The following is a 105,436-nucleotide window of genomic DNA, read 5'->3' as shown; positions in this document are numbered from 1 at the left end:
GTCTTGGCCTCTTGCTAGCTGTCAGTGCAGAAGGGTGACTCTGTGAGTTAGTGAAACTAGTATCTAGCCATGTCCAAGGGAAACGGGCAGGGTTTCACCTCCTTCCTGTCCCACTGATGGGCAGTCTAGGGGTCCCCTGTAGAATGGTACCTCTGGAATATTGAGAGGATGGTATCCCACTGAAAATCATCTGGAGCTTGATGGCCTGAAGGTGAAAGGAGAGACAAATTGGGTTGTTAGAATTAGAAGAATATTAAATCAAGATAAGGGGGTGAGGACAACTTCAAAAATTCTGAAGCTGCTGACATGCCCAGGTAACTGGTGGCTATAGTCATGCTTGCTAAGATTTGGGTGCATGGGGCTGAGGCATCTAAATCTTAAAGGATGAAGTATGTTCCGGTGCAGACTTTAATATACTATGCCTGGAAAATAAATTTAGTATGAAAATGCTTTAATATCACTTCTTGGCCTTTTGGCTCAGATCAAATGCAAAATGCTTGAATAGCTTGTAAACTCAACTAATGGAGAGCCTGAGGCTGGAGAATTGCTTGAGGCCAGGAATTCAAGACCAGCCTGGGCAACAAAGGGAGCCCCTGTCCTAGCTACTCAGGAGGCTGAGGTGGGAGGATCACTTGAGCACAGGATTTGAAGGCTGTAGTGAGCTATGAGTGGCACAGCCTGGGTAACAGTGAGATCTTGTCTCTAAAAATAAATAAATAAATGAAAATTGAAATATGTTTTAACATAAAATTATTAACATTTTCACACATGATTCAGTAGTTTGAATTACTGTCTTAAGCGAAAAAAAAATCTCATTTCTAATGTTTCCAGGTAAGTGCAGAGTTTTTTTTTTTGTTTTGTTTTTGTTTTTAATGGAGTCTTGCTCTGTCGCCCAGGCTGGAGTGCCGTAGTGCAATCTTGGCTCACTGTGAGCTCTGCCTCCCGGGTTCACGCCATTCTCCTGCCTCAACCTCCCGAGTAGCTGGGACTACAGGCACCCGCCACCATGCCCGGCTAATTTTTTGTATTTTTAGCAGAGACAGTGTTTCACTGTGTTAGCCAGGATGGTCTCAATTTCCTGACCTCGTGATTTGCCCGCCTCGGCCTCCCAAAGTGCTGGGATTACAGGCGTGAGCCAGTGCAGAGATTTTTTTAAGTGACCATGTTGTTCATTTCGTTTTACTTACGCAGTCTGAATTTTAGCCAAAACTACATTAGTAGAAAATGTTGTTATCGAACCAAACTGGAGTCTGCTTGCTTGACATAGTAAGGCCAAAACATCCACACTGAGGTTTGCAATGGGAGAAAAGGAGTTTATTTGCAGGGCATCAGGCGAGGAGAAGTGAGTAGCTCGTGCTCCAGACCCAACCCCCCAGATGGCTTATAGGTAAAGGTTAAAGGCAGGGAGGCAGAGGCCACAGGCACATTTGTAAATCAATACATGGAAGCTATACATTGGCTAGGCCTGAAAGAGAAGGATATCTTGAAGCCCGGGCTTACAGGTCACAGGTCGATTCAAAGATTTCCTGATTTGTGATTGGTTAATGTAATAGTCTGTTCTTGCACTGCTATAAAGAAATACCTGATACTGGGTAATTTATAAGAAAAGAGGTTTCACTGGCTCATGGTTCCATGGGCTGTACAGGAGTCATGGTTAGGAAGGCCTCAGGAAACTTACAATCATGGTGGAAGGTGAAAGGGAAACAGGTATGTCTTTTTTTTTTTTTTTTGAGATGGAGTTTCACTCTTGTCGCCCAGGCTGTAGTGCAATGGTGTGATCTCAGGTCACCACAACCTCCGCCTCCTGGGTTCAAGTGATTCTCCTGCCTCAGCCTCCCAAGTAGCTGGGATTACAGGCATACGCCACCATGCCCGGCTAATTTTTGTATTTTCAGTAGAAATGGGGTTTCTCCATGTTGGTCAGGCTAGCCTCGAACTCCCGACCTCAGGTGATCCGACCGCCTCAGCCTCTCAAAGTGCTGGGATTACAAGCATGAGCCACCACACCCAGCCTCAAACGGGCACATCTTACATGGCCGGAGCAGGAGCCAGAGAGGGGGCGGGGAGGAGCTACACACTTCTAAATGAGATCTCATGATAACCCACTCACTATCGCAAGACCAGCACCAAGGGGGTGGTGCTAACCCATTCACGAGAACTCCACCCCCATGATCTAATCATCTCCTACCAGGCCCCACCTCCAACACCAGGGGTTACAATTCCACATGAGATTTGGTGGAGATGCAGATCCAAACCATATACATTAAGGAGGTGCTAAAAATTTGGCATCAGCAGAAAAGACCATTAGCACTGGCTTGTGGGTGTGACCTCTGCCAGGACCCTGAGGAAGAAATTTAGAACAAAGAAGGGGTGTTGGAGTTTAGTCCTCGTTTCCCCCTTGTCTGAGGTTCACATGCCAGTGGATCCCTTTGGTAGGGGTCCAGGTTTCTGAAAAAAACTCAGGGACATATGTTAAGATGTTTCTGTCGGAAGCCAAACATTCTCGCGACTCTAACTTCCTTGGTTACTGTTTTAAGCTACCATTAACTTCTTGCTTATCAATTTGCTCATTTACTTTTCAGGGTTAGCTAGGTGCCTGGAATTTCTGTTGAAGAAACTCAAGATTTTTCTTCCTCTCCATGCTTGAGGGGCCCACAGTCCCCTACGAGGGGCCCTGCTCCATTTCAATGTCATAAAACAAGACTTGGTACATCCATTTGAATTTAACCAACAGGGGGAGCCAGTTTTAGATGTTTAAAATATTTTGGTCAATGTAATGTTTTAGTTAGCGAATTGTTGAAATTTTGTAAGGAAATGAAACTCAGTTGACTGGCTTTTACCAGGTGTTTCTATTTGAGTGTAGATAATTGTACCTCATGGCATGGGTGCTAAACATCTTAGGTTAAGTATCTTCTTGTACTGGTAAATGAGGAGGGGAAGTGAAATATGGAACAAATCGTTACTCTGGACAGGAAGCAATAGAAAGGCAAATCAACGTTGTTCTCGATTTGGTCCTTTGCATTGTTGTCATATTTCTACTGGAAATGCTTCACAGCAATGCCCTTTTAGATCATTATTTAGATGTTCAGTAAATATGTGGCCTGATATAGCTCATGTACCAGCTGAGACTGAATGCTTCTGTTCCCCTGGGGAGAGACCTTGTACCTTGAGTTAATTTGCATATGAATTCAAGTGACTAGGAAAGTAAGAGAGCAGCTGACTGGGAAGCCAAGTTCCCCGCCTTTGGGGGAGAGGGGTTAATACTCCAACAGGCATAGGTGTATATATTTTTTTGTGCAATTATAATTGGGAAGTCGAATGTTAAGGGGAGAGTTAAGTAACAACAAACTTCATTAGGTTGAGCTGGTCTACACCCCCTGACGAAGTGGGGCTTAGGGGTAGGTCCAGCTTGGAAGACAAACCAAGTAACTGCAAGCTAGATTCTTGGATAATCTGTATTTCTTTGTGAGGGGAAGTAACAATTTATAAGACTGGGCTTTTCTTGGGAAGAACCTCAAGAGAATAAAAAGCTGGGCTCCCGTCAGCCCCTCTGGAGCAGAGGTTATCCTGGAGATGTAGATCAGCCCTGCAGGGATCAGCCTCTTCTCCAGACAAAGAAAGAGCTCAAAGATGGCTGGAGGGATTCCATCAACAGGTCACTGGGGAGGGAGCGTGCAAACAGTTATAGTCATAATAGTGTGAAAACTGGCAGCTCTTCCATGTAGGGGCATCAGCAAGATCAGTGCAGAACAGAAAGGATGGCCGGGGCGTGGTGGCTCATGCCTATAATCCCAGCACTTTGAGAGGCTGAGGTGGGCAGATCACTTGAGGTCAGGAGTTCAACTGGCCAACATCGTGAAACCCTGTCTCTGCTAAAAATACAAAAATTAGGTATGCTGGTGGGTCCCTGTAATCCCAGCTACTCGGGAGGCTGAGGCAGAATTGCTTGAACCTGGAAGGCGGAGGTTGTAGTAAGCCAAGATCTTGCTATTGCACTCCAGCCTGGGTGATGAGTGAGACTCCGTCTCAAACAAACAAACAAAACCACACAAAAACAAAAATAAAAAAAACACAAAAAAGAAGACTCCAGGAAAGGCTTTGCACTTTCAGTGAGTGGCAAGAGGATGCTTGTTCCTGTGGCTGTGCCATCTCCCATTTCTATGGAATCCTTCCCACCTCCTTAAAAACTGGCTACTATATCTCTCATCTTTAGAAAAGCCTTCACTAGATCCCTCGTATCCCTCCAGCTGACAGACCATGTCTCTGTCCCTCTTTCCAGAAAACCAACTCAGAAGAGTTACTCTGCCTGCAATTCTTTACCTCCCTTCGGCCTGCTCTTTTTCTGTGGGATGCTTTTGGTATTAAATAATAGAGAACTCTAAATCAACTGTGTAGAGTAAGATATGGAATTCATTGGCTCAAGTGACAAGAACTCCACAGGTGGAGCAGGCTCCAGACAGCGGCTCTGGCAATTCCCTTGACTTCGCCCTCCTCTAGGGGGTTGGCTTTATCCTCAGGCTTGTGCCAAGGTGGTTTCCACAGAACTAGGGGTCACAGGCAGAAATGACAATAGCTAATGGAAGAAGGGCAGAGATCTTCTTGTGTCTCTTTTTAAGATAAAAAGATACCTCCGGCCGGGCACGGTGGCTCACTGCTGTAATAGCAACGCTTTGGGAGGCCGAGATGGGTGGATCACCTGAGGTCAGGAGTTCAAGACCAGCCTGGCCAACACGGAGAAACTCAGTCTCTACTAAAAATACAAAAATTAGCCGGACATCGTGGTGCATGCCTCTAATCCCAGCTACTCGGGAGGCTGAGGCAGGAGAATCGCTTGAACCCAGGAGGCGGAGGTTGTGGTAAGCCAAGATCGCGCCATTGCACTTTAGCCTGGGCAACAGAGCGAGACTGTCTCAAAAAAAAAAGAGACCTCCACAGAAATCCTTCAATAGACATCCCCTCACATCTTGTTGGCCAGAATAATGGTATCACATAGCCATTGGCAAAGAAAAGTGGATCATGGTGTTTTGGTTTAAACCAGTCAGGATTTACACTGGAGCTGGCAGTAGGGGTTCTTTTTGCAAGGAAAAAGGGGTGAATAGAGTCTGGGAAGTATCTAACATTTACATCTACGTTTTGTTCCCAACACTACATTGAAATGGAATTGCACAAAGCTTCAAATCCAGTGAGCATTTCTTTGTCTTCAATGTGTTCCTCCTTTTAGAAACGTCTGACATAATTGAGCACCCATTAGCTTCTACTACATCTCCTGGCTTGACTTTCTCCTCTGCTTGTTAGTCAGTTTTCTGCGTTGGGTACACAGGATGTTAAAACATCCCATTTTGTCCTAAATTTTTGTCTTCCCAATGCAATTAGAGCAAATGATTCTCACCAAGTGAGGAGTGAGACAATTGGCCAGGACTTACAGTGTGGCCAAGAATGAATTTTATGTCCCTTGGTTGATTAAACACCTCCAGCTTATAAAAGAGATTAATGAGACCAAGGTGCATAAGAAATTGGAGAGAAAATTTGTTTAGAGAGATGTGCCCTATGAGTTTTTCCCCATCGTACAGAAGCAGTGGGGGATGCTTGCCCCTCCTGACCAGTGTAGGGAAAGGGGCTTTACTGGGGAGCACTTACAGGGTGGAGCACAGTGGAGTAGAGTCTGCCCTTGGCTGGCTAGCTGTTCTAATAGCAGGGAAAAGAGACGGTGCTATGTTTGGGCAAATGATACTTATGAGTGCTTCCCATGGGCCTGAGGTAGCACACACAGAGAAAGCAAGCAAGCTTGAGGTTTTCTTAGATCCTGCCCAGGAGGGTTGCTTGGAGGAAAAAACCCAACCACAAGCAAGTGTTGGAGATATACTATTAGATTCCAAGGCAGTGAAGGAGGAATTATAAGTGACCAGCCCTAGGAGATGCATTTACTCACAGCATGGGAACTGCCATTGTAAGATTTCCTAAGATGAGTCTGAAGAAACCATAATATTGTCCCAAAAGAGAAAGAATAAGCTCTAGATGCCTGGAAAGCCCAGGTAGCTCTTATTAGTTTATGACAAGACTAGCCAAGTAGTATGTTTCCTGCCCTGTCCCTTTCTACCTCCCCACTCTGCTTCAATTCTAGAGGAACCAGAGGCAGCCAAATGAGCTGGGAAAGAGGACTTCACATTTCAGGTGAAACAGAGGACAGCTGACTCCCACTGGAGACAGCCAGGCTGGAGCGGAGAGCCTCAACTCTTCATGAATTTGGAATACTTTCTTATTACCATGGACCATTCATACCACTTACTGAAATATGACTCTCTCTTTCTCTCTCTATGTGTGTGTGACCAGCAGTGACCAGATGGCTTTATATTATTTAAGAATGTCCACAAAAGTCACACAGTCCCCTTCAGTGTTGTTCAAGGGAGTAGGGAACAACTAGTTCCATGGAGGGGATGGCTTGAACAGGTAGTGGAGGAAAAGAATAAAGTGGTTTTCTGATTACACTGCGTGCTTCCCTCTTGCTCAATGTACCATTAAAACTGGCTATTTCTTCTTCTATCCAACCTTTAAATGAACTTATGCCCAAAGTCCTGTCCTGGGTCTTCTCTCTTTTTCCATTTCATGGCTTTAACTTCTCCTTATGGGGGTGACTTCCAAATGTGTACCTTTAGCCCAAATATTTCATCTGGGCCGCAGAATCATGAATCCAATCGCCACCAGCAACTTTACATGGATATCTAATAGGCATCTTAATATGCCCAAATTTCCCTGCCCCATCTTCACCATCTGTTTTTTTTTTTTCCAAATTTTCCCTATAATTTGTTAAATTATATAATAAAGAGCATAATCTTCCAAACAGTTGCTTAAACCCCAACTTGAGGAATTGTTTTAGATTTCTCTCTTGTCCTCCCCACCTGCACTCAGCTCATGACCAAATCTTGCCAATTCTACCTGAAGAATATATCCCAAATGCGTCCTCTTCCTGACACCTCTGCTGTCACCCCCCAGTCCAAGGCACCATAATCTTATGCCTGGACTACAGTCAAACCCTCCTATCTGGCCTCCCTTCTTCCACTTCCCTGTTTAGTCTGTTTTCTACATCACAAGAGTGGATTTCTTTTTTTTTTTTTTTTTTTTTTTGAGATGGAGTCTCCCTCTGTCGCCCAGGCTAGAGTGCAGTGGCACTATCTTGACTCACTGTAACCTCCGCCTCCTGGGTTCAAGTGATTCTCCTGCCTCAGCCTCCCTGAGTAGCTGGGACTATAGGTGCGTGCCACCATGCCCAGCTAAGTTTTTTTGTATTTTTAGTAGAGACGAGGTTTCACCATGTTGGCCAGGCTGGTCTCAAACTCTGGACCTTAGGTGGCCTGCCTTGGCCTCCCAAAGTGCTGGGATTACAGGCATGAGCCACCGTGCCTGGCCACAAGAGTGGATTTTTAAACATTTAAATCTAATCATGCATGTCACTGCCCTACTTAAATCTTCTATTATTTTCCTTCTTCATGTAGAATAAAATTCAGACTACTAACCATGGCCTCCAAAAGCCTCCATGACCTAGTCCCTGCCTTCCTCTTTTGTTACAACTGACCACTCTCTCTTGCTCACTAAGCTGCAGCTGCTTTTGCTGGACTGTCCCAGTTTCTTGCCTACTTCCTGTTCACCCTGCCTAGAATGTTCTTCTACTGACTCTTGTAAGACTGGGTCTTTCTCAACCTTCAGATCTCTGCTCAAATATCACCTTCTTGGGGAGCCTTTTTCTGAGCAGGCTTTCTTTCTTTTTCTTTTCTTTCTTAGAGACAGGGCCCCGCTCTGTCACCCAGGCTGGAGTTTAGTAGCATGATCATACCTCATTGCATCCTTGAAGTCCCGGGTTCAAGCGATCCTTCTACCTCAGCCTCCCAAGTAGCTGGGGCCACAGGGGTACACCACCAGGCCTGGCTAATTTTTCTTATATTTTTGTAGAGATGGGGCCTTGTTATGGTGTCCAAGCTGGTATTGAGCTCCTGGCCTCAAGTGATCCCCCTGTCTCGGCTTCCCAAAATGCTGAGATTACAGGCATGAGCCGCCTTGCCTGGCTCTGAGCACTCTTTCTAAAGCAGGTTCTCCTGCACCCTCTGTTACTCTCTATCTAATCACTATATTTCTTTTGTCCATAGCACTAGTCAAACATTTAAATTATCTTACTACTTGTTTAATTATTGTCTATCTCTTTTATCAAAATATAAATTTCATTGAGATAGAGACCTTTCTGTCTTATTCACACAAGTATTCTTGGCACCTAGAATAGTATCTGGCAGATAGTAGGTGCTCAATAAATACTCAATGAATAAATGAATGAAAGGGGCAACATTCACCCATGTGTAAGTGTCCTCTGGAGGAACTACGTAGACTGAGTTAGATGAGCCCAGAGTGAAACCCTAAGACCCTTAAAGCTTGTTCAGAGGACAGGATGTTGCTTCAAGGTGTGGTTTCCTCCAACTGAGTGAGCCACCGCCCTACACCACTGTGTTACCTGGGAAGAGAAGAATAGGAGAATGTTCAGGGTTAGGAGAAGCTAGATGTTAACAGAAATTCATTTTGTTTTCTTTTGAGTTAGAAGATGAAAGATAAGAAAACTTCTCAAGGCTTGGGCAGCCCCTCTCCAAGAAAATCCTTCTAGAATGGCAAGAAGGGCAATACTTTAAGCATTCCACCCTTTGATGGCCATACAGAGTGACAATCCTTTCCATGCAGAGGGCGCAGGTGGACACCTCCCTCCTTGAGATCAGAGCATGTACCTACACTGGAGCCCTCAAGACCTCCTAAGGCTGAAAAATGTCTAGTGTACACCCAACTAATAGAAGATCCAAGGTGTCTTGGATGAGGTGCTGTGAGTCATAGAAACAATGAGAAATTTGGGGAATCCCATTGTGTGTTTATTTATTAATTTTTTGTTTCTATTTATTTATTTGAGACAGAGTCTCGCTCTGTTGCCCAGGCTGGAGTGCAGTGGTGTGATCTTGGCTCACTGCAAGCTCCACCCCCCCGGGTTCACACCATTCTCCTGCCTCAGCCTCCCGAGTAGCTGGGACTACAGGCACCCGCCACCACGCCCAGCTAATTTTTTTGAATTTTTAGTAGAGACGGGGTTTCACCATGTTAGCCAGGATGGTCTCGATCTCCCGACCTCATGATCTGCCTGCCTCAGCCTCCCAAAATGCTGGGATTACAGGCGTGAGCCACCGCACCTGGCCCCATTGTGTGTTTATAACCCCCATTCCCTCCTTCACAACCAAATTCAAATTGTAAATAGCAATAGATGCCAATGACTATTTGACCAACATGCTATGGAGGAAAACACATGGGCTTTGGGGGTCAGAGACACCTGGGCTCAAATTCCATCTCTGTCACGTATGGCTTAATGATCTTGGGAAATTTGCTTAACCTCTCTGAACCATAATCTTCATCCATGACAAAATTACCATTTGCAAAGTTGTTTGGGTTCAGTGGTTTGATACATGGAAAGGACCCAACAAATAGTGGTATGATCATTATGGTGGTAGATTTTTGGCTTACAACTCAGCATGCTAAAACACTTTATAGGCATAATAAAATGCAAAGTCCGTCTTACCTTTCTCCTCCCATCTCTATAAACCTTAGAGGATTTGAGCCTTGTAGAGAAACCAAATATTTTAAAACAAAAAGTTTATTTTCAAATGAATTTTGGTAAAGGTTGATATCCAATGTGTCCATTTGAGTTGGGTTTTGTTACTCAGCAGCAAGAATCCTAATACAGCATATAACACAATGCTTGACCATAGCAGCAACTCTCTAACAAACGATTGCTGTTATTATGACTGTTGCCCTTGGTCCATGAAGTCCATGAGGATTGTACCCCTAGCTTCATTGGGGCATTCCTGAAACTCACTGTCATTATGGTTCTAGAGACAGTTTGATAAGTCCAACTGTCCTTAAACAAAAATCTTTGCTATTGGTTCTATCCATAGAGTACACCTGTTCCTATTTCCCTCTCTTATTCATGAAGTCACCCATTGATCCATTCATCATGTCACAAGCTAGGAAAAAGAGCTTCCTGTTAGTTAAATTATCTGATAACAAGAGACACAGGGATTCCTCAGTATCCCAAAAGAGACTCCAGTCGAAGCCAATTGGGAGTGAGAGAGAGGATCTGGTGCTGGTGCTCTATGAAGGAAGACTCATTATGTCCCTACAGTTAAGAGTTTTCTTACCTTTGGACAGTGCTTAGATAAGCTGTTCCTGTCCTTTGTCGACAGCTAACGGTTTTTTACAGGCCTGAGCTGATTCATGTCCTGCCTGACCCTGACTGATTCTCACTTCAGCCTCCTGAACTCATCTGTACTTAGCCTAACTTTAATTATCTGGTAACAGCTGCTGCCTCCTTCTCTGGTGCAGCCCCAATCTGGGCCTGGCTTCCAGCTGGCTTCCTGAGAGCAGGCCTCCAAGGGGCTGGAAGATAGATTCTGCATGTCTTTGCAGAGGGCTATTTTCCCGATAGCATATCCCCTTGGAGTGGCAGAGAGTTACTTTTCAGCAATCCTTGCCATTCACAGAAGAGTTTTCTGCTATCTGAGTTCACTATTGCCAGAGATGGCTGGAGGAGCAGTATTTATCACATAAGGAATGTGTCCTTGGATGCCGATCACCCTCATCCGGCAGCAAACCAACAACACCACTCATTCTGCCTCTTCTCAGAACCACAGCTGTGAAATTACAAACTGCATTAATATGCCAGAAAAATACCCCAGCAAAGGCTTCAGGGCAGGGAGCGACTGGGGTCAGCCCCATGGCATCAGTCAGCTCTCGGTCTCCAAGGCTGAGGCCTCTTCTTTCAGCAGCCTTATGGGTACAGTAACGCTGGGAAGGTACTTCCATGGTGTTAAGAAGGTGGGACAAGGGACTCAGGGAGGAGTGAGTGCCCCGGGCCTGGGACTGATGGTTCCAGATGGCCTGATGCCACTCTCAGGACTGGAGATAGTTCTACTTACAGGAGTGGAGCCAGGGTACAAGGATCACAGTCAGGTCAGATGGGGGAGGGCTGTTTGCTTGAAGCAGCCTGAGGCCATGTGGCCAGGGTGGAGAGCCAAAATCATCCCCCAAACAAGCAGCGTAAGCAGAATGGAAGAAAGTGTGAGGAATGGCCAAAGAGGCTGTTTCAACATGAAGGCTGTGGATAGCAAATCTGTGAGGGGGTTTCCTTCCCTGTGGGGCTGGTGTGACTCTGGAGGTGGGTGTGAGGGCTTAAAGTAGCTGCACAGGGTGCGCAGCTGGAAGGCTGAGCCTGGAACCTGGTGGGAGGGGCTTCCCTCAGTTTCCTAGGGTTGTGGAAGTGTAGGATTGATCGAATTCCTGACAGAGTCTGCAGCCCTGACTACAAAGCTTTGTCTTCTATGGATCTGTAGATTTTTTTTCTTTTTTTTCTTTTTTTTTTGAGACGGAGTCTCGCTCTGTCGCCCAGGCTGGGGTGCAGTGGCACCATCTCGGCTCACTGCAAGCTCCGCCTCCCGGGTTCACGCCATTCTCCTGCCTCAGCCTCTCCGAGTAGCTGGGACTACAGGCGCCCCCCACCACGGCCGGCTAATTTTTTGTATTTTTAGTAGAGACGGGGTTTCACCGTGGTCTCGATCTCCTGACCTCGTGATCCGCCCGCCTCGGCCTCCCAAAGTGCTGCGATTACAAGCATGAGCCACCGCGCCCGGCTAGATTTTTTTTTTTCATTTCCATGATGTGTGATAATGAAATGTGGACTATTCTCACACCAAACGTACCTATGAAATTTGCAAGCCTATAAATAACCTGCCCCACTTTTTAGATCTCCTCAGGTCCAAGATGAAGACTTTGGTGTCTCACCCATGCTGAGTTCTGGGCTGTCACAAGACGCACACTTGCTAGATTGTAGGCAGTCTTTGTCCTCTTTATCAAGATCAGCTATGGCCCTGCAGTCCCCTGATCCACAAATTAGGTGGCAATCGTTTTGCTAAATGTCTTCCATCTTTTCTTTATATCTATCCGTGATGCCTTTCTCAATTTTTTTAGTCATGCCATCTAATCATTTTGTCCTCCACCAGCAGAAAATAAAACCTTAAATGTTTTTTAAATGTGATTTTTTTGTGTGTGAACAGAGGAAATCATAGAGAGCTGTGATAAACTTGAGAAAGATGACAAACTTTTTTTTTTTTTTTTTTTTTTGAGACGGAGTCTCGCTCTGTCACCCAGGTTGGAGTGCAGTGGCGCGATCTCGGCTCACTGCAAGCTCCGCCTCCCGGGTTCACGCCATTCTCCTGCCTCAGCCTCTTCGAGTAGCTGGGACTACAGGCGCCCGCCACCACGCCCGGCTAATTTTTTGTATTTTTAGTAGAGACGGGGTTTCACCGTGGTCTCGATCTCCTGACCTCGTGATCCGTCCGCCTCGGCCTCCCAAAGTGCTGGGATTACAAGCGTGAGCCACCGCGCCCAGCCAGATGACAAACTTTTGAGGATTATCTAACCATTGGCTAAATCTGAACAATGATAATGTGATGGAAATAGCAGTAAAGATATCTGGGCTCTAGTCCTATTTGAGTCTCCAGTTAATAGCATGACCCCTGAAATCACTCAGCCTTTCTGGGCCTCATCTGCCAAATGAAAGAGTGACTAGATCGGGGCTTCTCAAGTTGTAACATGCACACGAATTACTGGGCTCTGTTAAAATGCAGATTCTGATTCAGTAGGTCTGGGATGTGGCCTGAGACTCTGCATCCCAGATGATGCTGTTATGTTGCTGCTGGTCAGACTTGACTAGCAAGGACTTACAGAAACTCCAAGTAGTTCTCAATCCTAGATATACATCTTTGGGAGTTTTAAAACTATCAAGACAAAATACACTTCCCTAGGCCCTACTTCCAGATGGAAGGATATAATTGGTTTGAGATGGGGTCCAGGCATCACTCTCTTTAAGAAAGTTCTGGCCAGGCACAGTGGCTCATGCCTGTAATCCCAGCACTTTGGGAGGCCAAGGCAGGTGGATCATCTGAGGTCAGGCATTCGAGACCAGCCTGGCCAACATGGTAACCCCCCCACCCCAGCCATCTCTACTAAAAATACAAAAATTTGCTGGGCGTGGTGGTGCATGCCTGTAATCCCAACTACTCAGGGGGCTGAGGCAGGAGAATCACTTGAACCTGGGAGGCAGAGCTTGCAGTGGGCTGAGATTGCACCATTGCACTCCAGCCTGGGTGACAAGAGGGAGACTCCATCTCAAAAAAAAAAAAAACAAAAACAAACAAACAAACCGTTCTGCAGGTGATTTTGACATGCTGTCCAAGGTTGAATATTACTATGAGGAACTCTAGGAGTCTATGAACACATCTATATGCACAAACATACATATGTATGCATACATATACATATGTGCACATATGTGTATGAATGTGTATGTATACATACACACATGGAAAGTGAGTGTTTGATTTTTTTTCAGAGAATGTAGAAAATTAGAATCTGCTCCCTTTTGACTTTTGATGTGTGGGGAGGGAGGGCGGAGAAGGATCAGAGGAAAGAGCAAAATGACTGTCCAGCCAAAAATGACATGAGGGTAAACAAAGCCAGCCACTTGCCCTGTTTGTAAGCTGCCCAATGTCCAGGCGGCAGCACTCCTGGGACAGGCTGATACAGAGCTTGTCAACCAAATGGGGTCTGCCAGACCTTGGGCTGTGACCTGGTCTGACCAGGATTTTAAGCTAAAACCCTTTCTGTTTTTATTTATATATATATATAAATCAAGCACAATGACTTTCTTCATCATCTTCTATAAACATATATATTTCAAATAAATATATATTTTTGAGATGGAGTCTCACTCTATTGCCCAGGCTGGAGTGAATGCAGTGGCTCAGTCTCAGCTCACTGCAACCCACCTTGGCCTCCCAAAGTGTTGGGATTACAGGCAGGAGCCACCACTCCTGGCCCCCTTTCCATTTTTAAACCTAAGTAGCTAGCACTATAAACCAGTAGGGCCAAACCACCTGCCAATTTGTAATTTCAGCAGTTTATTCTAAGCTCGGAAAAGCTGAGTGCACTTACCATAGGCCAGGCACCTGCAATAGAAAGGTTGGGTGGGGGGAAGGTTTCCACTGTTTATGGAAGATGACGAAGAAAGTCATTGTGCTTGATTTTCATTGTATCATCATCAGAAAAGCAAAAGCAAATAGTCAATGGCTCTTTGAAATGGCAGCTGTCTTTCAGGAGGATGAACGTTAGAGAAAAACAGCTATGAAGTCAAGGCCTCTGCTCAATGAATAAATAGCCCATTTGTTCCTTGAAGGGTTTGCTTGAAGGCCAGCCTGGGTGACTTGGGAAGGAGGAGCTGAATGGCTCATCTGAAATCCTAAGGCAAATTTGCACTTAGGGGTTGGTGGTGACTGAAAAGATGGGAGAGGAGAAGGAGGGAGAGACACAAGTAGGGCCAGGGGGGTCCTGGGTCAGGTGTGGGTAGTGAGATATGTCCAGTTCTGGATGTTTTTGCACAGGGACTTTTTTTTTTTTTTTGAGACGGAGTCTTGCTCTGTTTCCTAGGCTGGAGTGCAGTGGCATAATCTCAGATCACTGCAACCTCCACCTCCCTGGTTCAAGCAATTCTCCTGTCTCAGCCTCCTGAGTAGCTGGGATTGCAGGCACACGCCACTACGCCCAGCTAATTTTTGTATTTTTAGTAGAGACGGGGTTTCACTATGTTGGTCAGGCTAGTCTCGAACTCCTGACTTCGTGATCTGTCTGCCACAGAAGTGCTGGGATTACAGGTGTGAGCCACCACGCCTGGCTGCAAAGGGACTTTTAAGGTACTTTTGGGAAGGAGTTGTCTCGGGAGTGTCTGAGCTGGTGTGCGGCAGCTCCCTCTTTCTCCTCATAGCAGCAACCTGCAAGTGAAAGGGCTGGTCCTGCTGAAATAACACCAGCACCTAGATAAAAGAACAACCGTGGGGGCAGAATGGAGACCCTCAATGCAGAGGAGGCTGGGACTGAGAGCTGCAGGAGCTGTGTGCACAGTCCTCCCTGCCCTGCCCCATTTGCAGAAGTCTCAGGGAGAGTCCTGGACTTTCCACAGGACACAGGATTGGGTTTGCAACCTGTCTTATCTAGACCCTAAAGGAGCAGGGCTCCTCCAGCTGACACCGGGCCACATTTCAAGTCAGGTTTATTGAATGATGTGATGGAGGAAATGCTTAAGATTCTGCATTTTCCTTATGCCTGAACTCTGAACCATTACCAGTTTATGGACATATAGAGGTAGTTGAAGTCAAAGGATATAGAGAGTAGCTTATTTTAAGATAGTGAGTGACTAGGATGAGGGGATTTGTTGACCTGCTTCTTGAGAAAATCGACTTATTGGGAACTTAAGCTCTGAGGCACTCAAAGGCCAGTAGACTGCACTTCCTGAGTGATAGAACTTTGGCAAGTTGTCGGAACACTGACCTTGATACTTATCCAGGGAGGCGCAGGGCCTTAGTTTCAAACCGCACGACTGGAGACTGTGCTCATTTTCCATTTCTGTACTGCCGAGAGCTTGGTGAAGTCACAGGTTTTGAAGAGTTACAGAGTTATTTGGAGGAAATAAGTTGCAATCTTGGAAGAGGTTTGAGGAGTTTGAATCATGCTTAAGTTTCTGTGGCTGCTGCCGGAATCTTAGGAAATGGTTTCCATACAGCTTAATAATTTCCCAGAAAACTGGTTTCCCTAGCGATGAGTGTTAATTTACAAGACCTGTAATGTAACTGCATGGATGGATTTTGCACCCAATGAGTGGGCCATGGAGTGGGCGGCAGGGCCTCCCTGTGGGACTATGCTGAGGGGGCGGACTGGAATTAAAATCTCCCCACTGAACTGTGTACCCTTGAGGGAGGCTGCATCTGTGGGGGAGGAAGAGTTGCCATTTTCTTTTTCTTTCTTTTTTTTTTTTCTGAGATGGAGTCTCGCTCTGTTGCCCAGGCTGGAGTGCAATGGTGTGATCTCAGCTCACTGCAACCTCCACCTCCTGGGTTCAAGCAATTCTCCTGCCTCAGCTTCCTGAGTAGCTGGGATTACAGGCATGAGCTATCATACCGGGCTAATTTTTGTATTTTTAGTAGAGACGGGGTTTCACCATGTTGGTCAGTCTGGTCTTGAGCTCCTGACCTCGTGATCTGCCCACCTTGGCCTCCCAAAGTGCTGGGATTACAGGCATGAGCCACCACGCCTGGCCAGGGGTGCCTTTTTCTAACACACCCACCAGAGGTACCTTCCCCAAATTTGCCCAAGGGTGGCATCTAAGCAGGCAATTGAAGGACCTTAATAAATGATGCCACATGAGGGTAGGCATCATTGTCCTCCTTTGGCCATCCTGACATGGTAATGGGGGTGGGAAGCCCCTAAGCAGGTACCCACATAGAGGGAGGCCAAGGAAAACTTGGATGTACCTTCATATGGATCCCTTGAGATTGATCAGTTCTCAGTGGCTCTGAGAAAACTGAAATACTTTAGCAGATGTTATTTAACTTTGGAGAGCAAATTTCCGTATGTTTCTGAATTAACATGGGTTTACCTTATCAATGTATTGCATTTTCAAAGATAAAAATATGTTATGCCTTTGGGAGGCTGAAGTGGGCGGATGACCTGGGTTCAGCAGTCCAAGACCAGTCCGGCGAACATGGTGACACTCTGCCTCTACTAAAAATACAAAAATTGGCTGGGTGTGGTGGTGGATCACGAGGTCAAGAGTTTGAGACCATCCTGGCCAACATGGTGAAACCTCCTCTCTACTAAAAACACAAAAATTTGCTGGGCATGGTGGCGGGCACCTGTAGTCCTAACTACTTGAGAGGCTGAGGCAGGACAATCGTTTGAACCCGGGAGACGGAGGTTGCAGTGAGCGGAGATCGCGCCACTGCACTCCAGCTTGGCGACAGAGCAAGACTCCATCTCAAAAAAGAAACAAACAGACAAAAAAACAAAAACCTAATTGAATTAGAAAAGCCCCAATCGTTTCACTTTAAATCGAGTGAGAGTACATACATAATTATCTGTTGGGTGTACCCACATCCTGTTCTCACTTAGGATGAATTTTGGAGAAGAGCAAATTTAAATTTATTGGTTATTAAAATGAGAGGCTAATAATATCTAGACAACAGGTGGTACTCAAAGCACTTCTTGGTTGGTTTATGGAGAGCTCTGCGGCTTAGAGAGGAGGACCGCGGTCACCAGTTGAAGTGGGATACTGAGGCATGTGATGGCTTAGAGAGAATCCAATTACCTACAGTTCTTCCTCATCGAGATGACCCTTGTATACTTCAGACTCAACTTGTCTAAATGTAAACCCATCATCTTCTTCCTCAAACTTGCTCTGCCTCCTGCACCTTCAGTAAAGGATATCACCATCTGTCCAATGCCCAAAGTAGAAACTTGGATGTTTTCCTTGATTTCTCTGTTTTTCCTAACTTGTCCCTTGCTCCCCAGGTGGCATCATTTACCGAATCCCATCAGCTCTACCTTTTAAATATTTCTTGAATCCGTTCACTTTCCTCCATCCCCTCAGCCCCTTCCCTATTTCAGACCTCTGTCTTCTCTCATCTGTGGGCAGCAGGAAGCAGCTTTCTGATTTCCTCACTTCTTGTCTTACCTCCCTTCAAGCCATCCTCCACACCATAGCCAGGGTAGATCTTAAGTGTCCATCTGATTGTCACTGGCTTTCTTTTTCTTTATTATTATACTTTAAGTTCTAGGGTACATGAGCACAACGTGCAGGTTTGTTAAATATGTATACATGTGCCATGTTGGTGTGCTGCACCCATTAACTCGTCATTTACATTGGGTATATCTGTCACTGGCTTTCTCAAAGACCAGTGTCCTACACTGCCCTCCAGTTCATGCGCAGGGTCCTGTGGCTCACGTATTCCTTCAGGAACAGGCTTTGAGGACCTCTCCAGTTTCACCCGTTGGCCTCCCCAAGCTCCATGCCACAGTCAGCTTCCTTTAGTTCTCCGAATGCCTCTTGCTCCCTCTTCTCTCTGAGCATTTTTTTTTTTCAGTTGGTCCCTTTGTTTAGAATGCTTGACAATCTCCTATGTGTCTTTCAGCTTTCAACTTAGATATAACTTCCTCCATGAAAGCTTTCTCTGGCTTCCTCGAGTCTAGGTCAGGTTCCCCTGTTACAGGCTCCCGGAGCATCCAGTATGCCCTCCATCACAGCCCTCACTCTGCATCATCTCTGCCGCCTAAGTCCCCAAAGAGATGATGAGACACTTGAAGGTGGGGCTGTGACCATCTCAGTGTTATGTCTCCAGCAATTATCGTATATATGGCTGGTACTCAATAAGTATTTGTCTATAATTGAGAGTCCATAATGAATGATTGCCCTCAGAAAGATTTGGTAGCAAATAGATTACGATTAAAATAATTTTTTTTTTTTGTATTTTTAGTAGAGACAAGGTTTCACCGCATTAGCCAGGATGGTCTCGATCTCCTGACCTCGTGATCCGCCCGCCTTAGCCTCCCAAAGTGCTGGGATTACAGGGGTAAGCCACTGCGCCTGGCCGATTAAAATAATTTTTAAAGGCATTTTTTTCCAACTTCATCTCTCTTCTTCTTTGCGATTCCATCCTGCAAATGCTGTGAAGTTTTGACAATGAGTGCATATATGGGATAGCTTGGTATGATAGAAACAGCTCCAGACTTGGAATTCTGACAATGGCCAACATTTGTTGAACTCTCTCTATAATATGCCAGGCTATGTCCCAAACTCATTACATACATTAACTCCTTTAGTCCTCCTAATAGCTCTGTGGGATAGCTACTCATCTTCATTCAGCAGAGAGGAAATAGAGAGAGGCACAGTGAATCAGACCTCAACTCAAATCCCTGCTCTGCCACTTACTGGCTGCATGACTTGGGCAAACAATCTCTCCCTCATTTCCTGAGCTATAAAATAGAGGTACTACTCGCTGATTCCTTGATTTGCAAATTTTAAGTTTTCTTATACCCCGTACATATCACACATGCATATTACATGGTGGCTTTTCATAAGTCAATTTTGAAGGCCACCGATACATTGCTGTATATCAGTGGACAAATGACCTGCCACATGGTGCTGTTCCAGCCTGCCAGCCATTAGTTCAGCTTTAGCAGTGATCCAGTATGTGTGTTCAATTATTTAAATAATTGACTGTACCTTGCCCTCATTATATTATAAAAATGTGTGTAATGGAAATAAAATTCTGATACTAGTGATTGATTAGAATAACTAACAATTATTGAGCACCACGTCAGCGATGAAACTCTTGCCTCTCAGCTTCAAACTTGTCTCCCACTCTTCTATATTTGGCTGTGTGATGCAGGGCCTGGGACTCTACAAACTACATTTTTCCTTTGTCCCCTTCTTCCTGTTAGGCTCTATTAATAAAAGACAATTAGAGGGAGATTGCAGGACTGGATGAGAAAGAAGGGACGTTTTCCCATTGGCTTTCCATTTATTTCTGGTTGACTTCCTGTGCCTGTCACCATCATCCAGCAATGCTGCTTCTTCAGTCTAGCAGAAGCAGTTTAATCCAGCTTGCAGTTTTTCCAATTGGCAAAGCCAGCCTCATTGCATCTCTGAAGAGATGGCTGAGAGCCAGCCGGTACCTCATCCTCAGAAGTCTGTGTCTCAGTCCCATGGGACTCCCCTCTGAGCTTCTAAGTCTTAATAACGGCAACCTCTTCCCTTTGTTCCCTCAGCCCTACAAGCTGCTTCCTGCAGTTTTTACCTCTGTGATAGCTTATTGTTCTCTTTTTGCCTTTTCAGTTACATCGTTCATTCTTTATTACCTAGTTAAGCATTCCCTGTGTTAAATTCTCACTGTTAAAACAACTGTCTGTTTTCCATCTCCTAATTGGACCCTGACATAAGCATTTATCCAATTCACTTCATTCTAAGAATAATCCTAAGAATCTAACAATAATCCTAAGAAGTTGCTTATATCTATTTATCTATTGTAATTAAAAAATTAAGTCAACGTTATTATTACTATTTTACAGATAGGAAACTAAAGGATACAGTGGTTAGGCAACTTGCTCAAGTTTACACAGCGAGAAAGTGGCAGAGCTTGGCTTTAAATCCATGCAGGCTAGTTCCAGAGCCCTTCATCTTAAACGTTAAGCCAGTGGTTCTCAAACTTTAGTGAGCATTAGAATCACCTGGATGGTTTCTTTCTTTTCTTTCTTTCTTTCTTTTTATTTATTTATTTTTTTGAGATGGAGTTTCCATCTGTTGCCCAGGCTGGAGCGCAGTGGCATGATCTCGGCTCACTCCAACCTCCGCCTCCCAGGTTCAAGCAATTCTCCTGCTTCAGCCTCCCTAGTAGCTGGGATTACAGGCGCATGCCACCATGCCCGGCTAATTTTTGTATTTTTAGTAGAGATGGGGTTTCACCATGTTGGCCAGGCTGGTCTCGAACTCCCGACCTCAGGTGATCTGCTCGCCTTGGCTTCCCAAAGTGCTGGGATTACAGGCATGAGCACTGCGCCTGGCCTGGATGGTTTCTTAAAACCTGAGTTTCTGGGTTTCATCCCCAGAGTTTCTGATTCAGTGGGGCTGGAGTAGGTCCTGCCCGAGAATTTGCATTTTTAACAAGATGCACCTCTCAGGATCCAATTTGAGGACTGTCGCACTGGGCTATAGATGTCAGGTTTCATGTAAGTAAGACAAAGATGGAAACAATTAAGCAGGCTTGACGTTGTGACTATCCTATCCTCAATTTAAGCCCATTGGACTTAAATCTGCCAAGTGTATATTATAAAGGAAAAAAAGCAAATGTTTAATTGAAGAGTTTGTCAGCCCTATGAGCTAGGTACTATTACCATAAATCTTATCTTACAAATGAGAAAACTGAGACGCATAAAGTTTAATAACTTGTCCAAGATCACACAACTAGTAAATGATAAAGATGAGATTCAAACTCAGGCAGGCAGTCTGACTCCAAGTACCTTCTCTTAGCCATTGCACTATACTAATTCTCATAGGAGTGATAAATAGCAATGTGTCTCTGGGGGAAAAGAACACAAGTTTTTTTTTATTTTTAGAGATGGGTCTCATTTTGACACCCAGGATGGCACACAGTGGCATGATCATAGCTCACTGCTACCTCAAACTCCTGCGCTCAAGGGATGCTCTCAGCCTCCTGAGTAGCTAGGACTACAGGTGCCTGCCACTGGGCCTGACTAATATTTTTATTTTTTGTAGAAATGGAGTCTTGCTTTGTTGCTCAGACTGGTCTCCAACTCCTGGGCTCAAGTGATCCTCCTGCCTTGGCCTCCCAAAGTGCTGGGATTACAGGTGTGAGCCACCACACCCAGCAGGACACAATTTATAATACTAGGATTGTCCTGGGAAAGGTTGCTGGTTCCCTGTGTGGACCAGCTTCACCAGGAGAGGGTCAATCAATGCATCCTCCACTGGAGACCTTCCAGGCAGCCCAATTCAATAGCACTCTGCAAATTGTGTCTGCAGTTGTGAGTGCAATCCTGCCCTTCAACAGGCACAGTGGACCGCTGGAGTGTTACAGAGAGATCCTTCTCTAGACAGAATTAGGTAGCTCTCCTTTGATACTAGTAGCACTCATAAATTTAACACAATTGAGACAAAATCGGTCAGTTTTAAGCAAACTAAGAGTGGTGGGTTTTGTTTTCTCATTTGAATGTACATTAGATATAAGCCCATTTGCTGAACGTTTTATTATTTATTTATTTTTTTTATTTTTTGAGATAGAGTTTTGCTCTTGTCACCCAGGCTGGAGTGCAATGGCGCGATCGCAGCTCACCGAAACCTCTGCCTTTCGGGTTCAAGCGATTCTCCTGCCTTAGCCTCCTGAGTAGCTGGGATTACAGGCATGCACCACCACACCCGGCTTTTTTATTTTTGAGACTTAGTCTTGCTCTGTCACCAGGCTGGAGTGCCATGGTATGATCTCAGCTCACTGCAATCTCCACCTTCTGGGTTCAAGCGATTCTCCTGCCTCAGCCTCCCAAGTAGCTGGGATCACAGGCATGTGCCACCACACCCAGCTAATTTTTGTATTTTTAGCAGAGACAGGGTTTCACCGTGTTGGCCAGGCTGGTCTTGATCTCCTGACCTCGTGATCCACCTCCCTTGGCCTCCCAAAGTGCTGGGATTACGGGCATGAGTCACCATGCCCGGCCTGAGTGTTTGATTTTTGAGAAAAAGAACTAAGTTGAAGACTAGTATAAAATGCTGAAAACATATGATTAAAGATTGGGTTGAGGCCGGGTGCGGTGGCCCCTGCCTGTAATCCCAGCACTTCGGGAGGCTGAGGCGGGCGGATCAGTTGAGGTCAAGAGTTTGAGACCAGCCTGGCCAACATAGTCAAACTCCGTCTCTACTAAAAATACAAAAATTAGCTGGGCATGGTGGCAGATGCCTGTAATCCCAGCTACTCAGGAGGCTGAAGCAGGAGAATTGCTTGAGCCTGGGAGGTGGAGGTTGCAGTGAGCCAAGACTACACCATTGCACTCCAGCCTGACAAGAGCAAAACTCCATCTAAAAAAAAAAAAAAAAAAAAATGATTGGGTCTAAAAGGATCCATACAATTTAGGACTTTTTATTTTCTCCTAGTAGCCTGCATGTTCCACATTCTGTGAGAGTTTTTCGGTCCACAGTTTGGCCATATGAGGCTGGACACTCCTTGAGGGCAGGGCTATTCACCTCTATATCTCCTTGTGTCTAGCACCGTGGCTGGCACATGCTTGACATTTGATAAATATTCCTTAAACTCAAATTCTGGAAAAGGGCCAGTTTGAAAGTCCTCCTTGTTCATATTCTCTTGGACATGGTGATGACTCAGAACGAAGCCCACAGAGAAAGGGGCAGCCTGGTGAAAGGGGTGCACTTTGTCCAATTTAGACATAGAAATGACTTCCCGTCAAAGTGGGTTATTTTGAGAGGGTTAGAAATGATTTACATGTCAGGCAGTCAGTAGCCAAAATGGTTTTCATTATGTCTGGAGGAAATTTATGTCTCTGTTCTTCTTTGCCTAGGGTTTGAAACTTTGGTTATTTATTAATAGTTGCTATTTATTTAGCACTACTGTATGTCAGGTGCAGGGCTAAAAACTTTCCATAATGAGCCCTCATTTAACAGCCATAACAATGTGATAAGATGAGTAATCCATTTCATAGATGAAGAAACTGAGGATCCAAAGACTTAAGCAAATTACCCAAGGCCCCACTTTGGTAGATGCTACAAGTGCTGTTCAAATTCGGGTCTGTCTGACTCTAGAGTTCGCGCCCTTTCCAGTAGGCACCGATCTGCCTTCCTGCTTCCTCAAATAGGGCCCCAAGACCCCTAAAATGAGGTGATGGATCTTCTGGCTCTCCCCACACTAGGATTCTGTCTCCAAGTCTGAACACTCAAAATCCCGATGATCTCTCTGAGAATGTGATGGCTAAATTTTTCGGTCTCCAGTTTGAATCTGATAATATACCACCCCATACCACGCTGAAGGAGCACTTTGCAAAGTGGCAGTGGGGCAGTCGGAAGTGAGCAGGGAGTTTTAAGTCCTGCCACCCTCAATTTCTCTTGCCATATTTGTACCTGGAAGGATTAGTGTAATGATAAACTTATTATGGATAAATTATATTGGCTATTTAGGGCATCTTTGAATAGCGTTTTCTTATGTATGCTATCTACAATGCTGAGCAGCAGTGCTGTTAACCCTAACTGGGACTTGTCTAAAAGTCTTTTTTAAATGTGTTAAATGTTTCTACGTATTTTTTTCAGAATTATAAAACATCAGAGCTACTGTGTCATATTCAGGTTTCAAGACATTAAGTCTAGAAGAACTTTGGTTAATTCAGCGATCTCTGAATAATGTGAACGATACTCCCATGAAAATATACGAAAGCTTTCCTTGAAATGGAGAGTGAAAAAGCAGATTTTATTAACCTATTATTTTCCTCATTATCCCCTCTCTCATCTAAAAATATATTAAAATTCTGTAGCTTGAGACTTCAAACACACTTGAACAGATTTCTTTTTTTTTTTTTTTTTTTTTTTTTTGAGACGGAGTCTCGCTCTGTCGCCCAGGCTGGAGTGCAGAGGCGCAATCTCGGCTCACTGCAAGCTCCGCCTCCCGGGTTCACGCCATTCTCCTGCCTCAGCCTCTCCAAGTAGCTGGGACTACAGGCGCCCGCCACCACGCCCGGCTAATTTTTTTTTTGTATTTTTAGTAGAGACGGGGTTTCACCGTGGTCTCGATCTCCTGACCTCGTGATCCGCCCGCCTCGGCCTCCCAAAGTGCTGGGATTACAAGCGTGAGCCACAGATTTCTTTACTCTAGATGAAGTGTCTTAAAGATGGAAAGGCCTCCTGGCTGCTTCAGAATGAGAGTGATTGGAAGTCCCTGGCCCCTTAACTTCCTGCCCTGTGTGATACCTTGGTCTTGTCCTTAGCTGATCAGGTTCACAACATTAATTCTAATGGCACCGGCACAGCCAGAGGTGACCATCACTTGGGGGGATTTATTTACTCAATTGGAGGTTGTTGTAAGATTGAGTTCTTGAGGAAGCAATGACAGTGGGTGTAGGTAGCAGTGGCATCCAGTGCCTGGTACCAGCAGGGTCGGTGGTGCAAACTACAGCATCTCACACTGGGGGATGAGGAGAGTGGTATCCTCGCCACGCAAGTCCTTTAGAGTGATTTTGAGCCTTGTTCTTGACTGCGTCTTTCAAGTCTAGTTCTTCCTCCATGCTGGGTTTTTGTGTGACCCCCATATGATCCCTCAAACATTTTAAATTTAAAATATAAAAGTGGCCGGGCACAGTGGCTCATGCCTATAATCCCAGCACTTTGGGAGGCCAAGATGGGTGGATCACCTGAGGTCAGGAATTTGAGACCAGCCTGACCAACATGGTGAAACCCTGTCTGTACTAAAAATACAAAATTAGCTGGGTGTGGTGGCACGTGCCTGTAATCCCAGCTACTCGGGAGACTGAGGCACGAAAATCGCTTGAACCTGGGAGGTAGAGGTTGCAGTAGTTGAGATGGCGCCATTGCACTCTAGCCTGTGCATCAAGAGTGAAACTCTGTCTCAAAAAAAATAAAATAAAATAAATAAATAAATAAAAGAATAATGAGATCCCATATATTCTTTGCTTGATCTCTCTTTTTATATAAAATATTTCCTTTTGTTGAACTGCTTGAAAGTAAATGGCCGATGTTATGATGCTTCACTGCTAAACGAGCATGTGTCTCCTGAGAACACTCTCTGGCATAATCACAGTGCCTCCATCACATTCAAGAAACATAACCTTGATATAATATCACCGAACACAGTTCATATTCAAATTTTCCTTCTTTCCCCAAAATATCCTTTATGGCTACCTTTTGGGGGCAATGTAATCAACCTTTTAATATCACTTTTATACTAAATTAATTCACACATAAATTGAAAATATCTTAGATGGCTTCAAATATCCCAGTACTCAACTTTCATTAACATTCAATTTCAAATGCAGGCCCAAGTTCAATATGCTTCATCTAAGGATATTTTGAAACACACATTTGGCGTAAATACTTTTGGAACTCTGGAATACCCCTTGCTTAGTATTTGCAATATGTTAAACCTAGAATGAAAATTCCTTTTCTTAAGGTGAAATCATGTCCTTTGTAGCAATGTGAATGCAGCTGGAGGCCATTATCTTAAGTGATTAATGGGTGAACAGAAAACCAAATACTGCATGTTCTCACTTATAAGAGGGACTAAGCACTGAGTACACATGGACATAAAGATGGGAACAATAGAGTCTGGGACCGCTAGAGGAGGAAGGCGGGTGGTTGTGGGCTGAAAAACTAGGTATTGGGTCCTGTGCTCACTACCCGGGTGATGGGATCATCCATATTCCAAACCCCAACATCACACAATATACCCGTGTAACATACTTGCACATGTACCCTCTGAATCCAAAATAAAAATTGACATTATTTTTTAAAAAAGAAAGAAAGGGGCTGGGCGCAGTGGCTCACGCCTGTAATTCCAGCACTTTGGGAGGCCGAGGTGGGCGGATCACGAGGCCAGGAGATTGAGACCATCTTGGCTAACACGGTGAAACCCCGTCTCTACTAAAAAATAAAAAAAATTAGCTGGGCGTGGTGGTGGGCGCCTGTAGTCCCAGCTACTCTGGAGGCTGAGGCAGGAGAATGGCGTGAACCCGGGAGGTGGAACTTGCAGTGAGCCAAGATCACGCCACTGCACTGCAGCCTGGGCGACGTTGTGAGATTCCGTCTCAAAAAAAAAAAAAAAGAAAGGTACTTTTTTTTTAGCTGATTTTTAAAACTTTTTTTTAATGTTAACATTTTAAAGTGTATGGTTCAGCAGTGTTAGAGTACATACACATTATTATGCAGCCAATCTCCAAAACATTTTTCTTTTTCTCTCTCTCTTTTTTTTTTTTTTTTTTTTTTTTTTTTTTTTTTTTTTTTTGAGACAGGGTGTTGCTCTCTTGCCCAGTCTGGAATAGATGCAGTGGTACCATCACAGCTCACTGCAGCCTTGACCTCCTGGGCTCAAGCAATCCTCCTGCTTCAGCCTCCCGGGTAGTTAGGACCACAGGTGCAAGCCATCACACCTGGCTGATTTTTTTTTCTTTTTTTTTCTTTTTTTTTTTTTGAGACAAAGTCTTGCTCTTGTCCCCCCAGGCTGGAGTGCCATGGCACGATCTCGGCTCACTGCAACCTCTGCCTCCTGGGTTCAGATTACAGCCGCCTGCCACCACGCCCAGCTAATTTTTGTATTTTTAGTAGAGACGGGGTTTTACCATGTTGGCCGGGCTGGTCTAGAACTCCTGACTTCAGGTGATCCATCTGCCTTGGCCTCCCAAAGTGCTGGGATTACAGGCATGAGCCACCGCACCCGGCTGGCTGATTTTTTTTTTTTTTTTTTTTTTTGTAGAGACGAGGTCTTACTATGTTGCCTAGGCTAGTCTTGGGAACTCCTGGGGTGAAGCAGTCCTCCTGCCTTGGCCTCCCAAAGTGTGGAGATTACAGGCAAGAGCCACCGAGTCTAGCCCAAAACATTTTTCATCTTGCAAAATTGAAACTCTGTACCCATTAAACAGCAACTACCCATTTCCCCCTTCCCCCAGCCCCCGGCAACCACCATTCTTTGTGTCTCTATGAATCTGAGAACTCTAGGTCCCTCATATAAGTGGAATTACACAGTAGTTGTCCTTTTGTGTCTGGTTTATTTCACTTAGCATAATCTCCTTAAGGTTCATTTACGTTGTAGTATGTGTCAGAATTTTCTTTCTTTTATTAGAACCCAGAAACAAATCCACACGCCTACAGTGAACTCATTTTTGATAAAGGTGCCAAAAACATACACTGGGGAAAAGAGAGTCTCTTCAATAAATGATGCTGGGAAAACTAGATATCCGTCTGCAGAAGAAGGAAACTAGGCCCCTACCTACTATCTTGCCATACAAGAAAATCAAATAAAAATGGATTAAAGACTTAAGTCTAAGATCTCAAACTATGAAACTACTACAAGAAAACATTGGGGAAAATCTCCAGGACATTGGTCTGGGCAAAGATTTCTTGAGCAATACCCCACAAACATAGGCAACCAAAGTAAAAATGGACAAATGGGATCACATCGAGTTAAAAAGCTTCTGCACAGCAAAGGAAACAATCAACAAAGTGAAGAGACAACCCACAGAATGGGAGGAAATATTTGCAAACTACCCATATGACAAGAGATTAATAATCAGAATAGATAAGGAGCTCAAACAACTCAATAGGAAAAAGTCTAATAATCCGATCAAAAAATGGGCAAAAGATTTGAATAGACATTTCTCAAAAGAAGACATACAAATGGCAAACAGGCGTAGGAAAAGGTGCTCAGCATCACTGATCATCAGAGAAATGCAAATCAAAACTACAATGAGATACCATCTCAACCCAGTGAAAATGGCTTATATCCAAAAGGCAATAACAAATGCTGGCGAGGATGCAGAGAAAAGGGAACCCTCCTACACTGTTGGTGGGAATGTAAATTAGTACAACCTCTATGGAAAATAGTTTGGACGTTCCTCAAAAAACTAAAAATTGAGCTACCATATAATCCAGCAAGCCCACTGCGCGTATGTACCCAAAAGAAAGGGAATCAGGATACTGAAGGGAGATCTGCCCTCCTGTGTTTGTTGCAGCACGGTTTACAATAGCTAAGATTTGGAAGCAACGTGTGTCCATCAACAGATGAACAGATAAAGAAAATGGGGTGCATATACACAATGAACTACTATTCAGCCATAAAAAAGAATGAGATCCAGTCATCTGCAACAACTTGGATGGAACTGGAGGTCATTAAGTTAAGTGAAATAAGCCAGTCACAGAAAGACAAACACCGCATGTTCTCACTTATTTGTGGGATTTAAAAATCAAAACAATTGAACCCATGGAGAAGAAGAGTAGAAGGGTGGTTACCAGAGGCCGGGAGGGGTAGTGGGGAGTTGGGGGTGGGGAGGTGGGAATGGTTAACGGGCGCAAAAAATAGAAAGAATGAATAAGGCCTACTATTTGATAGCACAATAGGGTGACTATAGTCAATGCTAACTTAATTGTGCATTTTAAAATAACTTAAAGAGTATAATTGGATTGTTTGCAACTCAAAGGATAAATGCTTGAGTGGATGGAGACTCTATTCCCCATGATGTGCCTATTTCACATTGCATGCCTGTATCAAAACTTCTCAGGTATCCCATAAATGTATACACCCACTATGTACCCACAAAAATAAAAAAAATATAAAAAAGAACTTCCTTCCTTTTTAAGGCTGAGTAATGTTCCATTCGTCTATACCACATTTTGTTGATCCTCTGTCAATGGACACTTAGGTTATTTCCACCTTTTGGCTATTGTGAATAATGCTGCTATAAACACAGATTTTTTTTTCCTTTTAAATCCAAGATGCAAGCAAGATTTACATCTCCAATATTCTGTTAATAAATTCTGCTTCTGCTAAAAATCAGTTAACGTTGATTTGTTGCTAGTCACCAGGGACTCAGACCACCCAAATGTACGTGGGACAGCATACTACACTGTATGTGGTAGTGCTTGACTAATAAACCTGATGCTCTGTAATCTGAGCACTTTGGGAGGCTGAGGCGGGCGGATCACGAGGTCAAGAGATTGAGACCATCCTGGCTAACATGGTGAAACTCTCTCTCTAATAAAAATACAGGCCGGGCGCAGTGGCTGACACCTGTAATCCCAGCACTTTGGGGGGCCGAAGCAGGCGGATCACGAGGTCAGGAGATCGAGACCATACTGGCTAACACGGTGAAACCCCGTCTCTACTAAAAAAAAATGCAAAAAATTAGCCAGGTGTGGTGGCGGGCGCCTGTAGTCCCAGCTACTGGGGAGGCTGAGGCAGGAGAATTGCTTGAACCCGGGAGGCAGAGGTTGCAGTGAGCCAAGATGGCGCCACTGCACTACAGCCTGGGCAATAGGGCAAGACTCTGTCTCAAAACAAAAACGAAAACAACACCTGATGCTAAATACATTAACTCAGAGGGGTGTTGGTGAGCGCAAATGCTGCTTCCACACCTGATATTTCCTGGCATTAGCCTCACACTACTGGCCTTTCTCCATTCTCACACTCCTCCCTCATTCTGCCACAAGGAAAATGGTGAAAATAGATGCTGTGTATATGGCCCAGCCTTTTCTTCTCCTCCACGTTTGGGAGTGGCTACTCTACAGCACTTTCTGCTTTGTAATTCTGGGAGTGAGATGGGGCAGGAGCCAGCCCTGATTCAGTGTTGCCATAACTGTGTGGATAATCTGTTGATCATACTGTTTGGCTCTCCGACTTAGCTAGAACGAAGTATTTGGTACTCATCTCCTAATTCTTTGTTTTACTTCTCAACTGGTTCATCTCCAGGATGAAGGGGGGAAAGGTTGCTGCTTTTCTGGGCCCTTAAAACACCTTGATTATCAGAGAGACACCTGGATCCCAAACTTGACCATCTACTTACAGGGTGAACCCTTTCCTGTTGCATTAAGTCTGCTCAGGACACCAAATTGCAATGTGGAAGATGGCTAGATCTGAGCAGACCCAAGTAAGAGAAATTTCGTGTTGCCAAAGAGATATTAGCATCAAACTAATTTGGCTTTCCAGACTCTAGGGACATTCCTGTTGAGATCACTAATTCCAGCCGTGAGAAGTAGAGTATACCCCCATCCCTGGCACCCTCTGCTACAGACACAAGGAAAATTTTACTGTTTTCTTTCTAGATTCCATTTAGAAAAAAACTCCAAACATTGTTTATTGCTGAAAACCTGGGAAAAATGGAAAAACACAAAGAATAAAACAAAAAAACATACAAAAGCTTATCACCCAGAAATAACTGCTTTAAATGTTTTGGCACACTAATTTATATCTCCGACCCAAATGTCTTTCAGTTCTAAACTTGCATATTAAATATCCTACCTGATAGCACGTCTTGAATGTCACAAACTCTCCAGACTCAGCATGACCAAGCATTAACTCATACTCTTCACCCCCAAACCTGTTTCCTTTCCAGCGTTCTCCATTTCAGAGGGTTGGTACCTCTGTTTATCCAGCTGTTCACACCAGAAACCTAGGTCATTCTTGAAAATTCCTGTTTCTTTACATTCCACATCCAATCCTTCACCAAGTCTTATTGATTTTAGCTTTGTTTTTATTTTTTATTTTTGAGGTGGAGTCTCGCTCTGTTGCCCAGCCTGGAGTGGAGTGGTGAGATGTTGGATCACTGCAACCTCCGCCTCCCAGGTTCTAGCTATTCTTCTGCCTCAGCCAACTGAGTAGCTGGAGTTACAGGCATTACATGTGCCTGCCACCATGCTTGGCTAATTTTTTTTTTTTTTTAAGTAAAGATGGGGTTTCACCATGTTGGCCCGGCTGGTTTTGAACTCCTGACCTCAAGTGATCGGCCAATCTTGAGCTCCCAAAGTGTTAGAATTACAGGCGTGAGCCACTGCACCCAGTCATGATTTTACCTTTGATATTGCCCTCAAATGCATCTACTTGTCTCTGTCCCTAGTACTACTTCCCAGTTCACGCTGCCATCACCTGCCACCTGGATTAGTGTGATAGATTCTGGACTGGCTCTCTTCTCTTTTATCTAATCTGTGCTGGCCCTTAGTAACTTGTTCTCCATACTGAGACAGATATTTTCAAATTGCAAATTTGATTATATCTTCCACACCCCACCCCACTAGCTCCCCCAGTCCCTTGGTAGTTTCCCATTGCTTGTAAGATAAAGACAAAACTGCTGAACCTGGTCCCTAAGACCCTGGATAATCTGGCCCTGCCTACCTCTGCCATCCCACACCATTCTCAGCCCAAACTTTCTTTACTCCAACCACTTGGCCTTCTTTCAGTTTCTTATACTTGTTGTAGTGTCTCCTCCAATGGGGCTTAGCCCATGCTGTAGCCTCTTCCTGGACAACTCTTTTCCCTGCTATTCATGTGGGTGGTGCATATTCACCCATCAAATCCTGGTCATCAGAAAGGCCTTCACTGACCTCTTTGACCATATCGAATTGCCCCTGATAAAGGTTCTTCACCAAGTGCGTCTCCCTCATAGCATTTAGAATGATTGCAATGTGTGTGTTTGTTTCTTACAATTGCCCTCCCTCATTGGACCGTATGCTCCTTGACGGTGGGAACTGTGTCACTTTTTATTCAGCACTGTATCTGGAGAACAGATTTTTGCACACCATTATATCACTAAATATTAAATATTTGATGATGAGTGAAGGCCTTTCCTTGTGCTCTTTTCATATATATATATACACACACACACACACAATCATATTTGCAAAATGGCAACATAATGTACATTACTTTTTTTTTTTGAGATGGAGTCTCATTCTATCACCCAGGCTGAGTGCAGTGGTGCAATCTCAGCTCACTGCAACCTCCACCTCCTGGGTTCAAGTGATTCCCTTGCCTCAGCCTCCCGAGTACCTGGGACTACAGGTGTGTGCCACCAAGACTGGCTAATTTTATTTTTAGTAGAGACAGGGTTTCACCATGTTGGTCGGGCTGGTCTTGAACTCCTGACCTCAAGTGATCCACCCGCCTCGGCCTCCCAAAGTGCTGGGATTACAGGCATGAGCTTCTGCACCTGGTCATAATGTACATTAGCTTTTAATAGCTTCCCTCCCCTTAGCAATAAGTGAACATTCGGGGGCTGTTCTTATTGACAAAATCCACTTTTTGGAATTTTTGCTGTTTCCCATTTACTCCTTGACTCTTCATTTGCAAAGTACACTTTAGATTTGGATATGGATAGCAGACCTGAATTAGCACTGGCTGCAGCTATGGTATCTGATCCTTTTCTAGGGCCCATCTGTGCACCTGGTGACATCTCTGGTCTGTGGAGGATGGGAGGGCAGAGGTCAGTATGTGGGGTCAGATGGATGAACTTCACACCACTGCTCTGCTTCTGTTTCAGGGAGGCTCATTTGGATGAAAAGAACAGAGTCTCAATCAAGCCACATTGAGAAATGTGGGCGCCAGGCAGAAATCTCTCTAAAATTCATGAGCAGAGCCCTAATTGGAGCAGGAGGGTGGGTCCAGATCCACGGTGGGCTCAGGACTTCAGCAACAGGAGCCCATGGTCTTCCTTCCACCCAGCCTCAGGGTGACCTGTCTCAGCTACTTTCTGCATACTGGCTTCAGTCTCCTTTTTATGCCTTCTGGGTCCCTCTGCTTACTAACAGTTTTTGCTTTGCAGAAGTTTGGCTTGCACAGGGCTTTAGATTGCCACGGCTCTGACTCTACCTCGTGGATCTCTTGATGAATCCTTTTGCCTCCTGTTTCTGCTGCCAGATGGCAAACTCTGTGTTCCTTATTTCAAATTTCAGAAAGAGGGAGAGAGGGAGGGAGGGAGAGAGAGACTCCAATGGTTCTATCTGATTTTTTTTGAGACATGGTCTCACTCTGTTGCCCAGGCTAGAGTGCGGTAGTGTGATCATGGCTCACTGCAGCCTCCGCCTCCCAGGCTTCAGAGATCATGCCGCCCCAGCCTTCTGAGTAGTTGGAACCACAGGTGTGCACCACCACATCCAGCTAATTAAAAACATTTTTGTAGAGACAGGGCCTCCCTATTTTGCCCAGGCTGGTCTTGATCTCCTCAGCACAAGCTGTCCACCTGCCTTGGCCTCCCAAAGTGCTGGGATTACAGGCATGAGGCATCAGGTGAGGCCCCATCTGACATTTTTGAGCCAGCTGTACGTGTCCTTGAACTAATCTCTGTACTTGACTGTCTTTGGGTGGTGGGCACTCACTCTAGTCCAAGTAATAAGGGGAAACAGCTGAGTCATGTGGTACTGGAAAATGGCTTCCTGGGGAATAGAGGATGTGGGCTGGTAACTTTTCATTAGAATAGGGCATGGGCGGCCAAACACTACTACTGACTTACCTGTGTGACCTGGGACAAAACAGCCAACTTCGGTTTTAAGCCTGGGTTTCCTCAGTTGTAAAAAGGAAAGTAATCTATTTTATCAAGTTACCAGGATAAAAGGACATAAAATGAGGAAAGGTACACAGAACACTTTGTAACATCTCAATAAATGGTGCTGTTAGTACTAGTATCATCTATAAAATACTTTTTTTCAAAATGGCTCTCTAATTCAGGCTCTTTAAAGGAACATTGTCCCAGATGGCTAAATCCTTCTATGGATTGTTATGACTCTGGTTAGAATAATGTTTCTGATGCAGAGGGTTGGGTGATGGAAATCTTTATTTCCCTGGGGAGGTGGTGGTGTATGGACCCATCTACACTGACTATGTGAAAATGATCCAAGATAACATGGGAAAAATAGACGGCCTGTAGATACTAACAAAGGGCATTGAAGGAGTTTTTGGTCTGAAGCCAGAAGCCCGATTTAGAATAAAATCTACACACTTTTTCTTCTACAGAAGGTTTTGCATAATAATAGCTAATGCTTACATAGTGCTTAATACATGCCAGGCATTGTTCTACAGGCGTCACATATTTCCTTATTTCTATAACACATTGAGGTGGATACTATTATTACTTCCAATTTGTACGTATATGAAACTGAGGCATTGACCTGTTTTTTTTTTTTTCTTTTATTTTTTGAGATGGAGTCTGGCTCTATCACCCAGGCTGGAATGCAGTAATGCGATCTTGGCTCACTGCAACCTCCGCCTCCCTGGTTCAAGTGATTCTCCTGCTTCAGCCTCCAGAGTAGCTGGGACTATAGGTGCGCGCCACCATGCTCAGCTGATTTTTGTATTTTTAGCAGAAATGGGGTTTCACCATGTTGGCCAGGATGATCTCAATCTCCTGACCTGGTGATCTACCCGCCTCGGCCTCCCAAAGTGCTGGGATTACAGGCATGAGCCACCGTGCCCGGCCTTGAAACTATAATCAACTGACCTTACTTTGACCTTATGCCTGTCTGCAGTCCTTGGTTCTCTGGGCTTGTATTGCTGTTCCTCTAGGACCAGAGTCTCGCCTTGCTCCTCCCACTTCCTTCCAGAGACAATGTTCTTCCATGAACTCCAAACCGGAAGGCTAGCTCCCTTAGGGCTGCCACCAGACCTCTTAATAACTTGGGCAAGCCTGGCCAAGAGGCAAACCAGGACACAACACCATCCTGGGACAAGCGTGAGGCTACATGGGATGGTCCAAAAGTTAGTATCTGTCGGGAAATTCCCTTTATGAGAAAATTAGATTTGCCTCAGGGCAGGTATAGAAACTGGAAGGTGTCAAACTGGGCTGTAGAAGTGGCTTCTTTTTTGCTTTATTTTATTTTTTTGCTGATGGGAGCAGATGTGGCTTCTATAGCGAGTACTTGGAGGTGAGAACCACACTGGGGTCTGCAGAGGAAGAGTGGTACAGCATTTGGGCCTGGCAGATGAGTGTCCCAATACTGCTCTGCCTCTGTTTCAGGGAAGTGCGTTTGCCTATAAGGAGCAGAGACACAATCAATCTACTTCATGAAAAGGGGGTCAGGCAGAATCTCTCTGAAATCCAAGAGTAGAGCTCGAACTGGAGCTGGAGGGTGATGCACAAGCAAGGAGGCCGCAGGACCTCGGCAATCTAAAGAGGAGAGTGGGGTCACAGTGCGGTGAGAGTGAACGTTCAACAATTGGCTCTCGAGGACAAAGCCCTGATTCATAGCATTTATCAATTTCTATGGTGTAACTATCCCTGTCATGGCTAATTTCAACCAACACCAAGTCACTGCCCTTGAAGTGAGGAAGAAATGCACAAAATCAACTCCCTAGAGTCAGTACAAGTCTACTGCAGCAGACCAAATGTTAATTTTGATTCTTTTCTGAATTTTCCAGGTTTTCAACAAGGTAATTTATTATTGTTTCATAATCAGAAAAACACCCAGCAGAAGTTAATTTTTTAATAAAAGAAATGTGGGGTTTTGGGGTGGGATGAAAAATGGGATGTGGTTTGTTAAGGACAAACTTCCCTAATTTCACTACTTGTTGAGGGTAAAGGGTCAGTCTTGGCTTTTGCCGTCACTTGCCTCTACACCTTTCTTTTTTTTTCTTTTTTTTTTTTTTGAGACTAGGTCTTGCTCTGTTGCCCAGGCTGGAGTGCAGTGGTGTGATCTCAGCTCACTGTAACCTCCACCTCCCAGGTTCAAGTGATTCTCCTGCCTCAGCCTCCAGAGTAGCTGGAATTACAGGCACCCACCATCATGCCTGGGTAATTTTTTTGTATTTTTAGGAGAGACAGGTTTCACCGTGTTGGCCAGGCTGGTCTTGAACTCCTGACCTCAAGTGATCTGCTCACCTCCACCTCCCAAAGTGCTGAGATTACAGGTGTGAGCCATAGCACCCGGCCTCAATTAATCCTACCTCAGCCTCCCATATAACTGAAACTACAGGTATGCGCCACTGTGCCCTGCTAATTTTTGTATTTTTGTTAAAGACGCTGATCTCGAACTCCTGAGCTCAAGTGATCTGCCCGCCTCAGTCTCCCAAAGTGCTGGGATTACAGGTGTGAGCCACCGCACCTGGCCTTACTTCCACCATTTTGTGGACATCGTTTTAAGGACAGGTTGCTCAGAAACACCTGGTAGGGGTCTTGGGAACACCTGGCTTTCCTAAGTTCAGGTCTGCAGGGGACATTTCAGGGTAACGACTAGGGACCAGGCTGGATGGTCCTGAATAGAAAGTTAAAAAATTATAACTCTTATATGACAAGCCTTTTATTATGTTGGCTAGAAACATTATGCTATGGAAAGTGTGTGTTGTACGCAGAATTTGTAAGAGGAAATAAAGCCTTAACGTTGCTCTTTTAAAAAGAATCCCCTCTGGATGAAATTATAAAACACTTGCCTCTGGGCTCCGCTGTGTTCTTGGATTTCGACACTTGGGCTCACCACTTCCATCAGGCTTGTCTTTCTCCTCCGGCAACTTTCCAACTTCCTGTTTCGGATTCAGACAGACCCCGCGTCATTGTTTTGGATGAAAGCATTTATCTTTTGTTATTGTTATGACGGGATGTGGTTGGCAAGAGGAGTTGGCCTGAGGAGCCCAGGGCCGGGCATTTGATGAGCAGGAGCCTGGGAGCACCGGGCACCCTTGAATCAGGCGGAGGAAGAGGCCAGGCCAGCGGCGTCTGCAGGAGGCCGCGATTGGGAGAGGCCGGCACACTGTACCTGGGAGCTGAGGATACTCAGACGAACCCTGACCTGAGGTAAAAACTGCAGCTTCTCTGTTTTCTGGGCCCTCAGGTATTAACTGGAACCAGAAAGAGGCCACAAGATGGCAGGCAAAGCTGGTCTTGTCTGAGGCATGGGTGAATATTTCATTTGCCTCATACTTACCAGGAAGAGGTGAAGTCCTGAGTGTGCTCCTTCCGCATGGGGTGGGGGATCAGGCGCTGGCTCAGGAGCTGGAAGTCTGGAACTGCAGTCCCATTCAGCTACTAACTAGCAAAGTGCTGGCATCAATACATGTTGACTATTATTGTTATGGTTGTTATTACCTTTGTGTTGTCAGATAAAACATGGAAAATGATACAAACAAATGTATAGCTTAGTGAATTATTATAAGGCACACAGTACCGTTGTAAACACCACTAAGGTCAAGAAATTGAACTTTGCCTACTACCCCAAATCTCTTTCACGTGTCCCTGCCCAAACACAGCCGGGTGAAGGGACATGTTTGATGTGTTCCATCCAGGTTTTGGCTTGGGATGTATTTAGTTGGAGGATGCCTTAAATGTTAGACCCTCAAGGGTAGATGTTAAGTAAGCAGTTGGATACCAATATTTATCTAGTTATTGTAGCACAGAGCCTAGAGACAATCCAAGTTATCCAAGCCTGGAGATAATCCAAGTCATCTCTAGGTTTTTTCTATGATAATTAGATAAATATTGGCTTACTATTTGTTGAAACATCATTGCAACCATCAGAAACATTAAGAAAAGATGTCTATTTCCCAGAACACAAAGAACAGGCAAAGATATATTAGAAAAAGTAAATGAAAAGAAAACAGAAGTGGCAATAGAAACTCCAGACAAATCAGAAAATTATTTGAAGAAAAAAATTAACAGGATAAACAGGGACATTTAATACAAATAAAAGGTACAATCAATAGCAAGGATATAACAACACCATACTTTGAACAGAGATTTAGAGCATTAAAATATAGAAAGCAGAAGAGAGTGACTAGGGAGAAGGGTTTTTGACATCTATGTATAGGAGAAAGGTCACAGGAGCTGGGGATGGGGTATGACATGGAATCTGGTTGACCCTACCTCTTTCAGTGAGGCCCTCTTAGCTAAGCAGGAGGCCACCAGTGGGGCTAAGTGGGAGTCTTGGAGCCCAGCTTTGACATATGCAAAAATCTTAGACCCTCTTGAATTCCCATCTTGCTCCTCCTACCCTCCTGTCCTGTCTTACCTCGGTCTCCTTCATTCACCTGGCTTCATCTCTGCTTCACCTTGACACTGAAGTCTAAGAGCAGGTTCAGTTTAACTAGCTGGACCCTCCATAGTTTTTTTTTTTTTTTTTTTTTTTTTCGAGACGGAGTCTCACTCTGTCGCCCGGGCTGGAGTGCAGTGGCGCCATCTCGGCTCACTGCAAGCTCCACCTCCTGGGTTCACACCATTCTCCTGCCTCAGCCTCCCAAGTAGCTGGGACTACAGGCGCCCGCCACTACACCTGGCTAATTTTTTGTATTTTTAGTAGAGACGGGGTTTCACCGTGTTAGCCAGGATGGTCTCGATCTCCTGACTCGTGATCTGCCCGTCTCGGCCTCCCAAACTGCTGGGATTACAGGCATGAGCCACCGCACCCAGCCAACCCTCCATAGTTCCATTGAACACGGCTCAACATACGACTTTTTTTTTTTTGCTTTTTTGTTTTGTTTATTTGGTTTTTGAGACAAGGTCTCCACTCTGTTGCCCAGGCTGGAACGCAGTGGTGAGAACATGGCTCACTGCAGCCTCTCTACCTCCTGGGCTCAAGCAATCCTCCTGCCTCAGCCTTCCAAGTAGCTGGGACTACAGATGCATGCCCCAACATATGACTAATTTTTAATTTATATTTTTTGTAGTGATGGGGTTTTGTCATGTTGCCCAGGCTGGTCTGGAACATCTTGACTCAAGCAATTTTCTTGCATTGGTCTCCCAAAGTGCTGGGATTACAGGCATGAGCCACCACACCTGGCCCAAGCATATAACTTTTTTTTTTTTTTTTTTTTTTTGAGATGGAGTCTTGCTCTGTCGCCCAGGCTGGAGTGCAGTGGCGCGATCTCGGCTCACTGCAAGCTCTGCCTCTCGGGTTCACGCCATTCTCCTGCCTCAGCCTCCCGAGTAGCTGGGACTACAGGCGCCCGCCACCGTGCCCTGCTAATTTTTTTTGTATTTTTAGTAGAGACGGGGTTTCACCGCGTCAGCCAGGATGGTCTCGATCTCCTGACCTCGTGATCCGCCCGCCTCGGCCTCCCAAAGTGCTGGGATTACACGCGTGAGCCACCGGGCCTGGCCGCATATAACTTTTGGAAGCTGACCTTGGCCGCCTGCCAGGTGTCAATTTAAATTCATGACTATCAATCTTAAAAAGGCTGAGAAAGAAAAGATTAGGTCAGATCAGAAAGTAAAAAATTGCCCTCCCATTCATCAGGCTAGGAAATCAGACACAGATGAAATGTTAAAAAGAAACAACGTTTCTTTTAAGATTAGGTCAGATCGGAATGTAAAAAATCTGCCCTCCCATTCATCAGGCTAGGAAGTCAGACACAGATGAAACGTTAAAAAGAAACGTTTCTTTAAGTGACTCCTTGCAATTATAAATGTGTCATAAGGATACTCTTCGTGGGTGACTTCTTATTCTTACTGAGAAAAATTGTTTTCTAAAAATCAGAGACCATCAGAAACTTTGTTGTTTGCCATTGTATCAGTAAGAATGAGACATCTCATAGTTGTCTGGAAGATCTAAATCACTTTGACACTGGGAAGCAGTCTCAATTTCCAACTCAATTACGGGGCTTCTGAATGCGACGTTCCACATTTATCTCAATTTTGTAGTTTCCAGGGAGAAAAGACTCTGGGTCCACTGTAAAGTCTAGACTTAATGTTTATCCTTTTACACATAATCCCACTGTGCTTTGAACCTATCTTGATACTGTTCATTTAAATTTAACCTAAACTTGGGGCAGGTGTGGTGGTGTGAGCCTGTAGTCCCAGCACTTTGGGAGGCCGAGGCGGGTGGATCGCTTGAGCCCAGCAGTTCAAGACCAGCCTGGCCAACATGGCAAAACCCTGTCTCCACCAAAGATACAAAAAATTAGCCAGGTGTGGTGGTGGGTGCATGCCTGTAGTCCCAGCTACTTGGGAGGCTGAGACAGGAGAATCACTTGAACCTGGGAGGCAGAGGTTGCAGTGAGCTGAGATTGCACCATTGTACTCTAGCCTGGGCAGCAGAGTAAGACTCTGTCTCAAAAAACAAACAAACAAACAAACAAAAAAACAAACCTAAACTCCAAACTTTCTTGTAATTTTTATTAGAGTAAAATAAACCTATAAATGCATTTGGAAAGAATTGGTCCTTTTAATAATTATTTAGTCTTTCCATAAAGGAACTTGGTATATTTATTTAAGTTTTCTTTTGAAAGTCTTAGTAAAGTTTGTTAGTTTTCTTTATGTTGCTGGTTGCTGTTATTCCTAGGCATTTACATATGTTTTATTACCATTGTGAATGGCATTATTTTTCCATTACTTTTTTTTGAGACAGAGTTTTGCTCTTATTGCCCGGGCTGGAGTGCAACGGCGCGATCTCAGCTCACTGCAACCTCCACCTCCCAGGTTCAAGCGATTCTTCTGCCTCAGCCTCCCGAGTAGCTGGGATTACAGGTGTACACCACCACGCCTGGCTAATTTTTATATTTTTAGTAGAGACGGGGGTTTCACCATGTTGCTCAGGCTGGTCTCGATCTCCTGACCTTGTGATCCGCCCACCTCGGCCTCCCAAAGTGCTGGGATTACAGGCATGAGCCACCGCGCCTGGCCGTCATGTTTCTTTATATGCTTCATTATGATCTTGTGGGACCACAATTGTATATTCAGTCCATCATCGATTGAAGTGTCATTATGCTGGGCATGACTCTACTTGTGACAGTTAATTTTAGATGTCAAGTTTACTGGGCTAAGAAATACCTAGCAACCTGGTACAGCATTACTGTTGGGAGTGTCTGTGAGGTTGTTTCCAGGAGAGATTAGCAAGTCTGAGTGGACTCGGTAGAGAAGATACACTCTCAGTGTGGGTGGGCACCATCCAATCAGCCAGGGGCCCAGAGAAAACAAAAACAGAAGAAAGGTCAAGGTCTCTGTCTCCTGAGGCTGGGATACAGCCATCTCCTGCCTTGAACAACAGAACTCCAGGATCCCCTGCCTTTGGACTTCAGGACTTACACCAGTCTCCCCACCCCCTGGATTCTCAGGCCTTTGGCCTTGGACTGAGAGTTATACCATCTTCTCTGGTTCTGAGGCCTTTGGACTTGAGCTGAGCGCTCAGCAGTCTGTCACGTGACTTCTCATCTCTATAATCATGTGAGCCAATTCCCCTAATAATTTCCCTCTGCTATGCCTCTCTAGGTATCCTTTTGGTTCTGTCCTCTGGAGTCCATCATCAACTGAAATATCATTATGCTGGGTATGACTGTAATTGTGATGGTTAATTTTAGATGTCAAGTTTGCTGGGCTAAGAAATACCTAGCAACCTGGTAAAGCATTACTGTTGCACGTGAGAGAACGCTAACTAATACGCTCCTATAACTTCCCCAGGATATCATGGGATTTTAATAATGACAGTTATTACTACTTAACTGAGACCTGCAGAGGTAATGAAAATACTTCAGGATCCAACATTAGATGCATGGTCAGTAGACGTTGGGCTAATTTGAGACATGCTATGGCAATTCGGTGTAGACCTACCCTGACTCGTCCTCTGAGATGATGCTGTTGACGGAGTTTTGGAAACCATTTCTTCTGTGCCCCCAAAGCATATCCGAAACAATAGACATTGTTTGGTGAGGGGAAGACATGAATGTTTGCCATGACGTTGTTTTCCCCTGGGTAGGGAGGAGGATGAAGATAGACGATCTGCAGTGCTGCTAGAAATGAGAATGTCAGGGATAAGCACGGTTGTTGGATCATTGTAGGGTCTCAGACTCCTGGGAGGAGGAAGTGGGAGGATCATAGACTGTCTCCTCTCCATCCCCTCCTTGACGACTTGGGTTACTGAGTCACTAGGAGTACAAATGTGAAGTGGGAAGATTCTAGACTGTCTCCTGTCCATCCACTCATTGACGACTTGAGTTATTGATAGCATTAGGAGTACAAATGTAACAGCCACCACCGGAGGCTTCCTGCTCACGGATATGAAGTGGGAGATGCACCAAAATAAACACACAGCACTCACAGTGGACTCTGAGAGGCCACGCCTCTTCCAGAACCCCCTCCCACACACCTATTATAAGTAATTTCTAACCCTGTGATTACTCACAGAAAGAAGAAGAATAGAAGTTGCTGGCATTTGTAGTAACAGGATGAGAAAGTGCGAGACTTCCTGTTATGTGTGTGTGACAGCTGGTGATAAGTGGAGGGCCCTGCACAGGAAATCCGCTCAGCTTCTGCAATGGGGCCTGCCTGACACTTGGGCGCTCCTTCAGTCTCGATGTTGATGGCAGGACAAAGGGGCGCCTGGACCATGGGTGACGTGGTCGAGAAGAGTTTGGAAGGGCCCCTGGCACCTTCTACAGATGAGCCCTCCCAGAAAAGAGGAGACTTGGTCGAGATCTTAAATGGGGAAAAGGTCAAATTTGACGACGCGGGACTCTCCTTAATTCTTCAGAATGGCCTGGAGACCCTGCGAATGGAAAACGCTCTGACAGATGTCATCTTGTGTGTGGACATTCAGGAATTCTCCTGCCACCGCGTGGTGCTTGCCGCAGCCAGCAACTATTTCAGGTCAGCATGCCTAGGACCAGAGTCAAATCGGGTGCAAGTTGCAAGGAAGAGGTGTGTTAGTGTGAGAGGCCAATCTTGAACAGTTGGCCATGATATTTATGGTTTACATATATATTAAGGCTTGTGTGTCTACTTAAAATATAAGAAAGGACACAATCACACTTTATTTTATTATTTATTTATTTATTTTTGAGACAGAGTTTTGCTTTTGTTGCCCAGGCTGGAGTACAATAGCGCAATCTCGGTTCACCGCAACCTCTGCCTCCTGGGTTCAAGCAATTCTCCTGCCTCAGCCTCCCGAGTAGCTGGGATTTGCAGGCATGCACCACCACGCCCGGCTAATTTTGTATTTTTAGTAGAGATGGGATTTCTCCATGTTGGTCAGGTTGGTCTTGAACTCCCGACCTCAGGTGATCCACCCGCCTCAGCCTCCCAAACTGCTGGGATTACAGGTGTGAGACGCTGTGCCCAGCTTATCACACTTTAAATTTTAGGATTTAGGCCACATTAAAAGAGAGACTGGCATCATTTAAAAGCAATGTTTACATTCTATAGTAAACCTTTTGTGTATATTTCCTTGTTCCAAAGGATGGAAAATTACTGAAGTCACGGGGATTTTTTTCCCCCTTGGTCTGACTAATGTGTTGGAAACATAATGTTGTCTTTGTTAATCAACAGACGTAGAGAAAAAGGATGTGGCCCCTCTTCTGGAGTTATCAAATGACTTGTTACAAATTAGGGGCTTCTTTATGTGTAGGCAGTGTGGGGAAAGGGAAAGCAGTTACAAAGGTGCTTTAGATGGGGGAGGCCTCTAGTTACAATAAACTGGTCATCTCATAGTGGGAAGACCTGAAGTCAGGATACTTGGTCCCTTCTCGACAGTGAAACTTTAGGCAAGTCACAAAGTGCTCTGAATGTCTGTTTCATCATCTGTAAGGTGAGCACAATGATGACCACCTTTCAGGGCTGTCATAATTAAACAAGAGCGTGAAAAGGGTCTTACACAGTGTCTAGCAAATAGTAAGTAGATGCTCAATATATCTTTCTTGGAATTCTTTTTCTGATTCTGCTTGATTCAGCGAAGGATGACTTATTGAGTGTTTCCCATGAGCACGTCCCTGGGGTAGGAATTTTATAGCGCCGGGAACCCAGTGAATACATCTGATCTAGTGTTCTCCATATCGGCATGGATGTGGGGGAACCAGCCTGCAAGGGCAATGTGGATAATGAAGAAAGTATTTGGGAACTTGAAAGGAAATACCCTTAGAATTCTTCTTAATGAGATTCTTCTTAACTCTTGATTCTGGCTGAGGAAATTGAAAACAATTAACCTATGAAAGTATTATGGAAAGTGTTTTCTTTCTTTTTTTTTTTTTTTGAGGCGCTTGGGGGGAAATGTTTCTTTGTAATTCATAGAGCAGGATCAGCAGGTTGCTGTGGGACTCATTAGGTCTCCTGTGTCGATAAGACAAGGGGATATCTGGGTTTGAGGGAAGTAGTGGCTGCTGTGCACCAGACAGACATAGTTATCTGATTTTATTTTTGTAACAGCATGATGAAGGTGGCTGATACCTCCTTTCACAGATGGGGAAATGAAAACTCAGCATTACATATCTGGTCATTGCTGGAGCAGGGATTGGGTATGTTCTAGAAATCCTTGTTACTGCAATGCAAGCTGCCACTAGGTTTGAGACTTCATTCCACGGGAAGTGTGTAAAATGTAAAGTGTAAACACAGCCATCAAAATGGATTGATATAAACACATTACTTTCTCCACCAACCTTGATCACATGCTTTCACATTGACTGCAGCCCCTCTCAGGAGTGAGTAAAGTCAGGTTAGCTCAATGCCCTGGGGATGCACATTTAGGTTTATTCTTTTGTATCCCTTGCTATCATAAAATGTGTACCTGGAAGCAGTTTTGTTAGTGGGTTGGCCTGGCTGTGGACCAGGCCCGCTGGCTGTGTGCCCTCGAGTTGATCACTGGTCTTCTCTGGTCCTTGGGTTTCTCATCCTAAATGGAATTTGGGCTCAGATCCTTCCAGCCCTGCTGATCTAGGATACTTAGGGAAAGTCTCTGCCAGTCATCAGAGGAGGCAATAGCAATGAGAAGCTGGAGAACATGAGGGTGAAGGCATCTGACTGTGTATACAGAGTCTCTCCCAAAACTGCCTGGTCATGGGAGGAAATTCCTTCAATTCTTCTCTTCAGAGAAGTGACTTTTGCTTCTTCTCTTGGGATTTCCAACATGACTTTCCTTCTACAGTGAATACTGTCCTGGAGACAGGATTCTTTTTTCCAGTGCTACTATTCATATCAACTCCTGTTTGTGGAGCGCTTACCGTGGGCCAGGCCCCGTAGCTTCTGTATCACATACTCTAGTCCACTCCACCCTCACAGCAACCTGACAAGGCAGGGAGTCCTATCCCCAGCCTACCGACGAGGAGCCAAAGTCCAGAGTGTCACAGCAAGTAAAAAGTAGCCAAGCTGGGATTTAGACCTAGGGCTGTGTTAAATCTGACATGGTCTCACTTTACATCTCACTCTCTCGCTTTGTGTCTAAGGTTTCGAAAGGGGTTCTTCATACGCTCAGGTTTAGGGAAGTCAGAGAGTCTCTCTGTCTAAGAGGCTTTCTTTCTTTTCTTTTTTTTTTTGAGACGGAGTCTCGCTCTGTCGCCCAGGCTGGAGTGCAGTGGCACGATCTCTGCTCACTGCAAGCTCCGCCTCCCGGGTTCACGCCATTCTCCTGCCTCAGCCTCCCGAGTAGCTGGGACTACAGGCACCCGCCCCCACGCCCGGCTAATTTTTTTTGTGTGTGTGTTTTAGTAGAGACGGGGTTTCACCGTGTTAGCCAGGATGGTCTCCATCTCCTGACCTCGTGATCCACCCGCCTCGGCCTCCCAAAGTGCTGGGATTACAGGCTTGAGCCACCGCGCCTGGCCAGTCTGGGAGGCTTTCAACACAGCTCTCTGTGTTTTGGGGGGCCTGGAAGCTGGTTGTAAAATTATGTCATTTTTTTCCTTTATTCATTGAGAAAATAAATACTTTCCACTAAGGGACTGACAATAGTTTATTAAACAGTCCCCTATGGACAGACATTTGGACTATTTCTAATCCACATTTTGCTATTACAAACAATGTTGTAATGAATAACCTGAAACATGAGTTTTCTTCATATGCATTTCTTGAAGGGGGTTTGCTGAGTCAAATGCATCTGCGGTCTTAGCGGTTATTGCAACGTCTCCTTCATTGGGGTTGAATCATGTTGCATTCCCCACGGCATCACCAAAAGAGGGTGTCATCCAACCGTTGAATTTTTACCAATCTGATAAATGAGAAAGAATATCTCAATTTAGCTTTAATTTGCATTTTTCTTATTTTTAATAAGATCAAACATCTCTTCATATGTTTCAGGGGCATCTGCAGTTCTTTTTTTGTTGAACTGTCTTTCTGTTTTTCGTGTATTTTTTAAATTAAATTTTATTTTTTATTAAAGATATGCAAATAGTAAACAAAGCTTTAAATAGTATTTAAAGGCTTATAATGAAAAAACAAAAATTCCTTTTTCCTCCTCCACCCTGTCTCGTGCACCAAAGGCTACCGTTTTCAACTTCCATTTGTTTCTTCCGGCACTAGCTCTATATTTCTGCAAAACACACTTATACTGCTCTTTCTTGATTTTTTGGTGTTAGACATCATCTACTGATTTCAACCTAACCTCTTACCATATGCTTTCCTTCCCTGTAATCTTTCAACATAATGTTATCACAACAAGAGTTTACATTACTATGTTCACGAAAACCTTGTTCTCTGTTGAGCCAAATTACTCAATGATCACGTTTCTTTTCTTGTAAACCTTTTGTCTTTCCTGAAGTTATTAATTCACTCATTTTTTCATTTGCTTTGTTTTGGGGTGTCTTTTGCTCACAGCCTCACAAAAATCTTTCATATGGTCCAATGCATCAAAGAATCTACCAGTTCCATTTCCTCAGAATCTTCCTGCCTTGCATCATCTTACACATGTTCCCTGGATTTGCAGGCTGGCTAGGCTTCACCCGCTTCTCCATCATTCCCTGGAACTATCTGCTATGTTGAATGGAGCCTTCTCCCTTCAACCCCTATCTTTCTCTTCCCTGGTTTACCCTCTTACCCTGATAAGCACATTCTCCAATAATTTCCTAAGAAAGAGTGCATGGGAAGTAATTTTTTTTTTTTTTTCTGAGACAGAGTCTTGCTCTGTTGCCCAGGCTGGAGTGCAGTAGCACTATTTCTGCTCATTGCAAGCTCCACCTCCTGGGTTCACGCCATTCTCCTGCCTCAGCCTCCTGAGTAGCTGGGACTACAGGTGCCTGCCACCATGCCCAGCTAATTTTTTCTTATTTTTAGTAAAGACAGGATTTCACCATGTTAGCCAGGATGGTCTCAATCTCCTGACCTCGTGATCTGTCCATCTTGGCCTCCAAAGTGCTGGGATTACAGGCGTAAGCCACTACGCCCAGCCCATGGGAAGTAAATTTTTAAGGCCTTGCATATATTTTTGTTTTGTTTTGAGACAGGGTCTCGGTCTGTTGCCCAGGCTGGAGTGCAGCAGCTTGATCATGGCTCACTGCAGACTCCCTGAGCTCAAGCAATTCTTCCACCTCAGCCCCCCAAGTAGCTGGGACCACAGGCATGTACCACCATGCCCGGCTAATTTTTGTATTTTTTTTAGTAGAGATAGGGTTTCACCATGTTGGCCAGGCTGGTCTGGAACTCCTGACCTCAGGTGATCCACCCACCTCAGCCTCCCAATTTGCTGGGATTACAGCTGTGAGCCACCCACTATGCCCCACGCCCAGCCTTTCTTTGATTTTAAATAACATTTTGATATTTCACAATGATGTGCCTTGGAGGGGTGTGTGTGTGCGTGTGTGTGTGTGTGTGTGTATGTGTGTTTTACTCCAACCATTATGCTATGCATTTGATCAATCCTTTTAGTCTGGAGAGTCACATCCTTTAATCCTGAACATTTCCTCATATTACTGCCTGGTAATTACATGGTTACTGTTTTCCTTGTTTTGTATTTCTGGATCACTTATTTGGTAGATGTGGACTTCTAGAACAGTCTCTAGCTTTCTCATCTCTCTCCTGTTGTCCATCCTCTTATCTTTCTGTTTTACTTTCTGGAAGACTTTTCTCAATTTTATCTTCCAACCTGTTGAGAATCTCAGTTTTTAAATTCCAAGACTTTTTTCTTGTTTTATTTATGAAGCTTCCTTTTTATAACATCCTGTTCTTGTTTTGTGTAGGTTATATTTTCACTTAATCTCTTTGAGGTTTATATTTTAAAAAAAAACACTCTTCTGTTTTTGTTTGTTTGTTTTTTACTGTTTGTTTCCACTGTATTTTTCTCTTTGCTTTTGTCTCTTTTATTCTATTTTATGTATTTATTTGTTTATTTCCTAGAGACAAGGTCTCCCTATGTTGCCCAGATAGTTTCAAACTCCTGGGCTCAAGGGATCCTCCTGACCCAGCCTCCCAAAGTGCTAGGATTACAGGCATGAGCTACCACACCTGGCCTCTGTCTTTTGTTTTAGAGGCTATACTTAAATATCTTGTAGTCTTTAGATATCTATTCATATTTAAGAGTCAAGCACTAACATGGTGAAACCCCATCTCTACTAAAAATACAAAAAATTAGCTGGGCGTGGTGGCACGTGCCTGTAGTCCCAGCTACTCAGGAGGCTGAAGCAGGAGAATCGCTTGAATCTGGGAGGTGGAGGTTGAAGTGAGCCAAGATCATGCCACTGCACTCCAGCCTGGGCAACAGAGCAAGACTCAGGTGTCCCGACCTGACGAGTGCCATTCAAATTGGATTTAGCCATGAAATAAGTTATGAAAAACTTTATATTTATCAGCACTTTGGGAATTTTGGAACTGCAGATAAGGGATTATAGATATATAATGCTGAAATATTCACTATCATATTGGTTCTGATCCACAATATTGGAAAATATTAAAAGTGGAAAATATAGGGCCTGACCCTGGTGTTACAATCATTGGCTTCACTTGAGTTCTCAAGTGTACCCACTGTGGCAGCAGCAATCCTCAACGCATTTGTTATTAGCCAGATTTTTAATACAGACCTACATGGCCTTAACTCATTCTTGTTTTTCTTGGCACTTATTCTCTTTTTTTAAATTTGTTTAAATTTTACTTTAAGTTCCGGGATACATGTGCAGAATGTACAGATTTGTTACATAGGAATACATGTGCCATGGTGGTTTGCTGCACCCATCAACCCATCATCTAGGTTTCAAGCCCAGAGCGCATTAAGTATTTGTCCTAATGCTCTCCCTCCCCTTGCCCCCCACCCCCCGATGGGCCACGGTGTGTGTTGTTCCCCTCCCTGTGTCCATGTGTTCTCATTGTTCAACTCCCACTTATGAGTGAGAACACGCGGTGTTTGGTTTTCTGTTCCTGTGTTAGTTTGCTGAGAATGATGGTTTTCAGCTTCATCCACATCCCTGCAAAGGACATGATCTCATTCCTTTTTATGGCTGCATAGTATTCTGTGGGTGTATATGTTCTTGGCACTTATTCTATCACCTGGACTTGCTGACTCTTTTCTGACATCTTACCCCATTATGGAGACAAAGCTCAGGATTACAACATCTACATGTGGCTTAAGAGTAGTCTCTTGCCCCACTTTTCTGCCATGCAGTAATTGGTCAACATGTACTAATGATTAACAAGTGCATAGATTGTGCTCACAATACCCTTCCCATTCTTGGCCTTATGCCTGATTTTTGTAGCTGGCGGGCAAAGTCCTCTCAACATAGCCTCAAGGAACCAGACCCAGAGACTGGGGTATAAGACAGGAGTGAGACAGGAATCTAGACAAGGATTCCAGGCAGCAGTATCAACAAAGGAGATTGCTGTTGACTCAGCCTCAGCCTGGAAGCTTTTCTATGCATGTAGGAAGGGCCAGTCATGAGACAGGGCAGAGAAAAGCCTGATTACCCCTCCCCTCATCACTATGACTCCCCTCCCTCTGCCAACCCTGGGAATCACAGCAGGGCTGCCCTCACAGGTCACTGTCACTTATAGAGTGTGCCATATTTTGCAGTGAGTTGGGCTTCCCAAATGGTGAGAACCAGTTTCTGGTTCTAGCCGCAGTGATGTCCCATATATTTTCAGAGCACACTATCTTTTCACCTTGCACACCCTGACCCTGCTTCCTTGTTTCTTTTTTAACCCTTTGATCCAGACTGATGTCCTAAGGCATGCTGGGTCCTTGCTGCTATGGGGGTCTGTCAGCTCAGCCCCCAGACATAAACCGGAATGAAGGTTCCAACAGTATCCTGCCTGCGCATGTGTGTATGAGCACAAGGAGGCTCTGATTTTTACATTTCCTCCTCATTTTCAGCTTATGTAGCCTACACTAGCAAAAGAGTCTTGGGGAGCTGAGGGGTCATAGGAAATGACCTGTTAGCCACATTTCTGTTCTCTGTGAAGAGGCCTGTTTTCAGTTTAGACATCCTGGGGAAACCACTCTTCCCATCAAAGTGAGCTCCCCCGAGGATGAAATGGACACCATGCTATCTACTTGATATTATGAAGATTGAATGAAATAAAAAGAATCCAGCAAAGTGCCTGAAAAAATGTTGGCCGTCCATATTCCAAACTGAGAAAAAATGCTTAATACAAAGATTACCACATCACGTATAAAAACAAAATACTGGAAGCAACCTAAATGTCCACAGTGAGAGAATGATTTTCGTATTATGCCTCTGTTGAAACTGGTAGCAATATAATAAATAGTCATTACGAAAAGTATGGAGCACTGTAGGAAAAATATTATAATGAAAAGAGGGGGCAAAGCACGATGCAAAATTTCATGTAAACTATGGAAAGATATGCATATGAGAAAAGGTAGACAAATAACACAAAAATGAAAACTGTTAACATTATCAGAAAGCCCCATAATCCCTTACCCAAATATCTGGTAGCCAGATGTGCTTTGCCATTCAGAATTCTTTGGATATTAGCATATCTTAAATATTATATAGCACCTCCAGCACTCTTTAATGCATTACTACTTCAGCAGTGAGTATACGAATAGTTGTCCTAAGTGGAATAAATAAAGACTCTGAGGTCGGGTGCGGTGGCTTACGCCTGTAATCCCAGCACTTTGGGAGGCTGAGGCTGGTGGATCACCTGAAGTCAGGAGTTCAAGACAAGCCTGGCCAACATGGTGAAACACCGTCTCTACTAAAAAATACAAAAATTAGCCAGGCGCGGTGACGTGTGCCTGTAGTCCCAGCTACTCAGGAGGCTGAGGCAGGAGAATCGCTTGAACCCAGGAGGCGGAGGTTGCAGAGAGCTATGATCATGGCACTGCATTCCAACCTGGAAGACAGAGCGAGAGATTCCGTCAAAAAAAAAAGACTTATGGCACTGGGGTTTCAGTCTGGACTCTGCCACTTGCTGGCTGTGTAGATCTTGGAGGAACTGCTTGGCTTCTCTGAGGCTCAACACTGATGTCTACAATAGAGCGAGGCTAAAAATTTATGTCTACCAATCCCAGCAAGTTGTGAAATGCAAATCGTAAAATGGATTCATTTATTAATTTATTTGCCCCAACACTTTATGCGTGGTAATAAGTCAGATTTCTTGGTTCTGAGAATCAGAAATCAACTCTGGCTTATTTGAGAAGAGGAATTTATGTAAATGATAGTAGGAACTCACAAAATCCCCACAGAAGTTTGGAGAACCAAACCCAGAGGACAAACAGGTGCAAGGGAGGCTAGACAGGGGCCAGGACCGCAGCCCGAAGCCACCCAGGACTCCTGTGGGGAGGACTTCCTTGCTGCTGTACAATGCTGGGGCCACAGCTGCACAGCTGCAGCCATTGGCGCTGCTGTCAGGGCTGTCTCTGGAAGCTGGAGGTTGCTGCTGCTTGTCCTGCCTCCACCCAAGCAGGCTTTCCTCCGTCTGGGTTTCTTGATATCAATGGCTTCCAATTCAAAACTATTTGCTAGGCTTACAATATTTGCAGAACAGATGTTAAAGTATCATGAAAACTACATAGTTATGAGGGGATTCCATGACCTTTGTCACACAGGCATCAGAGATATGGATCCTGAGACCCAAATACGCAAGAAGGTAATGATTAGCACATTCACTCCTCTGCTCCCTGCAAAACTGTGAGGAGCCCTGGATACACTTGTAGGGATGTGTGGCATGAAGGCATCATCCATCATGGGTGGACTAAAAGCAGGCTGAAAAATGCAAGCCATGTGAAGGCAGTGGCCACCTTATTCTCCTCGATGCCATTGCAATGGCTGACACTCAGCAGACATCCTGTAAATGCGTGAAGTGAACGAACACTTGGATCTTCCTCCTGCAGGTCCAGTCACTGATTAAGTAGCATCCTGGCCAGAGCAGGAAGTCCTCACAGAGTTGGGTGGGAAGCTATTGTGCAACTTTAGAAAAGGGAAAGATGATAAAATATGGCTATCACAGGAAGAATGGGAAGGAACAGTTCCAAAATCCAAAATGCCTCAGAATATTATGGATTGAACCGGTCGCTCATGTGACCACCTGCATATAGATGGGCCATGCATACAATGTGACTCGCAGTTCTTTTGTTGTTTTTTTTTTTTTTTGCACTGGGAGTGGGGAGAGGGGTTCTGCACCAGGGCAGAAGTGCAATCAGGTCCTTTGATTTTTCATGGAAGTGTCATCTCTGTCACCCCTACTCCTGGTGTCTACAGCATGTGGATCTTATTTCAATCAAGATTAGAAAATCTATTCTTCAATTTTAAATAATCTTCCATGCAGCTCCCAACTAAAACATGACAGAGAAATATTTTCATCATTCATAGCTCAAGTTGTGAGCTTTATCCCTTCATCAAACCCATGGATATGCAACTGTCCCTCCATGAAAATGTTTTTTCAGGACAAGTTTCTAACATGATAAACACCAAACAGTCCACGAGAAGAGCTGGCCACATGCAGAGCCTTTGTGTTTTTGGTAAAACCGCCATGAGCGCAACATCTATTTTCGCTGCTTCGTGTTCCTTTATTGGTGAGCATTCTTTTGGTTTCAAGGGATAAGAAATCAACTCAATCAGCTTAGGCAAAGAGAAAGGTATTTGGTGACATTGTCAAATCATAGGAAGGGCTGGGATGCAGCAGAGCCCAGGGAGAAGAGGAACCAGGCCCTTTCATGCAGCCCGCGTGCTCTTTCTCCACCCCTCACCTGGCGTCTCTCTCAGGTTGGATTTCTCAGGCTGACTTCTGCCACACGGTTGGGGGTTTGCCTATTGGCTGCTATGAGACTACTAGCCTTGGCTCTAGAGGGAAATGAGGGACTTTCTCTACCTGCGGCTTGAAAAGCCCCGGGAAAGACTCTGATTGGCTCAGCTCCATTCAGTTGCCCAATCCTAGGCCAATCACCGTGCCAGGGAGGTGGGGCACAATGATCAGCCCAGCCTAGGTTAGGAGTCCACCCTTGGCTAAAGAGCTGTGCGTGCATGCGTGTGTGTGTGTGTGTGTTTGAGAGAGAGAGAGAGACAGAAGACAGAAAGGCGGAGAGGCCTGTAATGACATGAGAGCTCCCGCCTGAACCACATGATTTGATTGGGGCCTGGATGGGGAGAAGAGCATTTCCCGATATGGAAAGATGCTGGACAAAAAGAAAAATAAAGTCCACTAAAGAGGGATAACAAACACTGCTTTACTTTCTTATTAGCCAATTTGTCATACTTTTACCTTTGCTGCGACTATCAGGAAGCTCTGTGGATTAACTTTCCTTAGCCGTGGTTTCAGAGATATATTCTCCTTCGACTTTAATTTCTTAATTCTTGTATTCTTATTTTTATTGTTACTGTTTTGTGTTTTATGATACCTCTGCTTCTTTTTTAGAAGCCTTCTTAAATTCTTTTGGTGAGGCCATCTCCACATAAAGATAAGTCTCCTTTGCTGTGAAAGAGTATCACTTAGGCAACCTACATGTTCTCTGCCAGCTGTAAAGGCCAGCATTCTTTTACTGTATTTAACTTCTATGGAAAACGTTAAGGCCACAATAATTACAAGAGTGCTGATACTGCTATGGCTTTTTTTTTTTTTTTTTTGAGACTGAGTTTCGCTCTTGTCGCCCAGGCTGGAGTGCAATGGCCTGATCTCAGCTCATGGCAAACTCTACCTCCCAGGTTCAAGTGATTCTTCTGCCTCAGCCGCCCGAGTAGCTGGGACTACAGGCGTGTGCCACTACGCCTGGCTAATTTTGTATTTTTAGTAGAGATGGGGTTTTACCATGTTGGCCAGGCTGGTCTTGAACTCCCGATAGGTGATCCACCTGCCTCGGCCTCCCAAAGTGCTGGAATTACAGGCGTGAGCCACCACACCCGGCCTTGTGCTACCGCTTTAAAACACAATCAAACCAAAACTAACAGGTTGCATCATAGCCCTTTCTGAAGAGATGCTCTGGGATCTATAATGAATAATAGACACTCAGCAGGTTTGCATATAATGATTCAGGTCCAGGGTCAAGTAAGACCTTATTGGATTGAAAAGATCATGTGTCCTGTAGAGTAAGCTCAGGTTTATGGAGGGCTGAGTATCAAGGGCGTTTTGGTGTTGGGGGAATTATGGGAGAGGCAGAGGCCCAGTGGATAACTCCTGGAAGGTGGAATTTTATTGTATTATTGTGTATAGCAAACACAACACAAAAGAATAGGACAGAAGAGAACAGAGATTAGGGAAAGTTAGGAAAGTGTCAGGTGACTAGCAGTGTCTTTAAAACTCAGGATAGCGGGCTGGGTTGGCAGATGATGTCTGTCTCATTAGCAGATGGGCCTCAAAATGGAGGGGCAGAGAATTCTTAGTAACTGCTATGAAAATCATCATTCCTCCCATGCTCCTCCAGTGTACCACCGATGACTAGCAGGCCTTCAGTTAAGGAACACTGCATAGTATTATCTCTCTCTCTCTCTTTCTTTTTTGAAATGGAGTCTCGCTCTGTCACCCAGGCTGGAGTGCAGTGGTGCGATCTCGGCTCACTGCAACCTCCATCTTCCAGGTTCAAGCTATTCTCCTGCCTCAGCCTCCCGAGTAGCTGGGATTACAGGTCACCACACCAAAATAGTTTTTGTATTATTAGTAGAGACAGGGTTTCACCTTGTTGGCCAGGCTAGTCTTGAACTCCTGACCTCAGGTGATCTGCCCGCCTTGGCCTCCCAAAGTGCTGGGATTACAGGCTTGAGCCACCATGCCAGCCAGTATTATCTCTCTTAATGTGCAAATACCTGGAGGGGAAGGAATGCAAAATGTTAAACTTTCAGAACTACAGTGCTGAGTGGACTTAGTGAATTTCCATCCATCCGTCCGTCCATCCATCCATCCATCCATCCATCCATGTATCCATCCATTTGACACAAATTTATTAAGTGCCTACTCTGTGGCAGGCACAGAGTTTACAAAGATGAATAAATTATGGTTCCTGCTTGACCTGGAAGTCATAATCTAGTTAGGACAGAGAGATAAGTAAATTGATGTTTAGTGTACAGGGTGATAAGTGCTATGATGCAGCTCTGCACAGGGGTTATGGTGGAGCTCGGCACAGGGGCTGTGAGAGGTTTGCTACATGGGAGCTATAGGAGCTTACAGAAGGGCATTAAATCAGACTGAAGAAAGAGCAGTCTGAGAAGGCTTCCTGGCAGAGGTGATATCTGAACGGAGTTTTGAAGGATGAGTAGGCATTGGCCAGAAGGGGTCAGAGGGGAGAAAGGAGAAGAGAGGAGAATTCCAGGCAAAGAGAAACACACCTGGGAAGGTGCCATGCAGTGTAACCACAGGTAGAAGAGTAGGTTGAAACAAAGGACATGCATAGGCCAATAAGGCTGAGAGACAGGCATGGTCAGACCAGGAAAGGTTTTGTTGGGTGAAGCTGAGGAGTTTGAAACATGACTTACAGATAGTGGGAAGCCATGGAAGAGTCTTTAAGTAGGAAAGAGATGTGATCCAAGCTCTCCCTTAAAATAATCCTTTGCACTGTGGGTATGGAGGGTCCCATCAATCTAGGCAGACCCTTGGGTAAGTTGCAAGAAATTTCAGTGAGAGGAGATGAGGGTTGGAATTAAGGTGTAGGCAGTGTGGTTGGGAAGGCCTCCAGCAACATTCACCGTCCTCTCTCTGGGCCTGCAGGGCAGCCAGACCGCAGAGAGCGTGAGGGAGAGGCAGCACTGCCCAGCAGGGAAGGGCAGGGGGAAGTGAGGTTAGGAGGCTTGGAACACAAAGCGAACTGACTCCACTCTTTGCTGAGGGCCAGCTCTGAGCCTCAAGATTGGAAAGAGAAAGAGAAAGTGGTCTGACCTTATCAATGCTTCGCCTGCCCAGGCTATCCCATTTTAGAGCAAAGCTCGGAAACAAAGCAACTCAAGTTCTGAACTTGCAATTTTTGAACACCTTGGAGATACAGCCACAGCTATTATTAAAATATGTTCCCCTTTCTTGTCCACATCTCTGATAGAGACCACTGCTGGCTTTTAGGGTGCCTTCCTTTGATTTTTTTTTTTGTTTTTTTTGTTTTGTGTTTTTTAGAGTCTTGCTATGTTGCCCAGGCTGCACTTGAACTCGTGGCCCCAAGTGATCCTCCTGCCTTGGCCTCCCAAGTAGCTGGGACTACAGGCATGTGCCACCACACCCAGCTCCTTCCTTTGAATGTAAATAAGTTACCTGGGAGGACCAATTAGAAACGGGGGCCCCTTTCTGGGGGTTGCAATCCACATTAGTGCACAAGGCTTGGCAGGTGCAGGAGGGTGCTGGATTTTAGCTCAAGTCAAGCCTGGCCTGTGCACTCCTGCGTGTAGCCCAACTGTGGCAGCTCCTCCTTCACGTCTAGATTCATAACTGCTCCCCATCCCCAGCTGGAGGAGCTCCTGTCTTCTGTCCCTTTCCCTCTGGATTCTGTATCATGAAAGCCCAAGGGACAGGACTGGCAGTCCAGATTCCTCTGTGGCAGCTGGTGGAGGGAGCAGCCTAGAAAGCACATAGGATCATCTTTGCCTGTCACAAGGGATGACTTTTATGACTGGAGGAGCCTTAGCATTTGAATACCTTGGGGCAAAGACTGGGGCCAGTGCCAGCTTGCAAGTTTCTAAGTGGTTAGAACCAGGGAAGGCTCAGAAAAAGTCTTTAAGCAGAGGCTGATCCCTAACTTCTGGACAATGACATGGTCACAAGGAAGCCATAGAGTCCTGGAGGTGGGCGTGGACAGTGGGAAAAGAGGGTCACGTGGAGCCTCCAGGCAATAGCCTGGTGGGGACGTGGCGGTGGATGGCGAAAGAGCACAAATGCAGACCCTACTCCAGGCCCAGAGCGGAAGTGAGAATCTGAGCCGACCTCGTTGGGTTGTGAGGGAAGTGGGGTTTTGTTAGGGGAAGCCAGGTTTCATCTTCAGGAAGGCGGTGGAAGATGTGTAAAAACAAAAGCAAACAAAGGTAAAGAATAATCACGATGTTTTGTAAGTTAAACTCTCAGGTAGGAGAGCTTAGGGTAATCATCAATGGGGCCGGGTGTGGTGGCCTGTGCCTGCAGTCTCAGCTACTTCGGAGGCTGAGGTGGGAGGATTGCTTGAGGCCAGGAGATTGAGGCCAGCCTGGGCAACAGAGAGATCTTGTCTCAAAACAAACAAACAAACAAACAAGCAAACAAAAACGGGCCTGGAGTTCCAATTCAGAGAATCGCTACGGTTTCTTTTGTCCAATTGTATCACTCCACCCTGCAAGTGACAGACATTCAGCTCAAACTGGTCCAAGCATAAAGGGAAAAAAATAATTTATTTGCTCATGGAATTAAAAAAAAGTCTGGGGTAATGGTTTCAGGTCTAATTGGGTCCTTGTGCCCAAATTAATGTTACTGTGACTCAGTTTCTCTCTCCTGCTTAGTTCCGATTTCCTCTGTGTGGGTTTCTCTCTTAGGGAATGGCTTCACACATGAGGACAGGCAGGTAGCCAGCATCTCCAAGCTTTCATGTCCACCAGCTCAGCAATTCTAGTGGGAAGAGACAGTTTCTCTTTCTCAGTAATTCCAAAGAAAGTTCTGGAATTGGCTCCAATTGAATTGGCTTCTTCCTATTCCCATCCCTGAACCAATCATTGTGGCTTGGGCTTGGATGGTGGGGTGGTTCCTAATGGAAGATCTGGGTACTCCTACTAAAAGAGACAGGAGTAAGTTGGGCAGATGAAACAAAAACTGTCCATTGTATCTTTGTGACTGTGTCGTCACTAAAGCCTGACCACAAGTATTTGTTGTAATTGATGTTCTATCTTGTCTGATCTTGCAGACAGAACAAGCCCTTCTTTCTGTCATAAACTTGGATGGCAGAATTTCATGGCAGGCTGAGGCATCAGCAATGGTCTGGTGGGACTTGGAGGGATTCTGCTTCCCTAGGAACATGGCCAGAGTTTTCATCTCCACAGGGGCCGTGGGCAGTGTCCTTGAGGAGTGGTGAACTAGGGCAAGAAGCTTGGCAGAAGAGAGTTCTTTTTTTTTTTTTTTTTTTTTGAGATGGAGTCTCACACTGTCACCCAGGCTGGAGTGCAGTGGTGCGACCTTGGCTCACTGCAACCTCTGCCTCTCGGGTTCAAGCAATTCTCCTGCCTCAGCCTCCCGAGAAGCTGAGATTACAGACACCTGCCACTACACCCAGGTAATTTTCTGTATTTTTAGTAGAAACGGGGTTTCACTATGTTGGCCAGGCTGGTCTTGAACTTCTGACCTCGCTATCTGCCCGCCTCGGCATCCCAAAGTGCTGGGATTACAGGCGTGAGCCACCGCACCCTGCCCACAGAAGGGAGTTATTCTGAGGCCTGCTGATGCTTAGAGTCAGATCGGGGCAGTTGTAGGCTTCCAGCTCCTCTGTCAGTTTGGAGCAAAGCTGGCAAATGGAATGGGATTGCCACCCGATTCGGGAGGCAGCCATAGGCCTCGTGGAATTCTAGGAAGTCTGTGTCTCAGAAGATGAAAGGAAGGATCCATAGTGAGGGAGGACTTTCCAGAAACATATCTTCCCTAGCACTATGGCCAATTGTTTCCATGACTTTGATCTTCGTTCAATCTCCTTCTCAGGAGGAGGCCTGTGTTAAGAAGTAGGGGGGACCTCTTTCTAGGGCAGAGGTTCTCAAAGTTTGCTTTGCAAAGGAATTATGAGTCGGAGCCAGGGACACCTGATTAAATACATACCTCCAGCCCTACTGCTAGAGATTTGGCTTCAGTAAGTCTAAGGTAGGTTGGGTACAGGATTCTGCATTCTGAATAAGCACCCCAAGGTTCTCATGCAGCTGGTTCAGGGAACACACTTTGAGATTCACCTCTTGAGGCTGGAGTATCTGAGGCCAAGGATGTAAGCAGGACTCCAGTATTGAGACAGGATCCATGTGATAAAACTCAGGGGACAGCTTGAGCTCAGAAACACAGCAGAGCTGAATGTTTACGCGCTTCCCTTGGTTAGTATTGGCTCAGATTTTGGTGCCTTGAACTAAGAGGTGCTGGGGACCATAGAGAGAGATGCCATGTCATGCTAGGTCACACTTGCATCTGCTGACTCCCTGCTTTCTTTGCAATGGAATCCCCTTTGATTGACTTCATTGTGTTTATATCCAATAATCCTTTCTTAACAATAGTGTTCATTGTGTAGTACATGCTGACTAGTTTAAAAAACTTTTAAACAGATTGTATACATATGGACATTGTATTCTTAAGTAGAATTTAACTCATTTTGCGACTAATGTTAAAGCCACCCCCACACAGAATATCTCAGTGAAACAGGGGAGTTCGTTCCTGGTATAAACGGGGATGGTGAAGAAATAAGAGGAAGGACAGAACAGGGGGCAGACGGGTGGAGCCGGTGTAGGAGTGAGATAGTGGGAGTGATGGGGTGGGTATTTGTTTATAGGGTTAGAATTAGGGTTGCAGGAGGCAGGGAGTTGAGATGTGTGGAGTTCTAGGGAAGGGGTCAGCTATAGTGGAGTTGGGCTGGGTGAAATATTCTGAGTTGGTGAAGTTTAGGAACTATAGGAGCTTGTAGAGCTCATCGAAGTAGTGCAGGTACGTCGAATGTTTGAGTGTCCTCTTCAAGCTCTAGGCCCTGGACTTGGGATGTGATAGGAGTTCCCTAGCGGCGGTGGAGGGCCTCATCCTCCAGGGATGTTTGGTAATTCTTGGAGGTACAGATTTCCTGTCAAAAGCAAGCGCAAAGGGGCTAGGAAGGACAAGTTGGTTGATTCATTCATTCATTCACTCACTTTCCTTAGGGACCATCCCTACTTGGTGGTAGCACTGCTCTGGCCCCTGGATACAGTGCTGAGCATGGCACATCCTCACTCAGCTGGCATTCTAGTGGGGTGACAATAGTTAACAAATAGATAGGTAATCTGATTTCAGGATGTGCAGAGCTATGAAGAAAAATAAAGGAAGAGAAGAGGTGAGGGAGTGGCGATTTTAGATTAGGGGGAGTGTCAGGGACAACCTCTCTGAGAAGGCGATGTTTGGCAGAGACCTGAGGTGCAGAAGCCTGGCGGAGACTGGAGAGGCATGCGGCCAGGCAGTGTTTGCGGCATGGCCCAACTTCATGCTGGGAGATTCTTGGGCCTGTGGATATTTTCCTGACTGTTGTGGGAGACAAGGTTGCTGGGTCAGGCTCTATTTTGGGGTGGGCAGTGACTCACCATCCAAGTGTTGGGCAACTGGTACGCTGCTGTGAGATTGTTTCTGCTGTAAAATGAGGATCCTCCTAGCCACCTCTGTTTTACAACAATCTCATGAGAATTGGTCAGTGTCTTTCTAGAAAGTGTTTTTATTACACAATATCTTGCAAGTTTGCCACGGGATAAGTTGTCAGCAACCAACTCAGCTGTGTTCTCAGAGAGCAAAGTTTGGGCTGGTCCACTGAGTGCTGGCACTGAGTTAATCCCCCCTGAAAGGCCTTGAACTCCTGCTGATTTCCTTGGTTTTCGTGCACTGCTGAGCTCCTGATTCAGAGCCTGAAGCCCTAGGTTCTGGTCCCTGTCCTATTGCTGACAACCCATGGGGACCAACCTTTGCCCAAGTGTGTCCATGGATATCCCGGAGTGTGCCCATGGATATCCCGGGGGAGCAGCAGGAGGCCTGGGGGAGCAGCAGGAGGCCTGGGAGTTTCGTCTACGAGGAATATGCAGATTTCCCCTTAGTTTCATCTTATCCATGTTCAGCATGGTGGCCATGGCCAGGGTAGTGTATTTAAGTGGCAGAAAATTCATGAAAATATTTCAAAGGGAGCAGAGAAATGCTGGAACTTGGGGAGTCAAAGCTGATAAAAAGAGCCCTGGAGAGAAGGACACTGTCTTGAGGGCACTTTCTTTCTCTCCCACGAACTGAGCTGAGATGTTTAGGCCGATTTGTGCACAGCGGTAGCCCTACGCTTGCTCTGGATGGATGGTCGACAGCAACGCAGCAAGCCGAACACACAGTTACCTGATACACACCCGGCCAAATGCTGAAGAGATAAGGGTTGTGAGTCACTGTGGTGCTTGGTCCACTTACCCCTAAGTGTCTCCCACCAACCTTCCAAGATTCCTCTGATCTGGTCCAAAATACTTTCCCTGATTGAGTGCTGACGAGGTGCCAGGTATTGTGCTAACGCCTTGGTGTACTTCATCTTGCTTATTCTTCTGTGGAGCTCACCGAGGTGGGGACTATTATTATACCATTTTACAGATGAGGAAGCTGAGGTTCACTCACTTGCACTAAGTCACACGATAAGTGAGCATCAGAGCTCAGACAAGACACCAGTCCCTCCTCTGCCTGCCAACAGCCAGGTGGCTGCTCTTTTTCCCCTGCCCTCCCCAGGCTCCCGGAAGTCCCTTTGCTTGTGCACATGCAAACTCACACATACACAAAGCCAGATGTGCTGGAGAATTTACCTGCTCCTGGATGGCCTGTAACAAAAGACAGTCAGTGTGGCCAGAGAGTATCACAGCCCTTGACTCCTGGTGGGACAATTCAGAAGTGTCTTTTCCAGAGGTCCCTGCAGGATCAGGCTGAAGCCACTTTCTGCATGACTTTTGCCTTGCTGGGCTTCCCCCCACCTTGTCTTGCCCCCCTGCTCCCTTACATCACTAGCACAGGAGATCTACTTCCAGGGAATCCAGATGCCTGGTCAGGCATGGGTTGAGCTGGGGCAGCATGTTATTAAGTGACTGTGATTCCAAACAAGAATTCGGGGCCAGGCACAGTGGCTGACGCCTGTAATCCCAGCACTTTGGGAGTCCGAGGCAGGCGGATCATGAGGTCAGGAGATTGAGACTACCCTGGCTAACACGGTGAAACCCTGTCTCTACTAAAAATACAAAAAATTAGCCAGGCGTGGTGGCGGGCGCTTGTAGTCCCAGCTACTCGGGAGGCTGAGGCAGGGGAATGGCTTGAACCCGGGAGGCTGAGGCTGCAGTGAGCCGATATTGCACCACTGCACTCCAGCCTGGGCAACAGAGAGAGACTCTGTCTCAAAAAAAAAAAAAAAAAAAAAAAAAAAAAATATATATATATATATATATATATATATATATGATGGTCTTTGAAGACACAGTATGACAGTATGAGAAAAAGAATGTAAGTTATCACATTAGTAATTTAAAAATATTTCTTATGTGTTGAAATGATATTTCAGGTATATTTTGGGTTAAATAAGATATGTTATTAAAGGTGACTTTTATCTTTTTCTTTTTACTTTTTAAAAATGGGGGCCAGGCATGGTGGGGCTCATGCCTGTAATCCCTCACTTTGGGAGACCGAGGTGGGTGGATCGCCTGAGCCCAGGAGTTTGAGACCAGCCTGGGCAACATGGTGAAACTCCATCTCTACAAACATTGCAAAATTAGCCAGACATGGTGGTTCATGCCTCTAGTCCGAGCCACTTGGGAGGCTGAGACAGGAGGATCACTTGAGCCCTGGAGATGGAGACTGCAATGAGCTGTGATCATGCTGCTGCACTCCAGCCTGGGCAACAGAGTGAGACTCTGTCTCAAAAAACAAACAAACAAACAAACAAAAAATGTGGTGACTAGAAACTGTAAAATGCTGTGGATGACTCATATTCCATTTCTATTGGGCAGCCTTGCTCTAGACACTCCACCAAAGGGAGGCTCAGAGACTGATCTTCCAACTCCCCCAGGGAAGATGTGCTGAGCTGACAAGAAATCACACGCTGTCTCGGGGGGCAGATCCTTTATAAAGTCAGGAGGCAGCGAGGCAAGCCCTCCATGACATTACTTTTAAAGGCTGGTGATTATGGTTCTGCAGACAGCTCTGTGCTGCTGGCCAAGAGGGTTTGTGGCTGAGGAAACTGGTCTGTACATTGGTCACCTGCTCTGATATCATCATGGCTCCCCCAGTTCTGGGCGGGGATTTCTTCACTTTACAGAGGCCCGGGAATTCACCTTCGCTCTTTCTTTCTTGTTACCATATTCTTGTGAGGAGAAAGAGGCCAGCTGAAGGAAAAGAGAAGAGGGGAGGGAAGGAAAGGGTAGGAGGATTACCATTGATTAAAACAACAAGGACAGAGGGGGAAGGACAGAGGGGGGACAATCTCCTTGACTAAAACAAAAGGTCCAAAAAGTCAGCAAGTCAAGCGTCTAGTGATTTTCTGTATCTCTCTCTCTCTCTCTCTCTGGAAGTCTTTTGACTTTTGAATGTTTCTAGGAAGCCATAAACAGTTACCTTTGTTTTGCAGATTAGGAAAAGGGGTAAAGAAACGGATGAGTGGCCAGGCATGGATGCTCATGCCTGTAATCTTGGCACTTTGGGAGTCTGAGGAAGGAGGATCTCTTGAGCCCCAGAGTTCACCACCAGCCTGGGCAACAGAGTGAGACCTTGTCACCACAAAAATTTAAAAAAAAAAATGGCTGGGCGTGGGTGTCTATAGTCCTAGCTACTGAGGAGCCTGAGGGAGGAGGGTCACTTGAGGCCAGGAAAAGAAGAAAGAGAAAGAAACAAAGAAAGGAAGAAAGGAAGAAAGAAAGAAAGAAAGAAAAAGAGAGAAAGAAAGGAAGAAAGAGGGAAGGAAGGAAGGAAGGAAGGAAGGAAGGAAGGAAGGAAGGAGAGAACTGATGATTGATTTCCAGAGATAAATAGGAGGTGTGGGATAGAGAGGAGGGGCAGGACTTAGAGGTGTAATCCCCTCTGTGTTGGAATTACATCACCAGAGCTCCACCCAGGGCCTTTGCATTTCAATGACTTGGCTGGGAGATAATGGCTTCCTAACCTGTTCATGTGTCTGTAGCTTAGAAAGTCCAGTGACTAATGTTTGGAGACGTTCCCTAGCGGTGTGGCTACTGCCTCAATTAGTACATTTTCTGAGAAAAGGCTTTCACATTGTCACAAGCCTCCCAGCTCTTTTTGGGTTCATCTGATACTTGACTCTAGTGGCACCCATCACCTGCAAACAAAAGTGAGAACACATCTTTTTAAAATGTTCTCTTTGAGTCCTGCCTTTGCTCATCAACCTTCAATGGCTCACTACTGCTCAATGAGTAAAAACCTAACTACCTATCCTGCCTTCAGTGCCCTCCACAAGCAGGATCCAGGTTATCTTTCCAGACCATCGTTTCATCCCTATCTCTCATATCCCCTGAGCTCCAACTGAATCACATGTCTGCTAGTTTCTCTATGCATCTTTATGGCTTTACTCACTGTGCTTGTTACCTAGAAATCCTATCCACAATCTTCACATTTCAGAATTTTCCTTCTCTATGAGTAGCCATTCTTGGCCTCCACAGCACTTTGTAGGTCTCTTACGGCCCCTTGTAGACTGTTATTTGGGCATCAATGTCCTTGCTAGTTTGTGAACTACAAGGGTCTGGGGTGGATACAGACTGCCGGTATTAGTCAGCTTGGGCTGCCATAACAAAATATGATGGACTATGTGGCTTAAACAACAGAAATTTTTATTTCCTCACACTTCTATAGAGTCTGGAAGTCTAGCATCAAGTTGCTAGCATGATCTGGTTTCTGGTGAGGGCTCCCTTCCTGGCTTGCAGACGGCCACCTTCTCACTGTGTCCTCACATGGCCTTTTCTCGGTGCATGAGCAGGAGTGGTGGGGTGGGTGTGGAATCTCTTTCTGTTCTTATAAAGACAGGAATCCTATCAAATTGAGATCCACCCTTATGATCTCATTTCACTTTAATTACCTCCTAAAAATCTTATCTCCTAATACATTCACATTAGGGGTTAGGGTTTCAACATATGAATTTTGTGGGGGACACAATTCAATCCATGACATTCCATACTTGGCCCCCAAATTCATGTCCTTCTTACATGCAAAATACATTCATTACAACCCAACAGCTTCCCAAGTCTTAATTTATTCCAGCATCAACTCTGAAGTCCAGATTATTGTCTGAATATCATCTAAATCACATGTGGGTGAGACTTGAAGTACAATTCATCCTAAAGCAAAATTCCTCACCAGCTGTGAACCTGTGGAACAAGACAAGATGTATGCTTCCAAAATACAATAATGGGACAAGTGTGGAATAGACATTCCCATTCCAAAAGAGAGAAATATGAAAGATGGTGCTGGGCGCGGTGGCTCACGCCTGTAATCCCAGCACTTTGGGAGGCCGAGGTGGGTGGATCATGAGGTCAGGAGATCGAGACCATCCTGGCTAACACGGTGAAACCCCGTCTCTACTAAAAATACAAAAAATTAGCCAGGCGTGGTGGCGGGTGCCTGTATTCCAGCTACTTGGGAGGCTGGAGGAGAATGGCGTGAACACGGGAGGCGGAGCTTGCAGTGAGCTGAGGTCGTGCCACTGCACTCCAGCCTGGGCGACAGAGTGAGACTGTCTCTCAAAAAAAAAAAAAAAAAAAGAACAAAAAAAGAACAGAAATATGGAAGAAGTGATGTGTCCCAAGAAAGTCCAGAATCTAGTGAGATAAATTCTATTAGATTTTAAGGCTTCAGAATAATCCTTTTCGGTTTGATTGTCTTCCCTTCTGGCTCACTGAGGTGGCAGTGTCACCTCCACGGCTGTAGGTGTGAGTCCTCCCAACAACCCCTCCTGTGACTCCCAGGGGTCTGATGGAGGCTGTCTGGCTTCTTGAACTGGGGCAGAGGCCCTGATTATCTCTGAATCACCCTTAGGGTAATTTTTCCCTCTTCTGGAAGAATAGTGCGGGCTGGGCGCAGTGGCTCACGCCAGTAATCCCAGTACTTTGGGAGGCCGAGAGGTGGGTGGATCACCTGACATCAGGAGTTTGAGACCAGCCTGGCCAACATGGCGAAACCCCATCTCTACTAAAAATACAAAAATTAGCCAGGCACGGTGGTAGGCGCCTGTAATCCCAGCTACTCCAGAGGCTAAGGCAGGAGAATCGCTTGAACTTGGGAGGCAGAGGTTGCAGTGAGCCGAGATGGCGCCACTGTACTCCAGCCTAGGTGACACGGTGAGACTCTGTCTCAAAAAAAAAAAAAAAGTGCATGTTCACAGCTAAGTACCTCATTGTTTTTTACTGTCAAATCCAAGAAGTCTGACAGCCTTCCTTCAATTGTCTTGTCTCTTCCCCTTCAGTTCAAACTGGCAGTGTTTCTTTCTGCTCCTATAATTCCATAAGCATTTTATTAAATGATAGTCCAGCCACATTTTTGGTGTTCTCTTCAGAACATGCTTCCTCATTTTTCTCAGAATGAGTAGGCTGAGAATTTTCCAACTCTTTAATTTTTGGTTCCCCTTTGCCTAAACATTCTTTTTCTAATTCACCCCTCTCCCCTTGCATTTTACTACATGCAGTAGGAGGAACAAAGCTGCTTCTTCCAGGCTTTGCTCAGAAGTATCCGCATCTAAGTATCCAATTTCATTGTTTGCAAGTTCCACCTCTTGCAAAACAGCAGAACACAGTTTAGTCCAGTCTTTGCCACTTTATAACAAGGATCACTTTCCCTCCAGTTTCCAATACGTGTTCCTCATTTCCATTGGAGACTTCACCAGAATGATCTTTAATGCCCATATTTCTGCCAACATTCTATTTGTGGCTATCTAGACTTTTTCTAGCTTTCACCTCAAAACTCCTCTAACTTCCACTCATTACTCAGTTCCAAAGCTGTTTTCACATTTTTTCGGTATTTGTGACAGCAGCACCCCACTTCTCAGTACCAAAATCTGCCTTATTCAGCTTGGGTTGCCATAACAAAACACCATTGACTGGATGGATTAACCAACATACATGTATTTTCTCACAGTTCTGGATGCTGAAAGTCCGAGGTTGGAGTGCTAGCGTGGTGGGCTCTGGTGAAGTTCCCTTCCTGGCTTGCAGATGGCCACCTTCTCGCTGAGTTCTCACATGGGGCAGCATGCACAAGAGAATTCTGGTCTCTGTTTCTCTTCTTATAAGAACATCAATCCTATCCAATTAGGACCTCAGCCCTATGACCTCATTTTTCTTAATTACCTCCTAAAACCCCTGTTTCCAAACAGAGTCACACTGGGGGGTTAGAGTTTCCTTTCTTTTTTTTTTTTTTTGAGACGGGGTCTTGCCCTGTTGCCCAAACTGGAGTGCAGTGACACAATCTCAGCTCACTGCAACTTCCGCCTCCCGGTTTCAAGCGATTAGACACGACTGGCTAGTTTTTGTATTGCTGTAGAGATGGAGTTTCACCATGTTGGCCAGGCTGGTCTCGACCTCAGGTGAGACCCGCCTTGGCCTTCCAAAGTGCTGGGATTAAAAGCATGGGCCCCCACCCCCGGTCCCCCACCTACTTTTAATTCATGCATTCTTGCTATATTTTAGGTACCATTTAAGTTTCCAGAATTCCAGAAATCTTTTCAGAGCATGGTTAAGTTACATGCATTTTAAAAATAAATGAAATTGCTCACACATTCACTGGAAAGGACCAACAGTTTAAATGTCAAAGTCCAAGAAGTACGATAAATTCTTATGGGCCTGGCATGGGGTAAAAAAAAAAAAAAATCTCTATATCTCTCTTTTTTAAACTTTTATGTTAAGTTCAGGTGTATATGTAGGTTTGTTATATAGGTAAACTTATGTCATGGGGAGTTGTTGTACAGATTATTTAATCACCCAGGTGTTAAGCCTAGTACTCATTAGTTGTTTTTCCTGATCCTCTTCCTCTTCCCACCCTCTACCCTCTGATAGGCCTCAGCGTGTGTTGTTCCTCTCTATGTGTCCATGTGTTCTCATTATTTAGCTCCCACTTATAAGTAAGAACATGAGATATTTGGTTTTCTGTTCTTGTGTTAGTTTGCTAAGGATAATGGCCCCCAGCTCCTTCCATGTCCCTACAAAGGACATGATCTCATTCTTTTTTATGGCTGCATAGTATTCCATGGTGTTTATGTACCACGTTTTCTTTATCCGTTCTACCACTGGTGGGCATTTGGGTTGATTCTATGTCTTTGCTATTGTGAATAGTGCTGCAATGAACGTACACGTGCATGTGTCTTTATGGTGGAATGATTTATAGGCCTTTGGGTCCTACTCCTTACAATAAACTTAAAAAATAGCTATTAAAATCCCCATTTCAGATGAGAAAACTGAAGGTCACGGAGATTAAATAACCTGTCCAACTCCTGGGTTGGTGGAGCTGGTGTTCAAATCCTGGTCCATCCAATGCTATGATAAAACCTAAATCCCTTCTATCCTCTTCCCCTGCTGCCAAGATGGAGGCTAAATATCTGGAAATCCAGTCTTGGGGAGGGAGCAGGAAAGGCAGAATCCAGAGGTGAGACAGAGTCCTGAAATGAGGGAATTCAAGGCTCCCAGCTGCATCTGGGAACGTGCAGACATTGGGTTCAGCTGCTGGGGTGAGAGGCAGCTACAGGAGCCACTTGCACTTGTGGCAGGTATCTGGGCCTCAGCTGGCCAGACCAGAATATGGGGCCAGGCTCCAGGTCAGACGAGAGCTAGTGTGAGAGTCAGAAGCCCTGTTTGGGTGCTGGGGGGAAGAGAAAAGATGAAGCTTGGGGATTCCACAATGCCCTCAGATGAATCTCCTGCACTTTGAGCCAATAAAAGCCAATAAAATAGACCTGGGACTGACTTCGGGGATCACAGTCGGGCATGGAGGAGTAGGGAAGTTCAGTTCAGCTCGGTAAGTACTGATGAAATGTCTAATGTGTAAGGGGTGCTGGTGAACAGAGAGCCACCAGCCCAGGACCTGACCTTGGGAAACCCCCTGTTCCGTGAGGGCCGATGAGTCTGAAAGGGAATCTCTTTAGGCCTGGAACCAAGGGTCTCGGCACGATTCACATTCACACATTTCTCTTCCAGGGCCATGTTCTGCAACGATTTAAAGGAAAAGTATGAGAAAAGGATCATTATTAAAGGGGTTGATGCTGAGACCATGCACACTCTCCTGGACTACACGTACACCAGCAAGGCGCTGATCACCAAGCAGAATGTCCAGCGGGTCCTGGAGGCTGCTAACCTCTTCCAGGTGTGTGAATAAACTGGCTCAGTGCTCTTCTCTGAAGCAGGTGAATGCAGTAATTCTCCAGAGGCCAAACCTGGTCTAGCTCCCAGGCCTGCACCTGGGACATGGACACACACACACACACACACACACACACACGCACACTCCTCTAGCTGGGCTTGTGCTTACTTGAAAGTTAGAAGATGCTGTTTTGGAAAATTTCTGAGAGGGAGTGAGATAGGGCACTGACTCCCTAATAAGATGAAGCCAGGGGAGCTTTGTGCCTAGAACCTATGCATGGGTCCTGACTCCAAGAACAATAAGTACAACTTGCAGAAGCTTAATTGGAGCCAGTGGCTCTTCTGTGGTTTGGGGTTACCGATGTCTCCTGGTTTCATCAAGGGTGGTGTTTATGTTTCTGTTTTCTGTTCTCCTTTCAGTTTTGGGTGGCTTTTCAAAAGAGCTATAAAAACTTTTTAAATAGTAAAGACTATAATCTTTTGTAATGTTTGTTTCAGATATTTTCCTACTAGTCACTTGACTCGTCATTTTAAACTACAGCTTTTTTAACGTACAAAAGTTTAAAACTAGTACTTAGTCATAGCTATTGATCATTTCCTGGAAGACTTTTGTCTTTGGTGTGCATTTTTAGCCTTTCCCTTGCTTGATCATATCCTTATTCAATTTCATTCAGTCTTGTTATGTTTCCAACTTTAATATCGTTTTTTTTTTTTTTTTTTTAGACGGAGTCTCGCTGTGACGCCCAGGCTGGAGTGCAATGGCACCATCTTGGCCCCCTGCAACCTCCGCCTCCCGGGTTTAAGCGATTCTCCTGCCCTAGCTTCCCGAGTAGCTGGGACTACAGGTGCATGCCATCATGCCCAGATGATTTTTGTATTTTTAGTAGAGATGGGGTTTCACCATATTGGCCAGGCTGTTCTTGAACTCCTGACCTCAAGTGATCTGTCTGCCTCAGCCTCTCAAAGTGCTGGGATTACAGGCATGAGCCATCATGCCCGGCCAACTTTAATATACTTAGAATCACTTGGCATAAAGTATTTTTCTCCATTCTTCCCACCCCCCGCCCTATTTTTTATTTTCTCTCAAGTGATGAACTTCCACAGAGATGTTGGTTTTAATGAGAACAGTGGGAGAGGACAGACATGGTGCAGAGACAGAGTGAGCTTTATTTGTTGTTGATTTCCCTATTCTGGTAATCCCTTGCCTCAAAAAATCCCAAATATCTTTTACTTTCTAGGCAAAAATTAGTAAGTTTCTTTCTGAAGCGATTGTACTCAGTTTCCTTATAAGTGTCAATTCTTATGAAAATAAGAGAAGATTCCTGTGGGCTTCCAAATATCTGTTTAACCCACTGATTTCTATTGACTCTGGGTTACTTGCTATGAAGTCTCAGACAGAGAAAACTGGGATCATATTCAGGCTTCAAGGCATCATAAGGGACAGAAGTTTATAGGTTGTTGAAATAACTTTGTGGGTAAAAATTATTTATTTATTTATTTGAAATGGAGTGTTGCTCTTGTTGCCTAGGCTGGAGTACAATGGCGCAATCTTGGCTCACCGCAACCTCTGCCTCCTGGGTTCAAGCAATTCTCCTGCCACAGCCTCCTGAGTAGCTGGGATTACAGGCATGTGCCACCATGCCTGGCTAATTTTTTTTTGTATTTTTAGTAGAGATGGGGTTTCACCATGTTGGCCAGGCTGGTCTCAAATCCCAACCTCAGGTGATTCACTTCTGAGTCGTAGGTAAGCAAGCCAGCCCCAAACTATGGACCTGGGACAATGACTGTAAGGACTTGGCAACATTTTTCCATCTCGAAGGAGAATGATTTCTCAATCAGGGCACTGCCATGTTTGTTTGAGAAGTTTGCCATGTTTGCTACTTTCATTTTTATTATTAAAAACTCATGAGGCTGGGCACAGTGGCTCACGCCTGTAATCCCAGCACTTTGGGAGGCCGAGGCAGGTGCATCACATGATGTCAGGAGTTCCAGCCAGCCTGGCCAACATGATGAAACCCCGTCTCTACTAAACATACAAAAAATTAGCCAGGTGTGGTGGTGGGCGCCTGTAATCCCAGCTACTCAGGAGGCTGAGGCAGGAGAATCTCTTGAACCCGGAAGGGGGAGGTTGCAGGGAGCTGAGATTGCGCCACTGCACTCCAGCCTGGGTGATAGAGTGAAACTCCATTTAAAACAAAACAAAATACCTCATGAAATGTAATCAAATACCACCTGTACCCCAAAATCTTATGGAAAAAAAACCAACTCATGAAAGAGTAAGGGATTGGGAGCTTATCTGCAGGCAGCAAGAAGATATGAGGTCAGGGAGACCATTCTCACCCTGCATTTGGTCGGGGATGGAAGGATCCCTATGGTACATAACAGTTGGTTAGAAGCAGCAACTTAGGAGAAGAAAACCAGGCTAAGTCCCGTGGCCAGAGTGAGGAAAAAAGGGGGATGCTGGAGTGGGAGCTTGGTCATCTGGCCTGGGCCTGAGAAGAGCCCATGAGGGGCTCCCACAGAACCCTCTGGGGCAGTGACATGGTGGCAGTTAGAGGAGACATTGGTGAAGGTCCAGTGTTGCTTATTTCCCTAGGATTGCTTTTGTTTACGATAGGATGAATGTGCATGAGGCTAATGCGGATGAGGTAGCCATGTGGTCAGTGGTTGACTTGATGGCCTGGGTTGGCTCTTTGGCTTATCCAATGCCTGGGACATAGCGGGCATGCTATGAATATTGGTTGAATACATGAATATGTGAATAAATATGCTAATGAGTGTGTCACTCTTGTTCATTACTAGCTGGGTATAAGGACTTCTCAAAAACTGCTCAACAGGCTGGACGCGGTGGCTCACGCCTGTAACCTCAACACTTCCGGAAGTTGAGGCAGGTGGATCATGAGGTCAGGAGATCGAGACCATCCTGGCCAACATGGTGAAACCCCGTCTCTACTAAAAATACAAAAATTAGCTGGGCGTGGTAGCGTGCCTGTAGTGCCAGCTACTCGGAAGGGAATCGCCTGAACCCAGGAGGCAGAAGTTACAGTGAGCCGAGATTGCGCCACTGCACTCCAGCCTGGCGACAGAGTGAGACTCCGTCTCAAAACAAAAAACAAAAACCAAAAAAAAAAACTGCTCAAGACCCCAACAGAAATTACTTGGTCTCCTTCCAGGAGACACTAAGAAGCCCAATCCTGACTCTTGGAAATGGTGTGGGCCAAGAGAGGAGGAAATATTTCACAGGCTAATACTAATATTGCTTCATTTTATAGGTGCCTGATGAAGTGCCAGGCACCTATAAAATGCCAGGCACCTGCTATGATATACTATGTACACACATGAGTTTCTGTTATCATGGACAGAGACTCATAGATTATATCTATTCAACACCATAGAAGCCAGTCCTCTAGGCAAGAAAACCAGTTGGATTATCTCCTTGCTATCATCTACATAAAATCAGCCTGTTGACTATTTGATGCACTCCCTCTCACACTTACATTTGGTCAACCAGTGTTGCTGTGTGGCTACTGTAAGCATTAAGCAATCAGGGTTAGTCTACTGGGTCCACATGACAGCCACAGTCGCCCTTTTCAGAGCATTCACCAGGTAGCAACTTTTTTTTTTTTTTTTTTTTTGAGACAGAGTCTTGCTCTGTTGCCCAGGCTGGAGTGCAGTGGCGCCATCTTGGCTCACCGCAACCTCTGCCTCCTGGGTTCAAATGATTCTCCTGCCTCAGCCTCCTGAGTAGCTGGGATTACAGGCATGTGCCACCACACTAGGCTAATTTTTGCATTTTTATTAGAGACAGGGTTTCACCACGTTGGCCAGGCTGGTCTCGAACTCCTGACCTCAGGTGATCCACCTGGCTTGGCCTCCCAAAGTGCTGGGATTACAGGCCTGAGCCACCGTGCCCAGCCGGTAGTGACTATTTTGCCTGAACTACATTGTTTAAAGTCATGTAGGTTTGACCAAGTGTGGTGGCTCACGCCTGTAATCCCAGCACTTTGGGAGGTGGAGGCGGGCAGATCACCTGAGGTCAGGAGTTCGAGACCAGCCTGACTAACATGGTAAAACCCGCGTCTCTACTAAAAATACAAAAATTAGCCAGGTGTAGTGGTGGGTGCCTGTAGTTCCAGCTACTTGGGAAGCTGAGGCAGGAGAATCGCTTGAACCCAGGAGGCAGAGGTTGCAGTGAGCCGAGATCGCACCATCGCACTCCAGCCTGGGCGACAGAGTGAGACTCCATCTTAAAAAAAAAAAAAGCAGGTAGGTCTTTTTACCTCCAATGTATAGATGAGGGGCATAAAATTCAGCAATGTTAAGGAAATGCTCAAGTCTTCACAGCTAGTAAGAGGGGAGCCTGGATTTGACTCCTGTGGTCCTGTGCGTAGCCTGTGTGTTCTCCACTGCACATGCTCTGTCCATGCCTCAGAGTGACGCCTGAAACAAGCCATCATCCTGAAGGCAGCTGGGGCCTCCGGGGAGGGTGTCCTCAGGCAGGACTGCCCAGTGCAATGTTCGGAGAACCAACAGTGCTCCGTGCGAGTGTGACGGGGGCAAGACTGGCCTAGCACCCTCCGGGGAACCTTGGATGCCTGGGGCCACCTGTCGGGGAAGGAAAGAGAGATCAGATTGTAACTGTGTCTGTGTAGAATGAAGAAGACATAAGAAACTCCATTTTGTTCTGTACTATGAAAAATTCTTCTGCCTTGAGATGCTGTTAATCTGTAACCCTAGCCCCAACCCTGTGCCCGCAGAAACATGTGCTGTGTTGACTCAAGGTGTGATGGATTTAGGGCTGTGCAGGATGTGCTTTGTTAAATATGTGTTTGCAGGCAGTATGCTTGGTAAAAGTCATCGCCATTCTCCAGTCTCGAGAGTACCCAGGGACAAAATGCACTGTGGAAGGTCGCAGGGACCTCTGCCTAAGAAAGCCTAGGTATTGTCCAAGGTTTCTCCCCACTGAGACACCCTGAGATATGGCCTTGTGGGAAGGGAAAGACCTGACCATCCCCTAGCCCGACACCCGTAAAGGGTCTGTGCTGAGGAGGATTAGTGAAAGAGGAAGGCCTCTTTGCAGTTGAGATAAGAGGAAGGCATCTGTCTCCTGCTTGTCCCTGGGAATGGAACATCTCGGTGTAAAACCCGATTGTACATTCTATTTACTGAGATAGGAGAAAACCACCTTATGGCTGGAGGTGAGACATGCTGGCAGCAATACTGCTCTTTACTACACTGAGATGCTTGTGTAAAGTCAAACATAAATCTGGCCTATGTGCACATCAAGGCACAGCACCTTTCCTTAAATTTATTTATGACACAGAGACCTTTGCTCACACGTTTTCCTGCTGACCCTCTCCCCACCATTGCCCTGTAGTCCTGCCACATGCCCCTCACCGAGATAGTAAAGATAGTGATCGATAAATACTAAGGAAACTCAGAGACCAGTGCTGGCGCGGGTCCTCCGTATGCTGAGCGCCAGTCCCCCGGGCCCACTGTTCTCTCTCTATACTTTGTCTCTGTGTCTTATTTCTTTTCTCAGTCTCTCGTCCCACCTGATGAGAAATACCCACAGGTGTGGAGGAGCTGGCCCCCTTCACCACCAAGTGTCCCCAGAATGAGTCTGCTGCTGGCCATTTAACATCTCTTTTGTCTTTATATCTCTTGGTGTTTGATCTCAATTGTTTATGCTTTTATTTTTAGGTATAACTTGCATTTAGTAAAATGTGCACTTCTTAAAGTGCTTCCAGCTTGATGATTTTTCACATGTGTATTTCACCATGCAACCACCAGTCAGATCAACATTGACAACATTGGCATCCCAGAACTCTCCTTCACGGCCTCCCTAGCCAGTCCTTTCCCACGCTAACTACTGCTCTAGCATCTGTTGCCATGGGCTAGTTTTGCCTGCTTTTGAATTTCGTATTGTTCTTTTTGAGTCCTAACTAGTATAGAGGGTCTGAATCTTAGGCTACAAACTCAAGTGTGCCAAAAAGAATGTGATTTAACCTATTATTTTTCTTTTTTCTTTTTTTTTTTTTTTTTTTTTGAGACAGGTTTTGGTGTGTCACCAGGCTGGAGAACGATCATAGCTCACTGTAGCCTTGAACTTCCAGGCTCAAGAGATCTTCCTACCTCAGCCTCTCAAGCAGCTGGGAATATAGCCATGCGCCACCATGCCCGGCTTTTTATTATTATTATTATTATTATTATTTTAGGGACAAAGTCTCGCTCTGTTGCCCAGGCTGGTCTTGAACTGCTTGCCTCAAGCAGTCCTCCTGCCTCAGCCTCCCAAAGTGCTGGAATTACAGGCATGAGCCACTGTGGTCATCTGAACCTGTTATTTTTCTATCATTGAACTTAATTTCTATTCTGAGCTCTCATTCTACCAGTGGCAGAAATCATAGTTAATAACACAGGAAAGTTTAATCAATTCAGGATTCGGGTTGCTTACATAGTTCCAGGGGACATTTATACAGTGCCAGGGCATTGAAAAAAGAGGCATCTGTCCTGGGCTTACCATGGTCATTTGCATTATTGGTCCATGTGCCACCCACTGGAGCACCTGTGTTCCCATCAGTCTCTGATTTTTCATTCCTTTCTCACTGACATCAACAAGTCCCCAGTCCTACCTGATTCTGGTTATCGATCCTTGCGGGCCACTTTGCATTCTCTCTGTCCTGTTTGCAAAGCCTCTTCAGGTCTGGCAATTCTCTCAGCTACATCTGTGCCCCTCTCAAGACACAAGACACAAGACACTTTCATTCGCTCTCCTTTACAAATCCAGAGCTGCAGGGGACGTGGAGCAACTGCCACAGGGCCCCTTTGTCTGGAAACAACACACTCTCATCTCATCTGTTACCGCCATGCTGAACTGCTGCTTTTCTGCTTTCAACTTGGCGATCAAGGCACACGTTCTTTTGTTCTCAGATTCACAACCTATAAGGGACATTTAGCATCCCCCTCACTCTGGAGATTTGGCCTGGGATGGGAAGCGAGGCATCATCTCAGGAACCCACCCCTGATTCTCACTCTGTTGTTAGACAATCTCTTTCTTGTCCCTCTTCCTTGCCTGGGAATCTTTATTGCCTCCAGGGTGGGAAAAGCTGACTCTTGCTTTGTCATCCATTCTCCCACGTCTCCTGTTTTGGTATAAACTTTGTACCCAGACTCTTTAGGACTCTGGCTTTTGAGGCTGGAAGGGCTAGGTTCTTACCACTAACTGGTATTTCTTTCAAAACCACTTCTCTAGTTTAAGTTCTGAAAGTCTATTTAGAAACTCAAAAGCCAAGAATTATCTTCTTTTGCCTGCTCTATCACCCCTTCCCTGAGAAAGCCTGTGCTCGGTTGCTGCCTATAGGTTGTAAAATACAGGAAGTGGGGTGTGGTGTTTTTAATTGTAATGAAAATCCATATTGCTACCAGATTCTGACTTTAACTGCTCCCCAACTACCACAAATTACTAAGCATGTTCTAAGTGCAAGGTATTTTGTGAGAAGCTGTCAGGAGAAAATAAAGTTTAAAAATGTGGAGTACAGATCACATTTATGTAGCAATTTTGTCCCCTATATATCCCATTTGATGTTGACCATGTCCTTGTGGGCGAGCAGCCTAGGTAGGACCCTCACAGTGAGGCTGCAGGTGAATTTTATGTTCTCAGCACTTTCCAGATGAGAAAACCAGCTGAGAGAGAGAGAGAGAGAGAGAGAGAGAGAGAGAGAGAGAGAGTTCAGCTCATCAAGTGGTGAAGCTATGGGTGGAGTTTTCAAGTAAACCCAGAACTTCTGACTCCATATATCCACTTCCCTCCACTATCCCCCCCTGAAAGATTCTCAATGAGCCTCCAGGCCATTGGACAAACCAAGTAGAGCCCAAGGCAGAAAGGAGGGGACACTGAATTGGACCTCATAGGATGGTGGCAGTAGGAATGGGAGAAAAGTATTCCAGGCAGAGAGAACCTGGAAGTGGACTTGTTTCAGCCTTCCCTACCCACCACCACACCTATTGCAGCTACCTGCGTTCATGGGGCTCCTTCTCAGCACTTGTCTTCTGCTTCCATTCCTGCTCCTGTGCCCTACGCACACACACACACCACACCCTGAGCATCAATCATGTCCCAGATGCAATCATTCTACTTAATCTTTACAACAGTGATTCTCCCTGGTCCTTACCTTGTCGTGGGCTGAATCACTGAGCCCCAGCCATGCCACTTGCCCCTTGAATACGTGGGTCACATGTATTGCCTGTTGTGCCCTGCTAGCCTGCTGGGGCCACCACCATCTTCTCTGGAAACTCAGGGGCTGTTTGCTGATTGAATCTTGACTAAGCTTGCCACACTGCTGGTCTTTTCCCGAGTCCACTTCCACGGTTGCCTCAGTCCCCCCACACCTGCCCTGCCTTAGTGAGCAGGTCTTTTGCAGGTCTTAGTTCCTTCCTTTTCTGCCCACTCCATGAGGCTTCCCGGAACCAGCAGGTTTCTCAGCCAAGTCTAGAGCCAGGACTGAAAGGAGGGGCTAGAGGGAGCAGAGAATGTCCCCCCTGGGGGACTGTGAGGCATACTGCCACAGGATTGGAGCTGGAGCATCGCCCGGGAGAGGGGAAGAGAGGTAAGGATGGAAGATTAGAATCAATGGTAATTCACACATTTTTAGCATGAAGAACGCTTTTAAACACCAACACAGACCTCACAGGAGAGGAACTTTACTTTTAGTGTCTATTGCTGGAGAAGAAAAGTTGTGACAAAAAATTTACAAGTCTGGACACAGTGGCTCACACCTATAATCCCAGCACTTTGGGAGGCCAAGGCAGGCAGATCACTTGAAGGCAGGAGTTCGAGACCAGCTTGGCCAACATGACAAAACCCTGTGTCTACTAAAAATATTATATAAAAATTAGCTGGGCGTGGTGGTGCAAGCCTGTAATCCCAGCTACTCGGGAGGCTGAGGCATGGGAATCACTTGAACCTGGGAGGTGAATGTTGCACTGAGTTGAGATCACACCATGCACTCCAGCCTGGGTGACAGCATGAGACTATGTCTCAAACAACAACAACAACAAAAATTACAATGAATTCAGAAATACTTTGCAATAAATTTAAATTTTATTAATCTCATCACACCTTCACACATGCTGATTTGTCGGAGCTGAAGGTAAGAATATCAATGTCTTTATAGACTCTTTGCAATAACGCCAAGGCCACTTGGACACCATGGCCAACAGAATTGCTGATGTGGACTAAAACAGGACTTTAGTGATTCTGAAGTAGGTTTGAAGGCACCTTGTGGGAGACATGGAGTCACATGGGTGAAGTCCCCTAGGACCTCAGATTTTGGAGAATATCACGGCGAAGCAGAGGAGGGCAGTGGAGATGAGGAAGAGGCAGTGCTTTCTCTTGGAGGCAGACACTTCTTGTGAGAACTGCAGCCACGTCTCAAGTGGTTTCTTTGATTGTATTTTTAGTCTCCTCATTTGAGAGTCAGGTGGCTGGCTGCAACCTTTTGCTCACATGTCCCCCCAGACAGGAAGCTGGCTGTCTTTTGCCATTATCTGTCATCTCTCAGCTCTGACAAACAAGGTCATGTGTCATTGGGGCAGGCCGAGACAGAAAATTTACCCTGAAGTCTTGAATAATCTTGAATGTGAAGAAGCACAAGCATATTTAAAAGAAACCCATTTTTGGTTCCCATGATTGCCCTGCACATCATCAGTTTCCCAGCCATTGGTTGGGATCACGTGATGCTGCCCTACACCGCTCACACTAGAAGTGTTTATTGAAGTATATTTTGGAGGAACTTAGGCAACTTGGAGATCCCCCACCTGCCCCTGTCCTCATAAAGCCTCTTCAGACTCTCCTGGCATTTTGTTAGCTCAACAATGTAACAAGTTACAAAGGCACCATGATGCTGACTGGAGCATCACCTGTACCGCCTCCTAGCAGTGTGAACTTGCATAGCTCTTTGAATTCTCTATTTGTTCCTTTATGAAAATGCTAATTCTAACACCTTCCCTTTTTTACCTGTTAAGTAAAATACACTTGTTAAAAAATAAAATTTATTTGTTAAGTGAAATAATGACTGGGAACATGTCTAGCACAGATCTTGGTGCATACTAAGTGATAAATATGTCCTTCCTCTGCCCCTCTTTCTCTTCTTTTTCCAGACTTTGTGCTAGATGCTGCTAGAAATAAATACCCAAGTATGACCTAGATGAGATGCTTGTCTCAACTGACCATAGTACTCTGGGTGCTCCACAAAAGGGGAAAGCAAGGTGCCCAGTGGAGCACAGAGGAGGGAGGGATTCCATGTTGGGGAATAGGAGAAGCCATCAAGGAAGAAGTAGCTTTTAAGAACGAACTTCATGAATAGGTAGCATTTCTCTACAATTCTTCTTTTCCTTTTTATTTTATTTTAGTTTTTTAGAGACAGAGTCTTGCTCCATCACCCAGGCTAAAGTACAGTGGTGTGATCGTGGCTCACTGCAACCTTGAACTCCCAGGCTCAAGCAATCCTCCCTCCTCAGCTTCCCAAGTAGCTGGGACTATAGGAATGCAACACCACAACAGGCTAATTTTTACATTTTTTGTAAAGACGAGGTCTCACTATGTTGCTCAGGCTGGTCTTGAAATCCTGGACTCAATCGATTCTCCTACCTTGGCCTCCCAAAGTGCTGGGATTATAGGCTTAAGCCATTGTGCCCAGCCCTTAAACAATTATTGACCCAGAATTTTAAATGTCCAGAGGTGGGGTTCCAAGCACAGTCTAGTCAGGACTCTGGCTCTCTTCCTCTCTGGCTCTTTTGACTTAGCTCTCTCTCTTGTGTTGGTTTTGTACTCAGGTGGATGGATACCAGGGAGTAACTCACCTGTCCCCTGCCAACTAAGTTCCCAGAGAAATGCCACATGTGCAGACGTTCACATACTATTGTAGGGGTTCAAGGACTTTCTGGACCGATCCATTGATCCCAGATGTAATAACTCTGAATCAAGAAAATAGCCCTGGCCGGGCATGGTGGCTCATGCCTGTAATCCCAGCACTTTGGGAGGCCGAGGCGGGCAGATCACTTGAGGTCAGGAGTTCGAGACCATAATGGCCAACATGGTGAACCCCGTCTCTATTAAAACACAAAAAAATTAGCCAGGTATGGTGGTGTGCCCCTGTAGTCCCAGCTGCTTGGGAGGCTGAGGCAGAAGAATCGCTTGAACCCGGGAGGCAGAGGATGCAATGAGCTGAGATTGTGCCACTGTACTCCAGCCTGGGCAGCAAGAGCAAGACTCCATCTAAAAAAAAAAAAAATTAAGTTAAAAAAAGAAAAGAAAGAAAACGGCCCTTTGTGGATAGATTCATGGCTATAATATTCACGTCTTCCTCCTTCTTGAGGTAAACTTTCAGAGGGATTTCTCTGTTGAAAACGGGGTGAGCTATCCTCAGTCTTTCCTTAAAAAGTTGGGCTCTGGAGTTGGACTTCTCTGGGATCATAACAGATGGTGATGATGGGGAAAGGCAGCTCAGGCCGCGGGATGGCAGGAGTGTGGAAAGGCACAGCAACAGGGCGGCTTCAGGACTACTTGGAGAAGTGACGAGATGGGTGCGATTGTGGCTGGGGTTCTGTCAGGGAGGGTCCTGGTGATGACTGACAGCCAGATTGTGGAAGACTGAAGGGGTGGAAGTAGGACTGTCCTTGGTTTCAGGCAGTGGAGTCCCTGGACTCTGCTCCATAGCATTTATCTCAAGCGTCCTTTCACACTCCATGTTGTATTATTTGGTTAGCATCTGCCGCCTCCACTGGTCTGTCAGCTTCAGTGAGCACAGGCGCTTTGTCTCTGCTCACCTCTGTACACCCAGCACTAGTTGGGAGCCTCCTACGTAATATTAATAGATGCTCACAGCCATAAAAAAGGATGAATTCATGTCCTTTGCAGGGGCATGGATGAAGCTGGAAGCCATCATTCTCGGCAAACTAACACAGGAACAGAAAACCAAACACCACGTGTTCTCACTCATAAGTGGGAGTTGAACAATGAGAACACATGGACACAAGGAGGGGAACATCACACATCAGGGCCTGTCGGATGGTGGAGGGGAAGGGGAGAAAGCGCATTAGGACAAATACCTAACGCATGCAGGGCTTAAAACCTAGATGACGGGTCGATAGATGCAGCAAACCATGGCACATGTATACCTATGTAACAAACCTGCACATTCTGCACGAGTGTCCCAGAACTTAAAGTAAAATAAAAAAAAATACATGTTCAGTTCACATTCAGTCCATACACAGGTAGCTGGATGGATGAATTTCCAGGTGGAGTGAAGAGAGACAAGTTTGGATCAATGCTTCTTCTAACAAATGTGAGCTTCAATACTTGGTTTGATTCTCCTCTGTGGTTTCCTTCTTTGCTCATCAACAGCCACCAAGCAGGAATAGGAATTGGCATCTTGTTGGCTAGTCCTTCCTGTGTTGGGGCAGATCAGGTCATCTGAGCTACCCAGTGACGTGTGCAAATGACGTTTGGCATCTGCCAAGGCTTTGTCCCCCACACACGTTGTGTGACCTGGAGCAGCTTGAAATAGTATAAAAAACATGCATTTTTGGAATCAGAGATGACTGGTTCAAACTTTGCTTCTATCTTTCATTAATTGTAAGTCTCTGAGGAAATTACTTCTCTGAATCTGGTTTCCTCAGGGATGATAATAAATACCTCTTTCATGGCATTGTGGTGAGGATTGAGTAACTCTTACAGTTAGTATGTAGAGTCTGGCCTATGGTAAGCGCTCTTTTAGTGTTTACCTTTTATTTTCTCATTGTGCCCTTTAAAAATCACAATAATGTGTTTATTTTACATATTTTTTCCTGAGTTTATAATGTTCATGCTCAATATAGTAAAGTTGTCATACAACAAACTCTAAAAAAATTAATAACTTTATAGCCACTGCTAACATTTTGTATGTTACCTTCTAGTGTTTTCCCTATAAATGAGAAAGTTGGTCTATTTTAAGTAGATATTTCTTACACGCAATTGGAGAGGGTAGGAAGGGGTGAAGAGTGTAAAGTAATTTCTCCCTTTCTTCCCTAAAATTGGATGGGAATTACAGTGTGAGCCACTGTGCCTGGCCTCTGTGACTTTATTTTATATATATATATATACATATATACAAATATATATGTATATTTATAAAATAGGATCATAGTCCTGGCGTGGTGGCTCATGCCTGTAATCCCAGCACTTTGGGAGGCCAAGGTGGGTGGATCACCTGAGGTCGGGAGTTCGAGAGTTTGAGACCAGCCTGATCAGCATGGAGAAACCTCATCTCTATTAAAAATACAAAATTAGCTGGGTGTGGTGGCATATGCCTGTAATCCCAGCTACTCGGGAGGCTGAGGCAGGAGAATCTCTTGAACCCGGGAGGTGGAGGTTGCGGTGAGCAGAGATCGTGCCATTGCACTCCAGCCTGGGCAACAAAAGCAAAACTCTGTCTCAAAGAAAAAAAAAAAAGATAATAAGGTACATAATGTGATTTGTGAAGTGCTTTTCTCATTTTATCTGCAAATATTTCAGTTATGCCTAAAAGATAAAGATTCTTCTTAAACATAAACATGGAACCATTATTGCACCTAAAATGAATAATAATTGTTTCATTATCACCAACAGAGACAACTACTGTTATCAGGTCTTATGTGGCCTCCCAGAGATAGTCTAAGTATCTAGAAATATCTACTTAATTTTCCTCTCATCTTCCCCTCACGCAAATGCTGGCATGGTGAACGCAGTATTTTGCACTAGGGGCTACCATTTAAGTGAGTTTCCTTTCAGATATCATAGATATCTCTGTGAACAGGGCCAGATACGGTTCTGATGTCCAGTTCTGAGGGCTCATGAGGCTTAGTCTTTGTTGCATATTTTTAGTCTTTGAACTGAAAATCTGCCAACAACTAAACAGGTGTTAGCAGCCTCATTCTCAACTGTTTCCATGCTTGCTCATGCAAAAAGCAGAGCTGCCGGCAGTTGAGACCAGCAGACATGGGGTTCTGAGGCAGAATTCAGGCCTTCTCCAACTTTGCATTGTGTAGGGAAAAGAAAGAGAGATCAGACTGTTACTCTGTCTATGTAGAAAGGGAAGACATAAGGAACTCCATGTTGACCTGTACCCTGAACAATTGCTTTGCCCTGAGATGCTGTTAATCTGTAACTTTGCCCCAACCTCTTTGCCCCAGCCTTAAGCTCACAAAAACATGTGTTGTATGGAATCAAGGTTTAAGGGATCTAGGGCTGTGCAGGATGTGCCTTGTTAACAAAATGTTTACAGGCAGTATGCTTGGTAAAAGTCATCGCCATTCTCTAGTCTCGATAAACCAGGGGCACAATGCACTGCGGAAAGCCGCAGGGACCTCTGCCCTGGAAAGCCGGGTATTGTCCAAGGTTTCTCCCATGTGATAGTGTGAAATATGGCCTCGTGGATGGGAAAGACCTGACCATCCCCCAGCCCGACACCCGTAAAGGGTCTGTGCTGAGGTGGATTAGTGAAAGAGGAAAGCCTCTTGCAGTTGAGATAGAGGAAGGCCACTGTCTCCTGCCTGCCCCTGGGAACTGAATGTCTTGGTATAAAACCCGATTGTACATTTGTTCAATTCTGAGATAGGAGAAAAACCACCCTGTGGCAGGAGGTGAGACATGCTGGCAGCAATGCTGCCTTGTTATTCTTTACTCCACCGAGATGTTTGGATGGAGAGAAGCATAAATCTGGCCTACGTGCACATCCAGGCATAGTACCTCCCGTTGAACTTATTTGTGACACAGATTCCTTTGCTCGCATGTTTTCTTGCTGACCTTCTCCCCACTATCACCGTGCTCTCCTACCGCATTCCTCTTATTGAGATCGTGAAAATAGTAATCAATAAATACTGAGGGAACTCAGAGACCGGTGCTGGTGTGGGTCCTCCGTAGGCTGAGTGCTGGTCCCCTGAGCCCACTGTTCTTTCTCTATACTTTGCCTCTGTGTCTTATTTCTTTTCCCAGTCTCTCATCCCACCTGAAGAGAAATACCCACAGGTGTGGAGGGGCTGCCCCCCTTCAGCATTGACCCTCGGAGAAATGCTTTATTTATTTATTTATTTTGAGACGGATTTTTGCTCTTGTTCCCTGGGCTGGAGTGCAATGGCATGATATCAGCTCACTGCAACCTCCGCCTCCCAGGTTCAAGCGATTCGCCTGCCGCAGCCTCCTGAGTAGCCGAGATTACAGGCATGTGCCACCATGCCTGGCTAATTTTGTATTTTTAGTAGAGACAGAGTTTCTCCATGTTGATCAGGCTGGTCTCAAACTCCCGATCTCAGGTGATCTGCATGCCTCGGCCTCCCAAAGTGCTGGGATTACAGGCGTGAGCCACCGCGCCCGGCCCAAAAAATGCTTTTCAAACTGCCAATCCTATGTGATCTGACACAGAAAGATAATATTTTGCAATAGAGGTTGATCCAAAAAGTCAGATATGTGTTCCCTGGAATGCTCTGGAGTAAAGCCCAGAGCCTAGGTCACCTTGGTCCATTCTTAGAACCAGTCCTGCCCCACCATCAACCTTCAGGCCCCATAGCCCCACTCCCCACAGCTCCTGCCATCCCTCCCCAGTCAGGTCTGTCCCATCCCTACTCTCACCAGGACCTGCCTTCAGAAGGCCTCCCCCACCAGATCTTGCCCCCTCAGCCTCCCCTTTCCTCTCCCCCATTAATCGATCAACCCATGGGCACCAAGAACTTCACCCTATAAGGAGTCCAGTAGACAGGGAAGGGAGCTAGGAGGTTGAACTTGTTCAAAGCTAAGCTCCAGAGAACAGCAAATAAGAATGAACCAATGCATTTGAGACAGGTCATCTGTAAAATGGATATTACAAAATATAATGGATATAACAGTGCTTTGTCATCTGTAAAGTGCCCTACAAGCATAAGGGACTTGAATTTTTGTGAGGATGGTGATAACTTAAAAGTGGGACCTGAGAGCCAATCAATAACTTTACAAATTAATTTTTTAATGACAAAAGTGGTACATATTCATTTTAAAGGATATATAAATAAATAAAACATATAAATAAACAAAAACAGAAAAATTCTCATTTATTAGAGTGTCATACCTTCTATTATTTATATAGTATATTCCCTGTCCATCCCATGATACCTGTTTCTGTGGGAGAACTATGGTTCCCTTGATGACAAATTTTGCCATGTGACTTACTCTGGACGGTTTTGTGTAAATGGATATAGCATGTGCCCTGTCTGAGCAGAAGCTTTAAAAGCCTCTGTGTGGTTCTGCCATCTTTTTCCCCTTCTGTCATGGCACCAGCATATCTCAGGTAAGGGCTTTCCATCTTCCTGGCCCCTGGAATGAAGAGCCCTGTGAAGAACACATGGTGGGTGAGAGAGAAACATTTATTGTAAGCCCCTGAGACGTGGGGGTTTTTTGCTACTGCAGCAGAATTTGCCTTAAGATACCTGATAACCCAAAGAGATAACAACCATTAATATTTTGACCTACCTCCTTTCATCTTCTTTCTATGACTTTATTCTGTATATGTTTTCTTTATAAAAATAAGATCATAATATACATATGATTTGTGATGTGCTTTTCTCATTTTATCTGCAAATATTTCAGTTACATCTCTAAAAATTAAGGATTCTTCTTAAACATAAACATGAAACCATTATTGCACCTAAAATGAATCATAATTGTTTCATTATCACCAAATATTAGTCATTGTAAACATTTCTCCAACTTTAAAAAATATATATTGTTTAAATCAGGAATCCAAATAAGATCCATACTTTGCAATTGGTCGATGTGTCTTAAATCTCTGTTTATCTTTAGGTTCTCCCTCTCCTTCTCTCTCTCTTTTAGCCCCTTGTAATGTATTTGTTGAAGAAACTGAACACATTGTTCTGTAGAGTTTTCCACAGTCTGGATTTTACTGATCATGTTCCCTTGGCGTCTTTAGCAGGTTCCTCTTTCCCCTGTATTTCCCGTAAACTGCTGATTAAATGTAGAGGCTTAATCAGATCCAATGAACAGATTTTAAAACTCAATACATTATAAACATTTTCTATTTCATTTAATATTTTCTACAACATGTGTTTTAAGTATCTACAGAGCTGTCAACTGTATGAATGAATTATATTTAGCTAGTCCCGTAAGTATCTCATTGTTTTAAGTCAACTGTATGAATGAATTATATGTATTTAGCTCGTCCTGTACTGTTGGACATTTAGGTTGTTTCCAATTTTTGGCTATTACACACAACTCAGTGATAAACCTCCTTGTGGACTCACCATTTTCTGGCCTCCTTTCCGCCCTTTCTATTTCATCAGTTCTTGCGGATGGTGGATGCCTGTGCCAGCTTCCTCACTGAAGCCTTGAACCCAGAAAACTGTGTTGGAATACTGAGGCTGGCCGACACACACTCACTGGACAGTCTAAAGAAGCAGGTTCAGAGTTACATCATTCAAAACTTTGTGCAGATTCTGAACTCTGAGGAGTTCCTTGACCTACCCGTGGACACTCTGCATCACATCTTGAAGAGTGATGACCTTTACGTGACCGAGGAAGCTCAGGTGTTTGAGACCGTGATGAGCTGGGTCCGGCACAAGCCATCAGAACGGCTCTGCTTACTCCCCTATGTCCTCGAGAACGTGCGCTTACCGCTTCTGGACCCGTGGTACTTTGTGGAGACGGTGGAAGCAGATCCTCTCATCAGGCAGTGCCCAGAGGTCTTCCCGCTGCTCCAGGAAGCCAGGATGTACCACCTATCTGGCAATGAGGTGAGTAGAAGATAAGAGGTGCTATAATTAACCAGCGAAGTAAGGAGTTAGCTAGGGGCTCACAGAGATGCAAGAGAAGCGGATTCAAAAATCCTTAGGGCATTAAGGAGAAAACACTGCCCTGTTCATTGCTGAGCCGGGCAGTTCCAGAAGCCCTGGTTCCTGATCTATGAGGCCGATCCCACGTGTTCAGACAGTTACTGAGCGCATTAGGTGAGATGTAGAAATCACCCAGCACCACGCCTGGCCCGTGCTTCCTCTTCCCAGTTATGGAAGGGTGGGAGGTTGGGGGTCACACTGCATACACAAACAAGAACGTGCCCTGTCTAGTCACTATTCCATGGGGGTGCTGCTCTTCCTTGCCCACTCTGGTGAAATCTTGCGTCTCTTGGATATACTCTGATATCACTTTGATTTAGACTCTCACCATCTGAATTTCTGGAAATTTCTCAAAACTCATCTTCCTGCCCCAAGTCTGGCCTCCCTCCAATTTATTCACCAGCTGAACGATCTGAAACTCAAGTCTGATCATCTTGCTCCTGGGCTTGCCTTCTTCATTGGCTCCCCATCACTTTCAGAATAAAGCCCATACTTCCTGCCTACGTTCCCAGAGCCTGGTCTTGCATCATTAACCTCCTGCCTGCTTCTCTAGTGTCCTTTCCAACCTCCCACTTCTGCTGTAGTCCTAATGCACAGCTTGTGGTTCCCCAAAGTGGATGTGCTTTTTGTGCCTCCAGGTCAATATGAATGTTGTTTAAATGCTTTTTTCTTCTTCTTCATCTAGCTGACTTCTACTCCTACTTCAAAACTCAGTCCAAGCATCACTTTCTCCAGAGACTTCTCCTTTTATTTATTTATTTATTTATTTTTGAAATGAGGTCTTGCTCTGTTGCCCAGGCTGGAGTACAGTCGTACAATCATAACTTACTGCAGCCTCGACCTCCCAGGCTCAAGTGATCCTCCCACCTCAGCCATCCAAGTAGCTGGGAGTACAGGCATGTGCTACCACACCCGGCTAATTTTTAAATTTTTTGTAGGACAAGGTTTCACTATGTTGCCCAGGCTGGTCTTGAACTCCTGAGCTTAAGTGATCTTCTCATCTCAGCCTCCCAAAGTGCTAGGGTTACAGGTGTGAGCCACCACGCCCAGCCACTCTCCATGTTCTCATAGCACTTGGTGCATTGCTCCATCACAGCACCAATTACTGTATGGCAACGATTTGAATTTATCATATGTAAATATCTCTAGACTGGGAGTTTGTTATAGTAGGAAATATGTCTTATTGCACTTTTCATCTCTAGATCTTAGAAGAGAGTCCTAAGACTGCTATATAGTGAATGAGTAATTAGTAAATGCTTGTTGAATGATTAAATGGGTACTATGAATGGTGAATAATCATATCATTTGGATCTACCTGGTTCTCCTTAACAATTCCTGAAGAAGATTTTTCTTCAGAACTTTATAAAGACAAGAACAAATTTAGTGGAGAGGAAGTAATGATACAGGGACAGTTTGCTAACAGTTTGTACACATGAACACCCATACATGTATCTCACTATGCAGTGGTTCTGGGATTAGCTACCAAGCTTTCCTCATTAGGCCATTGGTAGAAGCCTTAGCCAAACGTGGCCCAGGAATTTTCTGTCTGAGGTTCTTTTGGAGTTTCTCCCTTTTTCTGTGTGTTCTTTTCTAGTTTTTTTGTTGTCCTTAGATCCGCTGTTCATTCATTTACTCTGCAAACATACCCTTAAATGTTTAGTAGAATATACCAGAGCCTGGTGTTTTCTTTGTGGAAAGTTTTTAAACTATAATGTATATTTCTTTAATAGATATAGGACTATTTAGGATCTCTGTTTCTTCTAGAATGAACTTTAATAGTTTGTGCCTCAAATAATTTTTTCGTTTAATATAAGTTGCTGAATTTATTGGCATAAAGTTGTTCACAGCATTCCTTTATTATCTTGTTAATACCTGCAGAATCTATAGTGTTGTCACATCTCTCATTCCAGGTATTGGTAATTTGTGTCTGTCCTTTTTTTTTTTTCCTGATCAATCTGGTTAGAGGCTTATCAATTTTATTGATTTTTCTCAAATAACTAATGTCTAGTTTCATTTGATTTTCTCTATTGTTTTTCTGTTTTTTATTTCACTTATTTCCACTCTGATCATTATTTTCTTTCTTTCTACTTAGTTTGGGTTTAATTTGCACTTATTTCTCTAGTTTCTTAAGGTGAAAGTGGAGGCCACTGATTTGAGACTTTCTTTCTAATATTGGTTTTCATGCTATAAATTTCCCCCTAAAAACTACTTAAACAGCATCCCATGTATTTAAGCACCCTATGCCTTCATTTTTTGCAAATAAATCCTGAACACCAACTCTGTGCCAGATATGGCACCAGGTACTGCAAAAACAGTCTGTGTCTTACCCAGGTGCTGCTAAACAGTCTGTGTGTCGGAGAAGATGGGACATTTAACAAATGAAGGGTGATGAGTGGATTGATGGGGGAAGCCTAGGAAACCACAGAGGTCCTATTCTATGCTGGATGTCTAGCAGACAGCCTGCATATAATTGCAGACAGGTCTCAGTCTCTGCAACTGCCCTCAGTTTAGCATTTATTCAGTGTCTCCCGTGGAATACTACATAGCCATAAAAAAGAATGCAATCATGTTTTTTGCAGCAACATGGATGGAGCTGGAGGCCATTATCCTAAGTGAACTGACACAGGAACAGAAAACCAAATAATGCATGTTTTCACTTATAAGTGAGAGCTAAACATTGAGTACACATGAACACAAAGAAGGGAACAAAAGATACTAGGTCCCACTTGAGGGTAGAGGATGAGAAGAGGGTGAGGACTGAAAAACTACCTATCAGGTACTATGCTTATTACCTGGATGATGAGATAATCTGTACACCAAATCCCCACAACACACAATTTACCTGTATAACAAATCTGGACATGCTGAACCTAAAATAAAAGTTAAAATAAATAAATAGCACTTTAAAACAGTTTAAACATAAACAGTGCCTTGATCAACTATACTTCCAATACTTTTGCTATTTTTGTTTCTTCTTCCTATTTTCTAAGTCCTTGAAATGCAGATAATAAAGGCTTTTCTCTGATATAAAAGGTCCCTACCCTGTCTTCTGCAAAATTGCTGCGATGAAATATTTTCATTGCCTTTTGTATTTCCAAGGTGCTGGGGGCACAGTCAGACATTATAAGCTTTAGATTTAGGAGGAGAGAGAATTCTGACATCTGGAAAGTTCTTCAGTGGTGAGAACCTGGGCTTGGAGTCAGGCAGAGATCTGGGTGTTAATCTTGACTCCACAATTTATTTACAGTGTAATCTCAGGCAATTACTTAGCTACGCTAAGGCTCAGTTCTGATCTGTAACATGGGGATAATAATACCTACCAACTGATAGAACTGTTTTGAGAATTAAGTAATGAATGGAATGCTTCGTACAGTGTCTGGCACATGCTAAGTGCCCCACAAATGGAAGCTATTGCCATTGCCACTTGGTTCCGTCTCTCACAATCTATCATTTTCCTTCTCTGGGGTTAAAATCAGTCTTTTCACTGTGTCGCAGATTTTTGTGGCCTTATTTTCCCAAATCCTTCTCAAGGCACTTTCTCATCTTCATTTTATAGTTTGGGCAACTGAACCAACCAATCAGCCACCATGACCTCCTACTGGGGTTTCATTGCCAGTTGATTCCCTGAGCCAGTCTGCTCCCTGCTGGAATGGTCTTGGGTTGACTCCTGATGACAGTAGTGTGAGCCTGGAGGCTACTCTGTGAATACACTTCTCCCCGTACCCTTCATTTACTAAACTTTAACCCTCTTGTCCTATCGTCATCTTTCCTGTTTTTGTTTTATTTTGTTTTGTTTTTTCTTCAGACAGACTTTTGTTCTTGTCGCCCAGGCTGGAGTGTAATGGCGCGATCTCGGCTCACTGCAATCTCTGCCTCTCAGGTTCCAGAGATTCTCCTGCCTCAGCCTCCTGAGTAGATGGGATTACAAGCATGTGCCACCACCCCTGGCTAAGTTTGTATTTTTAATAGAGATGGGGTTTCTCTATATTGGTCAGGCTGGTCTCGAACTCCCAACCTCAGGTGATCTGCCTGCCTCAGCCTCCCAAAGTGCTGGGATTACAGGCGTAAGCCACCGTGCCCAGCTCATCTTTCTCTTTTAACCTTGCCCATCCTCTAAACTGGTGTTAACAACAGGAAATTTTAGAACACCAAAAGCAAATGTCAGTCTCCATTTGATTTGGGAATGGTAGCTGGAACCTTCATTGAAAGAGATCTTTGGGGACAGAGGAAATTTGCCTCTTCACTTAATTGCCTCTTAAGTTTGCAGACATGAACCTGGTCTATACCAAACATTACTCTGACATGTGTGATGTGGGTAAAGGGGAGCAGAGGCTCCAGCCCAAGGACAGCTTTGCTGAAACAATATGCTCACTCTGTCCCCTAGTGTAAGATCTGTGGACAGTGAGCAGTCACTAAGGTGCAATTATCTGCTCTGTTTTTAACAATCTGAGAATAAACTGGTTATGCCTGACTATTGCATGCAACTCACTGGCAAACACTTCTGTATGTCTGCAACAAACTGACACGTCTCAGACTTCAGATTGACATTTGTCATGGCTTTGGGGTTAATATTTTGCCAAATGTAGCTGAACTTACAATGTGGTAATGATGCCACCACTCGGCAGCTCCGTGGTGCTGAGTTATAAGACAGGTCTCATTACCCCAGCCAAGCCCATCAGCTAGATGATTGTGTTAGTTCTCAATTGCTGCATAACAAATTACCCCCAAACTGAAAACTTTAAAATAACAAACACTTACTATCTAACAGGCTCTGAGTGTCAGGAATGTAGGAGTGGCTTAGCTGGGTGCTTCTGGCTCAGGGTCTCTTATGAAGTTGCAGCAAAGCTGTTGGCTGGGGCTGCGGTAATCTCAAAGTTCAAATGGGATTCAGGCTCACTCACTGGACTGTTGGCAGGCATCAGATCCTTGCTGGCTGCTGGTTGGGAGCCTCAGTTTCTTGCCATGTGGGCATCTCTATAACAGCTGGCCTCCCCCAGAGCAAATGACCTAAGAAAGACTGAGAGTAATCAGGATGCAAGCTGGTAGTGCCTTTTATAGCCTAATTTCAGAAGTGATGTATCATCACTTCTGCTGTAATCTGTTGGTCATAGAGACAAATTCTAGAACAGTGTGGAGGGAACTACACAGATGTGAATACCAGGAAGCAGGGATCACTGGGGCCATTGTGGATGCTCACTACCACAATGATTTAGACTGAGTTACCTAGCTTGCCCATTCATTCACTCATCCATTCACTCATTTTTTTTTTTTTTTTTTTGAGATGGAGTTTTGCTCTTGTTGCCCAGGCTGGAGTGCAATGGTGTGACCTCGGCTCTCTGCACCCTCTGCCTCTTAGATTCAAGTGATTCTCCTGCCTCAGCCTCCCAAGTAGCTAGGATTACAGGTGCCTGCCACCACACCTTGCTAATTTTTTTATTTTCTTTTTTATTTTTATTAGAGACTGGGCTTCACCTTGTTGGCCAGGCTGATCTCGAACTCCTGACCTCGGGTGATCCACCTGCCTCGACCTCCCAAAGTGCTGGGATTGCAGGCGTGAGCCACTGCACCCAGCTCACTTGCTCATTTAATCAATGTTTATAGATGCCCACAAGATCCAGGTACTATTCTTGGTGCTGAGGATCTACTGGAGAAAAAGGGCTGTTCCTGCCATCAGGGGCCTTACAGTAAATTACAATGAAGCATGAAAAGTGTCGTTGTGGGGGAAATTCAGGGTTATGAGAATGTGTGCAAAGTTAGGAATGGCTTCCTGGAGAAAAGGACAAAGTGACATGGTAAATTATTCACAATGCCTTAAAGGGTAAGTGGATTGGGGTGGTAGCATGGGAAATTGAGAATAGATTATGGGGAGATCCAGGCAGCAGGCAGGAACCCAGGAATTTTAGCCAGTAGGAGGAGAGCCTCTCAAAGGTCAGGACCAAGGAACAACATGCCAGCCCTGGGGGTCAGGAGGCAAGATCACGGCTAGTCCAGTCCTCCTAGCAGCCTCTTAATCACCCAACAGGTTACTGGGGCAGGAGAGCAGGCATTGCAAATAAGATGAGGGGAGATTCGGAGTGGAGGCTGAGGCCTGGTTCCCAGAACTGAAGAAAGGGTCACAAGGGAGTGAATTCAGGGAGGCCAGTGCTTTTTTCTAAGCATTGCCCTGAAACACCTAGATCCCCTCTGAAAGAGGACCAGATGGATTAGTGCTGGAGGCTGTGCCTCAGCTGTGGGGAATGGGGTTTAGGGACAGGAACCAGTGCTGATACCTAAAGAGAAAGTTGCAGAGCAGCAAAGTTTGTCTGTGTTGCCATTGCCCAGATCCTGTCCTGCCAGCTTGGTGCTCTCATGGTGCCTCCAAGTTCCCTGGCCCACCCCTTCACCCTTCTCCCAGCACCATTCTGCTGTCCACACTGTCAGGGCCAGCCCCTTGCCTAGGCTTTGTCCAGCCACACCCATCCCCACTCTGCTGACCTGTAAGGAACAGTCCTGCCACAAACTTTATGGCCATGGTCCAGCCTCAAGAACGGAGGATGCAGAACTCACTGTACCAGGCTCCTAGGCACAGAAAACCAACCAACTAACCAAAGACTGTTATGGAAAAGTAGAGGCTGGGAGTTGGCTGGTCTGATTATTTGTGGCTCTTGGTTGGATTCACTATTTGAGGGCTCAGTCTTTGCTACTGTAACCTATTTGTTACCACCTATGGGCAGAGTTGAAGTTCTGTAGTCTGTGTTAGATCGGTCTAATTTTGTGGGAAAATTGGCGACTTTGGCCATCTGGGAAATGGTTGCTGCCTCTCCGCCTCCCGTCAGCACACATATGCAGCCTTCATCATGGAGCCCAGGGGATCAATGGAACCAGGGAAGGGCAGCTCTTCCTTTCATAGCAGCATCAATATGGCATCTACCACTGCTCCTACAGGCATAATTAGCTGTTGAGGGGCAAGTGTGTGCCAGGTGCTCTGTTCACACCTCTACCTCATGACCTTATGAATGCTCAGTCATCTGATAGCACAGAAATGATTACAAGCAGTTTACAGAGATCATGTTACTTCTCCAAGGTCACATGGCCATAGGTGATAGAATGCTGGTACATTTGACTTCCAAACCTCTGCTCTTTCGGCAGGGTTCAAATACTCATAGTGTGGATTTCTTCACTTGTTCAAAGCTCTGAAAGGTCATATACCGTATGTTGGAACCAGCCTTCCTCCCTCCCTGGCCACACCCTGATTCCTTCTAGTTCTTATTTCCTAAGTCTCTGCATGCTCTTATGTCGTCACTCTCCAGGATGTCTCTTCCAGAAGGCTGATGGTGAGCAAAATCTGAGGTATCATCAAGAAATTAAAGCCAAGGGGGAATGGAAAGTAGCGCAAAATGAAATTCCAGGATTTAAGGTTTCAGACCAGGCAGGAGAGGAAAGGCAGGAAGTGCATCTGATGGTAAATAGACCCTCACCTCTTAAAACAGCAGCAAAAACAGGTAACATGTATTGAGTACCTGTTACGCACCAGACCCTGGGTGAAGCACACTGTGTGCATTATCCCATTTAACCCTCACAACACACCTATGAGGTAGTTACCTCTACTATCCCGATTATACAGGTGATGAAACTGAGGCTCAGGGAGGTGAAGTCACAGGGTCATACCGTGGCAGATGTGGGAATTGGACCCGACTCCTAATGGCTCCATAGCCTGAGCTCTGAAACTTTGTGTTGTCCTGCCTTCATGTACCCCCATCGATTTCCAGATCATTTCGGAGCGCACCAAGCCCAGGATGCATGAGTTCCAGTCTGAGGTGTTCATGATCATCGGCGGCTGCACGAAGGATGAACGGTTTGTGGCAGAGGTGACCTGCCTGGACCCCCTGAGGCGCAGCCGCCTGGAGGTGGCCAAGCTCCCACTAACGGAGCATGAGCTGGAGAGTGAGAATAAGAAGTGGGTGGAGTTTGCATGCGTGACATTGAAAAATGAGGTCTACATCTCAGGTAAGCAGGAGTCATGGAAAGGCAAAGCAAGCCCCAGTAGCACTACATATGTTCCTGAGTGGCAGCCAGGCAACCGTCCTAGAAGAATTACTGTGAATTGGCAATGACCCGGCTCTGACTGAGACAGTATATGGACCCAGGAGCTCAGGTGGTCTTATCTTGGAGAGTATATTGCTACTTAATAAACACCAAACTGAGCAACATTGTACTATTTTTTTCTTATTTATTTATTTATTTACTCATTTATTTATTTATTTATTTGAGACGGAGTCTCGCTCTGTTGCCCAGGCTGGAGTGCAGTGGCGCCATCTCAGCTCACTGCAAGCTCTGCCTCCCAGGTTCATGCCATTCTCCTGCCTCAGCCTCCAGAGTAGCTGGGACTACAGGCGCCCGCCACCACGTCTGGCTAATTTTTTGTATTTTTAGTAGAGATGGGGTTTCACCGTGTTAGCCAGGATGGTCTCGATCTCCTGACCTCGTGATCCTCCCGCCTCGGCTGTCCAAAGTGCTGGGATTACCGGTGTGAGCCACCGCGCCCGGCCTTTTTTTTTTTTTTTTTTTTTTTTGAGACAGAGTCTCGCTCTCTTGCTCAGGCTGGAGTGCAGTGGTGTGATCTTGGCTAGCTGCAACCTCCCCCTCCCGAGTTCAAGTGATCTTCCTGCCTCACCCTCCAGAGTAGCTGGGATTACAATCAGGTGCCTGCCACCATGCCCAGCTAATTTTTGTATTTTTAGTAGAGATGGGATTTCACCATATTGGCCAGGCTGGTCTTGAACTCCTGACCATAGGTGATCCACCAGCCTCGGCCTCCCAAAGTGCTGGGATTACAGGCGTGAGCCACCTTGTCTGGCCAGCATTGTACTATTAATAGAAAACCTGGGGAGGAGGTAGACAAGTCCAGTCCTTCCGGAAAAAGAAGAGGGAAAGTGGTAAGAGTTTATTCAGTGTCTGCTATAGGCATAGGCCCCTGAGCTACGCAGTGGGAATTCAGTAATGAGTAAACACGTCTGCTTTTCCCCTCCCATGTTTATTAGGTTGTACTTGGGTATACTTCAGTAGGACCCAATACTTTTTGCTTCAGTATTGATAGTTACTTTGTGTCTGCCTTTCCCATTAGACCTGGAGTTCCGTGAGGGGCAACACTATAGCCCCTGTTCCTAGCACTGTGCCTGACCTTGGGGTAAATGTTCAGTAAATATTTATTGAATGACACAGTCTCAACCATCTTTACTGAGTGGTAGATACATTTATACTTTAATAACATTTAATTGTTTGCCTCTCACATCAACTCTGCAAGGTAGGTGTTTTTAAGGTAGGAGAAAACAGAGGCTCAGAGAGATTCTCAGACATACCTAAGGTCACACACTGGTAGGTGTCAGGCAGGACTTCAACCCAAGCTCTAAGCCTAATGCCCACACTCTTCCCCATCACATCAAAAGCCACCTGGCTCTCCCTGGGACCCTAAGGAAGGAGACAAGCTTCCCTTCCCCTTTCTTAGAGGCTTTTCTCGAATCTGAACTTGTGGGGAAAGCTGGACCCCAGAGCGTGTTTCCTCCAAAATCAAGGGCAGGTCGTTCTTTGGATGCATTTATACCATTGATTAGGTTCTAGCTTTCTTTTAATCTTGTAGACATTTTTTTTAATTTGTTTTTTTTTTTTTTCGAGACAGAGTCTAGCTCTGTTGCCCAGGCTGGAGTGCAGTGGCGCGATCTCGGCTCACTGCAACCTCTGCCTCCTGGGTTCAAATGATTCTCCTGCCTCAGCCTCCCAAGTAGCTGGGATTACAGGCACGTGGCACCACATCCGGCTAATTTTTGCATTTTTAGTGCAGACAGGGTTTCACTGTGTTGGTCAGGCTGGTCTTGAACTCCTGACCTTGTGATCCACCCGCCTCAGCCTCCCAAAGTGCTGGGATTACGAGCGTGAGCCACTGGGCGTGACCCAATTTTTTTTTGTATTTTAAGTAGAGACAGGGTTTCACCATGTTGGCCAGGCTAGTCTTGAACTCCTGATCTCAGGTGATCCATGCACCTCAGCCTCCCAAAGTGCTGGGATTACAGGTGTGAGCCACTGTGCCCAGCCCACATGTTATTTTGTCATAAATTTTTTGTTCACTTTTTAATGATACAAGCAATACCTGAAAGCATGCTTGTTATACACAGCTAAATCAACAGAAACTTGTACTTCAATTAACAATATCATCTGGACATGATGCCATGTTGGTTTAATGGATATACATATTAAGTGATATAGTTACTACATGCAAAGCACATGGTGGGAGCTTAATTACGTTGGCTAGTATTATCACTACTGTTATTCTTTTTACCAGCTATATGGCAGTCTACCAAATGGATAAACCATAATTTTTCTAGCTTTCTTTTTTAAATCTCCTTAAAAAATACTGCAGTAGGCGTTCTTAGACACATATTTTTTCATACTTGTGCTGCTACTTGGAAAGTTTCCTGGAAGTGGTCATATGTGAATTGAGAATTTTGTATATATTGTGAAATTGTCCTACGGAAAAGTTGTACCAATTTACAGTTCAATCAGTGATGAATGACGGTGCCCATTTTCTATATCCTTGCTAACGATTTTTATTATTAGTCATTTAAATTTTTAATAGACTAGAATGTTTGAATTTATACTCCTAGGTCATTAGTGAGGTTGAGCATATTTTATATATTTACCAGATAATTGTATTTATTTTAAAAAATTATCTGTTCATACTCTTTGACAGTTCCTATCAGTTTTTGTCTTTTTCTTACTAATTTTTTGGAACTCTTCATATATATCCTTCGCTATTTGTGTTACAAATATTTTCTCCTAGGCTGTGGTTGTTTTTTAACTTTATATACTTGTTTTCTTTCCTATACAATTCTACATTTCATGTCATGCATAGAAAACCCCTCCTAACCTCAAGGTCATTAACATAATATCCTATACATTCTCCAGTTACTTCTATAGCAGTAACATTTGAATTTTATTTTAAATGTAATGTAAAATAAGTAACTTAATTTTTATCCAAATGAATAACCAATTGCTCTAATAACATTTATTTAATGATCTGTATATATTTTAGTCCATTTCTGTGCTCTTGTTTTTAACTGACCAGTTTGTCTAGTACTGCACTGTTTGTATTAGGATAGCTTTTTAGTGTATTTTAATATTTGATAAGGAAAGCCTCCTTCTTTTCTTTTTCAAAAGTTTCTTAGAAATTTTTCCAAACTTACTCTTCCCAGTGAAATTTAGAACTATCTCATCAAGTTCCCCCCAAAAGTCTTGAAGGCCCTGAGTATATAGAATAACCTAGGGAGGGTTGACATCTTCACAATCAGGTGTCTTCTCATTTATGCACACAATATGCTTTCTCGGGGTTTTTTTTTTTTTTTTTTTTTTGTCCTAAAATAAAATCACAGGTTTTAATAAAGGTTGCATACATTTCTTTGAAAATTTACATTTATTTTATACTTTTTGATGCTACTTAAATGGGATCAATGTTTTGAATAAATGGAGACCTCTGAAAGGTACCCCACCCAAAGAAAAATAGCCAGACTATATGAACAAAAGATTCACGGAAGAGGAGGCTTAGCTTCCCTTGCAGTAAGCGAAAACCAAACTGACATAGTTCTTTTCTGTCAGACTTCAAAAAATAAAAATAAAAATAAAAGAAAGACAGAAAACAAAACCATTACCACCAACAAAAAGTGGGTATGAGGAAAAGTCAACCACCACAGCTGCAGAGGATGCCTTGGCTGCACCTATAAAAATTCAGGGTGCACATGGCTTTGACTTAGAAAACCCACTTCTGGATTCCACACAAGAGAAACACACCTGACACAGAGTGGTCAGTAATGTTCATTTCTCCACTATTGCACACATGTACGTGTGAAAAGTAAATCTTTGCTTTAAGTAGTTGGTGGTAGTCTACGCTGATGGGAAAATGGAAACACAAAGCTCTTAAATATTTGATTAAAATCACCAAAAAATTCAGTTCTCCTTTGTCTTTGTCTGTTTCCCCAGCTGCTGAATTTTGTGTTTTCTGGTTTTTAAGAGAGTTGTCTTCAAGAAAATATTTACCAGATCACTCTCAAATGATCTATTGTGAGAATCTCATACTTCTATAACAAAAATTATTTAGAAATAGGATAAATCCCACTGATCTTTTTATACAGATCAGAGAGACAAACCAGGATAATGTTGTAGGATTTCTTAGTGATTTTTCCAGGTCTGTATCTTTGCTTTTTTGTTTAAATAAAAAGTAAACATAGAATTTAAGCTGCCATGTAATTTGCCTTCTGCACAAACCCCACTGTGCCCGCCCAGCCTTACTTCCTGCTCCCTGTGAGGGCAAACACTGAGTCCAGGCTCCCTCTGGCCCCTACCCACCCACGCTGGCTTGGGTCCTGCCCCCGAAGCCTTCTCGGGGCACTGCTCACTTAGCCACCTCTTCTCTGAACTCTCGCAGCACTGAGGTGGACATGACACAGTGTGGCACATCATCCATTCTGCCTCTCCCTGTTCCCCTGAGTTTGCCTCATCTCCCCTGCCAGACATCACACACCTGCCAGGTTTCTTGTATCTCCCCTCCAGGTAGGGCTAGCCTGCCTAAGGACCTGGCACTTTTGGACATGTGGGATATCATGGGAGAAGCTGTATTTCTGACATATCTGGTGGTTTCTTAAATGCTTTATATCTCTTGCAGGTGGCAAAGAAACACAGCATGATGTTTGGAAATATAATTCTTCGATCAACAAGTGGATTCAGATTGAGTATTTAAACATAGGCCGCTGGAGGCATAAGATGGTGGTGTTGGGTGGCAAGGTCTATGTGATTGGAGGCTTTGACGGCTTACAGAGAATCAACAACGTGGAGACCTACGACCCCTTTCATAACTGCTGGTCAGAGGTATAGGACACGATTTCTACCAGTAACTGCCTCTATTATTACTTCAGTGCTTTTTAAAAAAGCTTTGGAATGTGCCTGCCGTGGTGGCCAGCTTTCTGATCACTTTAATTCCAAGGAGAACAGTTTTGGTGGCTCTGAGCTTCCCTCCTCCTAGGAGCTATTGCTTCAGTATTGCTGATCAAGTCACAGAAACTATGTCCCTCCAAGTGGTGAAGGTCTGTGTGGGCACCTGTCCTAATTTGGACAGAACCCCAGATGTGGACAGAGGCTTACTCTGTGCTTAGATGGGAGATCTCTTGGTCTGCATGTCTTGGCGTAGAGTCTTGTCTCCTCAGATGCCTTCTCTCCTATTCTTCTCCACCCTGGACACATGCAGATCACTTTACTACAACGTTTATGAACCCAGAGTGATTTGGTCATGTTAGAAATCATCCCTTCTTTATTTTCCTGTTGATGATAATAAGCCACTTACAGGCCTGCATGTCAGACTTCAGTAATGCAACCTCAGGTATATATCAGACCCAGGAAAAGAAAAGCCACCTCATCTCATTTCCAGGCCATTCCCAATTTCAAATTTTCTTTCTCCTTAGCAGATCAGATGTCCAAGCATGTTCCAGCTTAATGGAATGTACAACACAGTCATTGTAGGCACAAGCAAAGGTAGCCAGGTCACCACATCTAGCCAAGACTGTCAGCCTGAAAAGTGCTATATTGAGAGCCCTTAACATGTATAGGGGGCATGCCCAGGATCTTCTCAAAACAAGCCCTATCACAGAGCTGCTCCATGATCTAAAAGGATCCTGTAAATAAATGGGCAAGAGGCTCTTGGAAGTCTCCTTTAGTGTCCTGGGGTTCACAGGGTAGAAGCTCACGTCTGACTTAATCTCAAAATCCTCAATGCTGCCCTATAATGGAAGAGTCTGCTTACCTGTGGCCACCATAAACCCATATACCAGCTTTTCTTCCTTGATATAAGCACCAAGGAATATCAATGCTGGCACATAGTAGGCACTCCATAAATATTTTTTGAGTGGATGAGAACATGAATATGAATATGGATGTGTAAAACATCATTTTCCTCCAACATTGGCTGACTTCATCTGTACAAACTTATTCTTGCCTGAGAGCTGGGTTCTGGGAGAGGCTGGCACATCCCAACACACAGCTTGCTCTAGCTTGCGTGGAGCCTGGAGGGAGGGTGGGAAATGCATGCTTTCATTCTTGCTGTGTCCTAAGGGGAGTCAAGCCCATGGGCCTTGGGACTTTAAGCAAAAGATGCCCAGTTCTGTGTCCCGGAGCTCTGTCCTGTATCCTGGGAGCTACTGCAGCAATCTGGGCAGCATGACTGACAGCTTCTTCTTGTGCCCTGTGCCTCTACAGGCCGCACCCCTCCTTGTCCATGTCAGTTCCTTTGCAGCCACCAGCCATAAGAAGAAGCTCTATGTGATCGGGGGAGGGCCCAATGGGAAACTGGCCACAGACAAGACTCAGTGTTATGACCCTTCCACCAACAAGTGGAGTTTGAAGGCGGCCATGCCGGTGGAGGCTAAATGCATCAATGCAGTGAGTTTCCGGGACCGCATCTATGTCGTTGGTGAGTAATGGCTTCTTATTCATCTGAATGGCTTAGAACCTGATTAGCACCTGGCTGCAGCACGTAAACGGTGTGTCGCGGTGTCTCCAGCGCTGGCAACTCACTGCCCCTAGGATCCACTCTGGCTTTCAGAAAAGCCATCAATCGACGGTTTCTCTTGGCAAGAGGGTAGACTTGGCCTAACCAGAAGTTGAATTTTAGTGGTTAAGAGGGAAGAAACCAGAAAAATGGAGCGATGCCCACCGTGTTTCCTCCCTCTCCTCAGGTGGGGCCATGAGAGCGCTGTATGCCTACAGCCCGCTGGAAGACAGCTGGTGCCTGGTGACCCAGCTCAGCCACGAGCGGGCCAGCTGCGGCATCGCGCCCTGCAACAACCGGCTCTACATCACCGGCGGGCGGGACGAGAAGAACGAGGTTATCGCCACGGTGCTGTGCTGGGACCCGGAGGCCCAGAAACTGACAGAGGAGTGCGTCCTGCCCCGGGGCGTGTCGCACCACGGCAGCGTCACCATCAGGAAGTCGTACACCCACATCCGCAGGATCGTGCCTGGAGCAGTGTCTGTCTGACGGCAGGATGGGGAGCTGGAGAGCCCCCACCCCCGACCCTCAGCGTGCCCGCCTCACCTCTCACCCTCCTCCAGTCCCACTTCAGGCAGCAGGCTCGAGTTTGAGGCCATACATCAGGGGATCCCCTTGACTCACTTTGGGGGAACCTTGGAAGTCATAGTTTGGGGTCACTTGAGACCGGCCAGGAATGTTTGCATGACCTACCTCAGGAGGGGAGGCGAGGAAGAGTAATATTTAGCATTCAGGACCCACCCATCCTATGCCGGCTTCTGTGCCAGGCACTTCCTTGTATCGGTTCTTTTAACCTAGTGACTGGCTCTTATCACTTCTAGTTTACAGGTGAGGGAACCGAGTTTCACAGAGGCTAAGTGGCGTGCCCCCCGCCCCCCAGCCCCATCACTCAGATAGCAAGTAGCTACCCCAGGAGTCTAAAACTCAGGTCTTTCAGCTCCGAAGTCAATGCTCTTTCCACCATGCTCCCTATCTCAGAGCAGGAAAAACAAACAAATAAACGAAAACAAAACCTGGCTTATGCCGGGCGCGGCGGCTCACGCCTGTAATCCCAGCACTATGGGAGGCTGAGGCGGGCGGATGACCTGAAGTCAGGAGTTCGAGACCAGCCTGGCCAACATGGTGAGACCTCCCCATCTCTACTAAAAATACAAAAATTAGCCGGGTGCAGTGGCAGGCGCCTGTAATTCCAGCTACTCAGGAGGCTGAGGCAGGAGGATCACTTGAACTTGGGAGGTGGAGGTTGCAGTGAGCCAAGATCGCGACACTGCACTGCAGCCAGGGCAACAAAAGTGAAACTCTGTCTCCAAAACAAAAACAAAAACAAAAACACCTGGCTCATTTCTTGTTTTGGCAAGTCTGCTAAAAGATTCACTCAGCACGGCAGGGAAATAAAGGTGTTTCCTGTTTTCTTTCCTTTTCTTTCTTATTCTGCATCCTCCCTCGTCCCCGCCCCTTACCAAAATTTAAACCAAGGAGTCATTTGGGCTCCTTGCCAAGAACATCTCATAGGTTCTTCTACTTGAAAGGTCTGGGGGATGGGCTTGGGAAGGCCTGTTTGCTTTGAAAGAGATGAAATACTTGTGTTCTGTCTTCCTCCCACTGAAACCCTCTCTTTTTTTTTTTGAGATGAAGTCGCCCAGGCTGGAGTGCAGTGGCATGATCTTGGCTCACTGCAACCTCTGTCACCCCGGTTCAAGTGATTCTCCTGCCTCAGCCTCCCGAGTAGCTGGGATTACAGGCACTTGCCACTGCGCCTGGCTAATTTTTGTAGTTTTAGTAGAGACGGGGTTTCACCATCTTGGCCAGGCTAGTCTTGAACACCTGGCCTTGTGATCTGCTTGCCTCGGCCTCCCAAAGTGCTGGGATTACAGGCGTGAGCCACTGGGCCCGGTCTTTTTTTTTTAAATGATCATAAGATGGCCCATTTTGGACCAGAACTGTCATTGCCAGACAGAATTGTACCTTTAGCACAGTCTGGTGCCCTGGCCTCTCAGTGTTCACCAATTGTACTGTGATATAGAAAAGATGTTTCTAGAGACTCAAACTACTGTTTTATTAAAAAAGTAAACACCTGAACACAGCTGGCCTCCACAGGAGCGACAGATTCTCCTTGACGGTACACTTTCTAGTTTTTAGACAGTGATTTAGGTCCACGTTCCTGCTACCCCATCCTCCCGAAGCCTTCGTTTTCAAGACTTTTATAAAGCACTTCTACTTGGTAGAAGTGTAGCTCAACTGTGACTTAAAGAACAGAATCTGTCCTTCACTGTAAGAGCTACAGCTTTCAAATGAGCTCACTGGAAATTCATTCTAATCCCCAAGCTGGAGAAACAGGTTAAGAGATCCTGTTTCATATGCTGTATTTAAAAAGCAACAATGATAACAACATAGTAACTGCATTACCCAATGGACTTTGTTTTCATCATATGATTTCAATTCTCTTTATAGAGTTTTATTTCATATCCATTGTGGCTTGTTCTTTTCAGCAGTTTGGGAAGTTAGAGTTATTAGAGGTGATAGTGAATTTAATTTTCATTAAACAGTCATGGTTAGAAGAAGCTAATATTTGAAACAGATTTTAAAAACTTGAAAAATTACAGGTGAGATTTCTGTTTATGCCAGATTACTGAAGATAAATATAAATGTATGTTGGTGTGTGAAAGGCTCTGTGCCTTAGAAGCGTGACAGTTCAGCTCTCTGCTGTGGAAAGTAACACAGGGCGATAGAAACATATTTGTGGAATTTTAGAACAAACTATCGCTGACTCATGAGCACTATAATAACCATCAGGAAGCTCCCAACTGAAGCAATGTAACCATGTAATCTACTTCAATTCAGCAAACATTCATGGAGTTCTTCATGTCTGTCAAGCCTTGAGGACACCCACGAATGGCAAATCTCCATGCTAGACACTCAATACAGGTAAATAGGCCACCAGTTAATATTCTTGTTTTTATTTTCTTCAAGTTAGCTAAAAATGAGATGTGTATGAAGTGAAGAGGCTGGATCCAAGTCTTGATTGCCTTTCAGGGGGTCAAGGTGGTAAGCTGTGCAGTGAAGTCAACCAGTGGCCATTGCTTACATGTTTGTTTTTGAGATCGCCCAGAACCATTTGTGAACTGATTTGTGAAGGAAAAATCAGTCTTACTCCAAAGACTATTGCAGGGAGGAACTTCCAGAGAGGAGATCCAGTGACAACGGTATTGGCATACACAGGGAGCCTCCCCTCAAAAAGACAGCGCTCCTTGTCAGGGAGGGGATGGCGGTCCTTTGATAAGACCCATAGGCAAACTTCCAGCCCATCAGCAGGTCAACCCTATGCTGGGAAAGTGAGGATTTGGGATTTCTGTGCTATAAACCTGATTCTAAATGTAGGACCCAAGTTTCTGGACTACTTCAGAATACCTAAATGAATCATGGAAACACTCTTTATGATTTTTTACAACACCAGATATGCAGGTGAATTGTGGAAAATTTCAGGTAGCTGGCACTCAAGAAATAGGGATTCCTAATAATGGCATGGGTAGGGAACAGTTACACCTGGTTAGAAGATCTAGGGTTCTGTATATGAAGCTGCCAGTCTGTAACTCTTTGAGAAAGAAAGTTCAAGTCATTTGGGGGAAACTTAAGTATAGTCATCAGGGTTTTAGCCTCTAGGCACTAGCCAGGGATGAGAACTTCTAAAATCTAAAATCCATTCCAAGAAATAAAGACAAACACATTTGCAGGAAGGTAAGTGTTATAACCCACACCATCAGCAGGGGGAAAGCCAAGCTGAGAGTAAACCCAGAGACAAAGAACCCTCGGACTCAGGCAGGACATGGCAGGATGTTCCGGCACAGCAGACTGGAGATTGAGGCAGGGCCTGTGAGTGGACAGAGCATCCCTGGCTGGGAAGAAGAAGATGGGGTAGGAGGAGGTCAGGTTCCGAGGATGCAGGTCTGGAAAATGATATCAGAGGCCCGGGAGTTTGTGAGCTTGACTCTAGTCC

At 45.1% G+C, this 105,436-nt stretch overlaps 1 protein-coding gene across 2 annotated transcripts; it reads left to right on the top strand.

The window, feature by feature from the left end:
* Positions 1-42,048: 42,048 nt before the first annotated feature.
* KLHL6 (kelch like family member 6) lies at positions 42,049-102,858 on the top strand. 2 transcript variants are annotated; one of them, XM_063621801.1, is made up of 7 exons: positions 42,049-42,516; positions 68,826-68,991; positions 86,331-86,780; positions 94,628-94,865; positions 99,568-99,770; positions 101,151-101,364; positions 101,630-102,858. In XM_063621801.1, exons 1-7 carry the CDS (start codon positions 42,224-42,226, stop codon positions 101,929-101,931), a joined length of 1,866 nt encoding a protein of 621 aa, XP_063477871.1. In that variant the 5' UTR covers positions 42,049-42,223; the 3' UTR covers positions 101,932-102,858. The 2 variants fall into 2 exon arrangements, with proteins under 2 accessions (XP_063477871.1, XP_063477870.1); XM_063621800.1 differs by having other exon boundaries at positions 42,092-42,567.
* The last annotated feature ends 2,578 nt before the right edge of the window (positions 102,859-105,436 follow it).

The sequence above is a fragment of the Symphalangus syndactylus genome, chromosome 17, assembly GCF_028878055.3.
Source record: "Symphalangus syndactylus isolate Jambi chromosome 17, NHGRI_mSymSyn1-v2.1_pri, whole genome shotgun sequence".
Taxonomy (NCBI): Eukaryota; Metazoa; Chordata; class Mammalia; order Primates; family Hylobatidae; genus Symphalangus; species Symphalangus syndactylus.
This window is presented reverse-complemented; position numbering and strand designations above follow the sequence as displayed.

What these genes read in the sequence shown, in the direction of transcription:
- KLHL6 (XM_063621800.1), top strand. Translation starts at nt 42,224, where the DNA reads ATGTTGATGGCAGGACAAAGGGGCGCCTGGACCATGGGTGACGTGGTC. An exon ending in GTGCAAGTTGCAAGGAAGAG is followed by an intron (nt 42,568 to 68,825) that starts GTGTGTTAGTGT and finishes TTTCTCTTCCAG; the next exon opens with GGCCATGTTCTGCAACGATT. An exon ending in AAATGAGGTCTACATCTCAG is followed by an intron (nt 94,866 to 99,567) that starts GTAAGCAGGAGT and finishes TATCTCTTGCAG; the next exon opens with GTGGCAAAGAAACACAGCAT.